This window comes from Haplochromis burtoni, unplaced genomic scaffold (genome assembly GCF_018398535.1).
Source record: "Haplochromis burtoni strain Fernald_Lab_line unplaced genomic scaffold, NCSU_Asbu1 Contig_45, whole genome shotgun sequence".
Classification (NCBI taxonomy): Eukaryota; Metazoa; Chordata; class Actinopteri; order Cichliformes; family Cichlidae; genus Haplochromis; species Haplochromis burtoni.
In genome coordinates, this window is record NW_024582406.1 from 39,087 (window position 1) to 142,232 (window position 103,146).

Genomic DNA, 103,146 nt, shown 5'->3' on the forward strand with positions numbered 1-103,146 from the left:
ATACTTTTTTGCCCCACTGTAATTCTGGAATTAGCAGAGGTGAAGATGTTGAGATTTGAATTTGGAGTGAGCAGGATGGACAAGATTAGAAATGAACATCAGGGGGACAGACCAGATTAAGTGGTGCAAAGACAAAGTCACAGGCTGGAGGTGCCAGGCTGGAGGACAAGAGGAAGTCCACAGAGGAAGCTCATACTGTATCTAAAATTGTTGAGCCACGAAAATTCATCTTTACATTTGTAGAAAAACGAGTTGGTAACAAAAAGTGAAAATGTTTGATCTGGATGGTTTTTGATCTCAAGGCTGCGTCAAGACTGGGAGTTAGCCAGTCGAGAGCTGGGAAAGCTGAAAGACCGACACCTGGAGCAGGCTGTGAAGTACTCCAGAGCCTTGGAGGATCAAAGCAAAGCCTCAACCAGAGAGAGAGAACTGCTGAGTCAGGTCAGTTGGTTTGGGTGAAAGAAAAATATATTTTTATATTAATGTTAGTTCTCTTGCATTTTGCACCTGTTTGATTTCACTTTTAAGCTGCTGTTTTAGGTGCTCCATGTCAGCCAGAAAGAGCTTTGTTTGCTTTGATACGACTTCGATACCTCTTGCTGCCATGCATATAACAGAAACAAGCGCTGTTCTCGGAAGTTATGTGGTGTCTGAAGGCATAAAAAAGGGAACAAATAAAAGCACCTCAGGCAACGAAACTTCTTTGGATGGCACGCAGCAAAAGAGATAAATGAAGCGGCTCGAGCCAGCAGGGGCAGATGTTATCAGCCACCCCAGGATTTGTTACAACATGTTGACAGAACCACTGAGGAATGAGCCAGCTGGCTGTAAAAATAAGGCGATATTAATAGCTGCAAGTCAGTGTATGATCTACAGTCTATCTATGATCTTTAAAATCCTATATTTTTATTAGAATAGTTTGAAATCATTATTTAGCCCTGGGTTTTTTCTTATTATTTTAAGTCCAAAATGGCAAAACCAAGAGAGGTCCACCCACCCTATAGCCCTTCCTGTCATCTTCTGAAGAGCCATAGTGGACCAGTTGACACCTTATCACGAGTCCCAGCCTCTGAATTCAGATTACTGAAAGATTTTCACAGAAACTTAAACTCTGAAAGAAGCAACTTGTGGAATTCTCTTTGGTTTTTGCATTTAAATGTTCCACCTTAAAGCTTTAAGCTAATTTCCAGCTGTTTACTGAAAGTCATTCTTATCTCAAAGTGGGATCTTTTTGCCAGCGGCTGCTGTCTACTGTCTAAAACAAGCCATTTAAGGTTTCTCTCCTTTGAAGGCCACACACCATTTAAGCCACTTTACTTCTGTTTGCTGTCCCTCGTAAACACAGAGTTTGTTTAGCGGTGGGTGGGGCTTCAGTGCTCCCAGCCTGATCTGTGTGACCATATTAGGGATGCCCGCTTTGACCGACATCATGCTGACCTAAAAGCAGCAACGACTATTTTAAGAACCAAGTGGTTAAAACATTTCAGTGACATCATTCCCTTTTTAATTTTTTTAATTCTCAGTTAGGTCACATCGTTATCTATTTCCCTTCCTGTTTTCCATCCTTCGTGGCTAGATGCCCCACATTATCGTTCTTGATGCCCGTTTTTAAATAGCCAATCACCCTGCCTCATATACACACCTCCACCTTTGCACTGACAATATCATCTTGCATTATATTCATTTTGTCTTCTTTGTGACTTTCCTTGGGTCTCACCTTTTGAACTGGTTGTGGATTACGAGTGTAACAAGTCCCCTTAATGGATAATATTTGTAGACTTAGAGATACTGCTATCAGTGGGACCTTTGTGTTATTGTTCACATATTTGCCTGAAAAACAAAAGATCCCTGGTTCAATATCAGGGGAAAAAACATTTGTCATGGTAACCCACTGTCAATAAAGGAGCAGCTGATATTAGCTCCTGATATTAATATATAAAAGAGTCCCACACTAGCAGGTTATTGATATGCTTATTATTTGCTTGTTCTCCATACATGCAGGTAGAGGAGCTTAAGTCCAGGCTGGCAGCAGGAGAGAAAAAAACAAGTGCTGCCCCTGATGCCTCTAAAGCTGTAACTGGTTCTACACCTGCTCTACCAGAAAACCTGCCTAAGAAAACTGAGACTACAGGAAGTCAGATGAAGAACTCGATCCCACCCACTGGAGTCGTTGTATGTTTTTGATTGCATATTGTGTATCATCTGAAATCATGTTTTTTAAGCCGTTATCATTCTTTGTTGTATGTTTTTTTTTATCTGTGTTCATTTTGTTTTGGTTCACCTCAGGCTCTGATGGATATCCTGAAGCAGGACCGCAGGGAGGCTGCCGAGCAGAGACAGGAGTTCTGCGATATCATCACCAAACTACAGAGCGAGCTCCAAAACACTGAAGAGCAAAGGGACAAGGTGAGAGGTTGTCTGCCATCATATTATATAATACATTATAACATTATAATGACCTTTTCCTTCATGATACTTTCTTTTCTGGACTGTACTTGCAGTTGGAGTCTCAGTGCGAACAGCTACAGCTGAAGGTGAGGACTCTCCACCTGGACTGGGAGACAGAGCAGAAGAGGAGTGTGTCCTATTTCAACCAAATCATGGAGCTGGAAAAGGAGAGAGACCAGGTTAGTGAGAGCACACTGTCTAACCACAAAGAGTTCATCAGTCACTTTAGCTGCTCTGGCTTATTCTCGCACATCACCAACCTATTCACTTTCTGCACTTCTGTCCTCTCATCTCAAGGCCCTGCGCAGTCGAGACAGCCTGCAGCTTGAGTACACTGACTGTCTGCTGGATAAGAACCGTCTGCGTAAACGCATTGCTGAGCTGCAGGCCAACCTGGAGCAGCAGCAGAGAGAGCTGGACAAAGAGAGGGAGAGGAGCCAGGAGAAAATGGAGCCAAACAGCTCCTGCCTGCACTGTGTGAGTTCAAACACTAAGTCATGAGGGCAGCGCTCACCTTCCCCTGCCTTCTACAGAAACTTTTTAATGCAAGTGTTGTCCTCCATCTCTGTCCCCCAGTCCCACCTGTCTCTGTGTAGTGAGGAACAGTGCTTTGGCCCCTGCTGTTCCCCCGGCCTGGATCTGAGCCCGCAGCCGAGAAGAACCAATCTGTTACTAAGAAAGGTCAGTGCTGCGGTTAATGCCAGTAGTTTAGTTATTATGATGAGAATGACAATAATAACAGAATCACAACTGCCCTGTTTGATTAAATTAAGATCAGAGGGAATCGAATCAGGTGTTACTGACCTAACTGCTGTGTAATCACCACAGAATATAAAACCAGAGGAAGACCAACAGGATAAAAACTTGTTTTTTCCTGCAGTTCGTGTGCTATGCAGAGAATGTATCTTTCTAACTGAAACATTTCATTGCAGCTAGACAAGGCAAGGGGTCCTATTATGAGCAGGAAATGTTGCAATGCATTCTTGTGCAACTCTTTGCATGTTCGTGCCTGTACCTTACATCTCATTATCTGTGAGCTCATACTCTGTTGAGCATCTTTTCTGTGTCACAGGTGCCCTCTAGTGGCCCAGCCAATGAAAACTCAGAGGGTAAGTCAACCACACTGGCAGCTGGATGATGCTTATCTAGTGTTTCTTTGTGCAATCCTTTTGCTTTTGTACTTTTCATTTACACAAAGTAGGAAGGTCGGTGGGGGATTTCATCACAAGTGTTTTAGGTTAAAGTAAACAGTGTTTTTCTGCTGATTCACAGATTCTGGTTCAAACTCAGAGGAGAACCTCTTGCTCTCAGTGAGTATCAAAGCCCTGCTTATAATAAAAATAATAAAAATAAGATTCTAAAGATCTGCATCTTTATGTTTACCTCCTCACCCTCAGACAGAAACCAATGAAAAGGAAATAAACCGCCTTTCCACATTCCCCTTTCCTCCTTGCATGAACTCCATCAACCGTCGAGTCAACACAGAGTGAGTTCATATATTTTTCACCCTGCAATTTTCCCCGTTATTCTCACGTTGATTACCATTTTCCTCGTTTTGCTTCCACAAAGGTTTGACTTGGATTCATGGGGCAGTGATGAGAATGACAACATTCCAGGTACATTTGACTCTTTGCATTTACAACCATTTTTTTTTTTATCAATGTGTTGGTGATTAATCATGTTCAATCTAATAATAACAAAAATGTAAGTGTACATTAAAAGGCTCTCTGGTGTTTTCAGGTGAGCAGAGTGAGCCTTCTTTGTCAGATTCGTGGAGCTCCTTGCAGTCTCATCTTTTCCCCCCTGACCTGGTCAACCTGCCCATAGTCTCTGCACAGCAGCCCAGTCCCAAAGTGCCCAGGTACAAACTTACAGCTTTGATGTCTGTCACTGAAACCAGTAGAAGCTCTGTTAAACGGTCATTTTTCCTCCTTAATTACAAGTAATATTAATTTCTGCAGTGCAATCTCTTAATCTTCGTAGGAGAGAATGATGGTCCTAAAAGGTCCTAACATTAACATTAGTATAGAAGAGCATTAACATTTCTTTTGTCAGAGGTACATTGTGGGTATTAGGCCACAGACCATTACACAACTCAAAAATAACTTTATTTATTGTAAACAAACAGGCGAGAACAAACCAACAGAGCTAAGAAAAAAAAAAGGAAGAGCAGATGTCAATCTACAGCTTCAAAAGAAAAAATCTTTCCAGCACATGAAGTAAAATTTTCAAATTTAAACAATTAAAGAAAAAAACTTCATGGTTTAAATGTTTAGGTGTCTTTAAAATGTATCTGGTTTGTCCTTCATTTTATTTTCTCCTGGCGGATTATTATTATTATTATTATTGTTGTTGTTGTTGTTGTTGTTGTTATTGTTGTTGTTATTATTATTATTATTATTATTATTATTATTATTATTATTATCTTTTTGGTATTAAAAAATGTTCATTACATAATTACTGTATGATAAAAATTTAAACAGTTTTGAATGTGATTAATATTATATAAGTGCAATTTTCTGTCATAGTGTACAACATAATGTAAAGAGCACAAAAGTGGCACCAAAGCAAAGTGAATGCCGTCACAGACTAATGTTATGTAATTTCATCCTTACTGCTTCTGACGGTCTTCTGCCATCTCTCAGGAACCTACACTGCTCACCATCTCCAAGTCCCCCAACCTCTCCAAAGCACAGGAGACCAAGTCTTGCCGATGACATCACCATCATTGGAGGAAGCCAAACGGGGATATTTGTCAGCCATGTGAGAGCAGGTTCCCCAGCTGAACAATGTGGACTGAAGGAGGGCAGTGAGCTGCTGGAGGTGGGCGTCTGCATATGCGATTAAATCATATATGAGCACTTTTAATGTGTGCATGTGGAAATACGTGTCCCACAAGGACAAGTGTGTGCCTTTGCTTCTATGAAAATGAGGCTGTAGAATGACATGCAGTTTTTCTCCTGTTGTTTTTAGCTGGAGCAAGTCCTGTTTGGTGGGGGAAGTGTGCTGCTGAGTCAGTGCACTGCTGAGGTGGCCCACTTTTCTCTGCAGTGGTGGACCGAGCCGTCAGCACTTAAATTCCAGAGCAACCCAGAGGGTGAGTCTGTTACTTCAGAGGTTTGAAAAATTCATATGAGGCCGGTCAGTCTGCTCTTGAACTCTCCCCTCGTGGTGCAGAAAGGTGACGCTAAGGTGCCCCCTCTCATGCTTTCTCATCCTCAGGGTACTCAAACCTATCCTCGCAGGTTTCATCGCCAACTTTTTTGGGTCCCGACTCTTTCTATGTGCGTGTTAATCTCAGCATGGAGCCTCATGGTGACCCGCCATCTTTGGGTGTTTCTTGTGATGACATTATACATGTCACAGATACAAGGTACAATGGAAAATACCAATGGCGCTGCTCCCTGGTGGACCCGAGCACAGCCAAGCATTTGCAGACAGGATCCATGCCCAACTACAACCGGTATGTCAGTCAGACTTTGACGTGACTTTGCTTTATTATTATTTTAAAGGCACAATTCAGTCCTGAAAGTTCCACAAGGCCAGTGTTATTTAGTTCAAGTACATATAAGAGAAGGTAGATATATTTACAAAACTGGCGAATAAATTTAGATTGATAACAAAATAGCTGTGTGACTAGTGTAAATAACTAAGAATATATCGACTTCTCTTTCAGGGCTCAACAGTTGTTACTCATAAGGTTACGAAAAATGTCAGTGGAGCAAAAGGACTCTAAGAAGAAGATGGTAAATTGATGCATATTTAAATTACACGATCAGCATGCACAACGACTGTGGTGCCTCATATTACAGTTTTTGCCCGTTTCCTCATTGGAAGATGTATATTTTTCTTTGCGTAGTTTTTAAAGAAAACATCAGGCCGTGTACGATTGGTCAAAGCAGTGGATCCAAACTGCCGTGGGATTGGTTCCACACAGCAGGTCCTTTACACACTCAGCAAACGTAAGTAGAAGCCCTGTCGCTCCCTCAACGAAATAGCATGTTTGTGTCATAAATGAATTGTTTGTGTATGTGCACACATTGTGTTGATGTATTTGTACTTGTTTTTGCCATGTCAGGCCATGAGGACCACTTAATCCCTTACAGTTTAGTACAGTCAGTGCAGGTTCAGACCAAGCGGCCAGTCATCTTCTCACCGTCTCTGCTGTCCCGTGGTCTGATAGAGAAGCTCCTGCAACCAGCACAGTCTGGATTAAAGTTTAACACCTGCCAGCCAGGTATCTGCACAACACAGAGACCTATCCACTCACAGTGACCCAACAGTGCACAAAGTTTGGTGCTGATTTGTTGATCATGCATTAAATATTTTCAGAGCCCATTCCAGCTTCAGAGAGACAAGACAAGAGAATATTCTTGTTGGATTCTTGCAGTCCAGAGAAGGCCCTTGGCATAAGGCTGCAGTCAATACAGGATGTCATCAGCCAGGTAAGGTCAGCAGTGTTTTCTGGGGGTGTGGTTTTCAAAAAGAAGCTTTTGCTTTGCCTGACGAAAATGCAAAAATGTCACCACATTTTGCTTTACAACCATCCTACTAAATGTCTTCCTCAAGGAGAATGAAGAATGCTGTTTTTAGGAAGATTAAGTAACCAATAAAAGTCAATTGCCGACAATCGTGGGGAGAAATTTCCACAGGACTCTGAAATCCTTTAAAAAACTAGGTTCACCCTTACTGCTTCCATAATTAAGAATTAAGAGGAAATTTAGAGAAATTAAGAAGGTAAGGAGCAGCCAGGAGCTGCTAATCAAATCCACTTGATTAATTGATCATCAGCAAGTGTGAGCACCTCCATAAAAGGAGAAAAGGAGATGTTTTGGCAGTTTGCTGCTCCTGAACATGCAAGTGTGCAGATTGAACTCTGTTAAGACAAAACCACAGTCGTCCCAAGGTCTGATCAGAAAAACTGCAAAAAAAAATTTTAAATCCCAGGTGCTCAATCTCAGACTCACCTGGCCTCAGTTAGCATGTTAAATGTTAAAGTTCATGAGAGCATGATTTAAAAAAGACTAAACAAGGATGGCTTGTTGTATGACAGCATACATACGGAGATGTTTGGTCATAATGGAAGGCACCACGTTTGTAGAAAACCAAACACAGCGAGTTTTGCAATGGCCCAGGCAAAGTCCTGACCCAACCTGATGGAAATGGTGTGTTGGGACCTTAAACGAGCTGTAGATAAACAGATGCCATCTCTTTGTCTCAGGATAAACACTGCCTGCTCGAGCTGGGCTTGTCCAGTGTTGAAGGCTTATTGAGACTTGGGATTTACCCCATCGTCATCCATATTCGCCCCAAGAACAAAAAACACAAGAAGCTGAGGTAAGTGTGCACACACAGGCAGTTTTCAGTTCAGTGCTACAGTAAGTTCTGGTCTCACCATAGCAGCACTACTGTACTTTATCCAAGCTTTGTATGTATTTAATGGCAATCCACTTTGTGGAGTAAGGAGCGTTTAACTTCTCTAGAGTGATTATTTCTTACCTTGAAATACATATATTTGGAAAAAGTCATGTCTTAGATACTCTGTGATTATTTATCCATCACTTGAAACAGAAAATTTTTTCCACGTTGTGGGGAGGACAGTGTGATGGAGGAGCTGTGCCACGCCGAGGAGCTGCAGCTGGAGACACTGCCCATGCTTCACTACACCCTGGAGCCCAACACCTGGAGCTGCACTGATGAGCTGCTGGCTGCTTTACGTACCAACATCCACAGCCAGCAGAGGGCGATGGTCTGGGTTGAACTAGATAGGCTGCAGTAGAAGAGAGAGAGAGAGAGAATGTGTGTGGTACCATGTATGACTAGTGCATGTGCCAGTATCTACTAAGAATTTCAAAGGAGCCCACACTAGGCTTGTGTACATACATTTTAACATAATTTTGAAATTCTCATAATTATAGGTCTCTATAATAGCCAAGCTGGACTGGCTAGAATAAATAAAAAAAACTGCAACTTATTTGAGCCGCACAAGGAAGGTACATGTAAGTACAAATGTACTTACCTCATTAAAACTCCAATCTTCCCTTCAACTTACCACACCTAAGGTTTTATTATTATACTTCTGTACTTCAAAACTATATTCAATAACACAAGGAGCCTAGTTTTTGGTATTTAGGCCACGGGTCATTTAATTATGTTTTGAGTGAAAAGCTGAAGCTGTGAGAGTATTAAGTGTGACAGATGTTGTAGGTTAAGGGAACTGAAGCTTTTTTTTCATACAATGTTATCTGTGCATTATAGATCTAGGCCAGTGTTTGTTTGGACAGTTACATTTTATGTCAGCCTGTTTTCTTCAGCTTTTTTCATTTGAAGTGAAATAATGAACGCTCCATTAAGGTGTCGAGTTTAGACAGAGTGGATTCATTATTGTATTTCAATCTGAATGTACTGCAAACTGAACTGAATGCAAAGCAAAGAGCCTGAGACAATAGGTTTAGCTGCTCAAATGTCTTCTTTTTCTTTCTTTTTCTTTTTTGTGTCCCGTTTGGATCTTTAGCCATCAGAATTGTTGTCTTGAGGCCAAGAAAGATGCCAAGCGGATTTATTTTACCAAGTGGATCATCATGGCCTTGCCATATTGGTCCATTTGATTGACCTTTATTATAATTAGGAATTTATTTTATTTTCAGTTGCTACAAACAGGACAGACATGACTGGGGGACAGGACAGGGAGAAAGAATGAAAGAAAGAGAGGGAGAGAAAGAAAACCAAAGGGGAGAAGAGACGGTGAGAAGGGGGGGAAGAAAGAAAAAAAAAAAAAAACAAACAAAACACCTGGGTCACCTGTATGGAGAAAAAAAACAGAAGAGAAAGCAAACAACAAAGAGCAACATAATAAAAAAAACCAGCACCATCACAATAAACTAGCTAGCAGTAGATATCAGTAGATACTAAATAATAAACGATATTGTGCAGCACGCAAGATAGACAGCGCACAATGTGCTTTGAGGCAGCAGCCAAGAAAGTGTAGTCCGCGTCTGTGAAACCCGTGTGTACACCTGTGTGCATACCTGTGTGGATCAGCATGCTTGCATTCCAAAGGTTTCTCCATGTAACGATCTGCTAGGGAGTGTGGGGAGCCAAGCCCCGTCCTCCAGGGTATGAAGCAGGTATGGAGGAGATCCAGGCCCCAGAGTACAAGGACCCGAGGAGGACCACCAAAGGGGGGGGAACCGTGCCACCCTCCTGGGAAGAGCTGAGTAGAGCCCCAAAGGAGAGGTCACCCCGCAGCTACGGAGCAGAGGCCAGAGGGGGTTGCAGTGGCGTGCCCGCGGGCTCTGCCGGCAGCCAGCTGTGCCAGAGAGGACCGAGCTTCAGGCCCAGAGGCCTGAGGGCATCCCACCCCCCGGAAGGAGCCCAGCCGGGCCACAGGCGCCCGGCCCCGCCGGTACATACATGAGCGCCCAGCCCCAGACGACAAGGACCACCAACACACCAACGTCTGAGGGCATCAGCCACCGGCAGGGAGTGTGGTGAGGGGAGATAGGCCTCCGTACTTTAGAGGGCCTGAGATGTACCCAGAGAGGTTGAGTCTAAGACCCAACCTGACATATAGACGAACAGGCACACGCGGACACAGACGTGCATTCCCACCCCATATGCACAACCAAATACTCGGCACTCACCCAACGTGTAGACAGACACAAATAGACACTGCACAGACAGTCGCACTCCCCAAACATACTCTATATCCACCAGGTACCCGCCCTCAGAGGGGCAAGCCGCACCTAGACCCAGGAGATGTAACCCTTCTCTCTGGGGTGGAGGCAAGCGGACCACCTCCTTATCTGCAGTAGCAGGGAGGCCCCGCATCCCAGACCCCAGTCTGACGGCCAGCACCTCCTCCCAGCCCCCCAGCCCTGACGGCTAACAGAACCGGGGTGAGTGAAGACCTCAAACCTCCCTACGCCCGCTCATATGTAGTGTTGCTGTGTGCTGTTCTAAAGTGCATTTAAAACTCAGGAGAGCATGGTACTAGCTTCCTCTCAGAGAGCAGCACGGCTCTTCCCGAAAACCCTTAGTGTCTAAATGCATTTAAAATTGAGGGTAGGGCACCAGCGCCAGAGGTGGGTTGGAGTACACCGACCATCCTCTGGATGCTGTAAAACGTGCCCACCCCCAAGGCCCTATATGTATGTGTTATGTGAGAGTGTGAGTAATGTGGATGTCTAGGTTGCAGAATAAAATTGAGGCACAGGCGGCCAGAAGGGGACAGAGGGGGAGTGCCTCCCCTGCACCCTGGTGACATACCTGCACCCCAAGCCCTGCGTGTGTGGGTGGGTGTGGTAGAGCGGGAATAGGGAGGCAGCTGAGGATGGGGAGGGAAGAAAGGGAGGGGCAAGCGGCCCCTCCCTGGGGCCAGCTCCCCCGCTGACCCCAGTAGGCACCCCCACACTCTGGAACCCACCAGGGCAAGGGGGCCCAGGCCCATCCGGACCGGGGCCCGCAGCAGCAGCACCGCCCAGCCCCACAGAGTCCGGGGCAGCCCACCCGACTCCACCCCAGAGAAAACTGCACCCACCCCATCATCCAATCATCTCCCAAACTACACAAGACAATAGACACCCAGGTTGAGTTCATTCTCCACCTCTCCTATATCTCTCCCCCCACCTGCAGAGTGAGCTCCTGTAGTGAGGAGACCACCTGCAAAGATATAACAACCTCCCCACCAGTTAGAGAGCCCCCTAGTTGGGCCGATGCACCAGAGGTCCCCTGCACTGGGGCTGAGCCCCCCTGCACCCACCCGCCCACTGCTCCGGCGACACAACAGCCAGGACCCAAGCCCCCAAGGCCCGGCCAGCACCCCAGACCGGGGGGCGGAGCACCCCCAGACCTCAAATGTCTTCTAGCATGGACACTAAACAACTATACATATCATATTTAGGTGTTAAACAATGTGACTTTATGTGAACACATTTTAAAACACAAACTGTGCGTTTTTTGATCATTTTAAGTGGATTGTTTTTGACTAGTCAGGGAGTACTGCATTTCTCTGCTATAGTGTACTCCTTTTAACTGCTTTTTGTATCCATTTTAAAAAATAAATGAATTCAATTTCACTCATGTCTAAAGTGATTTGTTTTCTCTTTAATTATTGAAATGCTTTTATTTTTATATATATATATATATATATATATATATATATATAAAACAGTGTGAAACAAATGTAGACAAAGGATCCTGGGTTTTAACCCTACTGGGGGATCTTTCTGTGTTGAGTTTGTTGACCGTAGGTGTAAATCTGAGCAGTAATGGTTACCTAGAGCTGGTCACATGTGCTATAGAACAGATGTGATTCAAGCTCCGGGCCTCATCCTGAATTCGATGAGTGTAAGAAAATAGATGGATGGGTTGATGGATAAATGTAGTGTGTCACAGTGTTAAACATTTCAATGTATAGCTCACAGGAATAAGAAAATTCAGTACAAGCTCCAAATAGTACCATATCTTGTACAATATCCTATTACAGTATTAATTAAGTCATTATTAAATACTTACATCTGAGCACATTTATTATTTTATCTAAACTAATTAAATGTCAAACATGGAAAAAGGGGGGAGGCGCTTGCTGTGTTGTGTTGTTGTTTTTTCAGCACATTTGTTTACTTATTTATGCATGACGTCATGTTCCAGAGTTATCATGTTCCAGAGTTAAAGCGCCCTCTGGTGGACAGTGTAGGCGCGAGCCCTGCTCCTCCTCCCCTCTCTGATCAACAACGAGCCTGGTGATATAATACGCTGCCTAAAAACCTCCACACAGAAGCAAAATGGCCGATAGTAAACTAACCGATCACAGACCGTCTGACAGTAATCAAGGGGTTATGCATGTTTTGTTTACAGCTTGAGAGCTACAGTCGCGCAAAAAAGGATACTCGCCTTTCTTCAGTTTTTCTACGATTAACATTTCGCCTTTCGGTGATGTCATTTCTTATTCAATTTAGCCTTGAAAGCCTCGAAGAACTAGCTCGCTAGGGTAGCTACCTTGCTAACCTGCTAGCGGTAGGTTTGCAAGAATTTTTGCACAGAAGCACTTTATGTCCTGCGTGATTCCCGAGGTGAGTACTAAAACACGGACGTTTGGCCTTCACACAACAGAAGTACCGAGTAGAAACGCGAAGTATTTATTCACTCACTCACACGGCGAGCATTCGAGGTTTCTCGGTTTTTGGAATAGGCTCGCTTGTTAGGCGTTGAAAAGCTGGGGAAACGTCACAGGTTCGTCGTGTGTTTTGGCCCTGTCGACCCCTTGCTACGGACTAGTTTTCGGTGTATTCGTTGACATGTTAGTCCTGGGTTTTGCGCCCGCCGTGACGTTACGAATTACAAGAATAAACCGTGTAAAAGGAGGGGGCAGCGTGTGGAAATAATGGGCCTGACGTGCCTCAGCAGTCAACTTCGCTCAGGTTACGATCGCGCGGAGCCACAGAGGCACCTTCCTCTGTGACAGCTCACTGCCGCGAGCCCGGGCTCTCGGGTCAAAGCGCGAGAGCTCACCTGCCTAGCTGCTTTAAAACCCGCTACCATTAGCCAGTTGCTCTCCCGGTGCCCCTTCGTGACTGCAGGTCTGTTCCCTACCGACCTGTTATATTTACATGAGGTGCAGGTTGTTTGCTCCCAGTACTGCGCAGATGTCCGGCTGTGCTTCTCATCATTACCTGTAATGTCAGCGAGCGACATTAAACAGTGAAGGGTCACGGCTGTAACTTGTCGGGTTAGCATTCAGTAGCGTCTTGTGTCGTGGGGCTAATTATCAACAGCTTGGCTAACAGAATTACTTGGCCTAGTCACATTTACAGCTCTGTAGAAGCTGGGATCCCTTTATGTTTCCCTCTGTGGCCGTTTTTGCTATTTTAATGTCATCTGTTTTGTTGTTAGATGCGAGCTGTGCGTTTGCATATGTCATTTGTTTACTTCTGGCATGGTGGGGAGGTCATAAACAAGTGTCTCCTTCATAACCGTGTCGCTATTTCTTTTTCTTTTGTACCCTTTGGGTCATTGCAGCCATTTTACTTCCTACTTTACTGCCTGAAAAAAAATCCCAGTTTTTTTTTCCCTTTTTTTCCCAGAAATGCTGTAGACTATAAAGTCATGTTTGTTTGGCTGCTGCTCTGTTTGTCCACTGGTTGAATTGCAGTTGCTTGCTGGTTAATGAATTATGCAGTGAGAAACAAGACTACCAAGGGCTGTTGTCAAGCTGTCTGCTTCTGGTTAACGTTACAGTTCTTACAACACTGACTGTGTAGGAGTACATTTGGCGGGGATCTCGTAATGGCATGTTATAAATTTCGAGCCAGAATTTATGTGTGTGAAACAATGGTATGCTCTCTTTTTAAGCAACAAGCCAAATTCATTGAGGCTTTAGTTAGATAAATAATTGAACATGTATATGTCTCTTTTCAGACAGGAGAATCAAGAAGGGGAACAGTAGTTCATGGAAGACAAGAAAAAGAAGAAAGAAGATAAAAAGAAAAGGGAAACCTCTCAGAAGGTAAGCTGTGCTCTGTCTAGTTTGCAGACAGTCTGTTTCTGTATCACTAACTGTTTGTGTTGAACAGGAGTTGATAAAATTTACAGTTTATTTGCCAGATTTTTGAGCCCTAATAACATCATTTGAAATTTTCAGAGCTGAAATTGCTTTAACATGCTGTAACTTGACAAGCTGCCTATCCCACACATTGGTATGACTCTTGAAAGTTTAGCTGAAATGCCCTGTTTAGATAAAAAAGATAAAAAAACACACACAAAGAAATAAACCCCCTCCCAAAAACCAAGCAAGCCAAACGATTGTTTTTCTTCCTTTGTGTCATAGACATTGAATTGGTAAATATTTGCTAGTGAAGCTATTATATCCCATTATATTTTTTGTTAATGCTGGTCATAGAAAAATGTTGAGTCGACCAGAAATGAGATTTTGGCTTTAGATTGTGATACTTGAAGCGGATATAAAATTGCAGTTTTCTTTATTGTGCACACATGGCCAGCTTCCTGTATTGTAGAGGACTAAAAAAGGCTGGAAAATAACACTCTAAAATAAAAATCAAAAGTTATTTATTTCAAGTGCCTTTACCTCATAAAAGTTTGAGAGTATTGTGGCAGAATCTCCCATATCTTCCATAAATAAACTTAAGGTACTGAACAAAAATCTGAGCTTCTCAGATGGGTATTTTATATGGAATGTCCACTGTGGACATAGGTAGTCACATGAATGCAAACCTTTTTTTGCATTAAAAAAAAATCTAATTATCTCCTGCTTTACATCTCAGTTTCTTTTCTTTCTTTCTTCTTTTTTAGGTGCCAGAACAAAAAATCAAAGGTATGTGTTTTTCATGTCACTCTTCCTTCCTCCATCACTGAGTATTCCACATGTCAGTTTAATGACTTTGTTTCTTCTTCTTAAATATGCTGTAATGAACTTCAGTATGAGGTAACGGCGTAGGGAATTTGTTGGATGTGGTTATGCACATGCATACATATATGTTAGACCCATAGTGAATGTTATTAAACTAATCATAAATTGAGTAACGCACCTACAGAGTGATGGTTTCTCTCATTTGTGTGTCTGCCAGTGCCAGAATCAGCCAAGCCCTCCTGTTCCCAGCCACCTGTCACCCCAGGCTCAGTGTCCCCCAGCCCTGGCCCTGTTGCCCCCTCATCCCCCAGTCCTGGTGCAGCTGGGGGTTCTGCCCAAGTTCCTCCTGGTGGTGGGAACAATGCAAAGCAGCGGACTGCTGTGGCCAACGGACAGCCCTCCACCTCACCCTCTGGAAGTCAGACCACCCAGCAGCAGCGATACATGTCTCGCGAGGTTCCACCAAGATTTCGCTGCCAGCAGGACCACAAAGTGCTACTGAAGAGGGGCCAGCCACCGCTGTCCTCCATGCTGCTGGGTGGAGGTGAGGGGGGCTCTGGAGGGGCTGAAGGAGGCAGCGGCTGGGGGGCCGCCCCACCTCTTCCCTCACAGGGAGCAGATAACCCCAATGCAAACACAGCTGGAGGCACAGGTGGGTTAATGTTTCAGAACATACGATCAAGTTTAATAGGTAGTCCAGTAACACAGTAGTAGTCTTGTCCTACATTAGAACAGAAACTTTGTTTTAAGGTGAATTTTTACAGATAACGCAAAGGAGAGAATCAATCAGTGGCCTTTACAATTAATTTATTCATTATAAAGTTGTTCATGACAGTAGTGATATACGTTCACTGTTCTTATTAGTTAGGTAGTGTTAGCAACATGTAGTAAACTCTGAAAGTTTTGAGTGTTGTTCATGATTTTTTTCTGTAGATTCCAACCTGGGTTCATCCTCCCCTTCACCCCCAAACTCCTCCTCATCCTCATTATGTGTCGCTGCTCCGTCGTCTTCTACTACTACTACTTCAACTTATGCAAATTCCACATGGGGGGCAGGCTCTGGCAGCCAGTCCTCTTCTCAGGGCTGCGGGAAGGTGTTTGTGGATGGGACTGACCTGGAGGACTGGCCTACCATTATAGGGGGGGCCAAAGTGAGTTCCGATGGGGCTGGAGGAGGGGTGCAGGACTGCCCCGGAAACAACAACAGTAGTGCCTCATGGAGTGAGATAAGCATCCAGCAGAAGGGAGGAGCAGGGAACATGGACAATCCTTCCCCCCCTCGTTCTTCTCCTCTATCCTCCACTTCCTCACTAAACGAATGTGTTCAGTCAAGTGGTGGTGGTGGCGGCAGTGGTGTATGGGTCTCTCCCACCTCATCTCAGGTGGATGCGGGGCTAGGATTAGCAGCATTTTACAATTCCAAAGTCTCCCATCTTCTTCCTAGCCCTCAGGAGAGCCCTGTAGGTGGCAGCAGCAGCAGTGTCCCTGGTGCCAATTTCAACCCTGACATGAACCCCTCCGCTTGGCCCGCCCTGGTGCAGAGTGGGACATCAACTTCGGCTGGGGACAGTGCTCCACTACACTCATCCGTTACTTCATCTTCCTCATGTTCCGCCAACACCACCCTCATCACCACTCACACTTTTTCATCTGTGAATCAAACTGATCTTTATCAGCAGCACACTGAAACAGCTGCAGGTGCCAGGAGTGGAGAACAGCAGCAGCAGCACTTAGGAAACCCAGGACAGGAGCTGGGTTCAGGCGGGGCGGCACGAGAAGCAGGACCAAATCAAGAAGGTGGCACTGAGGGGGATTGTGGGGCTGCTAGTGAAGGAGAAGGGAGCAGTAATCTTTCTGGCTCTACGTCTTCCTCCTCTGCCAGCTCTTCTTGGAGATCCATACCCCCAGTGTCCACTGACCTCAGTGCAGGGGCCTCACAGGCAGATGGGTGGGGTGGAGGAGGGACTGGAGCTCAGGGGCAGGAAGGGAATGTTTGGGGCTCTGGTACCCCAGGTAACAAGACGGGGTGGGGCAGGAGAAATGGTGGTGGTTCAACTACCCCAGTCGTATCTCAGGGACCGTGGGAAGGAAGCAGTTCAGATGCAGAGTGGGGTGAAACTGCAGGAAGTGCAAGTTCAAGTAATTTAGCAATAGCCAGTGGAAGAGGAGAAGAGGGGAGCAGCATCAGCAGTAGTGCAGGCAGCCTTGGTGTTGTTGGCAGCAGTTTGGAGGATTCTTCCTCACCAAAGTTTGCAACTATGACAAAAGCTTGGGACAATCAGAAAGGGATTGATACTGGGGACGGGGCAGTTATAGAATGGGCTGGAGGTGAAGGACCATCCTCAAGTGGAGGAGGATCCATAGCTGGAAGTGGTGGAGGAGGGAGTGGTAGCGAACAGAAACAAGAGCATTCCTCATCTGGGCACCACCACTCACATCAGACCTCCAATGCTGAAGTGGCCTTACTTAGCTTGCTCAATCGGCCTGACCTGGACCCCAAGGTTCTGTCAAACACGGGCTGGGGGCAGACCCAGATTCGACAGAATGTGGCCTGGGACCTGGACACCTCATCAGGAGTCGGAAACAGAAATGAAAGAAACACTTCATCTTCCTCTGCGTTTTCATCAGCAACCATGAACACTACCACTAGTCGCAGTCCTAGGTACCCATCTAACACTGGTTCAGTAACTAATGATACATCTGGTGGCAGCCATGCAACCAGCCTGAACTCTACAGTAAGGGATGGCTGGGATGGTGGCGCTACACAGTCCACCTGTGGTCCTCATATGCCAAGTAGCACTATAAGGAAGCTGGGATCACCAGAAGAAGAGCTAGAGGGCAGCCAGGGGAAGGCAGCTGGAGGCTGGGGTGATCTCCCACCTGAAAGCCAGGGCAAAACATGGGGGGCTGAAGAACAACAATGGGGGGATCAAAGAGGAGGTAACTGGAGAGACATAGGAGAACAGGGTAGTGGGTGGAAAGATGGTCCAGAAAATAAAGGAACAGGGGGGTGGAAAGGAGGTGGAAGAGGGGAGACAAGTGGTTGGGGGGGAGGAGACTGGAGACAGAGAGATTCTACACCTGGAGGTGGGTGGGGAGATGGGAGGAGTAGAGGTGGGAGCAACTCTGATGAGGGATCTTCCTGGGGTGCATCGGATGAAGGAGGGTCTCAGCGAGGAGGATGGGGAGATGGGGGTGGCGTCAAATCCCACCCGGACTGGGGGAGTACAAAGCCCCATACAGCAGCAGCACAGATACCAAACAGCCAAGCGACACCAATGAAAGCCCCAAATCAGCAGCAGCACCAATCACAGGGTCAGCAACCACCAGGAGGTCCCATACAAGGAGGGTGGAACAGCCGGCCAAATGTTGGAGGTGGAGGTCCACCTTCCAAGAATCAGAACCAAAGTTCAGGCTGGACCTCTGGCCCGATTCCCCAAATCTCCGGAGGTGGCAGTAGTGACACCCTAGAACCCAGCGGCTGGGAAGAGCCCTCCCCTCAGTCCATCAGCCGCAAAATGGAAATCGACGATGGCACATCAGCCTGGGGAGACCCAAACCGCTACAACACCAAGAACGTGAACTTGTGGGACAAGAACAGTGCAATTCCAGGCCAGAGCCACAGTCAGCAGGCCCCACCACCATCCATGCAGCAGCAACAACCACCTAGAAGACAACAGGGGATGCAGTCCAGCAGCACAACTCCTGGCAATGGCGCCATGGGTAAGAAAAAGCTTTTATTTCACAGTGTCAGCCTTGTTAACAACCTTATGGACATTTGCTATTAAAATAAACGATTAAGCTTCTTTTACGTAGTACTTTCTTCTAAACAACAATGTCTAATTTTATCAAGGTGCAGGCATGTGGGGAGGAGGTGTACAAACTGTGGATAATGGTACGGCAGCTTGGGGTCAGGCTTCAGATGCAACATCAGGTTGGGGTGATCCAGATGAACCTGGTAAAGCTTCTGGCTGGGGGAATCCTTCACCCAACCCTGGTAAACCCGGTAAGGATTTAAAAAAACAAAACAGCATTTTGTTTTTCATGTGTTGATGATGCCTCAGAACCACATATCAGACATTTAGCAACATTGCACTTCTTAGTATGACTGGGCTTCATGAATGTTAACTCCACAATCCCCAAATAGAGAAACAGCTGACTTTATCATAACCATCTGTTTTGTTTTCACTGCAGGTGCCAAGTCTATTGAAAACTGGATTGGAAAAGGAGACTCTATTTCAGCTTCCCGTCATCCAAGCTGGGATGAGGAAGAAGATGGTGGTGGCGGAGCCTGGAACAGCACAGGCTCACAGGGAAGCAGTTCTTCCTTCAACTCTGGAGGCTGGGGTCAGACACATGGGGGGAAAAGAGGAAACATGAAGGTGAGGAAGAAAGATTCAAGGACACACAAACGGCTATAAACTACCAATTGAAGTTCATTGTACTGCAACAAAACACTTTGATTTTTGTTTAGCACTTAAAGGGTAATGTTTGGATTTTTTTTTTCCTTAAAGGCCGGAGGAGGGGACAGTTGGATGAACCCAGTGTCACGCCAGTTTTCAAATATGGGCATTCTGGTAAGATACGAATAAGATAATTATTTAAGAAAAAACATTTTTTAGCTCTCCTCTCACAGTCTAAAGACATGCAATTAGTGGAGTTCAGTTAATTGGTAATTCTAAATTGCCCATAGGTGTGAATGTGAGTGTGAATGGTTGTCTGTGTGTTAGTCCTGTGACAGACTGGTGACCTGTCCAGGGTGTAACTCGCCTCTTGCCCTAAGACAGCTGGGACAGGCTCCACCCACCCCGACTCTGAATTAGATAAGGGAAGAGAGTGGATGGATTTCTAGCTTTCATGTATTTAGTGCCATTGCTGCTGTATGATTTGATATGATTTTGTTTCCCCCTCTATCACTAATGTTGTTATAATGGTTACATTATCAGTGAGGGTGCTATCACTGTACTACTAAAGAGTGAGGTCACTTTTCTTTTCTTTTTTCTACCTCTCTCTAGGATGATCCAGGTGTCGACAAAAAAATGGAAGGAGACAAGAGAGGAATAACTGACTATAATGGAGAAATGCGGAGGGGAGGAAGAGGTGGAGGTGGTTACCGCATGCCTAGTTCCAAAGATATGGGCCCTGTTGACATGGGGCCCTATGGTGAAAAGGTGTGTTGGGAGTGTTAAGTCGTCTTTAATTATTATAAGAACCTTGCGTTTTTCAAAGGTAGCTGTCAGTTTGAATAATTTGAACTTTAGTACTCACAGTATCGACTGAGTGTTATAAAATATTACCACAAATAAAGTAAGGGTTTTAATGACCAATTAAGGAAGCTGGAAGGTTTTTAGATGTAAAGTGGCACTTCTACACTTTGGCAAGCTTTATCAATGCTATGTAGATTTAATCAATTATGGCAGGTAGAACCATGGAGCTGAAATTGAAGAGAAATGCTCCTTTCCTTTTAAAGACAGGATGATATAACTGTGGATGCTTCGTTTTCTCTTGCTGCGCTCAGGGAATGCACAGAATATTACCAAGGGCCTCCACTGGCCACACTTTGAGAGCCCTGGCTTTAGTTGCAAATTGTTTCTATTCTGTTCCAGATGGGTGGCCACGGAGTGTTTGTCAGTGGTGGTGGAGGGATGTCTCAGCCTCGAGGGATGCACCAGCCTGGCATGCATTCGATGAACCCCTCCCAGGGGTTACGTGCACAAGTGCCTCATCCGTTCCTGTCTGCTCAGGTTTGTTTCCTACTGTGATGTTATTAATTATGATGAAGCTGTTTGTACAAGGTTTTGTTTTTTGGTTTTTTTGGTATATTGGATATCTTATACAAATGCAGAGCAATGGGTCATCAAGGTCAGCTAACCTCACACATCTGGTGGTCTCACAAGTTTTTTGAGAAGAGTTTATACATAATTATTAAATCTATATAATAACATAGTCCATTAAACTTTGTGCCAATTTTATGAAGGTAACGGAAACCTGTACGTGACACTAAGTAAAGAAAACAATTGATTTTCACTATACATGACATAAACAAATTATAGCATTACAGTTGGTTAGTTAATATTAAATTATATATAATATAGTTATATTATTTTTAACAACTAATTAAACTTTAGCTTAGTTATTTTACTGACTACTCCCACCTCTTATTAAAGTAATTATAATGGCGTCGCCAACTAATATTTAGTCATATTCTGCAATCACAGACTATAAAAATTTCAGTTTTATCGAACTAGAAGCTGCCTGCCTACTGCGTGCAGAGTCACTGCAGTATGCACTAGCACATGTGATACAGGCACATAATCTGCCTCATGTAAATGTGACACCAATTTGAAATGTTTTTAAACTGAATATCAGTTTTTGACAGGGCTTTCATACATTTCTTGCGTTTGGTTTCGATACTCCAGCTTATCCTGCACTGCTGGAAACCTGACAGGGCTTATTGATAGTGTCCCTGTTTCTCATAACGTGCTTTGCCCGGAGTGTCTTTCAGCACCCATATACTTGTGAATTCTTGTGGCTTGCAGGTGCCGGGTCCTATGCTGAAGCAGATGCCCTCTCCTGGTGGAAGTGTGGGTGGTGTAGTTGGAGGAGTAGGAGGTGTCGGTGGTGTTGGAAGTGTCGGAGGGGTTGGCGGAGGCGTGTTCCCTCCCCAGATTTCCCCACAGCAGCTAGCAATGCTCAGCAACATTTACCCCCCAATGCAGCAGTTCCATCTGGTAAGTGCCTGAATGATACGTCATCGATTGATTGATTGCAATAAAACATTGTCAGTAGTTTTTCTTATTAGTTTATAGTGGAAAACATTGATGTCGAAGCAGAAGATGTAGACTAAATAATGTCACTTTGTAATGGATTAAAATGTTTGTGAAAACAGCTGTGTTTTGTTTTGTTTTTTGTCCGCCAACACACAGGCTTGTCAGTTCCTGCTACAACAACAACAACAGCAGCAGCAGCAACAGCAGCAGCAGCAGTTTCTGCAGAACCAGAGGAAGTTCCCTCAGCCTCAGCCTCTCAGGCAGCAGCCAGACCCACAGCAGGTGAGCGTGCATGCCAATAAAATGCCATCGGAGCAGTAACAACACTATAAATAGTACTCTGTGAAATGTGGTCAGAAATACTCAGAAGTTCTGTTAGGCTAATTAGCTGAGGTGTAGTTCAGAACCATCACTTTATTTTTAACCTTTGGTGACAGATGTGACACTAGTGTTTGCTTCAGTCACGTCAGACTAGAATATGTGAAACTATGTAATATAAATATAGATTATTGGTGACCATTCAACTGTACTTTTTTTTAAATTTCATCTTGTCAGCTGGCGAGGATTATGGCTATTCTGCAGCAACAGAGACAGCATCAGCAGGGTGGAGTTGGAGGAGCAGCACCAGGAGGGAGTTCCAAACTGTCCCCCTCTCACCTGGGAGGAGGCCTATCCAAACAGGCCATGGTAGACCCTGTTCCACATCCTGGAATTGGGGGAACCTTATCAGACCTTCACACCAAAACACCAGGGATGTACTCTGGTGAGTGCTTGTGGTTAGGTGTAAATTCAGCGCTCCCCGGATTTGCATAATATTCAGTTTTATTTTATTTTTTTATAGCACCAAATATCACAACAGTCACCTAAAGGCGCTTTAGACCCTACAATAATAGACAGAAAATCCCAACAATTGCCTTGGAAAGGCAAATCCATCTGCTGTGACCAGTAGTGGGTGAGGAGAGGGAGACGGGATAAAAGGCACACTGTGGAAGAGAGCCAGAGATTAATAATAACAATGGTTAAATGCAGAGTGGTGTGTAAATATTGAGTGAAGAAGAAATGCTGAAAGCTCAAGGCTCTGACTACCAAAATATTATGTGCGCATTAAAGCTGACACTTTTTTTTTTTTCTTCATCTTGCCAGGGCTTACTCCTGGAAGTAACCTGTCAGGACTGGAGCTCGGTCCCATGATGGGAGGGATGAAGGATCTAGGAGGACAGCAGTCCCGCTTTAAATGGATGATGGAGGGACACTCTCCAGCTCCCTCTCCCCCCGACTCAACCATTCACAAGAACGGTAGGTAAACAGATGGTCTGTTCCTATCAGCAACTGGTCTGGTAATCATCTTTGTTCACAGTGTATCTGAATGAGCCGCTGTGAACCAAAATGTTGCGAAACATATTCATGTCAGTCTGTCTGACCTCCTTTCTCTGTCATGTCCCATTTTTAAAGGCCCTTTACCCAGTGCTGTAAAGGTTAGAGGAGGGTCTCCTTACTCCCAGTATGAAATGCTGGGAAGTGATGGTTTGGGGATTCCCCCTCAGGGCTCTGCAGACAGCTGGCACCGGACCCCTGGTAGTAAAATGGGGAACAAATCTGCCACATCAAGCTGGCCTCCAGGTGAGTGGTTTTTTTTTTGTTTGTTCGTTTTGTCTGCTACTTACCAAAACAGCTGTTTTTTCATCTTAATAACTAAAGTAATTAATTTGCTTCTAATGCCGGGGCCATCCAGTATGTGTAGTACTTAGGTTGAAGACTTGGAGCCAGCATAGTTAACAAACCCTGCAGGCACACAGTTATTAAGTTGGACTGTTTTGCACGGCATATTTGTTAATCAGGGTTTTGTTTTTTGTTTTTTTTTTCCTCCGTAATGACAGAATTCCAGCCCGGTGTGCCCTGGAAGGGCATACAGAACAGTGGAGACCCAGAGTCTGATCCCTATATGACCCCTGGTAGTGTTCTTGGCTCCCCAGGATCCCCAAGCCTCAACGACTCTGACCACCAGTTACTGCGAGACAACATAGGTATTTGAAGTTTTGACGAGCATAGGTGTTGGTTTTGACTCTGGTATTATGATTTGTATTACAAGAACTCTGCTTCTGTCCCAAATAAAGCCCAGAATAGATTACAGGGACTCACTGTGCTAATGGTTAGTCATTTTGAGAATGAACATGAATCTGAAATTCTGCCGTCTAATCTGCTATATCACTAAAGGTGCAGTTGTTAATAGACTGCATTACAATCTAAGTTCCCCTTTGAAGGCTGCAGCTCATCCCTACGAGGATTAAGGCTAAGTACTAAATCTTTTCACCACTTACTGTTATAGCTGTCAGCTGGTGATTATTTTATATGGCAGGCATTTCTTTTGTGTTAGTTCTTACTACAGAGCTGTTAGTTTGGCTCTCTTTCACAGATTTCTACCAAATAAAAACAAAAAATCCCAGAAAACAGGGACTCGGATCTGAAAATGACATTTTTACTTTGTCTGTTTCTCTTGTAGCCTACAGTTGTCTGCTATGCCAAGCTCAGGACCGGATAAAGCAATTTTAAGCATATTGCTGCTTTTTCTTAATCAGTAGAAGTTATAGTGGCTGCATCCCCTAAGGTTCCTAGTTCTGCATTTGTCATATACAACAAAAAAAGCTGCACTAGTGCTTTAAACAGTGTCTCACCCTGTATAGTATAAAATAGGAAAAACTACTAATAGTAGAAGAGATGAGGGGAAAAAAATGGAGAAAATAAGCAAATAAAAATTCTCTCACACAAAGGTGGTAATTTGAGGTGGTAGACTATGCTTTAAATATAAAATGAAAGACAATGATTTGGCACTGACAAAGTCACAGCATTCAGGGTGGTGATGGCCTTTGTGTATAAACTTTTCAGAAGTGTAGTGGTGTTTAGATAATATTGTAATGTTTTGTAGGGCCAAATCCTTCTCTCAACACCTCGCTGCCTTCACCTGGTGCCTGGCCCTACAGTGCCTCAGACAGCCCCCTCAGCAATGCACACAGCACAGGTGGGTTTTTGATTGGTGGATATTGTTAAACTGTATTTACATTTTGACTTATTAGCTTCATTATATTGTTTCTGTCATGTGTTAGCACTGTATTTTACAAGTTAAGAGTTCGTTTTTTTTTTTTTAAATGCCTCTTTCTTCCACTCACCTTTTCCTTCTTAGGAAAGTACTCTGATTACAAGCCCAGCTGGCCTCCAGAGCCCATTGGACAGAACAAGTTGTGGAAGACCAGTCGCAACAGCTCCCAGCTGCCACGCCCCCCTCCTGGCCTAACCAATCAGAAGCAAGCCTCACCCTCGCCATGGGGTACTGGTGGCCCTCGGTTAGCCCGGAGCTGGGGAGGGGGTGGGATTAATCAAGAGTCAAGATTTGGGCAAGGTACTTCTACAGGGACCTTACTTCATAGTTTACAGCTTAACTGTTTATGATGTAGAGGATGAAGTCAGTGTAAGATTTCTTTATTTACACTGACATTTGTCATTTTATCCCTAATTTATAGGCTCAGCTTGGAGTGATGGTGCAGCCTCCAGAGGCAGCTGTTGGTTGCTGTTGAGCAACCTGACCCCTCAGGTAAGGAGGAGGAGAAGCAAACACTGAGAAACGACTAAACAAGGCAGTTATTGCCATCTTCAGAAACTGAACTTGTGCGAAAGGGTGATGTAAAATCGTAACAGGACCGTGTTGTATGAGCAGTGTGTCTCACACTTCATGCATTTGTTTAATGATCGCCACGTCATTCATATAATTATGTGAAAAAATAATGATCGACAATTTAATAGCTTGAAGGAATTTGGATGAGCTTTTCTTGTGAAACATAAGAGAAGGAATTTAAAGGGGAGGAGGGGGGCATTTGTGATGGCATTAATGACCCCCCCCCCCAGATCAAGCTACAGCTGGAAAACCTTAAAAATCAGTGAAGCAGTCACATGGAAAATTTATTATGATGATTCAGTAATAATCAAACTCTAATATAAAAAATTTGTGTAATTTATATATTTGTGGTTTTTATTACATATTCCAAAAGGAGAGTAACTGTGCCATTACTTTGTTCGCCCCTTATTCTTCTTCTGGCTTTGCAATAAAGGCATTAACAGGCAGAGAGGTGCTGCTGCTGCTGCTGCTGCTGGTGGTCAGACCAGGACGAGCTTTCCCTGCCATCAGTAGCAGAACTATATCATCCAGTTTAATAAAATGAATGTGATCTTTGCACAACCTTTAAAGGTGCACAGTGAAGCAGACAACAAAGAAGAGAAACGAGTGCAACAGTAAGTGGCACAACAAAGGGTCCTGTTAATTTGAGACTTGTTTTGAGAGTTGATGAAGGAATAGGTTGTTTAAAAAAAACGAAGTGTATAGACTTGTTTGGTAAGAAAAGAAACCTGGAAGCTATACAGTACTATACCCAAAGCCAGTGTAGCTACTTTTAGCTCTTCCCTTATTTAAAAGCAGGTGTCTGTTTGATTTGGCAGGTTTTTTTTGGGGGGGGGGTTTTTTTAAAACACTGAATAACACTATTGACAATGATCCCAGTGGGATTTGTCTCCTGGGATCAAACCAGGGATCTTTGTCTCATTAGGCAGGTATCTAAACCATAGCTGTTTACATATGCAACATGAAAATGTGCACAATTGACTTTGTGTAGTATAAAATAGTCATGAGGAATAATGTACGCTATGATAAAATTATAGATGCGATTCAAATTATTTAAAGTGTTTTTGGTTTTTACCTCGAATGGTTCATTGAAGGCCTCAGTTTTAAAAATCGATTTTCTTAAGTACTTCATGTGTTCACGGGTTAAACCTCTTTGACACAACAGAATTGATCATGGCCATAAATACTTAGACCATATTAACAGCTACATGTACAGATCGGTCAGGGTTTAGGCACTTTAAACTGCTTTTCTCATTCATTTGCATTCTCCTTCACTCTGTCCTATGCAAATTACACGGACCCATGAATGACCCAGCCGTAATTTGATTGCCAAGTTGGATGAGCCATTTAATCAATTAGAGCTTGTATAAATGACACTTCCACGACTTCCTCTGTGAAAATCATAGAAATTAAAGTGTTTTCCAGAGTAAGACTAAGTTTGTTCTTGTTAGAATCTCCCGTGCAGGCTTGCACAACTTGAAGATCTTACTGTAAATGTAACTTTATTACATGTCATAAAGCCACACCTTACCACTCACATTATTTATTAGTGCACAGTTTTTCATGTACATAATCATTGTTGTGTGGCCTCCTTACCTGACCTTTCTCTGGCCCGATAAGTGATCACTCAAGATGGTGGATAATTGCCCTATGAACGTTACATCACACACCCACGCGTTCTGCTGAGGACATTGGTCGATGTAATATAACTCCTCGCTCCTTACTTTTACCTCTACCATTGCAACAAAGTGACTATCAGTAATCTTTTCTAATCAAAGTCTTGCGTTATGTTTGGGTTCCTCAGAAATCAAGAGTCTCTTCACAGTAACGGATTTTCCACCAAAATTTGTCCTTCTAAATATGACAAACACCCTCCAGAGTCTAATCCTATACGGTATCTATACAATTATTCCCTCTTCCCTGTAGATTGATGGCTCCACGCTGAGGACTATCTGTATGCAGCATGGCCCCCTGCTGACCTTCCACCTTGGCCTGACCCAGGGCACCGCTCTGATTCGTTACAGCACCCGGCAGGAAGCAGCCAAGGCCCAGGGTGCACTGCACATGTAAGTTTACCTATACCCTCACTGCTCCGCGTGAAGCAAACGGTAATTCTGCACATACTGACCTGAAGAACCTTGTCTTATAACTTTCTTAAACAGGTGTGTCCTGGGCAACACCACGATCCTGGCGGAGTTTGTGAGCGAAGAAGAAGTTGCTCGCTATGTTGCACATTCCCAGGCCGGAGGGGCAGAGGGAGCCAGCTCAGGAGGGGCAGCGACCGGTGGGGCACAGGGTTCATCCGGAACAGGCACAACTGTGGTGGCCAGCAGTGGAGGAAGTTCTCCGGGGAGCGAGCGGGCAGCTGTGGGGGCAACTTCAGGTGGAAACGGAAATGGCAGTGGAGGAGAGAGTGGAGCAGCAGTTCTAGCTGGAGTTAGGTCCTCTGGCTCTGGCTGGCAGAGTCTTGATGGTACAGGTAGTTCTTCAGAGAGCTCCTCAGCCCAAGGACCCGGGCTGGGGATATTTTCCCAGTGGAGCACCAACGGGGCTGGGGAGGGAGGAGGCGTCGGGGGAGTAGAGTCTGGGAGGTCTGGGCTTTGGGGAGGCATGACTGCAGGATACCCCAGCAGCAGCCTGTGGGGGGCACCGCAGATGGAGGAAAGGCACCAAATGGACAGCCCTGCTGGATTGTTGCCTGGCGACCTGCTGGGGGGAGGAACCGATTCCATCTGAGGATTCCCCCCCCCCCCTGCTTCCATTTGTACGTGTAGGTTTGGACACACTGATACAGCATACACTGGGATTCATATGTACTTACTATGGCACACGCACACACATATATACACACACACACACACACACACACACACATATATACACACACACACACACACACACACACACACACACACACACACACACACACACGCATTACATGGTATGCATATAAATGTACTACACATATACACACGTGTGCATACGTATACGTAGTATGCAAATTTATGTGCACACACAAAGCAGAAATGTGAGACATGCTTACACACATTCTCGTGGCCAGACTTAAGCTATTATATAAAACAAATGCAGGGACTGTTAGATGTGTATACAGCCTTTTTTCCACAGATGAAGATTTCAACTGCTTAGACTTGAATCCTGAAAAAAAAAAAAAAAGAATGAAAAGTCAGTTGGTCTGAAAGACTTGACTGGATTGCAATGTGCTTAGTAAATAGGTGACTTTTCAGCAGATTTACATACACATGCACACACCAAATACAGAGAAGCCTTCAGACAGATAGGCACTGTAAACAGCATTACCTTCATCGTAAAAGAGAACTTAAAACTACTACATGATGTGAGGTTTAAAGTGCAGTTTGTATTCACATCCCCTTAAAGATGGAGATCGAATCCAAACACATGCAAACAGCTCTGATTGACAGCAGAACTGTATCTTACTGTGTATGTTAAGTTTGTTTTCTGTTTTGTTTTTGTTTGTATGGTTTTAATTTTTAAACAGTGAAAATACTGAAAAATGTCATTGTTCTGTTTTCAAAATGCTGACCTCCTACTGTTGTATCTCACGCACTCTTTTTCTCTGTTATTCTCTCTTGAACATGGTTGTTACTGTTGCAGTGATAAATGTTAAATTGCAGGCAGTTTGAGGCTATGATGCATTTCTCCATGTGTTGATACTGTGTGCACGCGTAGTGTCGTACACACTGAGCGTGAGTGAGACTGAGACCAAGTAAGTGGATTAAACCACCGCAGTTGTCATGCGTGAGTGCGCGTGTGCGTGAATGTGAGGATGATGTGTGTGCATGTTAATGCCTGTCATAATGTGGGCAAGGCTGCTTACTTATACAGAAGGTCTATACAAAAATGTTTTTGAGTGCATTCAGTATACTGCTGACTGTGTGTTAAGAAATATTCGCACTAATGCTTTTCTCTCTCATTTGAAGTTGTTTTTTCTTTTTTTTTAAAAGCAGACTTGTCTTTTTTTATTGTCCGACCTGCAATAATAAAAAAAAGAACATTTTGATGACACAAAGAGCTGAAGGCATACGCGTCGAGAAAAAAAAATGGACATGCCAAAATCTTATCAAACTGTGTAGAGCGGGAGGGAGGGGTGGGATGGGTTGTTTACAGATGCAGAGTAAGCGTTACCGTACGTTTTTAATGTTCTGTTGTTGTGTATTCGTTTTAAATTAAGACAGGCTTTAACACTCCTGTTCAGTGTTTTCGTTTTGAGATTTTACAAATAAAAAAAAAATAAAAATTTATTTAAACAAAATGAGAACAAGATTAATAAAGATGAAAGTATTGGCTTCTAAACTTGTTCTTCTTCTTTGTTATGTCATTTGTGTGTGTGAATTCAGGTGTCTGTCTGCTGTAATCCACACTTGGCTCAGCAGGTGATCATGACTAAAGAAAAAAGGTGTATGGACTGGACCACATGTCAGTCACCCTCTCATCACTATTGACAAACCAATCCTATTTAACACTTGCGTCAGTCTCTGGTAAGCCAGTGCTTACTGAATGAAATTATTTACCCACACTGATAACCTTTATGGGTTCATCCTGTGTTAAACCTGTATGAGATTGTCCATGTAACCTTTATTATACACCTTAAATTTTATGGCTTGATATAATTTTCAAGTGCCCTTGCATATAGTCCCGATCAAAATTTAAGACTACTTGGAAAAATGGCCAAAACAAATCATGTTTTGCATGGTTGGATCTTAACAAGGTTCCAAGTAGAGCTTCAACATGCAACAAGAAGAATTGGGAGTGAGACAAAACATTGTTTTGAGCATGCAATTTATTGAAAACAACACTGAAACTGAAATGGACTGATTACAGCTGATCAAAAGTTTAAGACCACATGCCTTTAAAGAGACAAATCTGTGCAAACATGTGGCTTCATTGTAATTTTCTGTCAGATAGTCACACTGTCATGACAATCTGACAGAAAAGGCAAAATATTTCCCTTTTTAAACGTGGTTGGGTTGTTGAACCTCATAAACGGGGTCTCTCGCAGCACACCATCGCTGCTGAGGTGGGACGCAGTAAGACAGTCATTGGAATTTCTTAAATGATCTTGAGGGTTATGGAACAAAAAACTCAAGTGGAAGACCCCCAAAAATTTCACCAGCACTGAGCTGGAGAATCCAATTGGCTGTCCGTGAAGACATAGGCCGATCTTCTACCCAAATTAAGGCCGTTACTGGTGCCGACTGCAGCCCCTTAACCATCGGATGGCATCTGACACTGAAGGGCTTCAAAAACAAAAAACGTCTTCAATGGCCTTGTCTCCTTGAACGCCACAGAACTTACTGTTTGGACTTTTCAAGAGAGCACCAAACATGGGACATTGAAAGGTGGAAGAAAGCTTTATTCTCTGATGAGAAAAAATGTAACCTTGATGGCCCTGATTGTTTCCAACGTTACTGGCATGACAAGTAGATCCCACTACTCAAAACGGCCTACTACGTCAAACAGCCACTGGCTATGTCCAGATGTTGCAGAGAGCATTCCTCATGACTAAGGGCCCTCGTCTGTGTGGTAATGACTGGGTTTTTCAACAGGACAATGCTACAGTATACAATGCCTGCAGGACGAGGGACTTCTTCCAGGAGAATAACATCACTCTTTTGGACCATCCTGCGTGATCGCCTGATCTAAATCCAATTGAGAACCTTTTCAGATCAATTGCAAGGGAAGTTTACAAAAGTGTACAACAGTTCCAGACCATCTTCCTGTGGCCATCTTCACCACTTGCAGAAATGTTCCCACTCACTTCATGGAAATGCTTGCATCAAGCATGCTGCAACAAATTTTTGAAGTGATCAACAATAACAGTGGAGCTACTCATTACTGAGCTCATGTAGGGAACTTGATTTCTGTTTTGGAAGGGTTTACAGGTTTTTTTGGTGGTGTGGTCCTAAAGATCAGCTGTAAAGCAGCCTGTTTCCATTTAAGGGTTGTTTTCAATAAATTGCATGCTCAAAATTTTTTTTTGTCTCTTCTCCAATTCTTCTTGTTGCATGTTGAAGCTCTACTTGGAACCTTGTTAAGATCCCACCATGCAAAATTAGATTTTTTTTTGCCATTTTTCAAGTGGTCTTAAACTTTTGATTAGGACTGTATGTAGGATGAGCTCACTCTCTCTCTCTTTCCCAACTGGTCCTAGCTGACCCCTCCCTGAGCCTGGTTCTGCTGGAGCCTGGAGGTTTCTTCCTGTTAAAATTGTCACCAAGCGCTTGCGCTAAAGTCTGACTGTTGAGTTTTCTCTGTATTATTTTAGGTTCTTTACCTTACAATACAAGGTTCCTTGAGGCAACTGGTGATTTGGTGCTATATAAATAAAACTGAATTGAAAATGATTGGATTCAAGAAACGCCCTTTGGCATCAGATTTTAACACATGGAAGGTAGGAACAAGAATAATGGCAAAGTGAAAAACTGTGCAGGGACATAGTTTATCCAGGGATTTAAAAAAAAAAAAAAAAACTCTTGCATACTTAGTAGTAGTACTACATAATTATCTCATTATTAATGCAGGAGTATGCACACACTTGACTATTTACACTAAAAACGAATGACAGTAATAATGGTATTGGATAGTTATTCGTGAATGGTAAATTTGCAGATATAGGAGTCGTTATATGTGGCGTTTTCCTTTAATGGCAGTGCACTGACATTCAGGGAATGACATCATTGCGCTGTGAACACGCACGTCGTTAAATAACGAGAGGGGGAGACAGACTCGAGCGGAGAACGGCCGTCGTACTGCCGGAGCATCTCAGGGACTATTAACAGGGAGTGCAGTCGACGACTGAGCTAAGAGCTGGGGGTATGAGAGCCACCAGAATCCGCTTCCATCCTCCACTACCCGGGCTCTTGTTCGACTGACAACCATCGGATCAGAACCTTCACCAACCCAGCTCTCGGACGAACCTAATATCGGGTGAGTGCTGGGTCAGGGAACCGGAGAAACCAAGGGGGAAAAGGGGCCAGATTCGGCCGAATCAGACGCTCCTATTCACGGCTTCCAAGAGAGGGGGAGGGGGCGCGTAGTAGGGATCTGCACAGGCTTGTCCAGTGACATACATGGGTGCGGTTATAATATAAAATGTGACGAAGTATAATATTAAATATTATTAGCTTTCTTTATTTTATTTTTTACAGTATTAACGGGGCTACGCGTATCACGGTTCCGTTTACGTATTTATCCTAGCTTACTCTTAGCAGCTAACTCTTAACTAACGTAGCAGCTTAGCGCTGATGTTTTTCACTAACGTTACAAGAAACGTCCTCAAATTATACAGAAACACTCAATAAACACATAGTAAATACTCAGTAAATCTTAGCAATTTAAAAAAAAACGTAACTGAAACTACGGCAGATTTGTTGCTCTTGCCTATTCGCCACTGGCTTGCTACTTGTCAAATTGCAAACAGGAAAGAGAAATGTAGCGTTGCCGTTATAAAAAAAACAACAACAACATACATTTGTGTTGCAACTTTAGGCGATATTAACACACGCATTCAGCGTGGAGTCTGTAACACGCGAGTTGTTTGTGTAGTAGTGACAGCTGTCCGTGTGCGAGAGGCATAACGTTAGCTCTGTTCTTCGTGTGATTGTGAAATCTTTTGGCTCTGTTACAGTACTTGTTTTGTTTGTTTTAAAAGAGCGATAATCATTTCCAAGTATAGCACTTTTTTAAACATCCATCTAAACGATTACATGTACGGAAAACGCACGATAATTTAACTTCAGATTGAGGTCATTTTAGTGATATATTGTCTGTGTGTGTGATTTTTCAACCACAGTGTACAACATCCTCAGGACATCCTGTCTCAGCAGTCACCACTAAGACTCCCCCCAACCAGCAGATGTGTACTGTACCATCTTAACCAATCCACTCTCGTGTAGACGATTACTACCGTAATAGCACATGGTGTTTTTTCCAGTGCAGTGTGACAGGCTAAACCTCAAATCACAGACTCTTCACGTTACTGCAATAACTGCATTTGCTGTACTAAAGTCTGTCTTAGTCTTTTAGTAGCTCATGAGAAAATATCTCAAATAATATGGGTAGAGTCTTATATTTAGCGTCTTGTGCCACTGTTCCTATATGAAGTAATTAACCATTGGCACTTTCGTTGTACCCTTTAGGTGTAACCTTGTGTTAGTGTTCCTCCCTAAATCGGGAGACCTGGCTGCAGCACATGAGACATGAACTCTCACTCTTTAATGACCCAGATCCATCTGCCTCTATCACATCTCCTAGCAGGCTGTCCTCATCAGGTAGAGTTCATCAGGATATGTACGGCCTTTGTGATGCAGTTGCTGCTGATGAAAAGCAAGGTTCAGTTGATCCATGATGGTGATTCCTGGGTGTTTTTTAGAGCTTGTGTCTGCATTCCAGCAAAACTAATATGTGGAGTCATTTAAAGTTGGGATTTTATAAAGGTTCTTGAGATGGCAGATGCAACACAGGGATTGGTGAAGAAGATGCAGGGCGTTCTGTGCTTTGCAAACGTTCGGTTGGAAAGTTGAGGGTTGAAACTCGAAAGCGACAGCATTTTATAAACGAGCGTCAGTGTAATATGATGTTTTGTTGCAGTAGTGTTAAAGGGTGGCGACAGTAGAAATGTCCATGCTGATAAAGTCTGTGCAGCGCTTTGTGGAGTTCATCACACAGAATTGTGTGAGGGCCTTGACATAGATAAAGCCAGTCAGTGCTCCCTGGCTGCTCATGCCTCCACTCGCTTGGCAGTGCCAGCGCAGAACGGCAGAGAGCTTAGTCTTGCTTTTGCAATGGCTGCACAATGTGGCGTGGTGGAGCGAGCACTAAATAAGTGATGATCCTGCTCCGGCATCACGTGCAAATCAGCTCGACACACACGCACACAAACCCCCCCCCAAAAAAGCTGTTTCATTTTCTCGTGTGTGCCAAGTCCGTTGATTCTGTTTCACTCCACTTCCAAGTGGAAACTGGCATTTGTGCATGGCCTCTCTCTCTCTCTCTCTTTTTTTTTTTCCTGTTTTTCTTTCTCCTCCCTTCCATGTTTTTGCTGATCTCACTGCAGCCGCCTCTCTCTCACCCCTAGCTGCCCTACAAATCTGATCTTGTATTTCTGGGCACCAGACAGCTGTTTGCTGATCAAGTGGCCCTGTTTGGGCCACATTCTGTCTCAAAAACATGTGAACACTTGAGTGCTGAGGGATTGGTACACATCATGTGAGCAGTTGACTGACCCTTGAGGATAAATTCCCTCTTTCTGCCTTTAGGGGAAAGTTCAGGAAATGGTCATGATTATAGCTGAAGTGGTGAAAGAGGAGCGATGATGCTCAGTTTGTATGTTTGTTGCTTTATTTTAATATCTGTGTTTTCCCACTGTGACAGTGACAAGTTGGAAGCATGGAGCTGAGAGTTGGGAACAAGTACCGGCTCGGGCGAAAGATAGGGAGTGGTTCTTTTGGAGACATTTACCTCGGTAAGTTGAAGCATCCACTTTCTTTTTTCTTTTTTTTTTCTCCAGTTCTTAAACTCTTTACCCAGCTTTCTGCCCGGTGAGGTTCTTTCCACATTAGTGTGTGGAGAGCCTCTCTTTTCAAACTGTGCCATTCCTTTTTTTTCTTTTTCTTTTTCCTCCTTTATCCGGGCACTGAACTCAGATTTTCCTTTATGCTCATTCGTCTTTGGTCCTCGTACATGCAAAGGTGCAATTGTCTTGACTGCTGTGGGTATTTCTGCACGTGTCTCTTCAGGTGCCAACATCGCCACTGGTGAGGAGGTAGCCATCAAGCTGGAATGTGTGAAGACCAAACACCCACAGCTGCACATTGAAAGCAAGTTCTACAAGATGATGCAAGGAGGAGGTAAGAAATTAGAGCTTGGACATGCTTGTCAAGATTTTTCAACACATTCCTTCTTGAATTTATTGGCCAAGACGGCATAGGAGATGCAAATCCTATGATATCTGCTAAATGTGTAAAGTGAAGATGACGATAAATGTCCAACCAGCAGTGTGTGCGCCACGATTCAGGGGCTTTGTTCTGATTTGATGTGTCTTCACTAGTGGGCATTCCATCTATAAAGTGGTGTGGCGCAGAGGGAGACTACAATGTGATGGTGATGGAGCTGCTCGGCCCTAGTCTGGAGGACCTCTTCAATTTTTGCTCCCGCAAATTCAGCCTAAAGACTGTCCTGCTTTTGGCTGACCAGATGGTATGCTACGAACCTTTCAGTTAAAGTCAGGGATAATTTTGTGATATGTGTGTTTTGTAATATTGGCCTTTTTGTAGACTGTGCTGGCCTAGATGTTAGATTTTATTGGTGGCTCTCTCTCAAGCACAACTGATCTCACCTTTTGTTCCAGCTGAAGCTTCTCTTTATACATCCTCTGGCACATTTTGCCTTGTTTTCATATCAATGGAATGAGAAAGCCAAGATGTATTGAGGGCACTAAGGGTATGGCTGGCTTTTTAGATGGGATGAGAACACATTTTGTCTACATAGCTTTCATTGCTGGTTGCAGGGATTTTAAAAAAGCAAAAAAACAAAAAACAAACTCCACAGGAAGTGGTGACGCTCAGTCTGTTGTGGAGATCATTTACACCAGTAGCTCCAGTTAATAGATATTAATTGCATATGCTGGGCAGGAAGTCATAAAGTGTAAAGGACAGCCGGAAGGTGACATGCAGTCTCACGCTGGTTGTTATGACACATTCATAACAACCACAAATTGTGAAATTTTTGGATTCCAGAACTTTTTGTTTTTGCATATTTATATAGTGTTTTGATAGTATATACTCAGAAAAGAAATGGTCATGTGACAATAACTGTTTTTCTGAGTCGGGAAACTCCACACGGGCAGTGCTGAACTCATGGGATGTAAAATATAAGATGACCTGTCATGTCCCATTGTAACCTTTGTTTTTACCTAGAGGCTTTTTGTGCTGCTAACATTGTTTCACCACTCTCCCACCTTTCCTCTCCAGATAAGTCGCATTGAGTACATCCATTCCAAGAACTTCATCCATCGAGATGTAAAGCCTGACAACTTCCTGATGGGACTCGGCAAGAAAGGCAACTTGGTGTACATCATTGACTTTGGGCTGGCCAAGAAGTACCGTGATGCCCGCACACACCAGCACATTCCTTACCGGGAGAACAAGAACCTGACGGGCACAGCGCGCTATGCCTCCATCAACACACATCTTGGGATCGGTAAGACTTGGAGGAGACACGTGAGCCTAATTTGCCTGCATTTTAATGAAGGCTTTGGTGTGTTGGATATGAAACCATGGTGTTAAATTTTGCAGAGTACTGCTGTTATTGAGTTATTTAGACATAATCTGAAGCATTTATCTTCAGATTGTGATTAATGTTTCTTACTGATATAGTAGAGAGAGCTTCCCTTAAGCAGAAAGAACTGTATTAAGGTGCCATATGTTAGTTCAAGTTCAGAGATTTTCTGATGCACCAGATCTTTCCTTTTAAAATAATCAGTTATATGATTTAAACTGATACAGTCTCTCTGTAATGTTGTTCTTATGCTCGCTGTGGCCCCACAGTGTTTGTGGTCGTGCACCTCTCGAGTTTTGTAACCTAGCATGTTGCACTGCAGCCGCTGTAGTATGATCATGTTGATTTTCACTACTATTTTAATGATACTGAAGTACAGAAGCTCAGAGATGCACAGGAGCTGTGCAATAGTTTGAAAACTTGAGACTTTGGACAGTGTTCATTGTAAAAAGTTTTCAACAAAGTCCTTGTTTGCAGTTTAACAACTTCTCCCTTATGCTACGGGGCGATCGTCGCTCAAGAGTTGGGAGTTCACCTTGTAATCGGAAGGTTGCCGGTTCGAGCCCCGGCTTGGACAGTCTCAGGTCGTTGTGTCCTTGGGCAAGACACTTCACCCGTTGCCTACTGGTGGTGGTCAGAGGGCCCGGTGGCGCCAGTGTCCGGCAGCCTCGCCTCTGTCAGTGCGCCCCAGGGTGGCTGTGGCTACAATGTAGCTTGCCATCACCAGTGTGTGAATGTGTGGATGACTGGATGTGCAAAGCGCTTTGGGTCCTTGGGGACTAGTAAAGCGCTATATAAATACAGGCCATTTTTATGCTATCGTGGTGCTATCGTCTGAGTGGCGATACCTATTGTTCAACAGCTTCCTGTACCCTAATGGAGGGCAAATAGAAATAACTGTGTGATCATGACCAATGGAGACGATATACGTTAAAACGGGTTTATCCTTGTAAATATATTCATCTGCGTACACTTTTTGGTCAGACAGAAGGGAGAGAGGTTCTCACCCATGTGAGATGTGCGGCCATGCACCACTCCAAGATCCTAACTGCGTGCCGCTTAAAGCAGATGATGTATGCGACTACCGAATGTTGATTGGTTGACAAGTGGGCAGGAGTATAGTGTGGGGTGTGACAGTGGAGTTGATCAGGAACGGGAAAATGGCGCAAAAAAAAAAGTAAAAAATCTTTCAGTGTTTTGGTGTTCCTCTGTCCACACTTTAGTATTTTTTTATATATTTTTTTTTCATCTGTTTGCAGTTTATTTTGTGTGTGTGTGTGTGTGTGTGTGTGTGTGTGTGTGTGTGTGTGTCTTCATCTGACCACAGAGCTCACAGCAGGCAGGTGGGCAGGCTCCACAGTGGAGCTGACAGCAAGTGCACTCTCTCTGTCATAAGGTTTACATTTCATTGAACTGGTGTGACTGTGTTAATGAAGATGTGATCTCAGTAGCCTTAGACTTGTGACTCAAAGAAATCTCATCAGCTCCACAGCAGATGTAGAGATTTCATCTAAACATTACTTTAAATGTGATTCTTTAGAGCCACTCTATGGCACTCATCTCTTTTTAAACCCTCTAGCACATACCTGGATTTGTGGAATACTTGGAATCATACAAATTACTGTGATCTTTTCCCTTTCACCAAATCGTAACATGATTGAGTTAAAGCACCAAAAAAAATTTATGTTGTTTGAAGTTCTTCCTTGTGCTTAATATTTCTTCTGTGTAGAAATTTACTGACTCTAGCTCTGTTTTCTGTTTAGTGAAAAGTCCCTCTTATTCAGCCATTTAATTTTGGATGTGCCTCTTCGCTGCGGCATCGTTTTATCATCACTGTATCTGATATATATACAGGCTGTATGAAGGAAGAGTTATCTGGGACTGTGGGGATAGGGGGGAAGGGTTCACGTTGCTTTGTAATTTCATTCTGATGCTCTTTAAACAAATTTACAGGCCTTTTTGTAATGATTGTTATGATGACTAATGATCTTTCTCCCTCTCTCTCATGCGTTCTGTCTACAGAGCAGTCCAGACGTGATGACCTGGAGTCTCTTGGCTACGTCCTCATGTACTTCAACCTGGGATCACTCCCGTGGCAGGGCCTCAAGGCTGCCACAAAGAGACAGAAATATGAACGGATCAGCGAGAAGAAAATGTCCACACCCATTGAAGTTCTTTGCAAAGGATACCCATGTAAGTGAGGCTCACAGGGCGCCTCTGCGTACTACACATACCTCTGAAATTATTTTAAGATGTTGTATTGTATTTTCTCAGTATGAAATTGAATGCTAACAATTATCTAATCACACAAAGTTTACCGCTACAGTGAACTTTCTGTTCTACTCTCATTATTTTTATTTACCCTCTTACAGCTGAGTTCTCCACATACCTGAACTTTTGCCGCTCACTCCGTTTTGATGACAAACCAGACTACTCCTACCTTCGACAGCTCTTCAGGAATCTGTTCCACCGACAGGGCTTCTCTTACGATTATGTCTTTGACTGGAACATGCTCAAATTTGTAAGTTTATATCTACAGTTTCTAACTTGAACTTTGATTTGTATTTTCACCACATTATAATACGGCTACCTGTCAGTAGTTGGGCTTGAATGTGGCTTATCTCATCTAAAAGGGTGCCAGTCGGACAGCTGAGGATGGGGATAGGGAGAGGAGGACTGCGGATGAGAGAGATGAGCGGATCGGAGGAGTCCCTAGGGGGTCTGCATCGCGAGGCCTCCCTCCAGGTCCAAATCCTGGAGCTCCCAACAGAGTCAGGAACGGCCCTGAGCAAGCCATTTCTAACCCTGCCTCTCGGGTCCAGCAGTCTGGTGAGTTTTCAGCCAACTGCTGCATTACAAGAAAAAAAGAGGAAACAGAATAAGACGGACACCAGAGTATTTTTCTTTTTTCTTGAATATTTTTATCTAATCTAGGCGTTTTTTGTTTTTTTTTATTGTGTTTTAGGTAACACGTCACCACGTGCAATTTCTCGTGCAGAGCGAGAGAGGAAGGTGAGCATGCGGCTCCACCGTGGTGCTCCTGCCAACGTATCATCCTCTGACCTCACAGCCCGCCACGACCAATCGAGAATTTCTACGTCACAGGTGAGAAAAGGCCCTGGGGTTGATCAGGTAACCCACAAGGCTGGTGATGATAATAATTTGTTTTGCTTCTTTTTTTACCTCTACATTTTTATTCTTGAGCCCTACTAAAGTAGCTCTGTTTGATTCTTATACTGGGACTTTTTGCAACATCTGTGTTCATCCACAGTCTGTAATTAGCCATTTTAGTTCCGTTCGGTTAAAGATTTCTTCTTTTAGGCTTAGCTCTGGCATCATAAACCTCTAAGAGTAGATAGCAGAGTGTTTAAAGTAGTCTGAAGCTTGAGCTTTTGACTCAGGCCTGATTATTTAAATAATATATATAATGCCACTTTGTACAGCATTGATTCGTCTAAACTGGAGTCGCCAAACTTCGACATTGAGAGAGACATTTTAGCCCCTCCTACTTAACAACAGAAGAAAAAAAACGGCATACAAGGGTGACAGAAGGTTAGACTTTGGGGGTAGGACAGGCAGATAGATGACTGATGTAATTGAGAGAGGATAAATTAATACATGGTATGTAGGGCTGCAATATGTTTTTGTAACTGCAATACACTACAGGACGCTATGGTGTAGTATCGCCTATACTGTCTGCCAAGACTGCACTCAATACTAACGAAGAAGAACAGCAAGGACAGAACGAGATTTAAAAAAATACGAAAGCATTAACATTGTAATTAGCTTGCAAAGTTATCAGTGTTGTTTGAACTGTATCTAATGGGGTTAGGGTGTGTGTGTGTGTTTGTGTGTGTGTGTGTGTGTGGTGTGGGTGTGTGTGTGTGTGTGTGTGTGTGTGTGTGTGTGTGTGTGTGGTGTGTGTGTGTGTGTTTGTGTGTGTGTGTGTGAGTGTAGTGTGTGTGAAAGAGAACTGTAATTGCTGACTCTTTATCTTGAATCTGTACTGTCCTCTGCAGGTCAGCGTGCCATTTGAGCACATGGGAAAATAGAATTTTCCAGCTCTGCATGCAAGTAAAACTGACAGGTGAGGTGTAGCGTGGTTTTTGTTTTGTTTAGTTTTTTTAAATATTTGCTATTTATCTGTAAATTTCTTCTTTAATGACAATACATCTCTTGTTTCAGGGCTTCAAGGTATAGTTGTTGCTACAGTTTATTTTCCTTCATTCTTACTTTGTTCTAAGAAAAGATGATTGCAAATGGACACATGGGTCTTTGGAAAAGGACAGTAACTCTTTCAGGATCCAGGAAAATACACGAAGGTATCCAGCAATTTTTTTTTTTTCTTCTGCTTCTTCCTTCCTTCTCCATGAACTTTCTTTACTGAACCCTGGATTATCACTACCACAATACAAATGACAAAGCTGCACCTTGACAGTTGCTCATACCTGCCCTCCTCTTCCTCAAAACATTCCCTCAGCATTCTGAAAATGTGAAGAACTGTTGGCATCAAAGGAGCAGAAGGGTATCCGGGACATGCATGTGTTTAATCAAAGGTTGATTATAGGCTGACATTATTTTCCCCCAAAAAAATGTATTTTTCAATTTAGACACAGCAAAAACATCTTTTGATTTTCATAATGACATTGGAGTACTTTCCTGTTCTTAAAGGGGGCCTCTTATGCTCGTTTCCTGCTCCATATTTGAATTCTTTGAGCCTACTAATAGAAGTAGCTTTGCATGATTCACAGTTTATAATAATCCATGTTTGTCTTACACTGGGTCTTGCAGCCTCTTTGTTCATCTCTTCCTGGAACGGCTTCCCCCTCTAAGTCAACTTTTCTGTTTCTGCCAAACATAACAACTTTATTAGGATATCCCCTCTCTATGACATCACAAAGAGCCAAGACTAGAGAGAAACTGTCTGAAATTGGGCATTCAGAGCAGTCTGAAGCCAAAACATTTAGCTCATGGATTACTTATACAGGGAAACTACATACAGACTATGGAAGAAAATGAAGCATAATAGGTCCCCTTTACTGTTTGTTTTTAATAACCTCTTAAATATAAATAAATGGAGACATGTAGGTCAGGTGATAGAAGGCAAAATGAAGAGTAACTTTGAAAAAGGAATAGTAAGTGATGTTTTTAGCTGCTGTAATGTTTCTGGTGAAGTAGCATTTGGTGATTGCTTGTCCTTCATCCCTTTTGTGATTACTTGCTGCCCCTCAAAACGTAGCCATGGAAGTCTTCGCCACCCCTTACTTGCCTGTTTTGAATCTTTTTTTTCTTTTAAAAATGTTAGTGGAAATGGTAAAGAATGACAGTAGATGACAAAAAAATAAAGACAGAACTCTGAAGTCTTGAGGGAAGCTCCTCAGGAAATTTTCAGCAAACTGATTATATTCGACCAGAGACCACAGCTGCCCACTTTGGCTAACAAAAAGTGGCTGCAATTTTTATGATAGTTCTTAACATTACCTTTTTTATTCTTTTATTATTGAAGGTAATAGGGGGTACTGGGCAGGCTCCTTCAACATTTGGGATCACATTTCAGGGTGCGGTCTGGGAGGGGGGGCATCCAGTAATATACTATAACTATACTTTTTTTTTTTTTTTTTTTCCCCACACCCAAGTTTGTTTACTCCACTGTAAATATTTTTTTATTTCAATGTAAAGCCAAATGTGGTAATTTTTGTTTTAAAGTGTAAAGTAGAAAAATGGAAACTAACAACAGAAATAGGCATTTGAAGTTTGGGTATTTAAAATGCTAAATTGTGGGATGGATTACTGTTGCTGTGCCAGCTGGGTCATCCAACATTTTGTGTATGTGTGAAAGGAAGCGTGATACAGTGAATCCCTGCAAAGAAAAATAAATTCCCTTTGTCTTAGTTTGTATGCAGTTCTTTTTAAATAACTGTATTTATGTTAAACTGTCACTCATCATCCTGTAATTTATTGGACGTACCTTCTATGTTTTTTGAATGCCTTTGTTTCTCAGTTGTTCAAAGCCTGTCCACCTTCATCATTATTCAATACTTAGGGCTTTCAGTATCCTGCAAAAATAAAATGCCAATAGTGTGATGTCACCTTTTGGATTTTTTTTTTTTATTTTTTTTTTTTAACTTCCAGAAACCTTGACGATGTCATTAAGAAGAAAGCTTAACTGATGCAATTTGCAGGGATTTGTAAATAGCAGTGTACTGTGTGTAATTACCTTTGTACAGGCCACCATGACCCAGTGGCATTGTAACTGTTGGGTTGGGGATGGTATGGAGAATGAGCCTATTTGGGGGGGATTTCACTTTATGTATTGTGTACTGATATCATGTACAGTTCTTAAACACTCTTTATTTACAGTATTTGTGTATATTTTATGAAGTAATAAAAATTAATAACGTTGCTCACAATTTCTGACTTTTCATCATTTTGTTAGCGGGTGCTGGGTGTGGATAGAAAGTTGCGTTATGTTCAATGGCCAAGCACGGATAACGACAAAGGCGTGACTGCGCATGCGCTGAGCGGAGTCGCTGCTGTTGATACAGAGAACTGCTGCTGATGTGGGTGAAATAACGGCGTTAGTAGCCCATTAGCATTGGATTGGAAATGGCAAGCTAATACCAGTTATTTTCTCAGTTTACACCTCAGCGTCGTGTTTTATTTAAAGCTTTCTAAAACCGTGTTATACGTCTTTGGTTTGTCTCTACTGGAAGAAGTAACTGCTAAGTTTGTGTTAGGCTAGAAAAGGGCTCGCTAACACTGGTTAGCAGCTGAGGTCGGCGTCATTAAAGCTCAGCTGTCGACTCTTCCCGCAGAAGAAGGCAGTTTCCGGAATTGAAAGAAAGATGCAGTGATTACATACGTGGCTTTCCCTCGTTTGAATGCAATAGCTTGGCTCGGTAACTTTTTATACTCCCGAAAGGCTCGAGATTGGATTCGAGACGATGAGCTAAGTTGATGCCTGGATTCAAATCGGCGCACATCAAACAACTGCAGAGGAGGTAAGCAAAGCGGCAGCACGGAGTCATGAGCGCCGATCAGCGGCTGTAATTTTCCGCTTTTATTGTGTCTTTCCTAACACTCATAACAGAATGGCTCAAACACCTTGTCATAAATCAGCATTTGTGTGCTAACTGTTATCCCGCCTGAATTTTTCACCTGTCTGATATTGCATGTATAGCACGGCTGTGTGCACTAATACGAAGGGTTGAAAGCTGGGAAGCTTGACTTCTCGTCCTTTGTGTATTTTCTTTAATCTGCTCTTAACACTATAAAAATGACTTGTAACCACTGCTGAGTCCTGTTGTGTTCACTTCATCTGGCTGAACACAGCCTCGGTGCCCTGGTGTGTTACAGTATGTTTCAGACAGCTTTCCTGGCCTGAAGTCTTAATTCTTGTCACAAAGACTGCCTATTCGATTGATGTCGAAGTACAATGCATGTTTTGAAATCTTTCCCCGGGTGCAGTCAGTAGGACTGATGATCTGCCTTTCTGTCTTGTCTGTGGCCCACTGGGAACCAGCGAGGTGTTAGTGTAAGTGCAAGGTGCTGATCATCTCCATTGCGTATGCACAGCAGTGAGCACAGACTTTAATATGGATAATATGCAGATCATTTGTGTTTATTTTAACATGGCATGTTTTAACTGATTTACATACTATAAATAAAGTCATTTTCTAACTGTTTACTTACCAGAACATGGCAAAACCAAACATAACATTATCATTTTGGACATAGAAATTCAGCTGTTACCGGTAAATCAACGTGATCCTGATCACACTGAAACGTCTTTAATTACTCAAATAATAATATTTACTAGTACAACTAAAATCAATAATAATAATACTAATAGCAATATTCTACTTGTGTCTTTGTGGTGGTATTAAAAACAGGCAAAGCAAATTTATTTCTGGGTTTGTTTGTTTTTTGTTTGTTTGTTTTGTTTTCAACTAAAACATATTCTGGAGTGTGTGTGTGTGTGTGTGTGAAAGCGACACACTGGCTCATTCCCAGTTGCTGCATTGCCACAAGCTGATTTAGGCTTTGGCAAAGTGGCATGAGTCATCCATGACAACACTGTGCAATCACCCTATATTTAGCTGGTGTTTCAGGAGGCTTTGAAAGTCATTGTGAAATTAGTTTTCACTGCAAACTATTAGATTATTGCCTTCCTGAAAATCTGTGCCAAGACATTGACGTAGGTGGAGAGATGACGGTTGCAGGGAGATGTAATTTGATGATTGGGGGCGGGGGAGTGTAGCAGAGCATCTGTCTCGATGTGTGTGTGTGATGTTGTGAGTGCCGGTTTGGCCGGTCGCCTGTCTAGTTTTCACTTGTCCTCATCAGTCCTGTGTAATTATGAGATGAATGCCACTTCTGCAGCTCATAATTATGTCATTATGAGCTGCAGAAGTGGTGTACTCAGGCAGCTGTGTGGAGTTTGTGTGCTCCCCCTGTGCCTAAATTGGTTATAGGTGTGAATGAGAGCATGGATGTGTCTGGCCATGTGATGGGCCTGTTCAGGATGCACAGCCTGGATACCCTCCAGCCCCCAGGATTCTGAGGCTGTTCCATTAGCTTTGTGGAATAGAAACTTCAGAACACCTTTATCCATTTTCCTAATGTGCATTTGCGTGCAGTTGTTTCCTTTAATTTCTACTGCTTTCAGCTTTCACCAACCACATGCAGCCACAGGCATGATCGTGTTAGTTCTGCGTTTTTTGACTAATTTGTGCAAAGGTGTTTCACTACTCTCATGAGATATGTTTGTGCATAGTGCTATTTCTAGCTGCACTCCACTTCATTCTGCCCAGAGCAGAGCACCGGGAACAAGAAGAGGAGAAACTGGGTCACCAGATCTTACGGATCTGTCACTGTGTGATTTAGGGATTTTTCAGCCCTCTGCTCCATGTCTTGATGTGTGTGTTTTTTGCCCGTTTTCACCAGTGCCTCCTCACCCGCCTACCTTGTGCTTCCTCTTTTCACTCCTTCCATTTGATCTGGCTTCATATGTCTGCCAGCCGTGCAGTGTCATTTGCACTTTTTTGTGCACTGTCCTACTTTGCTCTGCTCTTTATCTTTTGCTGTTTTCTCGTTCCAGCTTCGGCAGATATTGGCATGAGATTTAGGTCGTTGGCCGCACGAGCCCACTGAGATGCATTTACACATCAAGAGTGTTTTATTCAGGCTTTACAAACTGGAACATGTTCTGTTGATTGATGCATGCTATTAAAAATGTCGAGGGTAAATTAAGTGTGATACAAGAAGCATATTTGTTGATGAAGTGTCCTTTCTTCATTCAGATGAGTCAGCTTTGGTGGCGAGTCAAGCGGCTGTCAGAGAGGTTGGAGAATGACTCTCCTAGCGGCCTCACCCTGGGGTCCCCAGCCACTACAGCCCCACAAGGATCCAACACATCATGGGTGCCTAAAACCCCAGTGGTAACACCAGATGAGCCAATTTTCCTCATGACCTCCACTGCCCAAACTATATCAGGGTTTTTTGTTTGGACAGCTCTTCTGATCACATGCCACCAGGTAAGCAGAGTGGTTAAATGGTCAGCGGGTTTAAATGAAATGTTCCACTAACAGCTACCTGTGAGAGGGTAAACTGTGATCTAAGAGGTTAAATAATAATAATTACAGGGTTTTGAGAGTTCTTTCTACAGTCCACGGTATTTGGGAACCTGTTGACTATGTGGTGGTTTCACTAAAGGAATAACCAGGTTATGCTTTTTATTTGGTCAAAATATGTCACTAGGCAAAACTCAAGTGCACTCTTTGCTAACATGTTGTTAATGGTTTCATTCAATGTGGTTACATCTGTTTTCCCGTCTTTGCCCATAGCACTTACCCAAAACATTGATCTCAATGTCAGTGTTTTGGGTAAGTGACTCAAAACCCAAATTTGAATCATGATCATGATTGTTTGATTTTATTTAGACTTAATTAAAGGTTGGTTGACTCTTTATGTGGATGTTCACACACCAAGCACATGTAGTGTTATGTGCTTCATATGAGGAAATATTCTTCTTCCAAATATTATGGAATTTTCTGTCTGCAAATTTTTTTTGTTTTTGATGTGAAGGTGATAAATAACATCCCATTCCCATGAATTGGCTACACTGTGTTTGTGAAGAAGTTAAATAAGTACTTATTCTCATCTACAATCTGCTTTCTAAAGGCTCCTACACATGGTGAGATTTCAGCAACCTTACAGGTTCATTGCAAGCCAAATTGTGCCACGTGGATCTAATTTGTTGTTGTTTGGAAAACAAGTTTGATGCATCTAGGCTGTATACTGACAATTCCTGCTGAAATGTGGACTGACACAGACAGCTAAACCTACTCTGCTGTTTGTTACCATGCCCAGTTGTGTTAGCTGCAGGAGACATCATACGAAAAAAGCTCCCATTGCCACAGCTCAGAAATATTTACTTCTTTATGGCTTTAATTCCACTGACTTGCGGGGAGCAGGGAGACAGTCATCCTAAATTGCTGACATTGAGTTTTGTCTTAGTCTAGTGTCTTTAGTCACCGAGCCACATTTAAATCTTTAAAGCAGCCTTTAGGAGCCAGGTTTAAGATGGCTGCAAGCATTAAACATTAGAAACAAGTAATACGAATACATGTCTTTGTGTTTTCTTTGGGGCTGGCAGTAGTACGATTACATAAGTGCAGTGAAACAGAGATGGGCAAAACAACATGCTATAAATTTTCCTTGCAGGCTGTAAAAACTTGGAATATTCTAGTTTGTGGCAACCTTGAGCGCGAACACACGAGAGTGCCAAGTTTGATTGACTGAATTTAATCCGACCCTCTTAAATTTATCCAGCTTGGGACAATTTACGATGGCTGTATGGCAAGACCTCAGCAGTACTAAAAGCCTGTGGAGTGCTGTGTGCGAGCACTGCAGAGAACTGCAATTCATGGAATAAGAGCAGTTTACCTTGTCTGGTTTCTTTGTTTGTCAGCCCTCATGTTACACTGAAGCATTCAGGTAACATCCCTTTTATGTAAGGGGGATCTATTGTACCTCGAGGCATAGTTGAATGATTTCTCTTCCATTGTTTGCCGATGCTCTTCACACACTCGGTTAAAGAATAGCCTTGTGTCGCTCTGGCAACAGGTGCTCCTGGCTTGAGTATAACACCGTACAGGAGCAGGAGATGTGTGTGCTGAAAGTAGGGTCACCTAGCAACGATTGCCTGTGAGTGCACTGTCTGGCCTGGTGTGTTGTCCCCCCCTCCCCTTTCAATGTTTGTTATTTTACCAGAGGTGTGTCTGTTTACAGGCCAGGAAAGGTGATAGGTGTGGACATTGTGTAAGTGGAAAAGAGCCACAGGGCGCAGACAGAGGTGCTGGTGACAGCAGCCCACCCTGTCCTTCCTGCCATCTGCTTCTCTGAAAAGGAGTGATAAAAGCTCAGTATCAGTTACCCCCATCAAGCACACACTCACAACACACACCCTGCAAACTCACTCTATTCCAGTATCAGACTCTGGCAAGTGTATACTGACTGCACACATGCAGGTTTCATGAGGTAGCCATTACTTTGGGCCACCCTGATTACCTAGCACATTTTGAACTGTGGTTTTGCAGTGAGAAAACTGATCCATGTTGATCTCATGTTGTGCTTTTAGTTGTTTTTTGTTTCTTTGTTGTTGTTTTTTAATGTGACAACTACTAACCCATTTTTTTTTTTCAGTTACAATTTTTGGCTTCAATTATTGTAAAAACAAGAAAATCAAGATAAAACAATTATTGGGTCACATTTCATTTTTGCATTGACGCTTTTATTTGGTCAGTACCAGCACGCCCTTTTCCATGACACTGATAGCTTTTGTCTCACTCTATGTGCAGGCCCCAAACACGCTCCCTGCCAGACTTTACCATGTTTTAGTTTAGGTCCTATTTTTTTTTTTTAAACTAAACTTTAAATAAAGTTTAGGAAATTTAATCATTATATAGGCAAGTTTAAATACAGTATGTTTGCATTTTAAAAATTAGAAATATTACGTGGTACATTAGGTTGTTGGTGGAAACCTGATACCATTTTCCTTCTTTGTTTATGCAGCCCATACATAGCATGTCAACAGGGTTTTTCATTATCTCTGTTTTTATAGGTGTAGATGCTCTCATGAGCAGGTTTAAATTTACTGACCATTTTGTTCGGTACACGTTGCTAATACCTGGTTGGACCTGCTTTTGCCGTCAGAATTACCTGAATTCTTCATGGCATTGATTTTTAGCAGAGATTTTGGTCAACATTGACATGACATCACACAATTGGTGCAGATTTGTCAGCTCCACATCCATGATGTGAATTTTACATTTCACCACATCCCAAAGGAGCTCTATTTGATTGAAATCTGGTGACTGTGGAGACCATTTCAGTACAGTGATCTTATCATGTTCACGAAACCATTTTGAGATGATTCGAGCTTTGCAACGTGGTGCGTTATCCTGCTGGAAGCAGTCATTAAAAGATCGATACACTGTAGGCTTTCACCTTTAAATGATGCGCAGTTGGTGGTCCAAAGTATGTCAAGAAAATAACCCTGAATACCTTTACACCACCACCACCAGCCTTAAACTTTGATACAAGGCAGGATAGATCCATCCATGTTGTGTGGACCTACTATCTGAATGTTGCATCAGATCAAGCATTGTTTTTCCAATTTGCTCTAGCTCATCAAGGTCGACCGTATTGTGCCTTGGCTGTAACAAGTAGTTATTTGAGTTACTGTTGTGTTCCAATCAGCTGAAAGTAACCTGATCATTCTTCTCGGTCTTCTCTGACATTAACAGGGCATTTTCACAGGATGTTTTCTCTTTTTCAGACCATTCTCTGTAAACCCTACAGATGGTTGTGTGGGAAAATCCCAATAGATCAGCACTTTGTGAAATACTCAGCCCATCTGGCCTTAACAACCATGCTAAGTTTAAAGTCACATAATTTACATTTCTTCTTCGTTCTCATGCTCAATTCGAGCTTCAGCAACTAGCTAACTTCAGTAACTAACCAAATGGGTGGTGAGTGTAGATACACCTTTGCCAGTGCTGCACAATATTTACTTGCTCGTTTAATTTTGTCTTTAAGTTATGGAGGCTTTTTCCAGCATATGGAGCTCCTTGTTAGATGATGGTGTCTTTTATAGAAGCAGTTTAATCTTAGATTTCTAAATAAAGGACTTTATATGTTTAGATGAACTTATGTTTCTCTAACCTCTTTTTCTTTTTCAGATCTACATGCACCTACGTTACTACAGCTCTCCAAACGAGCAGCGGCACATAGTTAGGATCCTCTTCATAGTTCCCATCTATGCCTTTGACTCCTGGCTCAGCCTGCTTTTCTTCACCAACGAGGAGTATTACGTGTACTTCGACACAGTCCGAGACTGCTATGAAGGTGAGTGGACAAAGTAACAGAGTCAAATTAAATACACTAGCCTATTATGTTGCACGCAGGAATATACGCTGCCACATGTGCCATCACAGTATGGTCAGCATTTAACACAACAATGAGAGTAAGTGTGAGGGTGTAAGAATTTATGTGCTGTGCCCACTAACAGAGGGCCTTTACAGTGTGTTCATTTACAAAGGTTGCCATCTTTGTTCTCATGTCTCCATGGCCTGTTGGGATTGCAGGGAGGGGGGACAGGTATCCTAGCAACTGAGTGGAAAAAGAGCAAATGCTTGAGAAGGCATCTCACTTCTAAGCAGATAAATCATGATGTATCCCACCATTATTCAAAGTGGGCCCGCTGTGCTTTTTGGTATTTTCTGTCATTTATAGTATATTGTTGGTAACTAGTAGTGGATGCTTATAATAAACATGAACAGAGTTTTAGGTTAGGATGTCGGTGTACGTACACGTAACCCCAGTGAGACAGAAGCTCAGATTTCAAACTGCTCTAAGGACTCCTTGTCAGTTTTTTTTTGTACCCTTGGCTCTGTATGATGACATTGTGATCTAGGCACAGAAGCCCCACCCACCTACTGTTCAAACCTTAGGTTTACGTGGAGAAGCCATTCAAAAGAATGTTAGCTTCTTCGTATGTTCTTGTTTCAGAGTTAAAACACACTGTATCTGTAATTATGCAGTACTGAAAAACCCAGGACCCAATTGTCGTCCATGTGCTGCAATCACAGGCTTACTTTTAAGCTCAGCAGCTTTCAACTGTAAAGAGAGCTGAGGCAGCAGGGAGCCTGGGTCTGTGGATTACCCTTAGATTAGCCGACGAACACCTGGGCCAGCAGGAAAACTGCGATCACTGTGCAGCCCAGTCAGTTTTTCTAAATTGCGTGTTACTCCTCAGCAAAATAGAAAGTAAACCACTGACCACCGCACAGAATATGATGCAACTGCCCTATATGCTTTGTTGAGATTTTTCTAAAAATATTTAGATTTTTAAAGAATAATGGATATTAAATCCAGGAGAATGTTTTTACATTTTTGATATCAGATAATGATGAATTACACAATGGTCTACATATATAACTGTAAATTGTTTGGGGTTTTTTTTTTTTTTTTTTTTTTTTCTGGCAAAAAAACTGTTCTCTCACAGACACTGGTGAACCGTTCACTTCTTTAAAGTGTGTCATAGTCAGAGTAACGCGTTACTGTAATCCGATTACTTTTTTCAAGTAACGAGTAAAGTAAGGGATTACTATTGCAAAAACGGTAATTAGATTACCGTTACTTTCCCGTAGGAACGCTGCGTTACTGCGTTACTAAAACCGTGATTTTTTTTGCGAGAATGTCTCATGACAGTGACGTAAGCGAGTGCGACGTTCGTGACAACAGCTGTGTGCAGATCAACAATGGATCATATATCGAGTGCGGGAGAGAGTATGAGCGTGCAGCGTTTAAAGCGTGGAAGTACTGACCTTACTTTGAGTTTGATTCCATAAAAAGTGACAAAAACATTAGCGTCCGTTGTGCGTGGGAAGAAAACTTCTTTTTACAGCAAAAAAACCCCTAAACTTCCAAGCAAGCACCGAGTGCGCAACGATGTAATGGGAAATTCACAGAGAAACTCGCGGATTCTTCAACTGACCGCGGCACACCTGCACCAGGGCAAACCTCCGCCTACCCCACTCCTGCTTTACAGGTGAAAATAGAGCAACAGGACCGCTGAGTCTTTGACTTTATTTATTTTCTGCTGTGTTTTACTTGCATCTATTTGAAAGAGTGAGTGTAAACACAAAAAAATATTTTATTTTATGTGCTGGAATGTGCAGAAAATAGGTTTAAATATTAAACAAATTTCTTCCAGTCAGAGAATGTTGCATATAATTAAATTTTTGCTTGATGCATAAAGTTAAAAGATTAAAACTAATAAAACAAGTTTTAAAAAGAGACTTTTCCATTTGATTACATTTTGTATGATGGATTATGCAGAAAAAGTAGAATTGGGCTGAAAGATCTATCGCTTTATCACCTATTCAGGTTGTAAATCGTGTTTTTAAAAAGTAACTAAGTAACTAAGTAATTAATTACTTTTGAAAATAAGTAATCAGTAAAGTAACGGGATTACTTTTTGGGGAAGTAATCAGTAATTAGTTACTGATTACTTTTTTCAAGTAACTTGACCAACACTGCTCTCAGTAAGCGTTTACTGTCACAAGCTTTTACTGTTGCAGGGTGTTTTTTGCTGCATAGAAGAATTACTGTGCCTGGATGCGCAGTCAAAGGCTCGTTCTGTGTTTGCTAGTCATTCATAAGACTACTGATAAGTTTCACTTCCTGTCTAGAAATGGCAGTCTCAGCAGTTCTGAAATAGAGTCAGCAAAATCTAACTGTTACTATTAGAGTTACACCGAGTTATTAAAGCATAGTAATTCCTTTACTAGTGTGATAGATGGACTGATTCTTATATCTCAGAGTGCTTTACAACTTGCCTCGTTCAAGTACTTTTTTCTATGTCTTTCCTGTGTAAGTGTTTTCTACCTAACATTCTCACACAATCATACTCTGCTGGATAACAAATTGGGGTTAGTAGTATGTTGCCCGTGCAGACTGGAGCAGCAACCACCAACCTTCTGATTAGTAGGTGAGCTGCTCTACCGCCTGAGCTCTACCACTGTGTGTTGATCACATTGTATATCTGTCATTTCAGTGTATTGTTTTTTTTAGCTTGTTTGCTTAGTTTTTGGAGTTCTAAATCCTGCAAGATTATGAAGGTTGCGGTTTCTCTTCCTGTCATATCACTGATATGCAGTTCCTTAGTTTGATGACGCAGTTTCTCATTTGTGCTTTCTGATGCAGCTTAACTCCAGTTAAAAAAATTTTTTTTAAATCTGGCAATTGTTTTCCAGATGCAGACAGCCACTTTGGAAAACTGTAACCTTTTCTCTGTGTCATCCTCTCCAGCTTTTGTCATCTACAACTTCCTGAGTTTGTGTTACGAGTATCTGGGAGGAGAGAGCGCCATAATGGCTGAAATCAGAGGGAAACCCATCGAGTAAGTCTGATTCCTTTTCATAGTATAATTGCCCATATAATTGGTTACTTCAGTTGTTTCATGTTAAGTGTGTGTGTGTGTGTGTGTGTGTGTGTGTGTGTGTGTGTGTGTGTGTGTGTGTCGTGTGTGTGTGTGTGTGTGTGTGTATTTTTTAACTTGTATATCACTTTAGGTCAAGCTGTATGTATGGGACATGCTGTCTGTGGGGCAGGACCTACTCCATTGGCTTCCTCAGGTTTTGCAAACAGGTATGAGTGTTTTAGTTTGGGTGGAGGTTTAGGTTGTACTGACTCTGTTTGAGTGTTGTAGTGTCCACTGTGACAGACAAGTATTAATACATGTTTTCTCCATTTACTAAAAATGTAACGTGTTCGTAAGCATACCCAAAATATCTACTTGCAAATATTTTAAGCTTGAATGACTGTAGGTATCACACATCACCAACTGTTATGTCTTTCACTTCTGTGCAGGCAACTCTCCAGTTCTGCGTGGTAAAACCACTGATGGCAGTGATCACTGTCATCCTTCAGGCCTTTGGGAAATACAGAGATGGAGACTTCAAGTATGTTTCCACAGCACTGTCAACCAGAGCATCAGCATCTTAGTGTTTAGCTTTAGTTGAAATGACTGTTTGATTTTGCATTTATATAATCTTTCTTTTTTTTCTGTCTCCTCCAGTGTGGCTAGTGGCTACTTGTATATCACAATTATCTACAACATCTCTGTGAGTCTGTCCCTCTACGCTCTCTTCCTCTTCTACTTTGCCACACGTGAGCTGCTCGTCCCGTATAACCCAGTGCTCAAGTTCTTCATGGTCAAGTCAGTCATCTTTCTCTCCTTCTGGCAGGGTAAGTGTGTGTGTATTAACTTTATACATCCTCTCTTAATTCACCTTGGAAGTAGATTGTTATACACAACTGGAAACCTAGCAAAGGTGACCAATGTAAACTCAGACTTGAAGAGTTGCGAGTTGGAACAAGGAAGACTGCTCATTCTAGTCACTATACTGTAGATACTGTAGAAACAGTCCCAGTGAGAGGTGATCTCTTCAGTCCCCGGCTCCCTAGCCTAGGCTGTATATAACAGATGGATATAGCCACTGGTTCTCTTACATTTTGAAGCCTTGATTCTTGCATCATTGCTGTTGCCGCTGTGCTTTTGCCAGAATGGACAATTTTGGATGATGTGGTGGAGTGCAAATTTTTCATCTAACCCTACCAAGCTTGGTTAGACTCCATGAAGGGTTCATAACCAACACAGATACCTGCTATTTTGTGCTAAAAACAACCCACCAAAACTGGAGCACAGAATTCTTTGATGGGTTGTTTGAAGAATTAATCACAGAGGAAACTACAATATATGTCATATAAGGAACTGCAACCTCAAACATAGTGACTTTAATTAATGGAAAAGAACCCCAGTAGACAGCTGCTCATTTTGTGTCTCAGCATTCACTAATCGGTGTGGCTCTGGCGCTAACATTGAAAGAGTTTTTACTGTTTAAAGCAACCTGTCTGTTAGCTTTACAGACCAAAAAGGTTTTTTGTGCCAGGTCCAAATATGTTTATTTTAGTGCCAGTTTTGGGCATTTCCATGCACAGATTCAAATGTTGCTGAACTCTCATGGAGTAATACATCAGTGTTTTGATTTATGTTTTCATATCTTATCTTTGTATATTTCAGGGATGTTGCTGGCCATCCTGGAGAAGTGTGGCGCTATCCCCCAGATCAACTCTGCTGATTTCTCTGTGGGGGAAGGAACAGTTGCTGCTGGCTACCAAAACTTCATCATCTGCATTGAGATGTTCTTTGCTGCTATTGCTTTGCGCCATGCTTTTACTTACAAGGTCTACATGGACAAAAGGCTGGATTCATATGGTAAGCGGCATGTTTATGTGTGTGCGTTGATGTCTGGTTGTAGTAGAGAGTGAAATGTTCAAAGAGCAACTAACAGTATTATAGTATAGTTATTATGTGATTAACAGAGGGTTCTTGATGAAGTCTTTCAAAGCTAATCTGACCTCACTCTTTGTGTCCCTTCCTCTTTACTTTGATTCCTATCTTCAACAATCTGTTTATTTTTGAGTTGTTCTCTTTTCATCTGCCCTCTTTTCTATTCTTTTATTTTCATCTTGACCTTCTTGTGTTTCTTATCTCTTTCTCTCCTTTTCCTCCTCCTTCACTCTGCGGCACTCAAGGCTCATTTCCTATCTATGGACAGTACGGTACGTCTGATGTTAGCTATGTTTTGTCTGTATGTGACTCAGTTGTTTATGTTAAAATGGAATTTGATGTCTTTTTTTTTCTCCTTGATTGTGGTTTAAAAAAAATATTGCATTTCCATCGCTTGTGTTATGTGTTTCAGTTCAGTGTTTCATTTTCAGCATTGTATAGAAAATACAGATATTTATGTTTCCATTAGATTTTGAAATGATGGATATTTCGCTGTGTTGTTTTGTGTTCTTTCATTTATTTTGCAGTCAGCTAATTCCACCTTCCCACTTTGTTCAGTCTGTGGTCCTACCCTTGTCGTAAACCCTTGCCTTGATAATAAGTATGCCAGATGGAGGGATAATATTTATCTTAATATATTTTATACTCTTTGCAACAATGCTTAGGTTTATTTGGACAATCCAGCTGGCAGTTGGGATGGAAACTTAGTTTCTTTCCTTTTTCGCTCATGTATTGCTTCCATTCAGTGTCTCTTTTTAATATTTACCACCTTCCCATCACACCTCCAGGTCGCTGTGCCCCAATGAAGAGCATTTCCAGCAGCCTGAAGGAGACGATGAATCCAGGAGACATGGTCCAGGACGCCATCCACAACTTCTCCCCAGCTTATCAGCAGTACACCCAGCAGTCTACGTTAGAGCGAAGTGGAGGGCCACCGCTCTCCCGCAGCCACAGTAACATCAGCACCCGCGGGGACAATGAAAAGACCCTTCTACTCAGCTCTGATGATGAGTTCTGAGACTCAAACACACACTCAGAGGCTAACCCTTACTCCTGTAGCCCTTCTCAAGTTTTTAGCAGCCACGGAAGAATCGGATCTTTTTCCCCCGACCTCAACATGGAAGTTCAGGCTGTGGTTCTGGTTATTTCACATTTAGATAACAGTGAAAGATCAGATTTATGTCACATAGTTGCCAGATTGCTGAAACCGAGGCAGGGCAGAGTTCTTTCTAAGGAAAAAGGAAATGTTTGCTACAGCACGGAAATGAGGAGCGTGAAAAGAATGTAGATGTTACAAATAAAGTGAGGGAGGAGTGAGGTTGATTCTTTAACTGTCCAAGCTATTATTTGTGTTGTTTTAGTTGTGATTTTAGGCCATCGCTGAAAGAAATGCATTTTTTGTATTCACCCGTGGAAAATGGATTCGTACAGATAACCGTGCCTGCATTATACCATCTTAGTCCTGCACTAATGACACTATGGCATTAAAAAAGTTAGATATGAGCTGGAGAAAATAAGTGCCATTTTCTTCTGAGACACGGGGCCTCTTTATTCTTTACTCTTTACACTGATTCATAATCAATATCAATATTCCTCCTCACCTCTCTGCTAGCGCTCTCGCTCTTTGTAATTATATATTGCCAAATAGCACCCTTTGCTCCAAATAACAAGACACTGTCTTAAAGTTTAGGTTTGTTGTTTTTTTTCAAGTGACCTTTGAATTGCAGGGGTTATTTTTAATATATGACTTCAATGACAAATAAATATTTTATCTAAATGTTGTTTAAGCTCGAAGGTGTATGTTATTGTTATCCTAGAAATTTTATGAGTTTACTGTGGATGTCATCATTATGTAATGTAATGGCATTCCAGCTGTTGGCCAGACTCTATATTGTTTGCGGAGAAGCACGGTAACAGCTGTAGGAGAGATTTTTAGCGTAGGCAGGAGGACTGACGGAAGGACAACGCCCACACAGATTACAGATTACTGCTGGAGCAGCACTTTCCTGCATAGTCGGCCCAGCTGTGATGCGCCCTGGATTGTGATCTCATAATTAATGGCATTACGTGCTGCACAGATCGGCCCTGCCTCTGCTGGTGTCATTTGTAATGGCATCACTACGACAGCAGCGGCAAATAAGTCACGTTGTTAGCCGCTACAGATAGAGAATGCGAAGATATGCTGGTGAAAACAAGGCTTTAAATCAGATTGAAATCACATTTGTACTTGAATATATTGAGCATTTTAAAATTGGTGGTCAGTACATTTACAGGGACACGAAAAGTGACTAAACTCCTTCGGACTGGCCAGAAATCCTCTGGTTGGCATTATGTTTTCTTTTTCCAAAAGATGGCTGGAACTGTTTAAGTTATGCATTCATATTTTATCCAATTATGTTTAATATGCGTTTACACAGTGGCTGGTATGAAACTTGCATGTGGTTTGTGGCTCTAAATGTTTGAATGGCAGAGCACAGCTGTATAAAAGCTGAGATTCTGTTTACGTTGAGTGTATATTGATTTAACAGACTGGAGTTAGTGACTGCGGGTCGACACACAGTACATCACAGCCCAACCTTTTGTGAGAAAAGGAGTCAAACCAGCCAAAGTGATGTGTGCGTTTTCAGTTTGTCCTAATGAGAAAATCATATTCGGTCAATAGAAGGTGGGTGAAAGTGTTTGGATTCCATCTGTGACCCACATCCCATCCAGCCGCCTCCTGCCCCAGTGACCGCATCACTTGTGTATCTTTCTACTAAACCTGCATTGCTTCAGTTAAAATCAAGGTCGAGTGTGTTTGTTCTGAGCATTTCATACTTGAGCATTTTCTTCAAAACACTGTCAGATCATAGTTTTGCAAAGCTTATTGTATTTTAATCCAGAAAATACTATATCCAAATGGAAGGAACGCTGTAAATAAAGTCAAACTTAGTGCTGCAAAACCTTTATGACGACGACTGGGACGCCATTGCTTGGTATAGTACTCTGTTTGAATATATTTGTGTTTTAATGGTTTCATTTCATATATACTCCTGTTTTATTTTTAATTTTGTGTTGTATGATATTTTTTTGTTTGTATATTGGTAATATGACATGTTTTGATGCTATATCGATTTGTGTTGATGTTTCAAAAAGAAATAAAAGATGAATAGTAAAATAAAAAGACATTTCTGGCAGTTTTTGCAGGCTTGTAGACTCCATCGTTGTCATTAGCAGAATATTAGAACCCCTGCAAACACCATTGACAGAAAGATGATTGTTCAAGTAATGTGTTGGACAGTTTTTGTTTTTTTACTCAACTTTTGGTATTTAGTAGTTATGCCCCCCTCCCTCTCTTTCTCAGACCATTCTCTGTAAACCCTAGAGACGGTGATGTGGGAAAAACTTAATATTTCACTATTTTCTGATATACTCAGATTAGCCCGACTGGAAGCAACAACCATGTCATCTTCCAAGTCACTTAAATTGCCTTCAATTCTAAAGCTCTGTTTGTAGTTCAGCGGCTCATCTTGATGCCCTGTTTGTTTTAAGGAGCAGCTGACCACGTGAACTGGCCAGTGAGTGTATTGCATTAAGTTTCCAAAGCTGTTTAATAAATGGCCAAGTAAGTAAACAGACGTACGCGTGCCATGAATATGTCACTCACAGTATGGGGGCGGGACTTATCCAGCCGCCAGCCAGTCACAGCAGCTTCCGGTTCTGTGTTAAGCTAACAACAACACAACCATCTCCTGCGTCTTATTACTATTGCAACCCTAACGACGCTTGTCACAACGGAAATATGGCGGGTTGTGCTACTTAACTTTTCAGCAGGCATTTACGAAGACGACATTTTAATTTATTTTTGATTTAGTCAGTTTTCCAAGCTAATTCACGGTCTCGCCGAGTGAAGCTTCTGGAGTTTTCAAGCAAGGCCAGAAAAAGTATCTGTAAGCAAAAGCCGTACAACCTGTAGAAGATAAAGGTCCATTAGCAAAACTTAATAAGAGCCCTCAAAATGAGAGGTTCTTACGGAGACAGAGACCGAGACCGTGGTCGTGACAGAGGGTAAGAGGACTGCTAAGTTAGCTTGTCAGCTAATGCTAGTTAGTTATCATAAAACCCTATTATATGTTTTTATTGTGACTAGCAGCGGCTGCATTGACCTTACAGTTCGTTGTCATATTCCAGCAATCCCCGATTCGGATCAAGCAGAGGAGGACCACCCCCGGGTAAGAAGTTTCGGAATCCTGGGGAACGCTTACGAAAGAAGAGATGGGACCTGAATGAGCTTCCTAAATTTGAGAAAAACTTCTATAATGAAAATTCCGAAGTGCAGCGAATGAGCCAGGTATTATGTACGCCATGTCACAGTCTGACCTTCAGCTGCAGCTGTTGTGTTGTTTTGTCTGTCTTCACTTGTTGCTTTTCTTCTCTTTGCTCTCAGTATGATGTTGAGGAGTATCGCAGAAAGAAAGAAATCACAGTCCGAGGCTCAGGCTGCCCAAAACCTGTCACCAGCTTCCATCATGCACAGTTTCCTCGTAAGCACATGCACTCATGGATACACTTGCAGCACTGTGGACAGTTTGCAGACATACATAACCAGATACTTTATCGTCCCTTATTTTTGCTTCTTCCAACTAGAATATGTAATGGATGTACTGATGCAGCAAAACTTCAAGGAACCAACAGCCATTCAGGCTCAAGGTTTCCCTCTGGCACTCAGTGGGAGAGACATGGTGGGCATTGCTCAGACGGGTTCTGGGAAGACTTTATCGGTGAGATGTGTCTTCCTCTTCACCTGTACGCACCACACAGATGAATTTCACAGGTGAAAGATGTGAAAGAAGACTGAACCAGTCTTCCATATTTTTCTTCTTTCAGTATCTCCTGCCTGCAATCGTGCACATCAATCATCAGCCCTACTTGGAGCGTGGAGATGGACCCATTGTACGTGAAGAGAAAAGGAGAGCACTAATCACTGAGTAGTCTGCCTTGGAATAACCTAATTATATTAAAGACATCAAAGCACAACATAAAACTAAAACACTAAAGAGAGGATTGATGTGGCTTTATATATGTGCTGTGCAGTGCTTGGTGTTGGCCCCCACGAGAGAACTAGCTCAGCAGGTCCAGCAGGTGGCATATGACTATGGAAAGTCATCACGCATCAAAAGCACTTGTGTGTACGGCGGTGCTCCCAAGGGACCTCAAATACGAGACTTGGAGAGAGGTGACGACTACTAAGACTACTAGAGCATGCAACCATACAGTTGTGTCCTTTTGGGAACCACTTTCGATTAGTCTGTAACTTATTTATTTTCAGTTTAACTGATTATATTACATACTGAAACATGCTAACATTGTCTTGTCCAGGCGTTGAGATCTGCATCGCCACTCCGGGTCGTCTCATTGACTTCCTAGAAGCTGGAAAGACCAACCTGCGGCGCTGCACATACCTAGTTCTGGATGAGGCTGACCGCATGCTAGACATGGGTTTCGAACCACAGATACGCAAAATTGTGGATCAGATCAGGGTAAAAGCTGATACTCAAAGGCTGTATCTCTGTCTTTTTGGGTTTTTTTCTTTGTTTTTCTGTTTTCTGCTGCTTACTCTTATGTTTGAAGTCAAAGCTGTTTTAGTGTATAGTTTTTTTATTTGGTGGGTTCTCTTGCCCAGCCGGACAGACAGACTCTGATGTGGAGCGCTACCTGGCCTAAAGAAGTTCGCCAACTGGCAGAGGACTTCCTGAAGGACTATGTCCAGATCAATGTTGGAGCTCTGGAGCTCAGCGCTAACCACAACATCCTTCAAATTGTTGACGTTTGCGTGGAGAGCGAAAAGGACCAAAAGTAAGAGCTTGGTGATCTGGTCACATAGGAATTAACTTCTCACGTTAATAATAACAGCATCTGCTGTGTTTGGTGTGTGCGTTTACATCCCTTTTAATTATAATGCATTTGCTTCTTTTGCTTTTCTCAGGCTTATCCAGCTGATGGAAGAGATTATGGCTGAGAAGGAAAACAAGACCATCATCTTCGTTGAGACCAAGAAACGGTGTGATGATCTGACACGTAGGATGAGACGTGACGGGTGAGTATACCAACTCATCCCAGCATCCGTTTTAACTGCAGACTGTAATAAAGAATGGACACCATGATGTCACCCAGTGGTATGATCTATGCTGAAGTTGGGCAGTTTAACACTGGAGTGTGTATATGGACTGGAGCTATTGGAGCTTTTTAAGCTATTCCACAGCCTTATCTAAGCACAGTCATTTAGGAGCAATAATTGAAGACTTGTCAAATTGGTCCACTGTAAATATTGAATTGTACTTTTGCTTGAATTGCCCATCACTGGTTTGTAGTACATCAGATGAGTGGTTGTAGAGAAAATCAAAAGAGCAGAGACACACAGACGCACTGTTAAAGTTGCTGATTTGTCTTCTAGGTGGCCAGCGATGTGTATTCATGGTGACAAGAGTCAGCCAGAGAGAGACTGGGTATTATCAGGTACAATAAACACACTCGCTGACATTTCATTGTACGACAGTTCTTTGTACTGTTGTGTTGTGCTGCCCTGAACCATGTGTTGGCTCTGCTTGCATAATTATACAAACTGAACTGAATTAAATTAATTAGCTGATCCTAATCACCTCTTATTCATCTCATGTTGCAGAGTTTCGGAGTGGCAAAGCACCCATCCTCATTGCTACTGACGTCGCCTCACGTGGGCTTGGTATGTCATGTGTGCTCAAGTATAAAGCAAGTAATTTCCTAAGTATAGCCCCACATACATGCAATATATTTCCCTCTTCAGTATTTAGAATGATAATGATCAGTATATATTGATCTGGCTGTTGTCTGCATTTTTATTCACAGTAAATTTATCAAAGGCCAACCACAAACACATGCGCTGCTTCTCAGATAAAGTGTGTATCTAAGAAGTATGTCATTTGAAGCAGGCTTTCCTCCAGACACTGAAGTCTCTTTGCTTTATTAAAGAAACACTAAGAAAGCCGAACGAAGGATTGATGTTGAATGAAGTGTGACGATGTAAGGGGAGAGGCTAGCCAAGCAGCCCCTTACAGCACAACAGTCCAACTTTGAACCTAATTCTGTGTTCATTTGTTTTCTTTTCATTTTGTTTATTTGTGTTGTTTTTGTTTCAAGTCTCTCTTCTGGCAACTAGAAGCACACAGGCTCTCGGGAGCCTGCAGCCGGACCTAGGCATGACAAATCGAAAGCTGTCTTGGGGAGAAAGACAGCCTGATTAATCTGATTCCCAGACACGGCCGTCTCTGCTGAAAACTTAACAAAGAGCCCGCTAATGAAGCTCTCCCCCCGCCTTCCAGGACACTGGCAGCCTGGGTGATGACGGGCGGGGAGGGAGTGGCAAGCGCAGGGTGCCGCTGGGCTTCCAAAATTTGATCGTATGCTCGAGGGCAGCTGTCGGGTGAGAGGGCGAAGAAGGGGGCGTGGAGGAGGCTGGACTCTTATTTGGCATGCCATCAACAGAGGGATGAACCCAAAGCACTTGCTGATAACATTCACTCATATTCACAGCCGGTATTCAATCTAACGGCTGTAACGGATTAAGAAAACTTTCCCGTAAAGTCCTCGAGGAGATTCAAGTCCATTCAATAACAAACTCATAAAATTGTGCCTAAATTTGAACTTTCAGCTAATGCACTTAAATAGAAAACAGTTTTGTGAAGATGAGCTGCAGTGGTGTGTCACAAGACGATAAAGACAGAAACACCTGCCAGGAAATGAGGGTGGAAAGCAGCCGAGCCGGGCACGGGCGGCTATTCTGGAGACTTTCCCTCTGAACTGCCTGATGCCAGCCCCCAACACCACCCCCACCACTGGCTGTCCAGGCCAACCTCTCCCTCTGAGGACGTCATGTCTGGTCCTGGCTGGCAGGAGTCCTGGCCTGGAGGAGCCACCTCACTGTGATCAGTCTCCCTCCTTTTCACTCTCCTTCCTTTTTATTCTGTCTTTCTTAATTTGTCTGCCTGTTTCTCTCTCATCCCTCCTTCTCTTCTTCTTTTTTCACTACTCCCCCCCCCCCCCCTCATTTTGGTCTCTTATTTATCTATTCGTTTGCCTTTAAACATTTCTGACTTGTCCGTTTTTGTCCCTTTCACCTCTATCCCTGAACCCACAGCTTTCACTTTCCCCTTTGTCTTGAACTCCTTGGCCTGTTGTCTTTGTATACATCACACCAGATCACCAGGTCAGACTTTCTAAATACCATCATAAGAACTAGAGCACATTCCCTGGCAGAGCCCACTCCCAAATCTCTCTTAAAGAGAACGTCCTCCCTCCTTTAGTGTCTGTTTCTTGTTACGAAAATTGAAAAGCTGGGCTCGGTAATACCACTGCCCTTTGACGTGACCTAGGAGGCATTTGGAGCAAGCAGCACCAGTCAAAGCCCGTTCGAAAAAATCTACTTCTTTCACTAACCAATCTCTTAATTAGAAGTTAGTATCACCACTTCTTGGTAATCTAAAAAATGTCAAGGATATGAGATCCTTGAAGTTGACATAAAAGAATCTAGAAGGCCTCTCCACTGACCTCTTCCTCTAGAAACATACATAAGCCCAGCAGTAATGGTTCCAGGCCGATCACGGCTGGGACACACGAAGAAGCACAGTTAGGAGTAGGGTAAGACCGCAACCCAGCACAGTCCAGCTGGAGCTCTGGCCCAGACAGCTTCCAGCTTTGGGAGGGTTGTGGAGGAGTGGCGAGGTTGGAGAAGGGACTGCATTTGTCCGGTGCGCTCTCCTCCTACCCCTGCAGACCTCCCATGACTGGTGATGGGTGGGGGGACAGAGAGGGAAATCCCTAAATCTCTGATTACAGGGTAAGTACTGTACCTAACCCTTCCCCCTTCCCTATTTTTCCTCCTCCGTCAGTCTTTGTCATTATGCTTCCAAAACAAGACGTCCATTTTCTCTAATCAGCAGTGTTTTCTGAGCCCTTCATCAACTGTAATGAGAAACAGACCTCTTAACTTTGAGTTAATCTTTTCTGTCAGAAATTTCTCTACATTATATATTTAATTTTAGGGTCACAGCCTTTGAAAATTTGTTTCTTTTTTAATGTTTATCCAAATTCTCGTACTGCAACTTTTTCCTTATTTTTGCAGCTTATATTTGACTGCATGTAACCTGTTTTCATGTGTGCACATACTTTATTTCTCTGCTACATTATTTGTTTTTCTAATTGGCACGTTAGGTCATTTTCTAAATGTGTGCAGAGTACAAATAGCCGATGATTTGACTGGTAAGTGATGCTTTCAGAGGACGATGGGTGTCTTGCAGTTATTGTCTGTGTGACTGTTCCCATTTTAAAAGACAAAATTAATGAACACTCAAAATAATGTAAAAGTCAATTAGCGTTAGTTTTGATCTGACTTCTGTTTGCATCTTTTCCATCCCTGTTACTGACCTCTTCTCCTCTCGCACCGCCCCTGCTGCCAAAGATGTGGAGGATGTCAAGTTTGTCATCAACTATGACTACCCTAACTCATCCGAGGATTATATCCACCGCATCGGGCGTACAGCTCGCAGCACTAACAAAGGCACCGCTTACACCTTTTTCACTCCGGGGAACCTCCGGCAGGCCCGAGAGCTGATCCGGGTCCTGGAGGAAGCCCGGCAGGCGATCAATCCCAAACTGCTGCAGCTGGCCGACAGTGGACGCAGCGGAGGAGGTGAGGAACGGTTTAAGCATCATGTGTTGCTTAAACCGTTTAACTGCTGAGCTCTCTGCACCACAGAAGAGTCTTTATTGATTTGCCTAAATGGGGATGAGCTTTGGTAGTATGTGAAGGATAGATTGACTGTATTTAAGGGTGCAAGTGATTGATCACATAAACAAATGCTTGGGTAAATGAATGAGCTAGCAGTTTCATTACAACTTTTAATTCCCAGGTGGCCGTTCCCGTTTCCGCAACTCCAATTCAAACAATCCCAACATGATGTACCAGGATGAGTGTGATCGTCGGATGCGTTCTGCTGGTGGGGGCAGCAGCTCAAAGGATGGCCGTGGCAGCGGCAGCAGCTACAGCCGCAGCGGAAACAACCGGGATGGGGATCAATCTTCTTCTTACAGAGATCGCAGCAGCAGGGATGGAGGACGTAGTTATGGCTCCGGCTCCTATGACCAGTACCAGAATAACAGCAGCTCCAGAGGTGGCTCCAGCTCAGCAGGCAGCGCTGCGGGGAATGCCCCACCTCCTTCATCAGGCCCTCAGCCTCTAATGGCTCAGCAGTTCAACCCTCCGCAGCCTATGATGGGTTTGATGGGGCACTCGCCATTCCAGTTTGCGCCTCCTCCGGCACCTCTGTCTGGGAGGAAATGATGTCGTATGTGCATCAGTGTTACACAGCACAACACAAACTACACCCGGGCAGATTTGTGTTGAATTTTTAATTTTATCGCTCTTCCAACATTCCAGTTAAAAGCATGTTTTAGTTGACTGAGAGATCTTCATTTCTTCAACATTAGTTTTCGACTGGCTTCAGGTGTTTGCGTGGAAAACTTTTTTTCAGCTTAAAGTTGGTTTAAAGCAATTCTGTGTTCGTTTAGCTTAGTTTGTTGCAGCTGTATTGGATGGAAAAAAGCAAAGCTGCTGTTTTGTATTGTGAATCTCTTTGTGAGCTACTTCCAAGAGGTTAGTGTTATTTTCTGTGTAGGTATGGCAAAGGTAGGTGTTGAAGTTAATTTTGTTTTTTCTGTTTCAGATCATTGTTGGAAGCCAAAAAATCCTTCTGAAATATTAAAAACAGATCCTGATGTGATTTAAAAAAAAAAAAAAAAGTGGGTTAAAAACCTTTACCACATTGGAGTGTTTTTCTTTGAGCTTTTCCTCGATCTCGTTATGTAGGTGCAAATTGAGGCCTTACCGACTAGTGATTTCTAAGTTTGTATTTACTAACAAATCTCCTGAGGCTTACCTGTTTAGAGGATCACCAGTGTGGTCTGGTCTTTGCAGCAGTGATGAATGAGATTTCCTAGCAAACAGTAAGTCCCCTTTTTAAATTTGTTTTTCATGTTTAATAAAGTTCTTTGGTGTACAGGACATGTTTGTGTGTTTCTGTAAACACTTGAACACTTCTTTTGATCACCAAGAATAAATTTTATTTCCCCATTTTACCAGTGTTATGCTCTCACACATGTCAAATGTACATAACAGAACTGCTATATCTGGCATTTAACAAAGCAGTCTTACTGGAAATTAGTGCAGTGGAATGTGATCGGGATCCTGTGGGAGGAAGTGTTCAGCATGGCTGTCATGCATCGCAGATTGTAGAAACGATCTGAACACGTCTGAGACGGACACCGCGCTCAGAGCACCGGAGTGCAGCTCAGTTTGCATATGCTCAAGTTTTCCATTTTTCCGAATAAATGCTTACACAACAACTCAAATGTCAAACTAATCTCAAAATTGAACTCATAGTGTATTAAAGATGACTATATTAATACTATTTAAATCTGCACGCCTCACATGACAAACATGTAACAGATGAGAAAAAGAAAACTGAACTTTAAATAATATTAGAACTGCAAAATAGGCACGTATGGCAGAAAATACACAGCTTTGATGTTAACAGTAAATTTTGTTCATTACACAAGATTCGAGGGGTCAGCTAGAAAAACAAAAGTGTTAAAACAATCATTCTCTGTGATCACAAAGTGCACTCAGTCAATGTGAAAGAAAAGCAATCAACGTAAACAGACACAACAAGTTGATTCAGTTCAGCCTCGTTTTGCAAACTTAAAGAGTCGCTTTGTGTTGACGTTGGGTTTTGCAAGCACTGTGTCCCATTTTTCACCGACCGTAGCATGCTGATGTGAAGGTAAACAGCTGATAATGGATTTCGACTGCCTGAGGTGAAAAATAAAGTACACCAAATAACCTAATATGCACACAGTTGTTGTAGTTTACTTCCTTTGTAGCACTGTGTTTATAAAAAAAGAAAAAAAACTGCAACAACTATGAAGTGGCTGTTGCAGGTTTGTTTAAGCAGCCACATACAGCAGACTAGACCTAGACACGTGACTTGTTATAGCAAAGCGTACACACATTACACTGACTGCGCATGAGTGTAATCAGAGGAACACAATCAATACCAGTCAAAGAAAGTACAACATGACTGCAAAGGAAAAAGGTTTCAGCAGGCCTCCAGCTCAGGAGTCAGTTTAGGGGGTGGGGGCGAGTCTGAGAGCAGAAAGTCTGTCAGGTTGTGGTTGTGTTTAAATGCTATAGGTTCCCCCATTTCTCCGGAGGCGGAAACTGTTCTAGACTGCCGCTCTCGCTGTGCTCCTGCTCTCCCATGGTGAAGGTTAATCTGTACTGCAGCTTCACTTTCTCCTGAGACACAAACACATGCAGAGAGAGGCTAAGTATGACAGCTTGGATTAATGCTCTGGGACAAGAGGAATGACAGGCTCCTTGACCTTCCCATCAGATGACGGGATTCAAATGGACCCATTATGCTTTTCCTTATTTTCTGTCACATCTGTAGTTTTTGTTAAAATTCATTAATCATGGGCATGAATGTCAAAATAATTTTGGGATAGGGATTTCTTTTAACTTCTTGTTTTTAAAAGGCTAAAAAGTGGAATGCTGTACAAAAAGAACAGTCCAAAGAAATAATTAAATGGGGTACAGCCCAGTGCAGAGTTGCTTTCAAGCTTGTGTTTAATTCTGCTTTCTCATTAAATTAAGTTGGGGCTTCATTTATCTAGATCTGTTATTCTTTTTTCCAACCTTGGCCAAGATAATCAGCACTGAAAATATGCTGCACTTATCTATTGCTGAACAGTTTAAAGGCTCTTTTTTTCTGGCCTTTGCTCAGCCAGACATCACAAGGACATTTCTATCTATTCTGTGAAATATCCGGACCTACCTTGTTTGGATTTGCTAGCAGCAAGATCTGTGTGACAGCAGCAGGAGGGAGGATGGGGTTAAAAGCGGGGAGCTCCGTCCCTGACGGGGGCTGCAGCTTCACGGCCATCGTCTGCAGTTGATAAATAAAAACAACATTAGGGCTTTGTTTTGTTTCTCTCTCTCTCTCTCTTTTTTTTTTTTAACTGAGACACTAAATCAGCAGCTGTGGATCTCATTTACTCCATCTGACAGAGGGGACAAAGGCCTTGGACTATATCAGTGCTGACCTTTGGAGCAGTAGTCTGGAAGTTTATGTTGGTGACAGGCACAGGGGCTGACGAAAGCATGGAGATAATCACCACCAGAACATCGGGTCGAGACGGAGGAGAGTCGCGAGCGAAGTGAAAGAGAACCCGCAGACTGTGGCTGTCAAACACAGTTACAGGTAACAGACTACCTGCAGAAAGACAGGACAGAAAGGACATTAGTTCATCATATACCCAAAACACTCAAAACCAAACAAGCTTCTTGGTATAAAACCAATAAGTGATCTCGTTTACTTACTGGGCTTAATGGATTCTAAGGGTACAAAAACGTCAGTCAGAGAAACGTCTGCAGAAGAAGCCTCAGTGTGAGAGGGAGACACATCCAGCAGTGTGGCTTTAAGGCTGGGCTGGGAGTTGGGAACAGGTGCAGGAGGTTCAGCTGTAAAAGCTGGAATTGGATTTGGAGCGATGTTTGTCCCGGTCTTGTTCTGGAGGTCTCTCAGAGTCGGTTTAGACTGCTGCTTGTCCCTTAGAGAAGAAGAATGAGCAACTCTGCGTCAACTTTTGCTCTGAGCTCTTAAATGGTTTTGATCTGCTTTTTCCAGAAACAGTAGTTTAACCAACTCCTGACTCAATGTTGATGCTGTCCAAACTACAAAACTACAAAAGTATTATGGCCATCTAGAAGCCTTTTCCTATGAATTCAGCAAAAATGTGATCGTGCTCAAATCCTGTTAGGTACCATTTGACCTGCAGGCCCTCTGGAGGTAGAGACTGCTGCAGCAGGGTTTTTCCCAGCAGGTCCAGTTCATCCAAGGCAGAGTTCCCAGGAGTGGAGCCAGATGAAAGAGGCTGAGAGTGGGGAAGCGGATCTGGACTCAAAAGGAGACTGGGCGCTGTTGCGATATCTGTATCAATGCTGTCAGAGGACTGAAAGTTTAAAAAAATAAATAAATAGAAAAAATGAGTACAGGAAAAAAATATGAGAGCTTCACAGATGCAATAATAGATTTTCTCCATCACTCACCTGGAACGAGTCCCATGCTGTGGAGTCCTCAGGCTGTGAGGCGGGGTTAGAGGTGTGTGTTCCTTCACTTAAACCTGTGTGAGGTGCAAAGTGTTGTAGTATTTAGGAACAAAAGTTTTCTTTCCCTCAGTTTCCATTCAGGACTCTGAGATTTAAGTTGTATGCTACATACGCCTGTCTGACGTGTTTTATTACCAAGCGACATGAGTTCGTCATCAAGGAGACTAATCCCCATGTCCCCATGTGAGGGAGGGTTTAGGCTGTCTGTGGGAGTGGGAAACTCTGGGAAGGAAGGCGGCGACTGTGGTGACGTGTCCAATCCTGACAGATCTAGCAGCGCTGTCCCTCCTCCTGTGAGAAATCCATCAGTACTGTTGATCCTTCACTAAAAGATTCTTTTAGACAGCTCAATGTAACACAGTAAAATCTTTTTGGCTTCTTTAGTGTTCAAAGCTTCACCCACCGGTTTGTTTCTGTGTGTTTAATGTGTTGTTTCCATTTACAATCTCCCCTTTCACCTGCTGCTTGTACAGGTTGATGACTTGAGTCAGGCTGTCGTTGGCCTGCAGGATCTCCGCTGAGGAAAGATGACAAAGTGCTCATCCTTATCACTGGATTTAATCAGAATCGCCTGCCTCTGTTAGAAAGACTGCTCATAAACTGTTGAACCAAAAAAGAAAAATAAATTCATGCGCTAATAGAAACCATCACTTTATTTCTTTAAAAAAAAGAAATACTATGAGAGAGATTTTTTTAGACCATCTATAGGTCACCCTTGTTCTTGAAAAAGCAAGAACACTTCTCCATTCCTCTGAGATCTGACCTCACTGTCCAGGGTTGTGTGGTCAAAAAGTCCACTTCTCTCTTTCCTAGACATCTCTACACCTCCACAATTATGTCATCTGGACCAACTCTTCATAGTTGCCCTCACTTCCTCCTCTCTGTCTCCCATTTTCTACATTCATCAGCTCCTCAAAGTACTCCTTCCATCTTCTCAACACACTCTTCACTTGTTAGGACATTTCCCCTAACCTGACTCACACCCTTTCCAGGTCGATCGCTCTGTCCAGTCAGTTGGTACAAACCTTTTTTCTCATTCCACAGTGTCCAGCCTCTTATACAACTCACTACAAACATTTGTCCCTGTGTCTACTTTCCTCACTTTTTCTTTGGTAGCTTCCTTTGAAAAATTTCCCTTACTTCCTCATTCCATCACCATTCCCTCACTTTTCATTCCATCCATCACTTGAGTGATATGATAGTGGAAAAAAAGGAGAGAGCTCCTATTCAGTGGCAGATGAATAATAACTAAGCTCACCCAGAGCCTCGTCGTTGTCCTCCGTGTCACTTGCCAGTCTGAACAGTGTTGGCCTCATTTTCTCACAGCGCTGATACAGGTCCTGACCACACAGCACACACGCCACGTTAAAAAATACTTTAAATGGAGATGACTTCAGGTTGATTTACAGTGTGATCTTTTGATTTAAAGCATCTGTCTTTTTCTCACCTGAATGAGTTCAGCATTGCTCTGATCGGTAGCCGTGCTGTCGTAGTCCTGCAGAAGCTGAGTCAGTAAAGTGACGCTCTCCTTTACCTCCTGAATGGCATTCACCCGCTTTGACACCTTCTCTGCACGCCTCTGATCCTAAAACCAACGAGACACAAACTCACAAACTGCACACATACCGGGTTTTGGCCAAAAGCAAGTGCACATGTAGGAAACAGTCATGAACAGACCAAACTGTGGTGACCTGTAACACAACAAACACAGCCAGAGGCAGTAAAGCAAGAGCGCAGCAAGGTCAGGGAGAAATCAGTTCAGGTTCATGGATGAGAGCAAAGACTAATTCCTGTTAGACATGAAATGAGTACAAAAGACGGAAACACCCACAGGGCAATTTCCCAATTTCCTCTTTCAGTTATTGCTCCGCTCTGAGTGCACCATTTTACTCCTGTTCCTAAAAATCACACATCGCTGCACCGAATGAATGTGGTGAAGAAAATAGGAAGGAAAAGGAAAGAGCGTTTACCTCTTGGACCATTTCCTTAATGAGTTTGTTGGCAGCTTTGAGGTCTTCGGGGTGCGAGCTGTTCAATAGGCGAGACAACATCTGACAAAGTAGAAAGTCAGAGTTCACATGAGGAAGAACATCAGATGCTAGTTCATCACATCTACATAACTCGTTCATATATTTTAGTACTAAAGTCCTTACTTTGGATTTCTCTTCATCTTCAAAAATAGCATTCTTGGGTCTGGGTGGAGGAAGGTTGAGTAGCTTGTCAGGTGGCAGCTCAGGATCTTGTTTAACAATACCTGATTAACAAGCAGAGAACATGAAGGTGTTGAGTTATTTAAATGTGTCTAATCATTTTCATTAGTTGATTTACCTCATCTGTTACAACGTAAGGCATTTTATCCACGTGGGCCTATTACTTTAATTTTCAGCTCCAAATGTTCAACTCTATTACAGCATCTTCATCTTCAAGTTCAGCATAATTACTCTTTAAAAATGGGTTTTGACAGGATTCATCAAATGTCAGATCGACTCTTACCTTGTTTTTTCAGCATTTGATAAGCGTCTGAAATCTTGGCTTCATCTGGTAACGCCAAAGTCCAGCTATAGATCAACTCCAAAACTTTTATTTTAACTGTCTCAGGGGACCGTGTTCCAAGGTACTAAATTGGAGATGAAACCCAGGTCATTTCCACAAAAAGCTCAACAACAAGAGAGAAGGAAAAAAAAAAGACATGTATCAAAGAGGCACAGACACAAAGAGACCTAAAGTCCTACCTTGGGAGAAACAACTTTGATGAGTTCATTGAGAAAACGGAATTTGCCCACTTCACTGTGAAACCTTTTCCCGCAGTTTTTCATACAAGTCTCCAGGACCTTGAAATTGAAGGGTAGGAAAAAAAAAAATCTAAAAATGGCAAAAGCTGAAACTAAAGCATCTGAAAATAACTGAACAGATCCTGATTCTGATCTGAACTTACAAGTAATGCCTGCATGGCCTCCCACTCTTGTGGAGACTGGATCTTGTGGGCCAGGAGCCTGGTGGCCAGCTGCGGTCTATGAACATGTCACATTTTTGGGGGTGGTTTATTTAAAATAAATGATGCATAAAATTATTCAAAATTCTAAAATGACTGCTGACAAAAGCTCTTTCCTAAACAAACAAAAACAACAACAACAAAAAAAATCTGTGCTCAATTTCTATTACCCTTGCCATTTTCAAAAACAACTAGAAATTGGCATAATATATGTGTTGATATAGCTACAGTTACCAATGTTGTAGAAGAAAAACTGTCCTTTTGTAGAAAAGATGAATATATCTCTGAAGACATGATCACAAGGCTCAGTAAGACTATAATTATGTAATGATGTGTAAATAATGTCTTGACCCTTACCCCTCCAACTCATTGTTGAGCTGGTCACAGAAGGCATGGATGCTACTCCAGTCTGTGTCTCTGTTTAGTGGATTTGTGGCTCTGTCTGAAATGGGATATCACATAAAAATGTATAAATGTTACCAACCTTTCCGAATCTTATTATTTTTTATGCTTAAATGCTTATGTTTTCGGATTTGGTTACTGCGAGTTGTTATAATGTCCTAGTGTCTTCCTTCAGTTAATTACACCCATATAAAACTAATGAAATATAAGCACAGCGATACAGCCTAAATATAGCCGCCAAAATGCCTCAAAAACGCTTCTCTGTGGCAGTTTAAGTAAACATTACAACCTTTATTAATCATTTTTGGACGTTTATGCTATGTTCATAAATGAACTACAAATATTTAACATACTGGCCACGGAGTGCATGAGGTCTTTCACTAAACATAAGGTTGTCTTGTCGAAATATAATGTACAAAACTTGGACTAAGCAGGCTAGAAGTGTATCCCAGCATGTCATCAAGCAGACTACATGGGACAGGTGCTAACTGAGTGTAAGGTTAGCTAGCTTGCTGTCGACAGTCACAGTCGTGTCAGTGTCTTCTCGAGCTTTTCCACGAAGTCACAGGTTTACTTTAATCACAGTCTATCCTATGTGAATGCAAATTCTGGGTCCCACGATCTTGCCCCCAGCATCCCGGTTTAGCTATAGAGTCGTAAATCCAAAGCCAGCATGTCTGTGCTGTGTTGACAGCTGGAAGGTAGAGCTCCGCAGCTAGGTTAGCATCCTGGGTGTTACGGCGGGGTCCGAGTCCCCTCTAACGGGACAAACGCAGCTACGGTGAGTTTTCATCTCATCTACAACAACTCACGGATAGTAACTTGTCAGTGTCGGGGTCCCCGGACAACACGGGCGCAGGAGAATAAGTTTAAAACACTCACTGATACGTGACTCCAAACTCTCTGCATCGGGAGGCGCAGCCATAACTGCGAGATTTATGTGGTGCCTCGATCTCGCGAGAAGTGGATGGACACGTAGAAAACAGAGTTGAATGACATAGAAAGCACTACGATATTTGTAATACATCAAGTAAAGGATCCATCTCATCTGTATTTTTATTTATATATATATATATATATATATATATTAGAGAGAGAGAGAGAGAGAGAGAGAGAGATATAGTAAGTAAAATTAATAATATTTGTATGCAATACATAATTCTGACTACAGTGGGGCAAAAAAGTATTTAGTCAGCCACCGATTGTGCAAGTTCCCCCACCTAAAATGATGACAGAGGTCAGTAATTTGCACCAGAGGTACACTTCAACTGTGAGAGACAGAATGTGAAAAAAAAATCCATGAATCCACATGGTAGGATTTGTAAAGAATTTATTCGTAAATCAGGGTGGAAAATAAGTATTTGGTCAATAACAAAAATACAACTCAATACTTTGTAACATAACCTTTGTTGGCAATAACAGAGGTCAAACGTTTACTATAGGTCTTTACCAGGTTTGCACACACAGTAGCTGGTATTTTGGCCCATTCCTCCATGCAGATCTTCTCGAGAGCAGTGATGTTTTGGGGCTGTCGCCGAGCAACACGGACTTTCAACTCCCGCCACAGATTTTCTATGGGGTTGAGGTCTGGAGACTGGCTAGGCCACTCCAGGACTTTCAAATGCTTCTTACGGAGCCACTCCTTTGTTGCCCGGGCGGTGTGTTTTGGATCATTGTCATGTTGGAAGACCCAGCCTCGTTTCATCTTCAAAGTTCTCACTGATGGAAGGAGGTTTTGGCTCAAAATCTCACGATACATGGCCCCATTCATTCTGTCCTTAACACGGATCAGTCGTCCTGTCCCCTTGGCAGAAAAACAGCCCCATAGCATGATGTTTCCACCCCCATGCTTCACAGTAGGTATGGTGTTCTTGGGATGCAACTCAGTATTCTTCTTCCTCCAAACACGACGAGTTGAGTTTATACCAAAAAGTTCTACTTTGGTTTCATCTGACCACATGACATTCTCCCAATCCTCTGCTGTATCATCCATGTGCTCTCTGGCAAACTTCAGACGGGCCTGGACATGCACTGGCTTCAGCAGCGGAACACGTCTGGCACTGCGGGATTTGATTCCCTGCCGTTGTAGTGTGTTACTGATGGTGACCTTTGTTACTTTGGTCCCAGCTCTCTGCAGGTCATTCACCAGGTCCCCCCGTGTGGTTCTGGGATCTTTGCTCACCGTTCTCATGATCATTTTGACCCCACGGGATGAGATCTTGCGTGGAGCCCCAGATCGAGGGAGATTATCAGTGGTCTTGTATGTCTTCCATTTTCTGATGATTGCTCCCACAGTTGATTTTTTCACACCAAGCTGCTTGCCTATTGTAGATTCACTCTTCCCAGTCTGGTGCAGGTCTACAATACTTTTCCTGGTGTCCTTCGAAAGCTCTTTGGTCTTGGCCATGGCGGAGTTTGGAGTCTGACTGTTTGAGGCTGTGGACAGGTGTCTTTTATACAGATGATGAGTTCAAACAGGTGCCATTCATACAGGTAACGAGTGGGGGACAGAAAAGCTTCTTACAGAAGACGTTACAGGTCTGTGAGAGCCAGAGATTTTCCTTGTTTGAGGTGACCAAATACTTATTTTCCACCCTAATTTACGAATAAATTCTTTACAAATCCTACCATGTGGATTCATGGATTTTTTTTTCACATTCTGTCTCTCACAGTTGAAGTGTACCTCTGGTGCAAATTACTGACCTCTGTCATCATTTTAAGTGGGGGAACTTGCACAATCGGTGGCTGACTAAATACTTTTTTGCCCCACTGTATATCAAATAATTCATATATTAAAATATTGCTCTATTTCACATCAAAACGTCCGTTCAAACACAATAAATTAAAATTTTCACTTTATTTCTGAATGAAATTACAAAGTCTATTTGCATAATAGATTGTATCAAAGTATTTTAAAATATTTTTTATAATTTGAATACGAACCTTTCTAGTAAAGTAATTTTCATAGGACAAAGAGCTCGTGTGAAGAACATACCGGAAGTTGCGTTCCCTCAAACCAAAGCATTAAAAAAAAAAATAAGCCTAACCTTTCACTTAGATGTTTATTTATTTATTTACGTTAGGTTTACACACTTCCTCTTACTTTCTTTTTTACAACAATACCAACTCATGTGACTGAGTATCTATTTGTGGTCCGAGACTAAGGAAAGCTTCTCTTCCATAAAAAATTGGGGCGGGGAAAGTAGTAAAAGTGGATTGAAATAAGAAAAAAGAAGGCATGGCCATTTTTGAATCGTTCTGTCAAGTTTGCACCCGGACAATAAACTTATAATTACAAACCTTTTCTTCCTAATTATAGAGTGGCGGCAAGAACAGCTCTGTGTCTCCCTCCAGTGGCAGCTATTAGGCATTTCATAGATTGTGGAGCACAACTGCAGAGCTAATAACGGGACTAAGTTTAAAATATCAGCCCCGTGTAACAGACCAGAGGTCTGGCAGTGTTTCTCTAACAGTTCGCTTCACTTCAGGGGCTCGGTGCATCTTTGCGGTGGAGGAAATAGCATCGAGCTGAAACGAGTAGGAGACTTGTGGTCGTGGTTTGAAACGCTGGAGCAATGCGCGGTTGCTTTACTTGCCTTTGTTTATATTTGACAAAAACAACACGAAAGGGGGGGAAAACATAAACTTCCTTCCTTCCTGCTCTTGCTGCTTCGCCACCACGACGTGCAAGTCTGGCCGCAGAGAAATAGTTGCAAAGGTAGATGCTTTGCTTCCTGTTTCCTCCGAAAAAAAAAAGCCAGACCTGCACCACTTGTATCTGATCTCTCCGACTCTGACACGGTGCCATGTTCTGCTCCCTGCCCACTTGTGAAAAGTTGCACGAGAAATGGCATCACCGAGAGTTTTGCTGGAGTGGTGCCGCGTCACATGCGCCACTTATCCCGACGTGGAAATAACTAACATGTCAACCTCATTCACAGATGGACTTGCGTTCTGTGCTATCATCCACAAACACCGCCCTGACCTCATGTGAGTAATGCCATATGTTAACAGAGCTGTCATGGCTGTGCGGAGTGAATTGTGCCTTGCTTCTGACTTTCTAACTCCAGTTTACCCCTATCTGTTTCTGTTTAATCAGAAACAGAGGGGCTCGTGTGCACTTTGGTTAATCTGCATCTCTTTTTAACCCTTTTTTGTCCAGTCTCATTGGCCTGAAATCGGTTAATTTGGTTTATTTGACACTGAACCACTCCTCTGGAATCATCCCATCTCTGATCTTTTAATGCTTTTTGCTTCTATTGTATTTAGAAAAGTTCATTATGTAGTTAATCATCAACGTTGTCGCTCATTTATAGTTTTTTTTGTTTGTTTGTTTGTTTTTGTTTTTTTGGGGGTTTTTTTTGTTTGTTTGGGTTTTGTTTTTGTTTTTTTTGTTTTTTTTTTATATTGAATCTCTCCGATTTCTTCACTTTACTCCAGAGACTTCGGGTCCCTCTCCAAAGATAATGCTTATGAAAATAACAAGCTGGTGAGTTTCTGATTGGAAACCAGAACGAAAGCATCCCGCATCTTTGTTTCGGTTTATTCACTTTCATTCCCTGTTTCTCGCCTGTGGGCCTGCAGGCGTTTGAGATAGCAGAAACAAAGCTGGGTATCCCTGCCTTCCTGCATCCGAAGGATATGGTTTCCACCAAGGCGCCCGATCGTTTAAGCGTCATCTCCTACCTTGCTCAGTACTACTGCTTCTTCAATGGGAAGTCTTCGGGTGCGTTTAAGATAATCTGCCTATTGTAGCCCTTAATTTTATGTTGTTGTTTTTATAGATGCTAGCATAAATTTTCAGGCTGAGGTTTGCTGTCCTGCTCAAACATATACAGTTGAATTAATATTTTGGATGCAGTGTTATCCCTCACTCTTCAGGTCAGGTGAATGAAATCAGACTGGCCCGTCCTCAAAGAAACCGTGCATGCACGGTGATTTGCGTGTCTTATCTTGACTTTACAGCAGGTCCTGCCAAATTGTGGTCATCGCACGGCACTTCCTCACACAGCCTCTCGAAGAGCAAAACTTACCATCATCCAAAGAGCATGAAGGTGAATGTTCACAGGCTATTTTGGTTCTGATTTAGTCATCTCTGTGGTTGTCACTTGAGCGACTGGTTTCTCTTCTGTTTTCAGAGCTTGACTGACAGCAAAACCAGTCGAGAGGAAAATGTTTCTGATGCGAGGCCGCAGACTGTGTGCAGTTTGTGTTTGAAGCCCGTGCACCTGATACAGAGGCATTTAATAGATGGAAAAGTTTACCACCGCAGCTGTTTCAGGTAACAGAAGGTCACAATGCTGTGCAAAAGTGTTAAGCCACCTCGAGGTTTCTTTATATTTTGTTTCCATGGAGCCAGAATTTCTTGTCACTTTTTAAAAGTGGTCTTGAGCAATAGTTTTTCAGTTTCTTTGGTCATTGGCTGCTTTTTCGCTCATTTTTAGTAAAGTCCTTGTAGCTGTTTTTCTTTTTTGTTTTTTTAATTTCATGGTTAAACTGCTCAACACTGGCCAATGAGTCATTCCAGCATAAAAACTCCACCCAAATTAACGGATGAAACAGTGTTGTGTTTGCACATCACACACTACTTGGTGAAGAACCAGTTTTAAATTGTATATTTAGGCACTTTGTTACTAGCATCCTGTGGCAAAGGTACGTCATTATTTCCCATTTATTTAGCTGAATCTACCAACAACAACAAAATGCCAGAGATAGAAAAGTTTGCAGGCATGAAATAGTATTTTTGCACAGTTTAGAAAGAGTTATTAGTTGAAAACTAGACATATCTCGGCATGGTGTGCAGTAGGTTTGAGGAAACTGTACAGGTGTGTGACATAAAAAAGACATTGACATAAAAAAAACATGAGATCAGGCTCAATTCTTCTGAAAAGTACTGTAATACAGTAATATCTGATCATATTTGACACTCTTGATTCAGTAGATCTGGTAGATTTAGATTTCTCTTTTGTATTTCAGGTGCAAAGTGTGCCACGCAACTCTTTTACCACAGTCTTACACGCAGGGAAGTGACGCTGGCTCCTTGATCTGCGCTTACCATGCGACAAACAGTAAAGATACTCACGTCGACGTCAGCAGGCAAACTGGATCTCAAAGTAAACTTCAGACAGTTTGTTATTCTCTGGGTGGACAGCCTATCACCAGCGTCCCTAACTACACAAAGAAAACAGAGTCACAGGACACACTGAGTTGCAAGACAGCAGAAACAGGCGGGACAGAAAGGATAGATGGAAGGACTCGTCCTGTTCCAGCACCAAGGCGGATTTCTGTAGGCCCTGTTCCTGCAGCCAGGATCAGAAGTTCACAGACTGTAAATAGCTCCCCTGCTGCAGGTAAACGGGCACACTTGTTTTCTTGTAGCTGTTCAGTCGTAATTATTACATTCCTGCTTTCTGCGTGTATTCTGGTCATACATCTGTTTCTCTGTTAAGACATAATCATTATGTGTTTTGTTTTCCTCACTCTTTCTCTCTGCAGGTGGTTTATCCAGTCCAAGCAAATGTGCAGCCAGTCCGCCTCAAGGGTAAGTGTGACAAAAACAACCTGTTCATCGCTTCCTTTTGGCACGCACTTGTCTTTTCTTATGCATCTTTTCTGATTTTCTAATTATTTATTAAATGCTGAAAAACGAATTGTCACATTTGCCAATAAAAATATGAACCCAGACCTGATTTAATATTGGCCAGGGTGCTTTTCAAGGTTCTTACCTTGGAGCTCTTTAGCATTTTGGGAAAGAAGAGGAAGTTCCAGGAGGCTAAATTGAGCGAGCAGTGAGCGTTAGTGTGGCCACATTAGTAAAAGTTTGCACTGACCTGGATTTGATCCTGGGTTACAAATTCTCAATGCACAAATCCGTCTGAAACGTGTCAGTCTCACAAAAACGTTGATGTTCCGGCTCTACACAGGTTTGAGGTATGTTCTGACATCACAGACACTCTTGGCTTAGGATCTAAAAACAACTACAATAGAGAGGCTTGGACAGATGACCTTGAAGGGGAGATGGGCCAAATTTAAATCAGATGTTTTCTTCCCTTTGTGGCCAAAGTCAACAGACTTAACAGCACATCGTGTGTTTTGAAATATAGGTGCAAAGTTTCTGTGGTGGAATTCAAATAAATAAAAGAAAATGCCCATTCATAAAATGGAACAAGAGATAAGGTCTTAATAACTGACTTTCTTCAATGTGTTTTTATATTCCAATACTCTATAGCACCAGCCCAGTCAGCGCTAGATCTAAAATGAAAAGCAGCCATCCATGGATGGCCCTCGTGCATCCGGGACCTTGGACACAGCTGCCTCCAGCTCCACCTCCACTACCCACTTTTCGATCCAAATCTGCTTCTAACTTAGATGGGTCGTCCAAAAGACCCAAAGTTCCTGCTCCAAATCCTTTTGAAGATGTGCAGGAGGACGACTCTCAAAGCGAGGTTGCTAAATCTGAATCTGAAGACCAAAATAAGCCTTTTTTGGGAGCTACCCAATCAGAGTGCAGCACCTTGGCATCGCAGGAGGCTGAAGAAAAAAAAGCTCTCCCACAGAAGAGCCCGGATCTCAGAGGGCGTGTTGACGTTGCAGAACCTGACCCAGTAAAAGAATTGACTGCAGATACTAACACAGAGAGACCTTGTGGTGAAAGAGGTGGAGATGGCGGTCAGATTGCTCCGTCAGATGTGACAGAAGCAGCAGGTCCGCGTCCCATTCCTGCATCAAGACAGAGTCGCATTTTACCCAGAAGTCTTTCTGTGCCAGCCATTGCGTCTGACCCTCGTTCTGCACCTGTCGGTGAAACGCAGACGGATGAAGCTGCCACATCGTGGCGAAGTAAGGTACGACAAGAGATCAGAGTTAACCAATAAAGGCCAAACATTAATGCGCGTTTCACGTTCTACCAGAGGACAATCTCATATGGCGTTTCTTACAGTTTTCCATATTATATATATTTTTTTATTTTCAGCCTTCCTGTGAAAACGATCCTAAGGCTCAAAGACCCACATTATCCAAATCAAATACCGTTCAGGACCTCTCGCCTTGTCGGGGCCCCGCACCTGGCCATGGATTCCCACTCATCAAGAGAAAGGTACAACAGCTGGATTTAAAACAAACTCAAAGGCCACAAAATCTAATTCTAAGTCATTTCTAGATGTGCCTTTGTGTCATGTAGATGCAGACTCATCATTAAGATGAGACGTTTTGAGCAAACTGAGTAGTTTACCCAGAATAACAAGGTTTAGTCACTTTTTTTGGTGTGTGATTTATTTAAGAAATTATTTCTTTTTTGAAGTCTTCAGTTTTGGTGATATTTGTTGCTTGACAGGTGCAGACAGATCAGTGCACTTCCCCAGAAGAGCTGCAGGTGCAGATGAGAGAAGTGGATCAACATCTGGAGACACTGGAGGGAAAAGGAGTGGAACTGGAGAGGAACCTGAGAGGCTGCAAAAATGGTTTGTACTAAATAAAATAATTTATTGGCACAAAATTCTCAATATTGTGAAGCCGCTTTGTGTAAATACAATTAAATTGACACTTCCTGCTTTTTTATTTCAGATAAACAGGAGGAACAAATGCTAATGGAGTGGTTCTGTCTTATCCACGAGCGGCATGTTCTGATGTGCCACGACACGGAGCTGGTTCATCTGTAAGCATTTTTTCACTTGTGCGGCTTTTCTTTTTTTCCGTGTTTTCTGAGCATCGTAAACACATGTGTAATTTTTATTTCTCAGGACAAAGCAGAAAAAGCTGGAGGACAGGCAGACCGACGTGGAGTACGACCTCCGGTGTCTCTTTAATAAACCAGGTTAGTATGTAGCTCTGTGCATTGTTCAGTCACTTTTATCACCCACTGTATTTGACATTAACGGGAATTACTGATCTGTAAATAATTCAGGGATCAATATTCTTTTATCCAAGGTTCTGTAGGCGTGATGAAAGGTCTTTAGCAGAAAGTTGACATAACTGCCATCAGACTTTTGCGTGTCAGGGGTGATTTGTGACAGCATGGCTGAAAGGGTGAAAAGGAATGTTTACAAGCCGAGACCTGCTGCGACACGGTTCAGAGACATAGTTAGAGGGGTTAGACGTGTAGAATCTTTATGATCATGTAAGAAAAGTACAGTGAAATTGTATGCAGTCCTATTTAGTGCACAGAAGGCAATTAACTATCTCAATCAGTGTGTGTTTGAATGTGTATGTATGTCTGTGTGTGTCATTATTATTTCACTGTTGTTCACAGCTGTGAATACTGGTTGCACGGGTTAGTGAAAAGAGGCAAACTCTTCAGTGTTCATTTATTAGTTCTGGGAGATGTGCTGTTTTTCAAGTCTGTTTGCCTTGTTCCAACTGCACCGCCTCCCTGAGGGTAACAGCCAGGATGTGTGATGTGCCCATCAGGATACTGTGGGCTTTACTGTGGCACCAGGACCTGTAGAGGTCCTAGAGAGAGGAGCACAGCCGGTGATTTTCCGTGCTGCGCTGATGACCCTCTGGAGTGTTTCCTGAGCAGCGCAGCTTGCAAACCACACCGGGAAACAGTTCCGCCTGTACACTTTAAGCTCCTTGGCTAGGGAATTGTTTTTCAGGAAACCTCAGGGAGTGAAGTCGCCACTGTGCCGTCTTGATCAGCACAGTTGTGTAGGTTTTCCAGGTTAAATCATCATCCAGATGCAGGCGCAGAAACTTCAGTCACTACACAGTCCCTGCTGATGTGATAGGCTAAGGGTCTGTTTCTCCAGAAGTCCATTATTTCCTTAGTTTTTGTGGTGTTGAGGAGCACTTTGTTTTTCCACAGAGAGGACAAAGACTGATTGTCTAAGAAGAAGACCACAGACGAAATTCATGGGTGTAGTGAAGGAAGAAATGCAGAGTGTTAATGAGGCAGATGAGACACTGCGGTGCTAAAGGGAGCAGCTGGAAAGAAGAATAGATGATGATCCTAAAAGAAGGAAAGAAGACCCAGTTAAACAAACGTGGCATAGTAATAGACTTGGTCATTTATTTGTTTGGGAAAGTGATCTAGTTTTGGCCACTGTGAGGGAACAGAGTCTGAGATTTCACTAACCTTTGTTCCTCTGTGACCTCCCGCGCTACAACACACCCACTGCTGTGGAGGGTAACAATGCTCCAGCATTTCCTCCATTTGAAAACTCGCTACTGTAAGTCTAGACTGGTGGAAGTCCAAACAGTTTAGAGATGGTTTTGTGAACTTTTCAAGCCTGATGAGAAACAGAAACACCAGCTCACACTTGACTGTTACGTCTGTCACTGAAAACACTTGTTTCTAATCACATATTTGAATTACCAGTTAATCTTAGAGGGTCACATACTTTTGCCATTCACAGACTGGTAAGTAACACTGGATCCTGACATGCTTTTTGATTCTAAATGGTGCAACAAGAACAAGAAACACTACAAGAAGGCTCTGAGTTGACTCTTAAAAGGCACTGAAATGAATTAATGTTTCTATAAGAATATTGTTGCTATCCTATCAGTGGAATCCAATGGAGATCGCTGATTTGTTAAATGAAATCTCATTGTGTTGAACTTTCATTGTCATCATCTGCACACACAGACAAGAACTGGAGTCAGGAGGATCGAGATAAAGAGAAGAAGCTGATGGATGAGCTGGTCACCATCATTGAACAGAGGAACCACATCATCAGCTGCCTGGATCAGGACAGACAGAGGTACTTAAGGAAAAAAATCAATTATGCTTTTGCATTTGTACATTTTATCTGAGTGCAACTTTGTTCTTCTGATTAGGGAGAGAGAAAATAACGTGCTTTGGGAAGATGTAATGAACAAAGGTAAGATAACGAGCCTTCTAATAAAAGCTCTTTGGTACTGTTTTGTATCTTCTGTTTTGCCTGCATGACGAAGGCAGAAAGAAATTGATTCGTTGGATCACAAATAATGCTCTATGTCAATGTTTGCTCACTGCTTAATGTTTGTTTTGCTGCTCTTTCGTCTCTTCTCAGACTTCCAGAAAGAAGGATTAAAAGAGCTAAGGAAGCCCAAAAAAGATTTCAAGCCTACAAAAGTACTAAAAATCCTGAACCACAAAGAAGAAAGCACGAAGAACTCTGTGGATAAAAAGAGTTGAAGAAGTGTCAGAAGCTCTCATTGTTCATGTGTGAACAGTATGAAATATGCACTTATTAAGTACATGCTTACTAATTATGTGTTAAAGCCAAGCTCAGTAACATCACCAAACAATTTGTATTGTTTTCAGTTGGCACGATATATACATTATTATTAATGTGTTTTTTCACTCTAAAAATTATCAACATCTTATTTTTTATGGTATTGTATCACATACTCGTGGGTTTTTTTTAAGTGTGCAATAAATCTCATGTGTTAGGTATTGTCTGTAGTGCATTTGAATTCAAAACAACAGACAAAAAATATTTAATATACACGCACAATGTACCTGTTAACACACCAGTAATGTAGGATTATGTTCATTCTCAATTTTGCAGTGTTTTTTTTTTCTTCACTATGATTTTAAGTAAAAGGAAAATAATAAAGAGCAGAGGCTGAAAATACTTGGTGACTCAAAATATGAGTCTTAATTTGTGGTTCTAGTAGATCTTATTCTGAAAGTTTGTTTGACGTCTGAAAATTAATGAAAAAGGGAGAAAAACGTGTTGGCTGTCAAGTCTAAACGAAATCCAGGTTAAATTGCATTTAATCAGAATCAGAATACTTTATTGATCCCTGGGGGAAATTATTTTTTGTTGTGCTCCATTATAAACCAACATTAAGACAAGACAGACAATATGCTAACTAAGAATAGTACAATATATACATACATAAGTCACTCATAAATAAATAGCTGGAAAAGAAACGTGTAGTTGTAGCAGTAACCAGTGTGTTAAGTGGATGCGTTGTACAGGGAGATGGCCACAGGCAGGAAAGATTTCCTGTGTCGTTCAGTGGTGCTGAACGACAGCAGCTGCATTTATGTTAACAAAGAAAATTATCTGTTTCTCATAGTTTCAAACAAAAAGAATGTTTTCCTGTATTAATACTGTTGTATTTTATTTCGCAGTAAAATTAAGGGTCATAAAAAGCTACAGGCTCATTGACAGGACTGCAAAAAATAAAGAGAGAAAAAGACAGAAATACCGCTCGTACGACAAATGGCGAATTTTATTTATTTATTTAAATTACAACAATCAACTTTTTTTGTTGTTTGTTTTTTGGGGATTGAAAAACAATAAATAAATGTAATTGTACTGGAGTACAAGTGGAAAGAAAGTTCCTTTTCCTGTTTTTCATCCGGAATATTTTCCAGCGCACCAAACCACCGGAAGTTTAAGCTTCGTAGCGTTCATGTGGGTCCGTGTTAACAACAAAGTGTGTTGACTTTCTTCTACGGTTTGAGTAATATTTTACGTAAATTTTAGGTTAACATGTCCGACAACGAAGATAAGTAAGTAATGATGACACTTTGATGAAATTCATATTAAAATGCTTGTTTCTTTATTATAACTCGGCGCGAACTAGCATTGTAGCTAACGCGGTTAGCCACACTGCTAAGTGCTCTGTATAAACTTATTGACAATTTGCTGTCTTTAGAATCTATTTATTGTCTTTTAAAAACAAAACTTTGTGTCAAATTTGCAGCTTCGATGATGGAGATTTTGATGATGCCGAGGAGGATGAGGGATTAGATGATCTCGAAAACGCGGAAGACGTAAGTTGATGATTCTCTTAACTGGACAGCACAGACACTCCTTTGTTTTTGTTGTTTGTCGTCAGTTTTATTTTAGCACTACTGGTCGCTGCCTTTGTATCATGTTTATTGTCGGTTGTTTTCTGGTGAATAGGATGACCAGGAGAACGTGCAGATCCTGCCCGCGGGAGAGGGCCAGCAGGCAAACCAGAAGAGGATCACAACTCCGTACATGACCAAATACGAGAGGGCCAGAGTGCTGGGGACACGAGCCCTCCAGATAGCGTGAGTGTTTCTTCATTGTCATTTACGGCTTCACGGTTAGGTTTAAGGTTAATCATGCTGGAGGTGTTGACGTTCCACGTCCAACTGATACAGAGGTTATGTTTCCCACACCAGTCTGCCGATATTCCTGAAAACCTGACATAGGAGTTTCCACTTTTGTGTTTATGAGAGCAAAGCATTTCATAACTGTCAGAGTGGGTCGTAAGGCACCACAGTCGGTGAGAGTGAGATGTTGAAAATATTCGTCCACACTTCTTTGGTCCTTTTGTCAAGTTTTGTCATTGAATATAGAACTATGCTGAAAGGTAATGTAAAAGAGTACTGCAGTATTTGAGTGCATCTGACTTTCTGGTAGGGCTGCCACAAACGATTATTTTGATAGTCGACTAGTCACCGATTATTTTTGCGATTAGTCGACTAATCAGATCATCATCCATTGGACATAAAACTACAGCTTATTGCACCAGCAGCATTTGCTCTTATATAACTATCATTACCTTACAGCTTTAAGTGCTTAAGGTCTGTGCTAACTAAAAATAAAGAAAGACAAGATGATAGTTTATTAAATTTGAATGAAATTTGCAGATTGTTTCGGTAAAGTTTAATAAACTCCTTGCTATCTAAAATATAACAGGACACCGGAGTATATTCTCCAGCATCTCACACTTCTGATAATCAGCTGTCTGCTTGACTTTATTCAGCTGTGTAAAAACTATAACTTTAATCTCAGCCAAACCGATTTACTCAGGAACAAATAAAATACTAAAAAAAGCCAAACAATAACATTTTTAAGTTATCTAAGTGACTTATATATCATGTTTAACCTGAGTAGCGAAAGACGGCGGTGGGTTTGAAAACGATTTGCCGGGAGTCCGGTGTTCTCACGGCTCTAGTTAGCCTAGCCCCCGGCTAGCTATCGAGCTAGTGGGTAACAGACGTCTCCGAAAACGTCGGAGCGCTTTTGAAAATATGCGGTGTCTTGATAAACTGAGCAGATATTTGAGGTTTACACAGCTACATTCTCGCCTGAAAATATGTTAAACGTTTATTTTGTGACCCAGAAAGAATAATAAGAGTAATATTAAAACTAACTAGCTGCCGCCATTGTTGGAAACTGAGCTGGGCTGCGCTATGAATTCTGGGACAGAGCTACTTCTTCTTCGGGGTTTAACGGCAGCTGGCATCCTTGTACATGCAGTGCTGCCATCTTCTGTTTCAGTCCGTTATTACACTCTTAAATCCTACTACTTATTCCTGCGTCTTTTGTGATCTTACAAAGCTTCAAACGACGCGTCGACTATTAAATCAGCCATCAACGATTTTGATAGTCGACGTAATCGTGACTAGTCGACTAATCGTGGCAGCCCTACTTTCTGGTATAGTACATTGTGTTACTTTGTCTTTTGTAGGAGCAAAGGTAAGGACTATGAATAATTGAGTGAAGCTGGTGCATTTAATGTCATGTTAATGTAAAGTTAATTAGCACCAGAAATATCAGTTTACCTGTGATTAGAGTTCATGTTTTACAGATGATAGTTGGATTCACGTGAGCACCTTCTGATCTTAACCTTAGTGAGATTAATGGGTTAGCAAGGTAAGACGAGGCTAAAGCCAGCGTTTTCAGTGTCACAAAGATGGCTTTCCTTTGACCTGGCCAGATCACCACAGTAACTTATGCTAAATACACAACCTGGTCAGCAACATGTTGTGGTTAAAGTTTTAGTTTAAAATCATTCAGAAGTGCCACATTTTTACTGATTTTTTTATTTTTATTTCCAGTAGCCTGTAAATGTGATATAGATTCTCTGCTGAAGTGAGATGTTTTGTAAATGCTACCTGTAGAACTTAAAAATGTCTCTAATGCGCACTCGACCCATTCTGCGCTAAAGGAGAGTCAAACATCGTGTCAGACGCCCCCTTTCTTATATGTGAGCACACAAAGAGCCTGAGTTAACAAAAACAGTTCTGTGATGACACCTGTCATCTTTGACTGGGGTTTTAGGTTTTGTCAAGCCAGATAGTGCAGGGAAACCTAGCTATGTTGAACTTCATTTGTAGTATATGCCTCTCATTTACCTTCTACAAACCATTTCAATTTTTAAAAAAGAGAAAGGAAACTCTGCGGCACAAAGTAAAGCACAATCAAAAATGACTTGCTTCCTCTTAAGGCACTTCCACCTGTCAGTGATTAATCCAGACTTCCTTAAATACTAACCCTCAATTATCTAAAAGAAGAAAACATGGTGTTTGTAGACTGAGCATTGAAAAAAGGCTCTAACACTGTACTGATGTGGTTTACCTGCTGACTTGTCTCCAACAGGATGTGTGCTCCAGTTATGGTGGAGCTGGAGGGAGAAACAGACCCGCTGCAGATAGCTATGAAAGAACTAAAGTAAGCCATAATTTTCTTTGATGACTTTTTGTCATTTCTCTTTTTCATGTGTGAGTGACATTATTTAAAGAGCAGGTGACTGTAACAGTATCTCTGTCTTTTTGTCCTCACTGACAGGAGCAGAAAGATCCCCATCATCATCCGCAGGTACCTTCCCGATGGGAGTTACGAGGACTGGGGTTGCGACGAGCTCATCATAACTGATTAAACATCTTATGAAGCAGTCTACGCTGACAGATCAGCCTAAGCTGCTTCACAGCCACCACCCTAACTGGTTTTACAGCTACACAAACCCAGTGGAGGAGTCTCCTTCACGCCCACTCCCAGATCCAGTCGCTGTAATTCTCCAGTGACTGTAAACATGAGGTGTACTGCATAAGACTACTTAAAGACTCAAAATAATGCAAAAAAAAATAGTATGCTGTTTATAGTTCATAATCCTGTGAACTTACTTATTGTTTTCCCCTCTAACTATTTGTTTAGTGTTCATCACAACCCAGCTCATTTTTTCTTCTTTCTTTTATCTGGTACCCACTGAACTCAATCGTTTTAGCGGCTGCAATGCTTCTAAGAGCCACAAGGGGGAGATATATCTCAGTCAAACACTTAAGTTTTTTAAAGGAATCCTGTATTATGAAGTATTTGTGTTTTTGAAAAGAGGTGATTGTAGTGAAATTACAGTTTTATTGTTATAAATAAAGATTTTTGTATAAAGAGTTTGATTTATGTTACTTACACTATGAAATGTAAACAGAGGTTTACAATGAGGGTGAAGTTACACTCTCTGGGTTCATAAGTCATAAAGACTTAGGAATCCTACTGCAACAAGCACTAAATGCACACATTACTGTAGTAGATCGATAGATAACAGTAAGAATCCTCACTTCCGACAGTGGATGTTGATGTTTACACGGAGAAGTATTGTCACAGTCATGATGCATGGTGTGTGTGGCTCCCCCCGCCCCACTCCATAAACACAAAGCAGCCAAACAGTCAGTGTATTGTTTTAGGAGAAATGGGTTGTTGCCCGGGCAGAGAGACGGCGAGTGAATGCGGGAAGACAGAGAGAAAGTTTGTGAGAAAGCAGATTAAAGGATTTCTTTTAGGAGACAGTGTGTGATGATACTCTAGTAAATAGGCGAGCGGATTATATGTTGCTTGTGTGTGTGTTTGTGGGAGCTCCGTGACATGTATGTAAAGACAGAACTGATTTGAAAGGAAAAAAAAAATGCAGCTGGTAATAAAACTGATGAAGAAACTCGTCTTTTTTCTTCTGTAGTCGACTTAAAGCAAAGGCGTGTCGGTCACTGTGACCTCTGAGCATCAGCAGGCAGGAGCCAGTTGGCGCTGGCATTAGTAATTATGTGTAAAATGTGTGAAAAACTGCTTTAATCTATGAGTCTTTTGATTGGAGGAGACGGTGCCTCGGGGTGATGCTGCGCTTGTTTCATGGGCTGGAGAGGGTGGCTCATGTGATGCTCACCAACACAGGGAGGCCAATATCAGGTCGCCTCCAGCAGAGGGAATGACTACAATCTCCCGAGACCTTCGCTGGATCAGGAACTTCCACCTCCTACTTGATTTGTTTGTCATTTGTCTGATTTGTTTTTCAGTCCTTTACAACATGACTTCTCTTATTGCTTTCCTAGATATACGCTGACTGGCCACTGTATTAGGTACACTTGTTCACCTGCTCATTATCACAAATATTGAATCAGCCAATCACATGGCAGCAACTCATTGCATTCAGGCATGCAGACATGGTGAAGATGACCTGCTGGAGTTCAAACTGAGCTTCAGAATGAGGATGAAAGGTGATGTAAGTGACTTTGAGTGAGGCGTGGTTGTTGGCGTCAGGCAGGCTGGTCTGAGTATTTCAGAAACTGTTGATCTGCTGGGATTTTCCCACGCACCCATCTCTAGGGGATACAGAGGAGAATGGCCAGACTTCTGCAAGCTGAGAGGAATGTGGCAAAAGCTAAAAAAAACACTTAACCAACTAAAGTCTGAATGCACACCAGAAGACCACACCTGTGCCACTAGTCTCAACTTAGAAAAGAAAACTGAGGCTACAATTTGCACAGCTCATAAAAAAAGTGTTTCCTGATTTCTGCTGTGATATTCTGACTGGATGATCAGAATTTGATATAATAAAAAAAATATAAAAAGAACATTTAAAAAAGGTGATGTAATCGCATGGTGGTTATTTTCTTTGCAGCTTTTAGGCCCCTTTGAGCACTAAGCCTACCTGAGTAGTGTTGCTGAACATTTCCTTTCCTTTGTGGATGGAGATAAAGGGATTGGACATGTTATCATGACAGGATAATACCATGTCAAAAAGCTCAAATCATCTTGATGGTTTCTGAGTTTATAAGATACCTTTATTAGTCCCGCGAGTGGGAAATTTCATGTTAAATATGTACTTAAATGGCCTCCTCAGTCAACAGATCACCATCCAGTATAGCTTCGTTTGGATGTGGTGAAACAGGAGATTCACATTATGGATGTGCAGCTGACACATCTGCCGCAGCTGTGTGATGCTGTCATGTCAACATGGACCAGAATCTCAGAGGAACATCTCGGGAAGGTCCAACCCTGTACTAACAAATTGAACTGCATTTTACTTCCTTTGATCAGCAGTGGTCATCTCATAGCTGCAACACAACTGAGTCTCATCTCTCTTTCTTTCACCTGTTGCACCCTCCCAAACTTTCATTTGATTCTCTATAATAGATTTCTTTTATACTTGATCAGTAGATTGGATTATCACAGGCTGATCTATTACTGCACTCTGGAGTTTCTCCTCTGATTCTTCATTTGCGTTTGTCAGTTTGGTCGTATCAGCACAGAGCCTTTGTTCTATTTTTTCATGGATCATCAGAGCGGAGCGTGCCACCTCCTTTCACATCTCAGGCGAAGGAGATTCTGAACAGAATGTGCTCAGCTAACGTTTCATTGCCTGCGAGAATCAAATGAAGCCTTTTGAGCAGTATCTCAACAGTCACCTGTCTGACACCTGCTTTGACATTCATTTGACACAAAATCCCATAACTCTGTCTATATCTTCTCCTTTTCATTATTTGAATCCCATTTCAGCTTCTATCTGATTTTTTTTTTTTTGTACTAGGATGGGGTGAGTGTTGGGGACGCTTAGAGGGTAGCGAGGGTTGCTGGGTCTCTGCATGGAGTGTAGGAGTCCCTTTGTATCCTGCTGAAGCGGCAGGCCAGGCAGTTATGGGTACGCTCCCTCATTGCCCATGTTTCCCTCCTCCCCCTAGATCCCTTTCAATGGCCCTCTTTGTCTTTGCAAAGTATCACACAGCCGATTAAAAAGAGGGAATTAAGAGTCAGGCTTAACCCACAACACGCACACACATACACACACAATATAAGGAACCTGAAATATGCATGCATAACCAACCCTACCCCCCGAGGCTGCATTACTTTAAGTTTATGTAAAGGAAGGTAGCTGCATCACAGTCTCATTCATCGCCCTCCACATGCACGTCACTATCAGCCGTGTCCAGCTTACCTCTACCAGTGGCCAGATTGAGCATCAGCCAGCCAAAGTGAATTATCCAGTAGCTGAAGAGATTATGTTGGGAATGTGAGCAGCATGGGCTGAGTCATTAGATGCCCCAAAGACGTGAGCTTTTGTTTGTTTGTTTTTTCACTGCAGTTTGTAGCCAGAAGAGAAGAGTTTTTGTGGTCTTCACAACCAAAAGGAACCTTTTTTCATCACTTGTAGTATTTATGACTTTTCAAGCAGAAATAACAAAGCTTTATTTCACGTCAGAATACAAAGTCATCATCATCATCGTGTTCAGGCTTTCACACCTGCTGTTATTCAGACGCAGTTACACAAGAAATGTGAAATGCTCAAATGAGAAATTGAGGGAAAGGATGTGCACGCAAACATGAAACCAAATCATAAATAAATGTGGAATTAAAAACATTACCCATAGCTCACACACACACATATATAGTAGCAATGAGAATGTAAGCTTAACTCTTATGCTGGAGGTAATTGGTTAAAGTAAAACTGACTTTGAGCTCTGCCTGAGCTGTGGTGCATGCATATGGTCCACATGTGTGCAGTACCGATATACATTACGTATAAAACAAAGAAATTCAGTTTAGCTCTTTTGCAGATATAGGTTAAGATATTTAAAATGCAGATATATTTGAGAAGCAGTGAAGAAGAATGCGGGATGTAGGGAAGAGAAATAACAGGTATAACGTGTAAATAAAGATGGTAAGTAATCATCAAAAGGTAAGTACTGATACAAAAGCTGTTAGTAGTAAAGTCATAATAAGGACAAGGCACATTTTCTATTTGACATCAGGCTGCGTTAAAACATTCAGTGCCTGGAAATTGTTTCTCAGTGTTGGCATTATTTACAATGTAACTTTTTAAACTATAATCAAAAGATCATTTTGTCTCACACTCAACCAAACAAAACAACAGACAAAGGCACTGCTGTAGACCTTCAGTGGATAACAATGGCAAAAAGTCATTTTAAACAGTACAGTCAACACAGCACGTTGTTAAAACAACAAGTACGTTTCTGTTAAGGATTTTGTCATGAAACACTGAGTGATAATGGATTATCAGCAGATGAATAGAACTGCCTTTCATCGTGAGTCAGTGCCTTTGTGCTACAAACTTAAAGGAAGTTTTTGACACGATTGCATTTTGAATTGAGTCAAAGCTAAGAAAAAAAACAAAAAAACAAAACACTAATTGGCCACAAAATGTAAGGTAGCTTTGAATGTTATGTTGGGAGAAACTTTCTTTTAAAAGAACAGTTTCTTCTTTATAAAAAGTACAGGTTTTGGTCTCAAAACTTTGGTCATGTTTGTGTGTATCGACATAAGTACATTTGCAACTTCAAGTACACCCAATAAGCTAAATATACACTTCAGTTAACAAAAGCACAGCATGGATTTATGGCATTTTTTCCCCTCCGTGCCCATTTGTCGAGTGTACAAAGGCATTTTAAGTGAACACAGCATAAACAAATTGTATTCAAAAAGGGACGACTGTGGCTCTGAGAGGACAGTATGTCATGAGTATTTGTTGTGTTGACTTTCGAAAGGAATACAAGGCTAACGTTTGTTTGACAAAAGGTCAGTCAAGCCTGAGAAGTGAAACGCCGGCAAATAGTTTGGCACTCCGTTCTCCTGGCGTTAAAACAAACATCTCGGGTAAAATGAATTTGTCTCCTTTGTCGCGCTCACAGATCGAAGTCTTGCTTTTTTCTCGCTGTGTCCCTGTCACCTCTGACCCCTCCGTTTGCCCGTGGCGTTGTGGACTGCTGCGATACACGCTGACAAGTACGTGATCTCATACCACCCATGAACACAGCCAGAAGTGCCAAAGGCTTTGCTGTGGTGCTGCTGGTGGCGTTGGGTGATTTTTATTTTATTTTACTTATTTGCATTATCGATGTATTGCACTCTGACTCCTCCACCGAGTGCCGCAAATGATCGACCGCTCCTCAAAAGCACCACGCTCCAAGCTCATCCTCAGGCTGTGACAGCATGTTTTCGTCTGGGCAAGAGCAGAAGGGTGTTTCCCCCCTTCTGCCTCCCCAGACGCATCCCCCAGTGCCTGCCCGCTCCCCCCAGACCAGATCTCGTTCCACTCTGACACCACCAGCGCGACTCTTGCTGCTGCTGCTGCCTCTGCTCCTCTGGTCTGACGTTGGGGCTGAACCTGCACCGGCACGCTCTGGTCTCGTTATCTGTCATGGCCGCGACAGAGTTGTGTAGACAGGCTGTTCCCAGTGTGTGGGGCTGTGCGACTGCGATACGCTGGCTGAGTCAGTGATGGCAGTGTACAAAGGCCTCTGGGAAGGCCCCATGTAAGAAAAGGCGGAGTACAACCCCGGAGCCTGGCTCGAATGGGCGTAGTATGACCCCGAGCCCTGGTGGTCGGCGTATTCTGCAAACTGAGCTCTTGAGGCCAACGAGGGGAAGGCAGAGCTGTAGTGAGGAAGGCTGAGGGGGGTGTAAGTGACGTGGGAACCTGCTGAAGCTGCTTCCACAAAGTGACCCGCAGCACCTCCAGCCTCACTCTTAATCTGGGCTTTGGAGGGATCTGAGCTCAGAGGGGAGCCATGGTGTTGCTGTGGTGGCTGCTGCTGCTGCTTGGAGAGCCAGGCTGCTGAGTGTCCACTGGCCGCTGCCAGAGCTGAGGAGATCCCATAGGCGTACGGAGAGGCCGGAGTAGCTGTTGTGGTTCCTGCAGCCCCCGCACTCGGCCCAACCCCTGGGTGCCCATTAGGGGGAAGGTACTGATCAAACTCATTGACATCAAACGGCTCCATATTAGCCATTACCTCATGACTCATCTCACCAATGTCCACGTTACCAAAGTCGATATGAGGTTTCCCAGACCCCGCAGCACCTGAGCTTCCTTCCGCTCCCATTGTACCACGAGAAGTCCCGTTCCCGGCTCCCTCCCTCTTACCATCTCCTGCCTTTGCAGACTGAGGCTCGGTCTTGGGAGTAGTGGGAGGTGTTGGAGGACTGTGGCTCTGACCTGTGGCAAAAGAGAAAGCAGTTACAGCTCGTTTGCCCTGCAGATTCACAGACAATTACCTAAGCGTGTGTCATCATGTTCAGTGGACTCAGGCTTAACAGTGGAGTAGCGGGCGGGAGCCGGCAGCCCACCCACAGCATAAGGGTGATGCCCATCTGCCAGAGGGGACCCGGCTCCCCCACTGTAGGCCACTTCCAGGTGGGTGCCTTTGTAGTGGTACTGGCTGTAGATGACCTCACCCTCCAAATGGCCTTCAGCCTCGCTTCCTGACCCAGAACCAATCTTCCCATTCTTGCGGCGTCGCGGCTGATACTTGTAGTCAGGGTAGTCCTTTTTGTGCTGCTTCCTCAGCCTCTCTGCCTCCTCAATGAAGGGTCGCTTGTCACTCTCATTAAGAAGCCTCAGGGGGGGAAAAATGGTAAATTTGATCGTTTAAGTTACGAAGATCCATAGTCACTTTTTTTCCTGTTGAATACAGTACATATTCTACAGGATGGTGCAAAAAAGACCATAGAATAAAAAAAGAATAAACCTTTATGACTGGCAGTGATTTGCAAATGATTAAAACCTTAGATTTATTTGAAATGTGTAGAAAGACAGTATGATAAATGCTGAAAGGGTAAAATATTTGGATTTTGAAGAATACGCTCATTTTGAATGAGCCAGCAACAGAAATAATTTACTGGTTTGCTTTGTTACCTCATCTTTGATTTAAGCACTTCACACTCCCGTGAAGCTGGATGACCGAGCACCTCAGAGAACACACCTCATCTCTGACCAACACTTTGTAAGAATTAGAAGCCGAGGAGACTGATTGTTCCAGTTTTGGAACCTAAATGTTTTCCAATTCTTCCTTGGTGTAGGATTTCAGATGCTGAAGAGTTTCGGGGCTTTTTTTCTTTCTTTCTTTCTTTTTTTTTTTTTCATTTTCCATTTCATAACGAGATAAATCTGGATTTCTGAACCTTAAATCAGTTCATGTTTCACTGTGAACTGATTTAAGGTTGATTAAGAGTTAAAGGAATGAATTTGATCCCAGAGTAGGAAGAAGTGATTCCAAAAGCCTCTCTTTACTCCTCTGAAATGCTCTTTAACACCCAATAATCAGAATCAGAATCAGAATCAGAATGTTGCCACTTTCTGTCTTATAAAAACATTAACAATACTTTTTTGTTTTTTGTTTGTTTGCGTTTTTGGTTCCCTTATTTATTTATTTTTTTTGGGGGGGGGCATGTTGTCTGTCCCCTATCTTCAGTTATGTGTTTAAATAATTTGCTAATCCTTCATATCATATTTCTATCAACCCTGCCAGGATGACATATTTTCCTTTGTTAGCAGCAATAGTTTCATTTGCTACATCTCCACAACTGCATCTAATGTCACTCCTGCCAGCGGCTTCTGACTGCCAAACTCTAATGAAATAATACAGCCCAAAGTTGCATCCTGTCTGCAACATGGGACTGAGCTCCTACTATTACACCCCTGACAGGAGTGGCATGAGAAAACCCTGACCCTCCTCAGCCTCCCTGTTCATCGTGTTTGTGGGTCAATTAACTGCTACTGACTGAGCCCAAGGTCAAGTCTTTATCAAATTAATATGATCCCTGCAAGGTAATGCATTTAACCTTTTCTGTCCTTCTTGGTAAGAAATAATGAGCGATCTGAAGAAGTCAGCAACCAAGAAGGAAAGACTCTCCAGTGCCTGCCTGACAGAAGGTTGAAATGAAAGAAGTGCAGGTTTTCTGTAAGCAAATGAAGCAATGAAAGACTCAGAATATTATGGAACTGTAAGTTTATTAACTATAAAAAAGGCTAGATCATTCTTCTTCTTCTTAAACTTTGAATGTACTTTAAATGAACTTTGCCAGGGGGGAACTCCTTCCAGCTAATGTTTTCCAGGAATTAAAACAGTGAATTGAATTAGCCAGGATTCAGAAAAATGTGACCAGGGCGCACTCACTGCACCAAAAAACGAGAGCTGCTCAACTGGTGAACTGTGGCCTAAAGCGGAAAGAAGACTGAGCTGCCTCCTAATAGTCTAAAAATACTTATTTTTTTTCAGGAAACATATCACAGATAATATCACGTGTAAAACAGAGTGAGGCATTTTTTTCAAACACGTTATAACTGTGTTGGTTTTCATAGCATTCGACTTTAAGAACATTAAGTGGAGGGTGTGCACTAAATCACACGAGTCAAAGTGGTGAATATACAGTGGCCTCTCTGTGAGCCTGCAGAAGCTGAAATAGAAACGTTAAACACGTTTTGATGTGTTTGAGCTGATATGTTTCAGTTTATTGAGATGATGCCTCTGTAACTATAACTAACGTGTGTGCGCACGCGCGCGCGTGTTCATTTTTGATAAAAAGTCTTCAGTGTCTGATTCAATTATTCCTGGAGTAGCTACTTAAGCTGTGACCCTTGAGCGGTGGTGTTCATGTGATTGTTTATTCGGGACATTTTAATCTGTCAAAGCTTAATTGTCTCTTTCTTGTTTGGTGGAACGAGAATTCACCTAAATTTATTATTCAATTTACTGTGTGTGAGAGCCAGACGTTTTCGGGATTTTAAAGTGGGCCTTAAGACGGACTATAAGCAACCGGCCTGCTCACCTCCAGAGCTTCCCCAGGGTCTTGCTGAGCTCCGCGTTGTGCAGGTGCGGGTGTTGGTCGGCCAGTTTCCTCCGCGCCGCCTGAGCCCACACCATGAAGGCGTTCATTGGCCTCTTCACGTGCTGTTTGTTCTTGCTTCCGCTGCTTACGCGAACGGGCATGGGCACGAGGGTCCAGTCGTAGCACTTGAGCACCTGGCTCACAGCGTCGCGGATTCCCGCGGGGAAGCGGTCATCCTCGTCGTCGGATTTGACGGAGGAGCAACCCGCCGACGCGTCGTCCAGCCCGACCAGCTGCGGCTGATGCTGCTGCCCGTGGAGAGGCGAGTCCCCAGCAACAGCGGCCCCGGAGGAATGACCCGGTGACAGGGAGCGGCTGTCGTCAGACATCCCTGGGCTGAGCTCAACCTCTGAAAAGCTCTGCTCCTCTCTGGACATCGTCCTTCACACAAGCCTCCAGGCGCGCAGAGGATGTAAAAAGCTGTTCTTAAATGCTCAGCTCTACCTGTCTGGTTCTTGTTTCTGTGTAGCTCTGCAGTTTACGCACGGAGGGTCGGCTGTCTCTCTGGCCTCATCTAAGTTATAATATAAACTGCCAGTCTGTCTCTACTCTCAGCCTCCGTTGCAAAACTCTGTGAGGATTCCACATTAAAGTTCTTTCCATCCGTGTTGTTGGTATCATAGGCGGCTCGATGCGCACCTTGGACCCCAGTTTACCTGCTATTGCGCAACTCTCTCCGCCAAACTCACCCGCTCTTACTTCCCTCCTGACTACACCTTCCTTCTCTCCTCCGTTTATCCCGCGATCGAGATCCAACAGCGAGGACCTGAAACAGCAGAGGGATGAGGAGCATCAGCTTAATAAATCAGAGGTAGAGCGGCAGCGGATTTGGGTACGGTTGGCCACGATTTAGCAAAACTTTCTGTTCTTTTCGAATCCAGCATTAAGATGCTGAACGTCCTGGATCTGAAAGCATTAACCCCACATAAATACTCAACACGATATCACGATATGTGAAACCATGCCTATATGTGTATAGTTGTGGCCCTCTATAGCGCACATCCCCCCTGCAGGTCCGGGCCTCGGCTCCCAAAACAAGCTACTGTTTTGCAGTTATTGCAAGCTCCCCGGAGAAAATGTGTTGGAATGATAGGAGACCACAGCAGCACAAAAGTCGGATTTATACCGCGTGGTTCTTGAATAAACACATCATGCCACTGGAAACATAATCCCCCCCCCCCCCCCCCCCCCCCCCCTTAGGCCTGGAGTTAGGGTTAAGGCAGGGGTGTGTGTGTTGTGTGTAGGTGTGTGTGTGTGTGTGTGTGTGTGGGCACTCCTGTAAATTAGACAGCTTGTTAAACAGGGGCAGGTTTAAAGTTGTCCTCGTTTTGTCCATTAAATCAACAGCCTGTCTGGAAGTTTGCGTCCTAAACTTCATGGAAAAGAGCAACACGCAGTCCGATTATTTGTTTTCTATTTAGAAAATTGCTCTGGTCGTTTTTGTTTTTTTAAAGGTTGGCCTCTCAACGCCCCGCTTCCCTCATATTTCTTTTTTAATACGTTTACAGTTTTTCGTAATCATGCAGCACACTACATGTCCGAATCAATGTTCTGCATTTCCTGGCGGTTCGTTTGCTGTGCGCAATTATAATTAATTAACCAAATCTATAATTTTACAAACGGCACAGGAGTTCAAATTACATTTGTGAGCGCTGTGACTCTAAATACATGTTTCCAACACCAGCTTTTAATTAGCCTAACATCTAATTGGATGTTAGGAATTGTATTCGTTTCCAACAGAGCGGCTGGTGCAGCTTCCCCATCTGTCCGAAGCGTATTTTGATGCTCGGTTGCCACCTGGTCTGCAAGGGCACGTCGCGGGCTGTCATCACATCTCTAAAGGTCTGTGTGCGTAAACTGTTGAGGAAAGCGCATTTACGCGCGCGTCTCTTGTGTTTGTAGTACATGCTGCTTGTTTCATTCTTACGAAACAACGAACACCATCGGTGCCTTTTCGTTGTTTCTTAAGAATGAAACAAGCAGCGTCACCTGAACGAGCGGGGATCATTTGCTTTCGCCACCGAGCAATTGGTTAAGTATGTTTTTTCTTTAGCAGATCAAACCAAGATCAAATCAGTGGAAAAGCCATTAAAAAAATCAACTGGACCCATCTACCGATGTGCAGCAGAACAACAAATATCGCTGAATTTATTTGATAACAGCTTAACTGCGTTCGACCCACCCTTTAGATAACGCGTGTTATTACATTACTGAGGATATTTACTGTGGGCTACCAACTGAACTACCGGTAACACTCAACACCCGACTTGCCAGAAATCTGGCTTTCATTTGGTTTTGAAAAAAAAGGGCCTGTTGTTCATAATCTAAAGATTAAGTGTCTGCCAGATACCGAAATATAACTCGATTAAATATGGGGGATAATCGGACTTTTTAATACGTGTGTAAAAGTGTAGAGTCATAAATCGCCTTTAGTTCTGGCAGTCTCCTTTGTTGCGCTTGTTGTGCACTTTTCTTTAATTAATGATGAAATCCTGAAGAAAATAAAGGGGGAAAACACTTGAAGACCAAATAAATTATGATGATCGGCACATGAAACTTTAACCACAACACAAATCGGCTGGAAAACTTCGCAGCACTTGTTGAAAAGAGGAGAGGTGATATTACTGTAGCCCTACAACATCGTTAACTTTTGGCAGCAGGACTATTCTCACATGGTTTAACAGAATCATTGTGGTGGCTAAAACAACAAACAAAAAAAAAAAAACAAAAAAAACCCACCATAAATAACTAAACAATGATCCATGTTTATGAAAGGTAAGAGTGCATTATAAGTCTGAGTTTCGGACTCTGACGAAAAGAAATAATCAAACGGCAGAGTGAGAGCAGCAGCAGCTGTAGAGAGGAAAGAGTTGGAAATGCTAAGCGCCTTACTTCAGTAATGAGGAAAAGGAGGTCGTCGGTTTAGCACGAGAATCCGTGAGTTCCCGTCCGAGTTTCCAAAGTGACGCTCGCTCCCCAGCCCCCTCGCTCGCGCCGCCCGAGTATGAATGCTTGCTCTGTGTGTCTGTACCAGGGCTTAAAGAGCTCCTTGTACGCGCCCGAGAGAAAAAAATGAAAAAGATGCGGAGGAGAGATCTTAAAGGACCAGCGCACATATACGGGCGCAGACTCTGAGCTCTCTGATTGGCCGGGGACTCTCTCTCTCTCTAGCTCCTTAACATCCTCTCCCTCTATCTGTCTATCTATCCAGACCCATCGCACCATTTGTATGTTTTTTATTACGTTAAACAGAGTAATTGGGTACATGAGCACCCATTTCTAATTATTTTACTTTGGGAGATGCATAGTTTCATCACACCAATAATGATAAGACGATAAAGGTGAAATTGGGCTATCTGTGTTTGGGTATTAATTTTGGCAGGGAAACCAGCTTTATTATTATTATTATTATTATTATTATTATTATTATTATTATTATTATTATTATTATTATTATTATTATTATTATTATTCTAAAAAAGAATCTTTAATTTACTGTCTGAAACATCTACACTTCACATTGAAGCCTCAATCCTGTACATTGCTTTTTTCGGGGAAAAAGAGTGAGAGAAAATTTCCTCCTGTATATAACATAGTGGCTATGGAGAAGGGGTTTTTCATTTCAGAACATGCTCACAGACAGCACTGACAGATCCGAGTCCGGATTATTTACTAAGAGAAGAAATGGGCGTCAGTCTTGGCCTTGTGAGCAGAAAGAGACCCGGTACTTAAACGCGCTCTGCGATGCAGGCCTCAAATAAGTTTGGAAATGGCAGGTTTTACGCACCAGTTGCGCACTTGGTTTAGAAAGAAAGAAATATAGCAATATTCTCTGACTTTTACTTCAACGCATAGGGAGCTTACGTTTACAAACACAAATTAACCCACAACACAATCAGGCATGTCTTATGAAACGGATATAAAATGGGCACCTTTTTGGCCTAGTATAAAACGATCCAAACCACTTAACCTGTTTAATTTTAGCCAGATTGAGTCACAGGTGTTAGCGCCAATTTCAGAGCTCGTGCAGTTTGTGCTGCATCTCGTGTGGATTTCATAATTGCATCAGCGCCTCTAACTGAGAGAGAGCGCGCGTTTCAAACCAAACAGTGCTGGTAAGCAGAAAGGAGAGACGGCGAGGGGACGTAACTGGCCGCACGGATACAACCACCAGCGCTGTTCCTCGCAACAATGACCCCTTGTATCCCCGCCATGCGACACACCGGCCCCCAGTCCAAAAATCACCACTGAATGCTGACTGTGATAAAGGAATCCTAACCACGAGTGAATCTCTGTGTTGCCTCTTTCATTCCCCCGGTTCCCCTCCTTTCTTTGCTCCCTTTGTTTTCTTCTTCTTCTTCTTTTTTTCTATCTCAGGTGAATTGTAATCATGTGATCAAAACGAGCACCCTCTTCTCCCTTAAATTAAAAAAAAAAGAACTGTGGGACAAAAAGCAGTTCTGTGTCTATAAAAAAAGAAAAGAAAATTGTGGAAAACGCTTGTGTCTCCCCCATCTACCGCCACTCTTTGTCCGAGTCTCAGTCTGTGGCATATAAGGGAAAAAATGCTCCAGGAGCGCCGAGGACACAACCCGGGGAGCTGTGCTGGGACTTCCCGGCTCCTGAAGCTGTAAATCGAGGACCTGCGGAGAGAGACACTCCGGGATTCCCCCCCCCTCCTGTGCAGCTGAGGATTTGCGGCCCGGCCTCGGGTTGACGTGAGTGCTTTGGCTTGTGTTTGTGAAATGATGCTAATGGGGACGAAGAGCCCCAAAATATAGCCCCTTTCTCTACAAGAGCTAAATACTTCTGTGTGAGACCATAAACGTCAATTTATGTAATTTCTGGAAGAGAGATGGTTGTGAAAATGCGCTGGTTTCTGAAATTTGCGTCATTTTTTTAATGTTTGAACCACAATTTTGATTCTGAAGCAATAAAGAACAAAAGGCAGCTACATAATTTTGATATACAAATTTTTTAAGAACTATTTTGTGTTGGCGTCTTTCTGGGAAAAGATGAGACTAGTTTTTATTTTCTCGTACGAAAATGTTGCCCTTCCAGCGCTTCGGATAGCCTGGTGATGGATGGCTTGACATTATGCGCACTTCGTTTAGAGAGAAATTCAATTAAGCAAAGAAATAGATTAAGCATTCAGAAAAACAAGACATTCATTGTGCGATACACATATGCACCGAGTCTTTCTAAACAGACTCCCTTGGGAGAGCTCATTGTGGCTTTTTCATAACCATCATGAATTCTTCTCTTACATGTATTTACTGTCCAAGGCTTCGTCTTGGAGACGGTTAATATTTTCTTATTGGAAAACGCCAAAGGTTAAATAATTAAAATAACATTTTAAAATGAAAGAATTATTTGTATCATAATAATTGTAATACTTTATTTGTATTATTTAAATTGTTTTCGTAAGTAATATATTTTATTAAAGTAGTTAAAAAGTAAGTCATATTAGATTTAAAAACTTTATTAGGGCAATTTTTGCTGAATAACATCCTGAAATCTGTTAGAAAAATATTTTAAAAGCTTTGTAGTGAACTGAAACGATCCCCTATATAATGTCGAGATTCTTACACCGAAAACGCCACAGTGGAAACACTGTTGTTTCTGGAATGTACATTTCATGATGGCTCATCTTTTATTCTTATTCTTAGGGATGTCGTTTTACTGCATTTTAGCAGTTTCTTGTACTTTCCTGCACTGAAGCAGTCAGTGGGCGATTCATATTTCCCAACATGAATGTATACCGAAACAGGCCCAAATGATACAAAGTCCTTTTGTCATGTGAAGATGTTTTTCGAAGTCAAACTTGGAGATACAAACACATGAAAACATCTCTTAGGATGACAGCTAAAGGTCGGCAGTTAGTGGGTTGGCAGTGTCAAAAGAGAAGTCTCGGTGCAGTCCTGTGACCATGGCAGTGTG

General features: G+C 42.5%; 9 protein-coding genes and 1 long non-coding RNA gene across 15 annotated transcripts in view; 8 read left to right on the plus strand and 2 right to left on the minus strand.

The window, feature by feature from the left end:
• The window catches only part of zmp:0000000896 (caspase recruitment domain-containing protein 11), a 17,163-nt gene extending 8,153 nt beyond the window's left edge, over positions 1-9,010 (plus strand). Inside the window, exons 5-24 of the mRNA XM_005940707.3 lie at positions 303-441; positions 2,002-2,172; positions 2,287-2,406; positions 2,502-2,627; positions 2,746-2,925; positions 3,025-3,129; positions 3,521-3,557; positions 3,721-3,758; positions 3,846-3,934; positions 4,018-4,064; positions 4,189-4,309; positions 5,094-5,271; positions 5,422-5,545; positions 5,671-5,911; positions 6,125-6,194; positions 6,308-6,410; positions 6,527-6,685; positions 6,781-6,893; positions 7,670-7,785; positions 8,020-9,010. Coding sequence (XP_005940769.1) covers positions 303-441; positions 2,002-2,172; positions 2,287-2,406; positions 2,502-2,627; positions 2,746-2,925; positions 3,025-3,129; positions 3,521-3,557; positions 3,721-3,758; positions 3,846-3,934; positions 4,018-4,064; positions 4,189-4,309; positions 5,094-5,271; positions 5,422-5,545; positions 5,671-5,911; positions 6,125-6,194; positions 6,308-6,410; positions 6,527-6,685; positions 6,781-6,893; positions 7,670-7,785; positions 8,020-8,227 — 2,485 coding nt within the window. The 3' untranslated portion in view covers positions 8,228-9,010. The remainder of the gene's footprint in view (positions 1-302; positions 442-2,001; positions 2,173-2,286; positions 2,407-2,501; positions 2,628-2,745; positions 2,926-3,024; positions 3,130-3,520; positions 3,558-3,720; positions 3,759-3,845; positions 3,935-4,017; positions 4,065-4,188; positions 4,310-5,093; positions 5,272-5,421; positions 5,546-5,670; positions 5,912-6,124; positions 6,195-6,307; positions 6,411-6,526; positions 6,686-6,780; positions 6,894-7,669; positions 7,786-8,019) is intronic.
• A 3,187-nt stretch (positions 9,011-12,197) lies between these two features.
• LOC102302593 (trinucleotide repeat-containing gene 6B protein) lies at positions 12,198-29,584 on the plus strand. 2 transcript variants are annotated; one of them, XM_042220216.1, is made up of 21 exons: positions 12,198-12,521; positions 13,867-13,954; positions 14,758-14,779; positions 15,033-15,467; positions 15,749-18,538; positions 18,669-18,821; positions 19,010-19,197; positions 19,330-19,392; positions 19,831-19,986; positions 20,422-20,559; positions 21,355-21,546; positions 21,742-21,867; positions 22,141-22,348; positions 22,729-22,881; positions 23,038-23,205; positions 23,463-23,609; positions 24,509-24,601; positions 24,764-24,979; positions 25,101-25,171; positions 27,179-27,318; positions 27,415-29,584. In XM_042220216.1, exons 2-21 carry the CDS (start codon positions 13,898-13,900, stop codon positions 27,986-27,988), a joined length of 6,090 nt encoding a protein of 2,029 aa, XP_042076150.1. In that variant the 5' UTR covers positions 12,198-12,521; positions 13,867-13,897; the 3' UTR covers positions 27,989-29,584. The 2 variants fall into 2 exon arrangements, with proteins under 2 accessions (XP_042076150.1, XP_005940772.1); XM_005940710.3 differs by lacking the exon at positions 12,198-12,521 and adding an exon at positions 12,528-13,782.
• A 2,410-nt stretch (positions 29,585-31,994) lies between these two features.
• On the plus strand, positions 31,995-40,914 carry LOC102303699 (casein kinase I). The gene is made up of 11 exons (XM_005940713.3): positions 31,995-32,218; positions 34,664-34,754; positions 35,029-35,139; positions 35,340-35,488; positions 36,262-36,490; positions 38,591-38,761; positions 38,941-39,089; positions 39,202-39,397; positions 39,534-39,673; positions 40,588-40,655; positions 40,754-40,914. Exons 2-10 carry the CDS (start codon positions 34,679-34,681, stop codon positions 40,618-40,620), a joined length of 1,254 nt encoding a protein of 417 aa, XP_005940775.1. The 5' UTR covers positions 31,995-32,218; positions 34,664-34,678; the 3' UTR covers positions 40,621-40,655; positions 40,754-40,914.
• A 2,179-nt stretch (positions 40,915-43,093) lies between these two features.
• LOC102293617 (transmembrane protein 184B) lies at positions 43,094-58,164 on the plus strand. Of its 2 annotated transcripts, XM_042220218.1 has the most exons (10): positions 43,094-43,569; positions 45,871-46,104; positions 49,813-49,978; positions 52,946-53,036; positions 53,209-53,284; positions 53,507-53,598; positions 53,715-53,884; positions 54,720-54,914; positions 55,235-55,261; positions 55,778-58,164. In XM_042220218.1, the coding sequence occupies exons 2-10, from the start codon at positions 45,871-45,873 to the stop codon at positions 56,005-56,007; spliced, it is 1,281 nt and encodes a 426-aa protein (XP_042076152.1). In that variant the 5' UTR covers positions 43,094-43,569; the 3' UTR covers positions 56,008-58,164. The 2 variants fall into 2 exon arrangements, with proteins under 2 accessions (XP_042076152.1, XP_042076154.1); XM_042220220.1 differs by lacking the exon at positions 55,235-55,261.
• A 473-nt stretch (positions 58,165-58,637) lies between these two features.
• On the plus strand, positions 58,638-65,785 carry LOC102304917 (probable ATP-dependent RNA helicase DDX17). Of its 2 annotated transcripts, none has more exons than XM_042220217.1 (13): positions 58,638-59,036; positions 59,142-59,319; positions 59,416-59,512; positions 59,616-59,749; positions 59,856-59,921; positions 60,063-60,204; positions 60,348-60,508; positions 60,652-60,824; positions 60,955-61,065; positions 61,423-61,484; positions 61,651-61,710; positions 64,462-64,692; positions 64,913-65,785. In XM_042220217.1, the coding sequence occupies exons 1-13, from the start codon at positions 58,987-58,989 to the stop codon at positions 65,341-65,343; spliced, it is 1,896 nt and encodes a 631-aa protein (XP_042076151.1). In that variant the 5' UTR covers positions 58,638-58,986; the 3' UTR covers positions 65,344-65,785. The 2 variants fall into 2 exon arrangements, with proteins under 2 accessions (XP_042076151.1, XP_005940780.1); XM_005940718.3 differs by having other exon boundaries at positions 58,642-59,036; positions 59,160-59,319.
• A 314-nt stretch (positions 65,786-66,099) lies between these two features.
• On the minus strand, positions 66,100-73,616 carry LOC102304010 (ADP-ribosylation factor-binding protein GGA1). Of its 2 annotated transcripts, none has more exons than XM_005940714.2 (17): positions 73,505-73,616; positions 72,578-72,662; positions 72,164-72,239; positions 71,961-72,059; positions 71,722-71,845; positions 71,382-71,482; positions 71,199-71,279; positions 70,676-70,813; positions 70,487-70,568; positions 69,632-69,745; positions 69,364-69,519; positions 69,169-69,242; positions 68,884-69,071; positions 68,440-68,669; positions 68,163-68,332; positions 67,895-68,005; positions 66,100-67,356 (listed from the first exon to the last, which is right to left on the minus strand). In XM_005940714.2, exons 1-17 carry the CDS (start codon positions 73,545-73,547, stop codon positions 67,246-67,248), a joined length of 1,983 nt encoding a protein of 660 aa, XP_005940776.1. In that variant the 5' UTR covers positions 73,548-73,616; the 3' UTR covers positions 66,100-67,245. The 2 variants fall into 2 exon arrangements, with proteins under 2 accessions (XP_005940776.1, XP_014195046.1); XM_014339560.2 differs by having other exon boundaries at positions 73,435-73,519.
• A 2,370-nt stretch (positions 73,617-75,986) lies between these two features.
• Positions 75,987-83,996, plus strand: LOC102305231 (MICAL-like protein 1). Of its 2 annotated transcripts, XM_005940720.3 has the most exons (16): positions 75,987-76,340; positions 76,564-76,612; positions 77,063-77,111; positions 77,207-77,348; positions 77,588-77,676; positions 77,761-77,903; positions 78,599-78,972; positions 79,118-79,163; positions 79,851-80,466; positions 80,595-80,717; positions 80,955-81,081; positions 81,185-81,275; positions 81,361-81,434; positions 83,205-83,319; positions 83,396-83,439; positions 83,611-83,996. In XM_005940720.3, exons 4-16 carry the CDS (start codon positions 77,264-77,266, stop codon positions 83,733-83,735), a joined length of 2,052 nt encoding a protein of 683 aa, XP_005940782.1. In that variant the 5' UTR covers positions 75,987-76,340; positions 76,564-76,612; positions 77,063-77,111; positions 77,207-77,263; the 3' UTR covers positions 83,736-83,996. The 2 variants fall into 2 exon arrangements, with proteins under 2 accessions (XP_005940782.1, XP_005940781.1); XM_005940719.3 differs by lacking the exon at positions 75,987-76,340 and having other exon boundaries at positions 76,353-76,612.
• Positions 83,997-84,913: 917 nt separating this feature from the next.
• Positions 84,914-88,703, plus strand: polr2f (RNA polymerase II, I and III subunit F). Its single transcript, XM_005940721.3, has 5 exons — positions 84,914-85,067; positions 85,262-85,331; positions 85,465-85,595; positions 87,916-87,987; positions 88,105-88,703. Exons 1-5 carry the CDS (start codon positions 85,048-85,050, stop codon positions 88,193-88,195), a joined length of 384 nt encoding a protein of 127 aa, XP_005940783.1. The 5' UTR covers positions 84,914-85,047; the 3' UTR covers positions 88,196-88,703.
• A 3,042-nt stretch (positions 88,704-91,745) lies between these two features.
• Positions 91,746-100,283, minus strand: sox10 (SRY-box transcription factor 10). The gene is made up of 4 exons (XM_005940723.3): positions 100,099-100,283; positions 97,147-97,972; positions 94,774-94,934; positions 91,746-94,534 (listed from the first exon to the last, which is right to left on the minus strand). The coding sequence occupies exons 2-4, from the start codon at positions 97,581-97,583 to the stop codon at positions 93,738-93,740; spliced, it is 1,395 nt and encodes a 464-aa protein (XP_005940785.1). The 5' UTR covers positions 97,584-97,972; positions 100,099-100,283; the 3' UTR covers positions 91,746-93,737.
• Positions 100,284-101,470: 1,187 nt separating this feature from the next.
• Positions 101,471-103,146, plus strand: part of LOC121814414 — a 28,159-nt gene continuing 26,483 nt past the window's right edge. The window contains exon 1 of the long non-coding RNA XR_006054323.1: positions 101,471-101,924. This is a non-coding gene — a long non-coding RNA (uncharacterized LOC121814414). The remainder of the gene's footprint in view (positions 101,925-103,146) is intronic.

Excerpts from the sequence above, each read along its gene's own strand:
- polr2f (XM_005940721.3), top strand. The coding sequence starts at position 85,048 with ATGTCCGACAACGAAGATAA. Across the intron at positions 85,068-85,261 it reads ATGTCCGACAACGAAGATAA|CTTCGATGATGGAGATTTTG; the intron begins GTAAGTAATGAT and ends TCAAATTTGCAG. Across the intron at positions 85,596-87,915 it reads ACACGAGCCCTCCAGATAGC|GATGTGTGCTCCAGTTATGG; the intron begins GTGAGTGTTTCT and ends TGTCTCCAACAG.
- LOC102302593 (XM_042220216.1), top strand. The coding sequence starts at position 13,898 with ATGGAAGACAAGAAAAAGAAGAAAGAAGATAAAAAGAAAAGGGAAACC. Across the intron at positions 19,198-19,329 it reads GGAAAAGAGGAAACATGAAG|GCCGGAGGAGGGGACAGTTG; the intron begins GTGAGGAAGAAA and ends TTTTCCTTAAAG. Across the intron at positions 21,868-22,140 it reads AGCAGCCAGACCCACAGCAG|CTGGCGAGGATTATGGCTAT; the intron begins GTGAGCGTGCAT and ends TCATCTTGTCAG.
- LOC102305231 (XM_005940719.3), top strand. The coding sequence starts at position 76,470 with ATGGCATCACCGAGAGTTTTGCTGGAGTGGTGCCGCGTCACATGCGCC. Across the intron at positions 77,349-77,587 it reads CTTCAATGGGAAGTCTTCGG|CAGGTCCTGCCAAATTGTGG; the intron begins GTGCGTTTAAGA and ends TTGACTTTACAG. Across the intron at positions 77,904-78,598 it reads TACCACCGCAGCTGTTTCAG|GTGCAAAGTGTGCCACGCAA; the intron begins GTAACAGAAGGT and ends TTTGTATTTCAG.
- LOC102304917 (XM_042220217.1), top strand. The coding sequence starts at position 58,987 with ATGAGAGGTTCTTACGGAGACAGAGACCGAGACCGTGGTCGTGACAGA. Across the intron at positions 60,205-60,347 it reads AATACGAGACTTGGAGAGAG|GCGTTGAGATCTGCATCGCC; the intron begins GTGACGACTACT and ends TGTCTTGTCCAG. Across the intron at positions 61,485-61,650 it reads GAGAGACTGGGTATTATCAG|AGTTTCGGAGTGGCAAAGCA; the intron begins GTACAATAAACA and ends CTCATGTTGCAG.
- sox10 (XM_005940723.3), bottom strand. The coding sequence starts at position 97,583 with ATGTCCAGAGAGGAGCAGAGCTTTTCAGAGGTTGAGCTCAGCCCAGGG. Across the intron at positions 94,935-97,146 it reads ACCCTGGGGAAGCTCTGGAG|GCTTCTTAATGAGAGTGACA; the intron begins GTGAGCAGGCCG and ends TCCCCCCCTGAG. Across the intron at positions 94,535-94,773 it reads GGCTGAAGGCCATTTGGAGG|GTCAGAGCCACAGTCCTCCA; the intron begins GTGAGGTCATCT and ends CTTTTGCCACAG.
- LOC102303699 (XM_005940713.3), top strand. The coding sequence starts at position 34,679 with ATGGAGCTGAGAGTTGGGAACAAGTACCGGCTCGGGCGAAAGATAGGG. Across the intron at positions 35,140-35,339 it reads CAAGATGATGCAAGGAGGAG|TGGGCATTCCATCTATAAAG; the intron begins GTAAGAAATTAG and ends TGTCTTCACTAG. Across the intron at positions 39,090-39,201 it reads ACTGGAACATGCTCAAATTT|GGTGCCAGTCGGACAGCTGA; the intron begins GTAAGTTTATAT and ends CTCATCTAAAAG.
- LOC102304010 (XM_005940714.2), bottom strand. The coding sequence starts at position 73,547 with ATGGCTGCGCCTCCCGATGCAGAGAGTTTGGAGTCACGTATCA. Across the intron at positions 72,240-72,577 it reads CTCAACAATGAGTTGGAGGG|ACCGCAGCTGGCCACCAGGC; the intron begins GTAAGGGTCAAG and ends ACATGTTCATAG. Across the intron at positions 68,333-68,439 it reads CTTAGAATCCATTAAGCCCA|GTAGTCTGTTACCTGTAACT; the intron begins GTAAGTAAACGA and ends GTCTTTCTGCAG.
- LOC102293617 (XM_042220218.1), top strand. The coding sequence starts at position 45,871 with ATGAGTCAGCTTTGGTGGCGAGTCAAGCGGCTGTCAGAGAGGTTGGAG. Across the intron at positions 46,105-49,812 it reads TTCTGATCACATGCCACCAG|ATCTACATGCACCTACGTTA; the intron begins GTAAGCAGAGTG and ends TTTCTTTTTCAG. Across the intron at positions 55,262-55,777 it reads TCCTATCTATGGACAGTACG|GTCGCTGTGCCCCAATGAAG; the intron begins GTACGTCTGATG and ends TCACACCTCCAG.